Source organism: Botrytis sinoallii, assembly GCF_014898435.1.
Source record: "Botrytis sinoallii strain Bc 23 chromosome Unknown BSIN_001, whole genome shotgun sequence".
Taxonomy (NCBI): Eukaryota; Fungi; Ascomycota; class Leotiomycetes; order Helotiales; family Sclerotiniaceae; genus Botrytis; species Botrytis sinoallii.
Window position 1 is genome coordinate 5,614,218 of NW_024066028.1, and position 121,896 is coordinate 5,736,113.

The following is a 121,896-nucleotide window of genomic DNA, read 5'->3' on the forward strand; positions in this document are numbered from 1 at the left end:
TCATCTTGGAATGTCAAGAGTGGGGAAGTTACAGGGGAGGTATTTAAATCATCATGACCTCGACTAGAAGTATTGACGAGGGAAGACGAATAATTGGAGAGAAAGAGAGAGCAGATGGACATGAGCTGACGGAAACGGTCAAAAATAAGGCAGAAAAAAGGCAAGAAATTGAAAACTGGCTGCGGGAGAGAAATAGCACAGAGTCTAAATGGGGGTGTCGAATGCTATGAAAGTCAAAGTGGTAAAGAAATACTCGAAAAGGTGAAGGCAAGAAGCAAGACTGCAGGCAAATAGAGATTGTAATGGATGGAAAATGATCTTTGGGACTATTGAGAAAAGCACGGTAGGGAATTTATTACCAGGATGAACGACCCAACAATAGTTTAGACAGAAAGGGGAGCCATTGATTGGAACTACAGTCACCAAAATTCGATCGCTGTTACATCAAGAAAAGTGATCAGATCGAAATTTCGTCAAAGAAACTGGAGTAATTAAATAGGAAATTCCATGTCCCGTGTGATGATGAATAAATTTCCTACTAGGTAGGTGCTGGTGGTATCATAAGTTCATATCCAACGGTCTGCTCGCATTAAAATCCAACTGACAGCGGGTAACCTTACTTCCCCACATACACTATTTTGAGTCCCTTTCTCGCCTTTTCCAGTCAAGAGAGAGGTCCGTGGTGCAATTGTTCTGGATCGTTCTGATCTCAACGAACGATTTGGTGCAAGGTGCAAGGATCCCGCTGATATTGAAAAATATACAGAGCCTGGGACCGATTGTTATAGTCTAAACTACACATCAGAAAAAGATTTCCGGGAAGACTTCTTTTTCATGAGACTGAGATTTTCTTGGTTGATCTTCGTCCTCAATCTACACGCCGTGGTTATCCATGTTGTTTTGTACATTTACTTACGCTGATAAATGTCCATTTGAGAGAAAGGTAGTCAACAATGATCAGCTGAAGCTTCTTCTCCGCAGGCGCGTTTGTCGCAAATTGAGAGGAAATTGGGGGGGACGCAAGGCAAGCTCAAGAAGTATCGGAAGTAGACTACCGAAGCAGGGGGTGCCACCCGCTTGGAGATGTCAGGGGGAAAAATTTGCTAAGATTCGGCACTAGCAAGGCTTGACTTCCCGAGCCTAACAATCTTCAAAGTTCAAACCAACAATTCCCTCATTTCGATATCCACTTTCTTCATCTCTTCAATATCTTAATAGTATTACCTCGGCGTTCATTATCGAGAAAATGCCAGAATCGTGTGAACGTTCCCTGATTTCTGGTCTATGCGATCAGTCAACAGGGAATAATCTATAGGTGTGAGATATGAGATTCCGCGTGTGAATCCGGAAAACGATCCAAGTATGGAATTCAAACTATAGAGCTTGTAGAGAGTTCTCAAGCTTCTTATCATTCCTACTCCATACAATTTTCGTAAGATGGATATTCAAAAACTAGCGATCACATCCTACTGAAGCTCACCGCCGAAAGTGGGACTGGATAAATGCAATAAGATCGCAACTCAAGATCTCACATAGTTTTGATTGCAACACTCCTTGCTCGTCCTTCACTGCTTTCTGTACCAATCTGTTTTCCGTCTGCAAGTCTTTGTTCTGTGTTTGTGCAAGATCATTTAATCTCCGCGCTACAGAATCACAAGGCATCTTCACATCTAGTCATCGGCATCTGATCCCTTCCCAAGTATCTCAGGATGTTGTTCAGACCAATCTCACTTTATTTTGGGGCTGCAGCGGCCTTAAAGATCCAAGGATACAGAAACGCCAGTACAGCTTTGACTACCATAAATTATGGTGCATTTGTGCCAACCGCTACTTACTCTGTCGCCCAACAACTAGGTTTTTTTGCGGCTTATGGTTTGAATGTCGTTTACACTCAGGTTCCTAACTCTACCTATGCTTATGCACAAACTCTCAATGGCGCTTTCGATATCTTGACCGGAACCATCGACAATGCCGTTAATTTGAGATTGAACTCAGGCGAAGAGCTTACGGTTCTAGGTCAATTAGATGAGGGTCCTGACTTGGTTCTTGCTTCCGTTCCAAATATCACATCTGTAAAAGATTTGAAAGGGAAGCCATTGATTGTCGATTCACCAGTTAGTGGATATGCATACCTACTACAAAAAGTTTTGAGCGAATATGGTCTCTACTTATCTAATGGCGATTACTACTTCATGGTACATTCTCTTTGCTCGTGTTTGTGAAATGTTAGCTAAAATTACGAATTTAGACCGTTGGAGGTACCCCTCTCAGATACGCAGACCTCATCGCCGGGGTCCTTCCCAACGGAACAGAAGTGTATGCAACAATGCTCCTATATCCATTCACAGCCGAAGGAAAAGTTCTCGACCCCTCCGAGAAGCCCAACATTCTGGCAACCGTTAGCGAGTTTGTAAATCCTGTCTCTTCCTCTGCTTTCACCACCAGTCAAGCCGCACTCTCAGATCCTACTCAAGTCGATAAATTGACTCGATTTATTAGCGCTATGTACGCCGCTAATCTATATCTTCTCAACTCTACCAACCAAGCTTGCGTCACATGTGCCATCGCAAATCAGCTGGGCGTCACGACCGAAGTTGCTGCGCTTGAATATACATCAGCAACATCATCGAGCTCGGGAGAAATAAGTGTTGGCAGTAACTTCACTGTTAGTTCTACAGGTCTTATCAATGTAATCGACGTCAGACAAGAGTTTGGCGGGTTCAGTAGCTTATCGTCATCGTATGATTTCATGGATGCTGTTGCTCCGGGAACTGGAAAATTGATTGATTACACCATTAGAGATGCGGCAGTTGCAGCGCTGAAGACGCATCTTTTAGAAACCACTTGTTAGATTTGTAGAGAAAGATATTCTAGATATCAGAATCCTTAGAGACCGTGTTGGGTAAGAATATAAGCGTAATATATATCATGTGCGTTGTTCATTCATCTTATATACCGTGTATTTAACCCTGGAAGCTCGGAAGTGCTTCCAGGCCGTGAAACAAAGCTTGATTTAGCGTGCGGCTTAACGTGGATGGTATCTTTCCATGTCAGTACCAGTATTGTATTGATTATAGAATTACCTTCAAGTTGAGAATGCTTTACGTTTTGGGATTCAACCTCGAAAACTATCAGTCCTCATCCAATGTCATAATAAGGTTTCCATCTTATCTTTGCTGCCCAATGATCGACAACCTCGGTTGCTGATTGACTACCGAAGTGACCATTTCAAAAGTATATGTGAATGAAAAGTACAAATTCCAATTCTGAATCACATTTTACTACGCAAGAGGGAAACGCGCACAATGAACCACGCATGCCAGAGCCACTCAAAGACCTCTCATTTCTATCAAGACTCCTTTTCAAATTTTCAACATACTTTTCCCAGTCTTCCACCTCCTCGGTAATTCTCATTTAATAAGCAATTTGTCGGGATAACCCCGCCAGATAGTCCTTGCCCTGTCATGTCTTATTCTTCAGCGGACCCACTACTTAGTACCAATTAGTCTGACACCTCCAAGCGAGCCTGAGAAGAGAAGTTTATTTAACCAAGCTTTTCTATATCGAGGGGAAATGCGAAGTTTTTGCTGGAGTATTGAACTACCTGCAAGGGACGGTTCTTGCCTTAATAATGTCCTTGGACGGGGAAGCATGGATATGGACATGGGGGCAGGTAGTAGATTGCTTTAACTTATTTCCTTGCAGGATCCTAATTGAATCTTTTTCCTTCCATTCAATCCCCCACGAAACTCTAAAGGTAGACGAGTTTAACAAAGTGCCCATTATAAATAAGGATGCTTCAAAGTGCCGGCCCTAAGATACTGATTTGGATCGAAAACACTGGGAGCAAGAGATCCCACTGTTGTAAGGTGGTTTGGAAGCATCGACTTGGCAAACAGGGAGTGCAAGCAAGCCTTGCAAGAGTAGATCGAGCTCTGATCTTCAAGCGCAAATGACTGATTCGGATGACTCCCGAGGAAGGTTTTGAAGATACTCCGTATACTCCGTGAAAGGTGATTTTTTGCCCCGGGGCATGTTTGAGGGGGTAATGTGGATATGAATGTGCGTAGAAATCATTATGCAGGTACTCATATAGGTAGGTGCCTGCAGTAGTCTGTAAAGTGGCACACTGGACCTCTTTAGTGAATGGTCGAGCTGCTTATTCGTAATCATCAAGCTTTCCTTTCTCTTGTGCCCACTTTTTAATGTGAAAGTTCGTAGCAGATTTTGGATTGAAGGAGGGATAGATAGACAGTGCTTTTAGGTGTTGCACTGTAAATTTCAAATCGCCCAGACTATCTTGCCGATATTCGTTTATCATTGCCCTCTCTCATACGCTCGTCTTCTGCGTGTTCATTGTTTGGCTAAGGAAAAAGGATCTTGACACGGTCAACATTTGTCAAATCATGCCTCCCACAGATCTGACTAGCCCTTCGACGATGCTTCTTTCACATCTTCAGCTCGATCTCAATACCCTATTAGCTAGAGATGCAATCGACGATGGATTCCCAAATCCTAGGGGAAAAAACCTTGCGAATTTGGCGATTGCCTTTGCTTGTCTAAGTCTCTTTTTTGTCAGCGCGAGGTTAGGGACGAGAGTGTTTATGCAGAAGTTGGAGATAGATGATTGGTTCATTGTGCCGGCATTGGTATGTACAGATTTCTGCTCTTCGCTGCTTTGGAAAGCGAGAGTCATGACATAGGTCTTTTACGGCCATTTTAGCTTGGGATTACCAGGAGATATCAACAGCGCGAAGTAGCAATGATGACGGAGCCTAATCGTGTATAGCTAATGGCACTTGCCATGGCAGTGACGTTCAATATGGAAGCCAAAAATGGTTTCGGTCTGCACACCTCGGTATGAATCTATACATCCCCGAATCTCCGACGACTTTCATAACTGACATTCCTTAGCAAGTATCAAAAGAACATAAGATCGAGGCCCTTAAATTTAGTTCAATTTATTTCTTTTCATATCCATTCTCAATTAATCCAGCACCAAACTAATATTCTGAAGTGGTTCTTTGCTGCTCAACTTTTGTACAAAATCGCTTCATGCTTCACGAAAATCAGTATGTGTCTTTTTTACCTACGGATATTTCCCTCGAAGAATTTCAGAATCGCAACTTTTGCCACTATTGGAATAGTCATTGTATACAGCATTGCAGCAGTCAGTGCCACCATTTGGTCATGCAAGTAAGTGACCGTCTCTTCTTATCTGACTCCAATCTTGTGGAATGTTCTCTAATCAAACTGTATAGTCCCATCGAAAAATCGTGGAATAAAGCTCTTCCTGGTTCGTGTATACAAATTGGAAAAGTTTGGTATAGCACATCTGTAATGGCGATAGTAACTGATTTGATAATTATTGTCTTACCAATTTATCAAATTCGACGACTTCAACTTCCGTTAAGTCAAAAGTTTGGATTGGTGTTAATGTTTAGTCTTGGATTTTTGTAAGCACCAAGTCATCTCACAGCTAAATTGCCGACTGTACACCATCAACTAATAGGTCCAATAGTGTCATTGCATGCACCGTCGTTCGAATGGCCACAGTCGGACCAGCCATTACTGCGACGGACACAATGTATTATCAAGCGACGTCAAACTCATGGACCTTTCTCGAAGTCAATGTTTCCATAATTTGCGCTTCTTTACCAATCTTAAAAGCTCCCATAATAAAGTTTTGTCCCTGGTTGATGCGCAACAAAACGACAACGTCAGCATATGGTGTGAACTTCTCGAAAGATAATTATGGAACCAAGAACGCACTCCCAAGTCATGATGGTAGTGTAAGGGGCAGTAGGATCAAGAGTATCACTGGGAAGACGACAACGAATACGCCTAGGGATAGTGACGAAGAGTTTATCTTGGAGGAGATGGGAAAGGGGGTGAGAAAAACGACAGAGTTTAATGTTAGCTATGAGGCGACGAGTATTAAAAATGTCGGTGGTAGGACGAGTGTATTGAAAACTTAACATTGTTGTGCAATTGGGCTTTTTGGCTTTTTGGGTTTCCTATTTCTGCTTTACTGCGTGAGGGCGTCATTGTATAGGGTATGTGGAAATCTAGAAGAAATGTTTATTGATGTCTGTATACGGACAGGGGATTTCGGATGATGGATTCTGGACTCCCTTTCTTCGAGATTGTTTTACGTGAAGAATCAAGAATCAAGATTAAGAATATTATAAATATACAAGAAAAATAGTTTGGCCAATCCCGTGATAAATCTCGTGATTGATGGTTCTGGTTTAAGTTGATTGTTTGTTCTACAATCATTTCCAACGAAGATGTTATTTCATATGAAAAGTTGGAATTCATTATTAACGTGGTTTAACACCGAGTGCACCATATCACCAAATGCACTACTTTTATCTCAATTTACACTTTCAACCTTATATTATTCAACAATAATTGAATCAATTGATTGATTGATTGATTGATTGATTGATTGATTTAATTAACGTCCTTTTCTCAGTCCAAGACTATTTAGGACGGCTAGGCTTTAAGAACCTAACAATTGCTAGTGGATATCTATAGTAGATATATTCAATTTGGGGGAGTAAAAACGAATGCTGGGGTGCTATGCTCGATCTCTATTCGGAGTGCAAATAGAGATTAAATAGTCTTCATTCTCTGAGATACTTCCTTTCTCACTCTTCCCCTACCCCTAATCCAATTAAAGCATCCCAATATCCAATTTCTTTTTTTAAAATCCTAAATCCAATTTGCTATCCCTCCTTTTCTATAAAAGGCAAGAGTTATCCCCTCCCGAGTTGCCTCCAATATAGCAAAGGGTCCTCTTGCTAGTGAGGTAGCAGAAGAAGGCACCACTCTTCTCTATCTTTATCTCTTTTAAACTAGCCCTTTGTATATCTTCATAAGCTTGATATCCTCCAGCTCTTATTAAATGTGTATAGTCGAAACTGTTGAAAATAGTGGGGCAGGGCCGAATCCTAAGCCCTATTGCCCATACACAAATCAATTCGGAAAATTCGAAAATTCGAAAATTAAAAGAAAAACGTTGTATTGTATCGATGCCCAGAGCATGGTATTAATTTGAAGGCGATGGCATTCTCTATATTATGTCGTTGTAGTATTCGAGTAGCTGAAAGCCAAAGGGTATAAAAAAGGGTTGTAGTACGAATAGAGCGGCGGTAAGCTCTATATCGAAAAGACTCTTCTAAAAGAAGAGATTTACTGCGTATCATATTTCTATATTTGAAATAATAATTGATGGTAGATGTTGAATCTAACTGGGGTTTCCATAACCTTTGTATCTGTGTCTAAAGCTGGTATTCAACTCTTCGTAGGTATTGCTGTTGTAAAATTGTAATATAATCCTTCGCTATATCTCTGAACCTCTCTCCTTCCAATTCTTCCAATTCCATCTGCGACTCAATCTTAGCTCTGCAGACTCTCAAGAGAGAGCTGGAGGTTCGTAGGATGCACCGCGTACAGGTGTTGAGTCTTCGCATCCCTGAATCAATTGATTAAAACTATTAAGAATCTAATAATCTAGAATCTATTATATTATTTTGATAAGTTCTTGTATTATAATCTGTTTTTCTATATTCACTATAATATCGATTAGAAAATGCTTTTTTATTAGAATTCCCCCCTTTTTGATGTTTATTGTATTGAATCTGAATATCAACTTTTTGCTGAGATAATATATCAAGAGTTTTTTGTTTAATAAGTATTTCTTTTTGATATAATTGAGTTTTTTTTATATATCGATGTTTATTTAATGCTTTATTTGCTTTTCGAAGTGTATGATTTTCTGTACTTAAAAGTATATTTTCATAAGCTAATCTCTTTATATTTTTAGCTAGAGCTAGTATAGTTTCGAATATAGATATAGAGAAGCTTGATTGATAATGAGTTATTCGAGATTTTACTAAAATTAATTATAAAAGAGCTTCTATTGAATTGCAAGGGGTTTGAGAGATCCATTGATTTAGATTGAAAAAGAGAGAGGTAGGTATACAAATTCGAATATCTAATTTCGAGAGTACAGCTTCAGGATTAAATAGAATTAAACCTATTCCTCAAAACCCTGCTTTTATATTCTAAGAAATGATTGATTCTTTATATACAATTTTAAAAGTTATAAAGAATTCAATCTTCGAAATATAATTAATATATATCTTGATAAATCTATTAATTTGATTATTATATAAATATTTCAGATTACTAAAACAGTTAATATTAAGTGGCTGAATTAAATAATTTGAATGAGATAGTAAATATAAGTATATAATATCATTCTCTTTATAATATACTTGAAAAGCTATTGATTTGTAGCTTTTATACTTATCTAATATCAATATTCAATATTTACTCTTTTTTTGATTCTTAGTATATTTATCGAAGTGTTTCAATTATTCTAAATCTGTTTTATTATTCGTTTACCTATTAGATATAGATTTAATAGCTTATTCTATAGGAAGATTCATTTCGGTATACTAATTGAAAAAATGAATTTGTTCTTGAATTACTAGAAATAGGGGAATAGTTTTACCCTTTTCATTTCCGTATATTATTGTTGTAATCTATTCTTGATTGTCTAATTGTACTATTTTATTTCTACTATTTCGTTCAATACTAATTACTATCATTGCTATAACGTGGTTTATCAGTGAGTGGGTCATATCAGTGAATGGGTCACTTTCACCTCAATTTACACTTTCAATCCTATATTATTCAACAACAATTGAATCAATTGATTAGAACTATAAAGAATCTAATAATCTAGAATCTATTATATTATTTTGACAAGTTCTTGTATTATATCCTGTCTTCCCACATTTATTATAACATTTATTAGAAGATACTGTAGTATTAGAATTCTTCTCTTTTTGATACTCATTATATTGAATCTAAATATCAACCTTTTATTGAAATAATATATCAAGAGCTTTTTGTTTAGTAAGTATTTTTTTTTATTGTAATTGAGTTTTTTTCATATATCGATGTTTTTTATTTATTTATTTATTTATATTAATTAACATCTGTTTTGGACCTCCCTAAGGGTATTTAGATGTGCTAAGATAAGGAACTATTTGAGCAGTATAATCATTGCAACCGAATTTAGTAATTTAACTTTAATGCTAGGGGCTATTCGCTCCTCTGCGGGTGTGATCTGCTTTTGTTTCTAGAAGGGAATATCTGATCCAGGTTGTTGTTGAGGTAGAGCTTGGTTTTTGGGTGGATAGGCTTGTTGTAGGCTTCGATTCTTATGGTAGAGGAGAAGAAGCAAAAGTGAATTGTTATTTATTTAGTCGAGCAATAGGGCTCTTGTATTATATATTGAGTTTGCGGTTTTTAAAGGTATAGTGTATTTGAGTAATCAATTGAGTAATGAGTTTATAAAAGATGAATAGTAAGCTTTATTGAAAAGATTATTGTTTTCTAAGGGTTCTTTAGTAATTAGAACAAATCTGAGTATAGAACTTTGAGTTGGTGATTAGTTAAATAAGTTTGCTAAATGTATATAAGAGTTTCTTGATATATGTAATCGTTTGTTTATTAAATTGTATTTCTATAGAAGTAAAGGGTTAGTCTGAATGTTTTAGATTGTTTATAGTATATTTAAAGAAGTAATATAGTTCCTTAATACTGTTATATAAGCAATCCAGCTTATTATTTTGATAACCAAATTACTGATAATAAGTAGTATAATCGCCGTGGCCTGTTTTTATAGTTATCAATTAATATAAAATTACTTTTGGTAGAATTAGTTCCTTTGGCTCCTTTGTATTGTATCTAGGAGACTACTTCTTGTAGTCAGCGAAAAGAAAAAAGTTCATTTCTTTCTATCAGGTAAATTCTATATATAAACGCTTCTAATAAACAATTATTCAAACCCTATTAATTATTAATAGCTTGTTGATTATCTAATCTATAAGCCCAATTATGCTTGTGTTTGTTAAACAATCTGCTTCCTTATTATCTTCAATCTTTATATATCTAGATAACCATTTTATCCTGATATTGAATTGTTTTATTGCTTTGTAATACTTGTGAAAGGCTTATTGTATTGTAAACAATACATTTCTGTGTATATCCTAGATGATTAATATACTATCAATATATATTCAGATCCGGCTATTCAAGGGATCTTCAAGTATAATAATTAGATATTTCAATTTGTGTTATACTCCTATTGCTTCTACATCAAATATATATGAATCGCTTTGGATCTGCTTAAATCCAAAGACTATTTGAATATTATTGCGATATATTATATATCCATAGCCAATACAATATTTACAATTAATAATTTATTCTAATTTGTTAGAAAAGATTATATAATCTTTAAATAGAAATTGTTACCACCACTTTTTGAAGACTTGAACTACTTCTTCTTTAATTAATCCTTCCATTGAATCCATTCTACAGCTAATCGAAAAGTACAAACGAAATAGCTTTGAACATTGCGTCTCTAGAATAAGATAACTGAGCCACTGGATTCTTATAAGAGGCCCTCTTACTATACCTACTCCTCGTCCGCGTTTTCGTATTATTAGCTTTAAACGATTTACTAGTAAATATTGATTATCGATTGTTTTTAATTGAAATACGAATTATAGCTTGGTATGTTCTAATACAACTATCCCTGATAGCAAACCCGCTTCTTTAATAAAAGCTGCAATTGATATCATCTTATATACTAGAATCACTTTTCTTGTAATAATATTGATTATTTTATTGATATAATAAAGATAACCTTTTATATCTATATTTATATTTAAATCACTTTAACCTAAACCAGACTTATATTTATTAGCGTATTATACTTTTATGCTAAATAATACTACTAGAAGAATACAGATGATTATTACTTTTCTTAGAAAAAAAACTAGCAGCCCATGTATAGTGCAAGCGATCGATTTGATATGCAAAGCTATTTTTATAGCTTTTGCTATATGTGTTTTGATGTGTTATAAGAACAAGAGCCGGCGATCAAAGAAGACACCCAGCCACCTTAAAATAGACTAAGTGCTTTTATTTGTTGTAATCAGTATTAGAGTGATTATTAGATCTGGATTTACTATTAATAATAAATTAGTAATATCATATTATCTAATAATATAAAATAGTTCGAATTTTTTAAGAACAAATAGAATTCTATTCTTTTTACCCTATCTAATAATTTGCTATACTTGTTATTACAGAATCCTAGCATTTATAAAAAGATATTTGAAAGAATAATAGATTATAATATCATCTATATAACTAAAATAGAATTTCGTATCTCGATTAAAAAGCTTAGCAAGATAGAGTATATAAAATATAAATAATAATAAGAATCCCTGAGAAGTATTATATACTATTAGATATTTCTTAGTTATAATACCTTTGAATTTTATTCTGACTTTTCTGTTTGTAAGAAATAAGTCTATTAATTTAAATAACAAAGTTAACTATCCTTATTTAATTATTCAGCTTAAGAATCAACACTTCAAAAGAATATCAAAAACTCTCTATACATTTATAATAATAATCAAAACTATATTGCTAATTACTAATACAAGCTCTATATTATAAATAAAAACAGCTACTAGATTTATCCCTAATCTTCTGGGAAATGCTTTATAGTGTTATAGACTGATTACTTTATATCTTAAAGCTATTCAAGATATTTGACTAGCTATATATTATTCAAAACCCTTTTCAATATAGAAGATTAGGGCTATTAATCACTACAATCACAATAACATTTTGTTTTTCTTACCTATCTTGAAAATCATTACTACCTCCACTAACTTCCATTCTTCTGAATAATAATTTAGAATTAGGTATAATACAAATATCTCCCAAATCAATAACTTGATATTCGATTAGTATACCTTAAGGAGACGTATAATAGCTCAATCCATTCCTGATATAGTATATAAAGCTCCTATAACATACTTTTCTACCTCTTCAATCAAGATTATTCTTTTCCAGAGGAAAGTCTCTTTATATTTATTTATTTTATTTATTTATATTAATTAACGTCTGTTTTGGACCTCCCTAAGGGTATTTAGACGTGCTAAGATAAGGAACTATTTGAGCGGCGTGATCGTCGTGGCCGAATTTAGCAATTTAACTTCAATGCCAGGGGCTATTCGCTCCTCTGCGGGTGCGATCCGCTTTTGTTTCCAGAAGGGAATATCTGATCCGGGTTGTTGTTGAGGCAGAGCTTGGTTTCCAAATGGATAGGCTTGTTGTGGGCTTCGATTTTTATGATAGAGAAGAAGAAATAAGAATGGGTTACTATTTGTTTAGCCGAGCAATAGGGCTTTTGTATTATATATTGAGTTTACGGTTTTTAGAGATATAATATATTCAAGTGATTAGTTGAATGGTGAGTTTATAAGGGATAGGCAGCAAGCTTTATTAAAAAGATTATCGCTTTCTAAGGGTCCTTTAGTAGTTAGAACAGATCTGAATATAGAACTCTGAGTCGGTAATCAGCTGAGTGAGCTTGCTAGATGTGTGTAAGAGTTTCTTGATATATGTAATCGCCTGCTTATTAGATTGCATTTCTATAGGGACAAGGGGCCAGTCTAAACGCTTTAGATTATTTATAGTGTATTTAAAGAAGTGATATAGTTTTTTAGCATTGCTGTATAAACAGTCCAACTTGTTGTTTTGATAATCAAATCGCTGATGGTAAGTGGTGTAGTTGCTATGGCCTGTTTTCATAGCTATTAATCGATATAAGACTGCTTTTGGTAGAGTTAGTTCCTTTGATTCCTTTATACTATATCTAGGAGACCACTCCTTGTAGTTAGCAGAAAAAGAAAAGTTCATCTCTTCCCATTAGACAGATTCTATATATAAACACTTTTAACAAACAATCATTTGGACCCCACTGATTATTGATAGCTTGTCGATTGCCTAGTCCATAGGCCCAATTGTGCCTGCATTTGCTAAGCGATCTGCTTCCTCATTACCTTTGATCTCTATATATCTAGGTGATCATTTTATTCTGACGTCGAGTTGTTTTATTGTTTTGTAATACTTGTGAAAAGCCTATTGTATTATAGGCAATGCATTTCCGCGTATACCCCAGATGACCAATGTACTGTCAATACATATCCAGATCCAGCTATTCAAGGGATCTTCAAGCATAGTGATTAGATGCTTCAATCCGCGCTATGCTTTTATTGCTTCTGCATCGAATATATGTGAGTCGCTTCGGATCTGCTTAAATCCGAAGGCTATTTGAATGCTATTGTGATATATTGCATATCCATAGTCAATATAATATTTGCAATTAATAATTTATTCTGATTTATCAAAAAAGATTGTATAATCTTTGGGTAGGAGTTATTACTATTATTCTTTAAAGACTTGAACTGTTTCTTTTTTGATTAATCCTTTTATTGAATCCATTCTATAACTAATCGAAAAGTGTAAATGAAATAGCTTCGAGTATTATGTCTTTGGGATGAGATGGCTGAGCTGCTGGATTCTTATAAGAAACCCTTTTGCTGTACTTACTCCTCATCTGCGTTTTCGTATTACTAGTTTCAAACGATTTATTAGCAAGTATTGATTGTCGATTGTTTTTAACCGAAATGCGAATCGCAGCTTGGCATATTCTAGCACGATTATCCCTAATAGCAGGCCTGCTTTTTTGATAAGAGCTGCGATCAGTATCGTCTTGTATACTGGGATTACTCTTTTTGCAGCAGTATTGATCACTCTATTGATACAACGGAAATAACCTTTTATGCCTGTATTTATACTTGGATCGCTTTGGCCTAGACCAGGCTTATATTTACCAGCGTACTATACTTCCGTGCCGAATAGTGCTACTAGGAGAACGCAGGTAATCACTGCTTTTCTTAGAGAGGAAGCTGGCGGCCTATGTATAGTGCGAGCGATCGATCTGATATGTAAGGTTACTTTCATAGCTTTCGCTATATGTGTTTTAATATATTGTAAGAACGAGAGCTGGCGATCGAAGAAGACGCCCAGCCACCTCAGAGTAGGCTGAGCGCTTCCACTTGTTGTAATTGGTATTGGAGTGATTATCAGATATGGATTCACTACCAATAGTGGATTAGTGGTATCATGTTGTCTGGTAATATGAAGTAGTTTGAATTTCTCAGGGGCGAATAGGATTCTGTTCTCCTTGTTCTATTTGATGATCTGCTGTACTCGTTGTTGCAGGATCCTAGCATTCATAGAGAGATGCTTGGAAGAGTGATAGATCGCAATATCATTTGTATAGCTGAAACGGAATTTCGTATTTCGATTGAGGAGCTCAGCAAGATAGAGTATATAGAGTATAGGTGATAGTGGGGATCTCTGAGGGGTACTGTATGTTACTAGATACTCCTCAGTTGTAATGTCTTCGAGTCTCACTCTGACTTTTCTGTTTGTAAGGAATAAGTTTATCAGCTTGAGCAGCGAAGTTGGCCATCTTTGTTTGATTATTCGGCTTAAGAGTCGATGTTTCAAGAGAGTATCAAAAGCTTTCTGTATATCCATAGTAATAATCGAAATTACATTGCTAGTTGTTAATGTAAGCTCCGCATTGTGAGTGAAGGTAGCTGCTAGATCTGTCCCTGATCTTCTAGAAAGTGCTCTGTAGTGTTGTGGGCTGATTACTTTATATCTCAGAGCTATTCAAGATATTTAGCTGGCTATATATCGTTCGAGACCCTTTTCGATACAGGAGATCAGGGCTATTAATCGTTACGACTGCGGTGACGTTTTGTCTTTCTTGTTTATCTTAGGAATCATTACTATCTCTGTTAGCTTCTATCCTTTTGGGTAGTAGTTTAAAGCTAGGCATGATGCAAATATCTCCCGGATCAGTGACTTGACACTCGGCCAGCATGCCTTAAGGAGGCGTACAGTGGCTCGATCTACTTCTGGTGTAGTATACGAAGCTCCTATAACGTGCTTTTCTACCTTTTCAGCCGAGATTGTTCTTTTCTAGAGGAAGGTCCTCTTATGTGTTTAATTGTGTAGTGGATCGTTTGGAAGATTATTATCCGCCTTGAATCAATCCAGAATCGTTGTAAATAGGGTATCCGCTTTTTTTCTTGTGTTGTAGATCTTCTGTTTATTAATTATTAGGGAGGGGGATTTCGTATTACTTTCAGAAGTCAACTTATACTATTCCATGATTCGATAAAGTTCTTTATCATTCTTAACCCCATCTAAACACATAGCTCAATAGGATCTTTTGGCTTATCGTACTACTTTTTATAAAAAGTGTATAGCATGAATCTTCTTTTCCAAATCCATTCCTCTTCGTACTTCTATATGTGCTCGATAAGCTTCTCTACACTCATCCATTCATTATGACAAGACTTTCCCTATCTTTCAATCAATCTTGCCAACTACTTGGATCGATTTGTTTAGCACTTTTGCAAGCTCATTAACATAGATCTCGATCTCGATTGTGGTCTGGATATCTACATTACTAAGGTAGGCTAACTAATTGACCATCAGTCCATCCAATCTCGGCAGATCCGCCTCCTTTATCCAGTAGTAGTACTGATCCCACTCTGTTATTCCGCGGTTCGCTAGGTTGGTAACCTGAGTAGTATAATTAGATCCGCAGTAGAGTTCTTTTAGCATCTCTGTATAAGCAAATGGTACATTAGAGAAGGTTAGGTCTAGTATATGCCCTCTTGTATAGGTGGGTATGCCTGGGGTACCTATAAACTCCATACCCTGCTCGTTTGCCTATGTTGCAAGCTGTGCCCCTTGATTGGCTGCGATCACCCTTGATTCCCATAGCTTATGCTTTGCATTAAAGTCCCCTTCTATAATCATACACTTATTTGGGATCAAGTGTATAATATAATTAATAATATCCAAAATGCACAAAGCTTTGTAGATATTCAGGATCAAGTATTCATTGACTTGTATTCAGAGTAGGTCTCTGTTTTCGAATTGATTCATTTGCTTTATTTTCAAGTGCGTATCTTTTCGTATATATATCATAACCCAAGGGCCTTGTTCGTTCTCCTCCAAGTCTCCCTGGAGGTTCCAGTTATCGATCGGCTGATATCGATTGTATGTATTGTGATTTTGTATGGTTGAATTCCAGTATAATCTTAGCTCTTGTAAACAGATCATATCCAGCTGAGCTTCAGCTGTTAGTTGTAATAGTGTGATATGATTTGTGTGTCCCTGGCTTATATTTGCCTAAGCGATAGTGAGACTTTTGTTTTTCTGAATGTACTTGTCGATTGTGCTACTCATAGAGAGAATCTAGATACAGTGTCTACCGTTATAGAGGTCTCTACATTGTTCATTTCTAGATCTATTAGAATGAAGGCTTTTTCTGCTAAGGCTTCTATATTGAGATTCCGCTAGCTTTGGCTACAAGCTGGGTGTATGCGTAGTATGGTTGGCGCGATCGGCAGACTTGTACTGAGCCTGCGCAAACATTTGCTGAGGTGTTCATTCTTATACACTGTAATCCTCGCCTCTGGAGTGACCGGGGTTTCTGTGATTGTTACTCTAGGAGGCAGAGGTGGTTCAGGGGTGTAATCTGCTTTGTCTGCATCTGTTCTGTGTAGCGTTTTATAATCTTTTCTGTCAATAGCTTTGACTGTAACTAGTTTCTTTACAGTCAGAACGATTTGTTGTTTAGTATAGACCCTAGGAGTAACTGGGTAGTTGAAATAACCAGTGCGGAAGGGCTTATAATAATTAGCGCATTGAACTGCTCTAGTGTATTGTTGATGTACAAGTGTGTTCTTATGCTTAATATTTAGTTTATTGTATATCGAGCATCTTGGGGCTCTATTGTAGGTGAAGGGGTTACAGTACTCTAGATAACCAATACTGTGAAGTTGAATTTCCCGGGATTTATCTAGAAGAACCGAGTAGGAGCTGTTATTGAACAGTCGGAACCGCGGTACTGCAGTATTGAAGCCAATAATCCAGGTGGCTCTTTTAGTAATCGGGTTGACCTCGCTACATACCAATCTGTAGTTGATTAGCTGCTTGCCGGTTTGAGCTGTAATCTTTTTCTTGATAAGCTTAGTAGGTATAGGAGCAGGAGTACTTTCGATGTAATAGAAATCGTGTGGTACTTGTGGGACTGTATACATAAACCATTTTTCTAATCTATGCATACTTGTTGCATGAAGGGTTTTAAGTACCCGCTCGACATTTTCTGTTTTCATAATCTCCTCCCGACTAGCACCAGAGCTGCACCTTAATGTCCAGTCTGTATTGTTCCTCTGAAGAAAGGGGATCTCTGCTAGTGTGATCCCAGCAACTGCCTCTTTTATTCTGAGTCTTAGCAGGAAGGGGCTAGTCTCTGAGAGCAGAGCTTCCCCGCCAGCTATTATAAGGATCGTTTTCTCGATCCGATCATTCTCCCTTTTGAGTCTGTATGCTTCTGAGCGTTCAGTGTTCGTACTTCCACTAGGAGCAGAGCGCATTGTATTAGTAGAGCCTGTGATAGGGCTTGCTGCCTCAGGCCTCATCTGAGTTTTCAGTACATCAATATAGGTTTTTTGTGTATTGCTTTCTGGCTGTAGTTGCTCCGTTGCAGGCTTTCTCCCTTGATCAAGGGTAGTCTCCGTTACTCCTAGCAAAGCAGAGATGATCGTGCTCTTAAACTTCGCGGCGAGTTTGTGTTGTTGGCCTTGGAACCCTTATGCAAGCTTATCTGCTAGCACTGCAAATGCCTCGATCACCTCCTGTCTCTCCCCCTCTATCTTATTGATCCTTTCGAATCGTTCCTTGATTATACCAAGGGCAGAGCCTGTGAGCGATCTTATAATTGGTGGGGGCTGTATACTAGCCCCTGAGGTATTGGTGACTGCTTGGGGGGGGAGCGCCCTTTGGGTTAAGGAACCGCTCGGCGCGCTAGGGGCGTGTATCGCTATTGGCGTGATGGGAGCCTCCTGTGAGTACAAGGTTTGATAGGATTAAGCCTGCCGGGGCAGGGGAAATAAATAAGGAGAATATGTTGTATGGTGATACTGATCAGTTAGTATAATTGAAAGTCTCTTTATATATTTGATTATATAATGAATAATTTGGAAGATTATTATTCACCTTAAATCGATTCAGAATTGTTATAAATAGAGTATCCGCTTTCTCTCTTGTATTGCAGATCTTCCACTCACCGATTATTAGGGAAGGGGATTTCGTATTACTTTCGAAAATCAATTTATGCTATTCTATAATTCAATAGAATTCTTTATTATCCTTAACCCCATCTAGATACATAATCTAATAGAATCTCTTAGCTTGTCATACTACTTTTTGTAAAAAGTGTATAGTATAAGTCTTTCTTTTCAAATCCATTTCCTTTTGTGCTTTTATATATACTCAATAAGCTTTTCTATACTTATCCATCCACTATAACAAGACTTTCCCTATCTTTCAATTAATCTTACCAATTATTCGGATCGATTTGTCTAGCGTTTTTACAAGCTTACTAATATAGGTCTCAATCTCGGTTATAATCTGGATATCTATATTATTGAGATAGGCTAATTGATTAGCCATTAATCCATTTAATCTCAGCAGATCCACTTCCTTTATTCAATAATAGTACTGGTCCCACTCTGTTATTCTACAGTTTACTAGATTGATAACCTGAATAATATAATCAGATCCATAGTAAAATTTTTCCAATACCTTTGTATAAGCGAATAGTATATTGAAAAAGATTAGATCTAGCACATACTCTCTTGTATGGGTGGGTATACCTGAGGTACCTATAAACTCTATGCCCTGCTCGTTTACCCATATTGCGAGCTGTATCTCTTGATTGACTGCAATCACCCCCGGTTCCTATAGCTCATATTTTGTATTAAAGTCCCTTTCTATAATCATATACTTATTTGGGATTAAGTATATAATATAATTAATAATATCCAAAATGCACAGAACTCTATAGATATTCAGGATCAAATATCCATTGATTTATATCCAAAGTAGATCTTTATTTTCGAATCAACCCATTTACTTTATTTTCAAGTGTACACCTTTTTGTATATATATTATAACCCAAGGGTCTTATTTGTTTTCCTTCAAGTCTCCCTAAAGATTTCAATTATCAATCGGCTGATATTGATCATATACATTATGATTTTGCATAATTGAATTCCAGTATAGTCTTAGCTCCTATAAACAGATCATATTCAGTTAAGCTTTAATTGCTAGCTATAATAATGTAATATAATTCATATATCCCCAGCCTACATTTATCCAAGTAATAATAAGATCTTTATTCCTTTGAATATACTTGTTAATTATATTATTTATAGAGAGGATTTAGATATAATATCTATCATTATAAAGATCTCTATATTGTTTATCTTTAGATCTATTAAAATAAAGGCTTTTTTTATTAAGACTTTTATATTGAGATTCCATTAGCTTTGGTTATAAGCTGGGTATATGTATAACATAGTTGGTACAATCAGTAGATTTATATTAAATCTGTATAAATGTTTGTTGAGGTATTTATTTTCATATATTATAATTCTTGCTTTTAGAGTAATCAGGGTTTCTGTAATTGTTACTCTAAAAGATAGAAATAATTCAGGGGTGTAATCTGCTTCATCTGTATCTACTTTATACAATATCTTATAGTTTTTTCTATCAACAGCTCTAATTATAATTAGTTTTTTTGTGGTTAAAACAATTTGTTGTTTAGTGTAGACCCTAAAAGCAACTGAGTAATTAGAATGGCTAGCGTGGAAGGGCCTATAACAATTAGTGTATTGAACTGCTCTAGTGTATTGCTAATATACAAGTATATTCTTATACTCAGTGTTTAGTTTACTATATATCGAGCATTTTGAGACTCTATTATAAGTAAAGGGGTTACAGTACCCTAGACAACCAGTACTGTGAAGTTGAATTTCCTGGGGTTTGTTTAGGAGAATTGAATAGGAGTTGTTATTGAACAATCGGAATCATAGTACTGCAGTATTAAAGCTAATAATCCAGGTAGCTCTTTTAGTAATCAGATTGACCTTGTTATATACCAATTTGTAATTGATTGACTACTTACCGATTTGAACTATAATCTCCTCCTTAATAAGCTTAGTAAATATAGAAACAGAAATATTTTTGATATAATAAAAATCGTGTAGTACTTGTGGGACTATATACATAAACCATTTTTCTAATCTATATATATTTATTACATAAAGGGTTTTAAGTATCCACTCGATATTTTCTGTTTTCATGATTTCCTCCCAACTAGCATCAAAACTGTATTTTAATATCCAGTCTATATTGTTTCTCTAAAGAAAGGGAATCTCTACTAATATAATCCCAATAATTACCTTTTTTATTCTGAGTCTTAATAAAAAGAGGCTAGTCTCTGAGAATAAAGCTTCCCCGCTAGCTATTATAAGGATTATTTTCTCGATCCAATCATTCTCCTTTTTGAGTCTATATACTTTTGAGTATTCAGTATTCGTACTTTTATTAGGAGCAGAGTGTATTATATTAATAGAGCCTATAGTAGGGCTTATTGTCTTAGGCCTTATTTGAGTTTTTAGTATATCAGTATAGGTTTTCTGTATATTGCTTTTTGACTGTAATTGCTTTATTACAAGCTTTCTCCTTTAATCAAGGATAGTTTTTGTTACTTCTAGTAAAGCAGAGATAATTATACTCTTAAATTTCATAGCGAGTTTGTATTGTTAATCTTGGAACCCTTATATAAGCTTATCTATTAGTATTATAAATATCTCGATTATCTCCTATCTTTTCCTTTCTATCTTATCAATCCTTTTGAATCGTTCCTTAATTATATTAAGAATAAAGCCTATAAGCAATCTTATAATTGATAGGAACTATATACCAGCCCTTGAGATATTAGTAATTACTTGGGGGGGGAACACTCTTTGGATTGAGGAATTGCTTGGTGTGTTAGAGGTGTATATCGCTATTGGTGTGATGGGAGCCTTCTGTGAGTATAAGGTTTGATAGGATTAAGTCTGCTGGGGCAGGGGAAATAAATAAGGAGAATATACAAAGGTGTTTATTATGCAGGAATGGTGACTTGATATATCGATGTTTGCTTAATGCTTTATTTGCTTTTTAAAGTATATAAATCTTTATATTCAAAAGTATGTTTTTATAAGCTAATCTCTTTATACCCTTAACTAAAACTAATATAATTTCAAATATAAATATTGGGAGCTTGATTGATAATGAGTTATTTGAGATTTAATTAATATTGATTGAGAAAGAATTTTAGTTGGATTGTGAGGGGTTTGAGAGATCTATTGTTTTAGGTTGAAAGAGGAAAGGATAAGTATACAAATTCGAATATCTAATTTCGAAAGTACAGCTTTAGGATTAAATAGTATTAAACCTATTCCTTGAAACCCTGATTTTATATTCTGAGAGATAATTAATTGATTGATTGATTGATTTAATTAACATCTATCTTCAGTCTATAACTATATAGGACGGCTAGGCCAAATGGTCTAGCGGATAACTTTTAAAGTATAAAATTAGGAATTTTAACAATAAGGTAAGTGAAACTAATACTGGGGATTTATTCCCGTTTACTATACGAAATGTATATAATAAAATATAAAATAGAGAGGGTTGAATTCTTTCTATTCTATTTTTTCTCTTATTCTCCTTCTTTTCTTTCTATTTCCAGAATAACTCTTTCTCCTTTTCTTATTATTTCTTCTTTTTTCATAATTTCGTTTTGTATCTTGGCTTTTAATAGATATTAAGTTCGAGTAGCGATTTTGGTAGTATTAATAAATTTGATTGTTAGTTCGATATCTATTTTCGTATGTAGTAGAAATTGTAGGTTGATTTTAGAGATTGATATTTTTTTGAAAATTTCCTTTCTTTTTTTTTTATATATTAGGCAATCAATAAGGAGATGTATAACTGTTTCGATATTGTTGTAAATACACTTATTGTTTGAAAATTTGAATTGATATAAATAAGACTTAATATAATCATAGCCGATTTTGAGTTGAAAGAAGGCACTAGCAGTATTTCGTTTAGTATCTTCTAATAGCTTGATTTTAAAACTGATTTTCTATGGGAAAAGTTTCGAATAGATTATATTTAATTAATTTGATCTGAATTTGTATTGATTGAGAATCTTTAGTCATTAATCGGAATTGTATTCCTTTATTATTATATCAAGTAGCCCTATATTGGTTTCGCTTGAAGTAACCTATATTGAAGTTATTTCTTTTGCTAATTTATTAGTTATTTCATTTTCTTATATTAAAGTATAACCTGAAACCCAATTTAAAGAGATTTCAGCTCCTTTTGCTCTAATATCCTCTGTTGTTTTGATTACTTATATTTGATAGACTTGTCCAGAATAATCGAAAGGGGTTTTTAGACGATAGAGTCCAGCTTGATTATCCAAATAAATCTTGAATTTCTGTCCTTCATATGCTACAGTACTAGTATATTCGATAGCTTTTGTAACTCTCAATAATTCTCTATTATATACTAATTGATTAATATCAATATTCGAACATTTTCGATAAGAAATTAATCCATTTGATTGTATTACAACTATCCCTACTCCTATTCCAATTCCTTTTTTGGTGGAAGATACATCAATATATATATAAACTGTATTTTGATCTTTATGTTTAAATATAATATTGTGAAAAGTAGCTGTATCTTCTTTCGAGGCTTTACTAATATTGACTTTATAAGATATATCTCTTTTTCAGGAAGGGAAGTTGAAATGGGTAATCTTTTCGAAAATAGATAAATCGAAATCTTGTTCTATGGATTCTTTTATTTTATCTAATTGAAGTGACTTATATCATTTCCTTCGAGGAGTAGCCATTACTTCTAGATCCGATTTATATTGAAATAGCACTTCTTTTTCGATATTAATTAAATGATTTGATAATAGTTTTATTAATCGAAAGGTATATCGTTTTATATTTGAATCTAAACAGATTTTTGCTAACTTTAGTCCTGCTTCGATTTCCATTAAAAGGATTAGAGCGGTTTTAAAGACTCCAAATATCTTCGAAGAATTAGATTTTGAAATGATTGAAGTGTGTCCTTGAATTTGATTTAACCTTTTCATCAAACTTCTAATTCGTAGTCAGCAATACTAATTATACAAGTTATATATAACTATCTCATAGCTTTAGAACTAAAGCCTTTTTTTGTATTAGTTAAACGAGCTATTCGTTGAAAGGCTCTTTTCGCTTGTACTACTTTGATATTGATATATTAATCGAATTTAAAATTCGAATCGAACCAGATATCAAGTTATCTAATTAGAGATTAAGGTATTATTATTTCCGAATTGAATAAAGTAATAGAATATTGAACTATTAATTTAGAAAAGGAAAAATACATTAACTCTATTTTAGCTAAATCGAATTGAATTGTATTCTTTGAATTGAGTTTGTATAATTATTTTGTAGCTCTTTCTAACGAATAATATTCTTTCTCCAAATAAATAAATTAGTAATAAGAGCGATATTGTTAATATATAAAAGGAATTTGATTGAATGTTTTGAAAAAGATTTCTAATATAAATCAAGAAAAGGATTGATAAATAGAGCTGCCTTATAATATTCCAATCGAAATTGACTTAAAAAATTCGATTTAATTATTAAAAAATAATTTTAATTATCTTTATTAAAGAAATAAAGCTATCCAGAAAATAAAATTAATTGATAATCTCAACTTTTGTAGATATCCAATAATCGATTTTTTAAAATATAATCAAATACTTTTTTTATATCTATAAATAAAATCGAAGTCTTATTATTAACTTATTTGTTGTTTTCAATTTCTATATTCAAAAGGAAAGCTATATCGATTACCGATTTCTTTTGTCGTTCTCCTATTTGATTATAATATAAAAGATAAGTAGTTTCCGCTAAATATCCTAATCGTAAACTAAAATCCTTTCACTTACTTTTCCTAAGCAATTGAGAAATACAATAACCCTATACGCTTTTGATATCGAATAATCTGATTTCGAAGCTTTTTTAAGGATTGCTCTAGTGGCTTGTTTTCAGTATTATAGATAGTATTCAATATTGAGAAGCTTGCTATATAAAATAAAAAAGGTTTGTGGAATAGCTTTATACGCTTTTATAATGATTTCTTGAGTAATACTATTTAGATTAGGAGTTTTCCCTTGAATTTTAGTCGAACAGGTATTCTTTAGTTCGTTTTTAGAGAGATCAGGCCATTCCTATTTGTTGGATTGTTGATATCTTCCCATTCAGGTTTGGCTGTAATAGGAGGTTGAGGGAATAGAATAGTTCAAAAAGCAGAGCATTTCCTTTAAAAGAGGTTTCTGAAGCAATATCAGGGATCCTTTGATTTTGATAATCCTTTGTATAGGCTATTACTTGAAATAGTTTGAGTGTTTTTTTTTTCTAGAAAATCGTTTTAATGATTCTTCTTTGCTATTTTAATAGCTTGAAAGTATCTATTTCTAATAATTCGATAAGCTTCTTTTGAATTAATATTTTCGAGATTGGATTCAACTTGTTGTTTTGCTTTTCCTAATTCTTTTCGAAGGGTTTTCAATTCAGAAGATCACTATGGCTTAGCTCTTTTATTTGTTATAACCTTCGGAATACAGCTTCCATTGTTTTTTGGATAATCCTTATAAGTTTGCTAGTAGCTTGATCCAATTTGGAACAATATATATTGTTTTCTTAAAGGAAATCAATTGAATCTTGTATAGTTATTGTAAATATATTTAGTTCGGCTAAAGTAAGTAAGTGTTTGGCTTTGAATTATAAAATAGATTCGAATAGCTCCCAATTAGCTAGCTTTATATGATATCTGATTATTGGCTCTTGAAAAGAAATATTTGGATTCTCTTTTCCTTTTAATTCAAATAAAATCCCTGAATAATCGAATTCAATATTAAAAAATATTTGCCAATCTTATATCCTTAAAGAAATACTTTGAGAAGCTAATGTAAGGTTGAGTATACTTGGATTTGTTAGATTAGTTCAAAGAAAGTAATAGCTCCAAGCTCATTCAATAGATTTAGATTTTGATCTTCAATCCACTCTACTAGTTGATCAGTATTAGCACTTTTATTTGAAAAGGGATTCCATAATGAATAATAAAAATTGAAATCGCTTAATACTATTGTTTGTTGATTAATCGATAAATTGTAAAGGGATTGATCAATTATATATCCTTTTTTCTATACTTGATCTGCTTTGTTATATATATTGATAATTTGGAAGGTTTCGCTTCCATTTTGGTAGTTTATTATCTGTATATCCAAGTCTATTAGCGAATGAGGGGCTAGATTAACTGTAGCTCAAAGGTCTTTAGAAATATATAAAAGGGTTCGGGGTTTGAGATCGGAATTGAAGTTGAGGAGAATTTGTATAAAATTGGAGTGTATAGTCGATCTGCAATTAGAGAAATTGATTCTATTTTTTTGAATCCAAGATTCCTGAATTAAAATCAGATCAATATTGAGCTCAAAAGCAAGCTGTAGAATGTTCTCTGTGGTTTGGAAGCTTTTGTTGAGGTTTATTTGAAGAAATCTGATATTATTGTAAACACATTGATTAGTATTATTGACTTTTTTTGTTGAATAGCTTTGAAGATTTCATAGCTTTTAGAGCTAGCTATATGATTTCCTTGATAATTAGAGTATTTGGTGATAATATAAGAGCAGAGATTTCCTTTTAAGTTGCAGATCATACAGAGGTATATTGCTGTAATATATTTGCCTTCACATAATCTGTAAGAAGGGTCTTTTTTTGTAATACAAGTTTTGATACCCAAAGCCCTAGCATTTTTGATATTGTGTAGTAGGTTTGGATTTATAGAATTGTTCTACTCTGATATTAGTGCCTGCAATATACAACCGCTTTCGAATAGCTAGTTCGGCTTCTGATTTTGAGGCAAAAGCTATAACGATAACGCCGTCTTTTTGGTGGGCTCTTTTGGCTATTGGAATAAGTCAGAAGGGAGTTCCTATTGGCTTGAAATCTGTATTGAAGGTTTTGATTTCAATTGTAATCAAATCCATTCCTTTAGGCCTAGAGAACTTTTTTATAGGGATATTGTGAATAATAACTTTATGCCATTCTTGATCTTTTGAATCCTTTCGAATTTGATAACATTTTTCCAGATGGTTTTCTTTTCAATTAGGAATTGTATTGTAAAGGGATTATTAGTAATAATAATGATATTGTTATTGAGAAAAAGTATTGCTGTAGCAATTATTGATCCTTTGATTCCAATTTCCTAGAAGGCTTTATTAATCTTGTTTCGAATCGTTAAGACGAGAAGGTTTTGGAGTTAGGGATTTCTGGTTTGATTAAGAGTAATCGTTTTGGATAATATTAGTCTTTTTCTTTATTGGAATAGATTTGTTACTTTTTCTTTTAGTAATTAGATTCCATTCCTCTTTTTTTGTAATATTAGCATAAGAAGGTTTTGATATTGATATTGTGATACTAATGGGAGCCGATTTGGTTAAAGCTTTGGTTTGAGATTCGATTTTCTGTATAGCTGTTTCCAAGTGATTGATTTGGGATGTGATGATTTGGAAGCTATAGTGAGATTTCCTTTTTTAGTATATTCTTTAAAGATTTCTAAAAGATCTAATAGCTTAGATTGTTCGTTATATAATTGAGAGAGAGTAAAAGCTAGAACTATAAGATCTTTAGCTTTTAGAATAGCTTTTTAGGAGTGATTGGATCGTTTTGGATTTTGAATTGCTTGTTTGAATTGATAAGTAGTGTAGTAGAGTTTCGCTTTTTGTTTTGATTGAAGATTTGAATTGATGTTGTTTGGCTTTTGAGTAATAAAAGGATCGCTAGATATACTGAAATCTTGTATTCTGATTTCAGAATTAGTTATTTGATTGATTGATGAAGTAAGGCTTAATTAATCGATTGGGGTTCTTCTGGAATAAATAGGCAAATTTGGGGTTGTAGGAAGCTGAAAGTGATTGCTGGATAGATATTTGGTATTATAAATTAATCTGAGATGCTTTTCTCATATCTATATCTGAAAGAATATTCAGATTAGTATTTGGAACCTCTACAACTATATAATCGGAGTGTTTCATATTGATATTGAGATTGGGTTGTCTATTCTGAAATCTTGGGACAAAGTTTTTCCACACGTTTTTTCGTGTGTGTTTTATATTTCGAAGTGTCGACAGCAGTATCACAAACAACTACTGGCTAGAATCACTTGGAAATAATTGTAATGGAATTGTATTGATAACTATGATCTAGAGCGATCGTGAGAAGGTCGTATTTCGAAGAAAAAGTTTCCTTCGAAATTTGGTGTATGGAGATAATTGATTCTTTATATACAGTTTTGAAAGTTATAAAGAATTCAATCTTCGAAATATTAATTGATATATACCTTAATAAATCCATCAATTTGATTATTATATGAATGTTTCAGATTGCTAAACAGTCAATATTAAGTGGTTGAATTAATGATTTGAATGTAATGGTAAATGTACATATATAATATCGTTTTCTTTATTAATATACTTGCAAAAGCTATTGATTTATAGCTTTTATACCATCTAATACCAATATTCGATATTTGCTTTTTCTTCGATTGATTGATTGATTGATTGATTTAATTAACGTCCACCTTCAGTCTATGACTATATAGGACGGCTAGGCCAAATGGTCTAGCGGATAACTTTTAAAGTACCAAATTAGGAATTTTAACAATAGGGTAAGTGAAAACTAATACTGGGGACTCGTTCCCGCTTACTATACGAAGTGCGTATAGTAAGATATAGAGTAGAGAGGGTTAACCCTTTCTTTTCTATCTTTTCTCTCATCCTCCTCCTTTTCTTTCCATTTCCAAAATGGCTCTCTCTCCTTCTCTTATTGTCTCTTCTTCTTCCACAATTTCGTTTTGTATCTCGGCTTTTGATAGGTGCCAAGTTCGAGTAGCGATTTTGGTAGTATTGATGAATTTGATTGCTAGTTCGATATCTATTTCGTATGTAGCAGAAATTGTAGGTTGATTTTAGAGATTGGTATTTCTTTGAAGATTTCCTTTCTTTCTTTTTTATATATTGGGCAACCAATAAGGAGATGTGTAGTTGTTTCGATATTGTTGCAGATACACTTATTGTTTGAAAGTTTGTATCGATTGTAAATAAGACTTAATATAATTGTGGCCGATTTTGAGTTGAAAGAAGGCGCTAGCAGTATTTCGCTTAGTACCTTCTGGTAGCTTGATTTTGGAGCTGATTTTCCATGGGAAGCGTTTCGAATAGGTTGTATCTGATTGATTGATCTGGATTTGTATTGATTGAAAGTCTCTAGCTATGATTGGAATCGTATTCCTTTATTATCATACTAAGTAGCCCTATACTGGTTTCGCTTGAAGTGGCCTGTATTGAAGTTGCTTCTTTTGCTAATTTATCAGCTATTTCATTTCCTTGTATCGAAGTGTGACCTGGAACCCAATTTAAAGAGGACTTCAGCTCCTTTTGCTCTAATATCCTCTGCTGCCTTGATTGCTCGTATTTGGTAGGCTTGCCCGGGGTGATCGGAGGGGGTTTTAGACGATAGAGTCCAGCTTGGTTATCCGAATAGATCTTGAATTTCTGTCCTTCATATGCTACAGTGCTAGCATATTCGATAGCTTTTGTAACTCCCAATAATTCTCCATTATATACTAATTGATTAATACCAATATTCGAACGTTTTCGATAAGAGATTGATCCATTTGATTGTATTGCAATTATCCCTACTTCTATTCCAATTCCTTTTTTGGTAGAAGATGTATCAGTATATATATAAACTGTATTTTGATCTTTGTGTTTAAATATAATATTGTGAAGAGTAGCTGTATCTTCTTTTGAGGTTTTATTAATATTGACTTTGTAAGGTATATCTCTTTCCAGGGAGGGAAATTGAAATAGGTAATCTTTTCGAGAGTAGATGGATCGAAATCTTGTTCTATGGATTCTCTTATTTTATCTAATTGAAGTGGCTTGTATTGTTTTCTTCGAGGGGTAGCTATTGCTTCTAAATCCGATTTATATTGAAATAATACTTCTTTTTCGATATTGATTGGATGATTTGGTGATAGTTTCACTAATCGAAAGGCATATCATTTTATATTTGAGTCTAAACAGATTTTTGCTGGTTTTAGTTCTGCTTCGATTTCCATGGAAGGATTGGGGCGGTTTTGAAGATTTCAAGTATCTTTCGAAGAGCTAGATTTTGAAGTGATTGAAGTGTGTCCTTGAATTTGATCTAGCCTTTTTATTAAACTTCCGATCTGTAATCAGTAATACTAGTTATACAAGCTATATATAACTGTCTCATAGCCTTAGGACTAAAGCCTTTTTCTATATTAGCTAAGCGAGCCATTCGTTGAAAAGCTCTTTTCGCTTGTGTTACTCTGATATTGATGTGTTAATCGAATTTGAAATTCGGATTCGAACCAGATATCAAGCCATCTAATTAGAGATTGGGGTATTACTGTTTCCGAATTGGGTAAAGTAATAGGATATTGAGCTGTTAATTTGGAAGAGGAAAAATGCATTAGCTCTGTTTTAACTAAATCGAATTGGATTACATTCTTTGAGCTGAATTCGTATAATTGTTTTGTAGCTCTTTCTAACGAATTAATATTCTTTCTCCAAGTAGATGACTTAGTGATAAGAGCGATATCGTCAATATATGAAAGGAATTTGATTGAATTGTTTTGGAAAAGATCTCTAATATAAATCAAGAAGAGGATTGGCGAGATAGGGCTGCCTTGTGGTATTCCGGTCGAAATTGGCTTGAAAGATTCGATTTGATTATTAAAAGATAGTTTTAGTTGTCTTTGTTGAAGAAATGAAGCTATCCAGGAGATAAGATTGGTTGGTAGTCTCAGCTTCTTGCAGATATCCAATAATCGATTTTTTGAAACATGATCGAATGCTCCTTTTATATCCATAAATAAAACCGAAGTCTTACTATTAGCTCGCTTGTTGCTTTCAATCTCTGTATTCAAAAGGAGAGCTGTATCGATTGCCGATTTCTTTTGTCGTCCTCCCATTTGGCTATAATATAAGAGATAGGTAGTTTCCGCTAGATATCCTAATCGTTGAGCTAGAATCCTTTCGCTTACTTTTCCTAAGCAATTGAGAAATACAATAACCCTATACGCTTTTGGTATCGAATAATCTGGTTTCGAAGCTTTTTTTAGGATTGCTCCAGTGGCTTGTTTTCAGCATTGTAGGTGGTATCCAATATTGAGAAGCTTGCTATATAAAATAAAGAAGGTTTGTGGAATAGCTTTATACACTCTTGTAATGATTTCTTAAGTAATACCATCTGGACCAGGAGTTTTCCCTTGAATTTTAGCCGAACAAGCGTTCTTTAATTCATTTTTAGAGAAATCAGGCCATTCCCATTCATTGAATTGTTGATATCCTTCCCATTCAGGTTCAGCTATGATAAGAGGTTGAGAGAACAGGGTAGTTCGAAAAGCAAAGCATTTTCCTTCAAAAGAGGTTTCTGAAGCAATATCAGGGATCCTTTGATTTTGATAATCCTTTGTATAGGCCATTGCTTTGAAAATAGTTTGAGTATTCTCTTTTTCTAGGAAATCGTTCTAATGATTCTTTTTGCTGTTTTAATAGCTTGAAAGTATTTGTTTCTGATAATTCGATAAGCTTCTTTTAAACTAATATTTTCGAGATTGGATTCAACTTGTTGTTTTGCTTTTCCTAGTTCTTTTCGAAGGGCTTTCAATTCAGGAGACCACTATGGCTTAGCTCTTTTGTTTGTTATAACCTTCGGAGTACAGCTTTCCATTGCCTTTTGGATAATCCTTATAAGTTTGCTAGTAGCTTGATCCAATTTGGAACAATATATATTGTTTTCTTAAAGGAAATCAATTGAATCTTGTATAGTTGTTGTAAACATACTTAGTTCGGCTAGAGTGGGCGAGTGTTTGGCTTTGAATTGTAAAATAGATTCGAATAGCTCCCAATTGGCTAGCTTTGTATGATATCTGATTATTGGCTTTTGAAGAGGGGTATTTGGATTCTCTTTTCCTTTTAATTCAAATAGAATCCCTGAATGATCAGATCCAGTATTAGAAAGTGTTTGCCAATCTTATATCCTTGAAAAGATACTTTGAGAAACTAATGTGAAATCGAATATACTTGGATTTGTCAAATTAATTCGAAAGAAAATAATAGCTCCAGACTCATTCAATAGACTTAGATTTTGATTTTCAATCCACTCTACTAATTGATCAGCATTAGCGCTTTTGTTTGAAAAGGGATTCTATAATAAATGATAAGAATTGAAGTCGCCTAATACTATTATTTGTTGATTAATCAATAGATTGTAAAGGGACCGATCAATTATATATTCTTTTTCCTATACTTGATCTGCTTTGTTATATATATTGATAATTTGAAAGGTTTCGCTTTCATTTTAGCAGTTTATTATCTATATATCCAGGTCTATTAGCGAATGAGGGGTTAGATTAACTGTAACTCAAAGATCTTTGGAAATATATAAAAGGATTCAGGATTTGAGATTGGGGTTGAAGTTGGGGAGAATTTGTATAAAATTGGAGTGTATAGTCAATCTGCAATTAGAGAAATTGATTCCATTTTTTTGAATCCAAGATTCCTGAATTAAAATCAGATTAATATTTTTTTTCTTCGATTCTTAGTATACTTATTGAAATGTTTCAATTATTCTAAATCTATCTTATTATTTGTTTATCCATTAGATATAGGTTTAATAGTCTAATTCGCAGGAAAATCGGTTTCGATGTATCAATTGGAAAGATGAATTTGTTTTTGAATTATTAGAAATAAGGGAATAATTTCACTCTCTTTATTTTCGTATATTATTGCTATAGCCCATTTTCGATTGTCTGGTTGTATTGATTTGCTTTTACTATATTTCTCAATACTAGTAACAACCATTATTATATATATAATTCTTATTATAAAGCTTGTTTCATCAAAATTATAGAAATCTCTATCCAAAATGCTATATTTCGCTTATATATTCACAATTAATTAAAACCACTTTTCAAAAAGCTTAGGATTCTTGTAAAGAGTTTTTTGAAAGTTATAAATACAATTAAAATGTATTTTTAATTTGATTCGATACTTTACAAATCAATATATCCAAAGCTTTCCAATATACTTTGCACCCCTCGATTTGAAAATATGATTTGTTATATTTTTTATATTCTTAAGTTTAGGTGAAAAACCTCTCGAATTCATATCGAGTATATATTCAGAAATAATATTTTCTTTTAATTCTAAAAGATTATAAGATTTAGATCGATATTCGGAATGAAAGATTAAATCTTTTATTTTATATTATAATATCATATTCAAGATATTATATATCTTCGCAGCTTTTCGAATGCTCATTTTTTTATCTTTTCGAATAACTTCAATAGTAAGGAATATACAGGCTTTTTAATTATTCGAATTTATTATAGATTATTGAAAAAACGCATATTGAAAAAAAGAAAGTGAATTGAGATGAAAGTGATTTATTCACTGATATAACCCACTTACTGATAAACCACGTTATATATAATTCCCATTATAAAATCTATTTTATTGAAATTATAGAAATCTCTATTCAAAATACTATATTTTGCTTATATATTTGTAATTAATCAAAATCACTCTTTAATAAACTTAGAATCTTTATAGAAAGCTTTTTGAAAGTCATAAACACAACTAAAATATATCTTTAATTCGATTCAACACTTTATAAATCAATATACCCAAAGCTTTTCAATATATTTCGCATTTCTTAATTCGAAAATATCATTCATTATATTTTCTATATTCTTTAATTTAAATAGAAATCCTTTTAAATCTATATCAAATATATATTGAACAATCACCTTTTCTTCTAATTCTATAATCTTATAAGGTCGGCGAAGACGAAGTTCTACCTGTACGCAGTGCCGGCTACGAATCTGAGGGTATTACTACTAAAGAAAGAGGAGTTGTGCACCTCGATCGGATAGAGTGAGAGTACTCAGAGCCAACAGGATTCGCACGACAACGGAACGCCTCAAAGTGGATGAATGAAATAGTTTTGCGAAGTATACGAAAACGTATATAACGGCTATGAGTAAGCAAATAAACGATCACGATATATATATTTTAGGATAAATCGCCGAGCTGAATATGTAGAAGTGTCATGGTACGGGTAAAGACTTATATTATACTATAAGGGTAGAAGAGCTATGGAAGAGTGAAGCTCTACTTATAGGAAGTAAAGCGCGTTAGTATTTTATACCTGAGGCATAAAGGCAACTACAGATCATATAGTTGGCGTTGTAATAGTATTCTCTGTTCAAAGCAATTGGTTTATAATCGCAATACTAATTAATCTTTTAGAACACAAAATAATATTAAAATATTTTAATTTCTATTATTGGATTAAAATGAACTTTTTTAGGAATAGTAATCAATTGATAGAGTTTTTTAAATCTATCTCAGTCTCGATTCGGGAGTATGCTTAGTATAAATATTAGTAGGGGATCAGGAATAATAAATCTTTTGAAATTTATTTAAGCGGGCGATTCTGGCTTATCTAGATTTATTAAATGGAAAGCAATAATTGTGTTTTCCTAATTACAAAGATCTTCAATAGATTGTTAGAATATTAAATAATGTTTTCATTTAATCTGATAATGAAATCCATTCTTATTATAACAATCAAGTAGTTTATTGAATTCCTATTACTTGATTTTTTCATTTGTTTTATTATCTCTTTCTAGAATATATTCTTGGTTCTGATAGAATTTAGTATTATTAATTGTTTCTTGACCAGCTAATTCGAATATTTATTTTTATTTTTTTATTTATTTATATTAATTAACGTCTGTTTTGGACCTCCCTAAGGGTATTTAGACGTGCTAAGATAAGGAACTATTTGAGCAACATGATCGTCACAACCGAATTTAGCAATTTAACTTCAATGCCAAGAGCTATTCGCTCCTCTACAGGTGTGATCCGCTTCTATTTCCAGAAGGAAATATTTGATTCGGATTGTTGTTGAGGCAAAGCTTGGTTTCTGGGTGGATAGGCTTGTTGTAGGCTTCGATCCCTATGGTAGAGGAGAAAAAGCGAGAGTAGGTTGCTATTTGTTTAATCGAGTAGTAGGGCTTTTGTGTTATATATTGGGTTTGCAATTTTTAGAGGTGTAGTATATTTGAGTGATTAGTTGAGTGATAAGTTTATAAAGGATAGGCAGTAAGCTTTATTAAAAAGATTGTTGCTTTCTAAGGGTCCTTTAATAATTAGGACAGATCTGAGTGTAGAACTCTGAGTCGGTGATTAGCTGAGTGAGTTTGTTAGGTATGTATAAGAGTTTCTTGATATATATAATCGCCTACTTGTTAGATTGCATTTCTATAGAGGCAAGGGGCCAATCTGAACGCTTTAGATTGTTTATAGTGTATTTAAAGAAGTGATATGATTCCTTAACGCTACCGCATAAGTAGTCTAGTTTGTTGTTTTGATAACCAAATCGCTGATGATAAGTGGTATAGTCGCTGTGGCCTGTTTTTATAGCTATCAATCGATATAAGATTGCTCTTAATAGAATTAGTTCCTTTGGTTTCTTTATACTATATCTAGGAAACCACTCCTTGTAGCCAGCAAAGAAAGAGGAGTTCATTTCTTCCCACCAAGTAGATTCTGTGTGTAGGTGCTTCTGACAAACAATCGTTTGGACCCCATTGATTATTGATAGCTTGTTGATTGCCTAGTCTATAAACCCAATTGTGTTTGTGTTTGTTAAGTGATCTGTTTCCTTATTGCCTTCGATCTTTATATATCCAGGTAACCATTTTATCCTAACATCGAATTGTTTTATTGCTTTATAACACTTGTGGAAGGCTTATTGTGTTGTGGGCGGTGTGTTTCTGTGTATACCCCAAATAACCAATATACTATCAATATATATCCAGATCCAGCTATTCAAGGGATCTTCAAGCATAGTGATTAGATACTCCAATCCACACCATACTCCTATCGCTTCTGTATCGAATATATGTGAGTCGCTTCGAATCTGCTTAAATCCGGAGGCTATTTGAGTGCCATTGCGATATATTGCATATCCGTAGCCAACACAATGTTTGCGATCAATGGTTTGTTCTGATCCGTCAGAGCTAATCCGAATAAGCAATAGAGTAATTGGAATAATAAGTTGTAGAATACTAAAAAGATTTTAAAACTAATAGAAAGCTGAAATAGATAGGCTTATTTGTAAACTTTAATAATCTTATAAAAATCATTTCATTTATTATCATCTTTCTTTATCAATCGATTAGTCTTCATATTCTTAATACTAACTTATATTCTATTACCCTCTTTATACAAAGAAGTATTGATACAAATCTTATTAATATAATCTTTATATTTCTAAATGGATTAAATAGCTAGGGCTTTCAATTTTGTTAGAATAATATCAAATCAATTCGTAATCTCATTAGCCTTCAGGAACTCGTGTTTGCATTGATATAACAAATTCGGAAGAACAGGTGAGAAGGGCTTAATACCAAGGCATAGATGAAAACTATAGTTAGCAAAGAATAAGGATATATCAATAATCTTTGAGATTGTATTATTAAGCGCAAACTTTACAAGTAGAAGCTAATTATATTAATTGTCTTGATGAAAGTTTATAAAAGCTTGAAGGTATTATTCTATTATAGCATTTATTCTCTCTATTTGTTTATTGAACTTAGGATGAAACAAGAAGGATTGTTTCAAAGTGATCGATAGGCGCTTGGATAGGTGTTTCCAAAATTCTGATATAAATTGCGAATTTCTATTGGATATAATGTTATTAGGTGAGCTATATAAACAATAGACTTTTTCAACAAACCAATCAGCAAGCTTCTTTACAGAAAGTCCTATAACCGAAATGAAATGATGTATTTTTATTAAACAACAAACAACTATGATAATATATTAATACTTCTTATTATAGTGTTTGCTAATTAATAGCAGTATAATATAGTTAATAGAGATATCGGATTAGAAGCAAAATGATATAAGCAGAGGTTCTAGGAATCTGAATGCGGCAAAACGGGAGGCTTTGGTTCGGAAACAGAGTTGATAGGCTTGTATATAAGTTTCGATTTCTCTCGATATATTGAGCTACTAGTATATACAGAAGATAAGATCAATAATCTTAATTTGGCCAGGGTGCCTGATGGATTTGGTGAAATGTGTTTGGTATATGATCTGGGTATGGAGTTTAATGAAAAAAGGAATGAAAAGGTAATTGCGATAAAAGATTTTATTATTAATCAATCTACAATCTTGAAGGATAATTCAGAGATCTTTTCGAATAGATAGTAGCTAATAGCGAACAACTGAGTTCCAAAGGATTTTGTGTATAATAGTAATCAATTCAGATGATTTGTATACTATATCAATAAAATTATTGATCAGCTTCTCGATATCGGGAATAATTATATCCATAGAGGCTGCAATGAGATCAATATTATTATTAACTTATTGGATAAGGTCTTTGAATATAATATTATTAAATACTTTTTCTAGGAAAACTATCTATAGACGATTTTTGATCCGGTTGTTATTAGGATTAGTGTAAGCAAAACAATCTTCTATCTTTCGGCTCAGTATATCAGGACAAACTGTTTTATAGCTAGAACAATATATGATATAAAAGTTGAAGTCAGATAGAAATTTAGTTTATTTAGTTTGTCTTTGATTTAGTATCTTTATTAATATAAAGTACTCTAAATTCTTATAATCAATAATAATTTTGAATAGCTTTTGGATTTTATATAATTTAGATTTCCATTCTTCTAAAGACTTAATGATAGTTAGTAATTCCTTATTGTAAATCTTATAGTTATACTCGGTTATACTATATTTCGAGAAAAAGTATGTAATCGGATATAGTCAGTCTTTATCATTATATTAAAAGAATACTCCGCCCACAGTCCAGTCTGAAGCATCTGTTTTAATAACTATACAATAATGATAATCAAATATTATAAGAACTAAAGCAAAGACAAAGGTATACTTCAGGTTTTCAAAGGCATTTTCTTAATTAGTAATCTAATTTTATATATTCTCTTTTTTCAATAAGTAATTTAAAGATTTTATAATTTTAGAAAAGTTATAAATAAAGTATTAATAGAAATTGGCAAATTCTAAAAAGTATTGGAAATCTTTTAGCTTAATTAACAACTTTTATTCGAGAATAGTTTTAATCTTATCGGAATCCATTTCAATATTATTAAAAATAATAATCAAATTGAAGTACTTTGTTCTTCTTATTTTGAATTTGCATTTGTCAATATCAATTTGTAATTCAATATTAATGAGTTTCTGAATAATTTCGCAAACTTGCTTTCAATAATCTATAATATTCTTAGAGTAAATTAAAATATTGTTTAAGTATATTATACAATTCTTATTTAAAAAATCAAAAAGAATATGATTAATATAATTCTGAAACGAGATAGAAGTATTACAAAGGCCGAAAGATATCACCAGGGATTCGAATAAGCCAAAACAAATTGTAAAAACAATCTTTCATTTATAACCTTCCGCAATTTATAGTTTATTGAATATAGTGATAATATTCAATTTGATATAAACTTTAGTATAGTATAAGGCATCAAGAGTTTCTTTAATTAGTAACAATAAATAACAATTCTTAATAATAATATTATTTAGTTCATAATAGTCCTGACAGATTTGAACACCCCCCCCAGGCTTTGTAGCTAGGAGGAATGGAGCAGCCGATCGAGAACGGGATTCGCGAATGAATTCTTTATTTAGGTTATCATCGAGCCATTTACAAACAACTTAGAGCTCGACTGGGGATATTGGGCAACCTTTATTATACAAAGACTCTTTGCCTAGTATAATCTCGATCTTGTAATCCCAAGAGCATTGTGGCAAGAGCTTGTTGGCAAGGGAGGGTAAAAACCCAGCAAACAAATTGTAAAGCCAGAATAATAGCTTGCTCTGAATTTCTGTTATAGATGGTATAGGTTGATCGATCTTTTCCATAAACTTCTTGATATTGCTTTCCATAATATTGTGATATAGTTGAATAGAATCATTTATTATTATACAATATAACTCACAAGCTCTATCTAATTCATCCCAGATTACTTTTGTAATATAAGCTTCCTAATCTTTATAAAATTGAATAAAGCTATTAGCTATAAGAAACTTTATATTATTCATTTTCTATCGGATATTTTATAAAATATTAATCGATTCCTCAAAAAGCTTTTATAGCGATAGGGGGTTCAATGAAGATAAAACGTTTTGGTTTTGTGATAATCTTTTGTATATTCTAAAGTCTGCAATAATCTACACTGAGATTGGTTTTAGGATTAGCTGGTTTAGTATTATCTTGATATGGATCTCTGTTTTTCTATTGATTCGATAAGTATAATAATAGTTTGAATCAGGTAACATTGGATCAATAGGATCTATATTATAGAGATTTCTATTAGTATTCTTCTCTACAACTGAAATCGGAGGATCATATTCTAAAAGTATTGATTAATCTTGAAATAAAAAGAAGGGAGTCTGGAAACTTTTGTCAATAACTTTTTCGGCAAAGGTATAATATAGGGTTAAGATAGATTTCTTCAAAGTAGATTTCAAAATAGACTTTCTAATAGGTGTACATAATATTAGATTGAGTATTGTATTTATTGGGATTGGTATATCGTTACGATTAGAGACGACAATTGTAGTAGAATTAATTAAACAGCAATATCTGAAGTAATATATAAACATAAACTTAAGAGTTATTATTGCCCAATTAATAGTAGGGTTATGATATTGAAGCTATAGAAGACCGAGGATTATAGGGTTTGTATTGGAAAGATTGATAATATAAAATAAGCCAATTTCTTTATAATTATTAATCCGTAGATCTAATAGTATATACTGAAATAGGATATCAGAAGTCCTTCCGTCTGTAAGTAATAGGTTGCGGGTAATAGAAAGGGGATGTATAAGAATACCAAGCTTGGATATAAGGGTTCTATTTATAAACCTATATCCTATGACTCTATTATTTACTAAGCCAATAAATGGAATGATCACATTAGGTGCAAGGAAAATTTCCGTTGAGATTTTAAGAGATTTGCTATTTATTGTTTTAAAATATAAAGGATTTCTAGATATAATCAATCTCTTAATCTATAAAGACAAACTTTCTATAAAGAACTTTGATTTGTGATTATGAATCAAGATTAGTCTTTTAATATATTTGGTTGGGGAATTGAATTTCCACTATTATCCGAATATACAAAGCTTTTGACGAATCCGCCCAGATCTCTACTACCAGTGGGGATTGGAGAGGTATATCGAAATAGTGCTGCGGCAATTGGAAAACGATTAATAGACGGGAATATATTCTGGTAAATAGAGCTATAAATATTGCAATAGAGTTCGGGGTTGTAATAATAATTGGTAATAGGAAAACAGTGGATATTCGAAGTGTATTGGTTTATAGTAGAAGAACGATCGAGATATTATATGATTCCTGAATTGATATTATATTTTATATCATTATATCGCTTTTCTTCACAATTGAATTTGATATAACCAGGCTTTTTGTAATAAAGGTAAAGGCCAAGATCTAGATATTGTTTTCTATTGTAATATAATAAGAATCGCTGGCTTTGGCGAGTAGTATCTAGTTATATAGAATCTCCAGAGGGATTAGGCATAGGTATTATAGTAACGATAACAGGCTTCTTTTCATTGGGTTTTTTCTGATCACTGAAATTAGTACTTTAGTTTTTGTATTGATTATCAAGATGAATCTTCTCCTCTAAGTTATTGTAGATACCTTGTTACCAGACTATCTACATATTGATATCGGCAATAGAAGGTTTATTAAAATAGTTAACTGAAATATCGATTAGTTTTTATAAAACTTTGAATTTAAAATCAGCGACTTGTTATTCAGCAATCTTCTTGCATTTGATAACAAGCTATTTGAATTTGGTAATAAAGTTACTAAATGGGGTCTTTTTCATTTTATATTTATTATAATTTATAAAAGCTTTGTATAAGAGATCTAGAGTCTGATATTGCTTGTTTAATTTACACTAAATACCTACTACAGTATACCATCCAAAAGCCAAAGGTTGGAATTATACATATTATCTGTGATTGTATCAAAATATATCTAATTGTTTGTATAAACAGAGCTAGAAAGTAGGCTAACAAGAAATATGATTTTCTGAAATTCTGATTTATTTTTGTAATCTGTAGTCAAACAGTAATTGATTACACTACGAAAAGTTGTATACTGATTTTAACACTTTACAATATCTTGCTTATTACCATTGAACTTTTTGGAGACAACGAGATATTTACAATAAAGTAAAGCTTACAAATTATTATAAACAGCAATCTTTAATATCTCAATTGTGTTTTTCAATTCAACAATCTTTGATTAAGTATCAATGATTTAGGCCTAAGCAATAGCAGTTTAAGCTTGTAATAAGCCCGCGATTGATTCGATCAATTCAAATATAACTTAAGCAACAGCGAAGTGTGTAGTATTTGGATTATTGAATAAATCTGTAAAGAGAGAGATATTAGTTTCGGCAGAGTTGAGAATATAATTCAAGAAAAGGAACTATAGAGGTAGGCTAGATGTAGACACTTCTAATGTAGATGCTTATTCACCCATCTTTAATACTTTTTGAGATTCAAAATATCAATAACAGGATATATAATGAATTAACAGTAAGTGTGATCAGCGTGATCGGGATAAGGTATCAGTAAGGCTTTGGAAATAAAATGGGAAATAAAGTTGTAATAACTTATTTGATAATGATATAAACTATTATAGTACAGGTAAAGACTTATATTGTATCATAAAGATAGAAGAGCTATAAAAAAATGAAGCCCTACTTATAGAAAGTAGGGCGCGCTAGTATTCTGTGCCTGAGGCACGAAGGCAACTACAGATCATGTAGTTGGCGCTGTAACAAGAAGAACAATAAGTGGTTTACTTATTAAGTGCTCTCTAGGAGATTTTGATATAAAGGAAATACAGATTGTATAGGGCATTATATGTTGGGTGATATATAGTAAATAATGAGCAAGGAAATACTTTGGATCAATCTAGTTGAATAGAAAACTGAGTTGATAGCAATTAGAAGAAAAAAGATTTTAAAAGAATACTCGCTAGTACTTATAACACACTCTTCACATTTTCGATAAATTCATACTTTTCTGAATATCTGAATTTTCACCACACAATCCACTTTTCTTTCACTTAATTAGAATAAAAGATAAAAAGCTTTTCGCAAAAGTAAAGCATCTCATCCCCCCACTAAACTCACTCCCTATTCCTACGAACGATGATTAGAGTAATTAAGCTCTATATCCCTTACAACAACAATACTATTACAATAGGATATTGCATAACAGAAAAGAGATCAGCTTGCCTAATAGAAGAAAGCTTTTAGATCCCAAAAGGCTGGCTCTATTTGTTTTATCAAAATACATACAAATACTAATACCTAGTTATTCAAATAATATTCAACCACACTGTGACGATTCAGTCCCTTTCAGATTCCTTTCTCAATCACTTAGCTTTTAGGACCTTAGCCTAACACATAACTTATTAATGTATATAGTTCGAAGCCCTTACAATTCTCTTCTTATTCTTTTTTTCTTTTTTTAGTTTTAGATTCTAAGGTAGAATTGAATCCTTTTATAACAGTCCTTTATATTATCTAAAACTCATCTATATAAACCTCTGTCGGTAACAGTATATCAAATAATATCTCACCTTTTCCTAGACCACTCAAGTATTGATATTATATAAACTAAAAAAACCTATACCAAAAAATAAGAAAATGTTTTTGAAGGATAGTTAATCAATAATAATCCCCTAATTCTCATATCAATTCTTCAAAAAAATCGAAAAGAATTACAAAAAAACATACCCAAACTTCTTTTCATGATTCCGAAAAATCCAATACAATTATAGTTTTTCAAAGCAAAGGATTATTGTGTACTTTTCCTTTTCAAGTGGAAGCTAGTCCTTCTATTTCAATCTCAAATCAATTTATTGTTTTTAATGATAACGAAAAAGATTCGGATTCTCTCATTTCTGGAATGATTATGTTACAAAAAGGCAAAAAATCAGATAAAGAAAAGCTCTTTGTTTGGATTAATAATCTTTTTAATCTTATTATTTAGCAAAATGCTATTATTGCTGAATTGAGATTGGAAATTAACAATATTTGTATTTTTTATTTTTTTAAGAATAATTCTTAAAATCGATCCCCTGTTTTTTAAAAAGCTTTATATCAGTTAGTTCTTGATATAATTGAATTTATAGATTTTATAGAAGTTACTATATACCCTTTATATAAAAAGGATATTTATTTTATTCCTAATTTGATCTTTTCTTGACAATTTATATTTGATAAGTAAGGTACAACTTTCTCCACTTCTTATAGAATAAAGAAAATCCTTTATTTTATGGAAAAGTTTTTGAATAACAAAGCCTTGAAGTCTAAACTATAGAAATATTTAATTGAATATAACCTAGAATAATATGTATATACTTTTATTAATAAAAAGCAATACAGGATTTATATTATTACTAATACCAAAGGCATAGCTCATAATCACTTGTAGCCTCTACTCCTTGATCCATTTTCCGAATATGATGCATAAGGATTAATTGAAGCTGCTGTACAAGTTACTACTGATCCAACCGAGTAACAAGTAATATTAAATCAATACGAAACATTGAGACAAGATGCAAATCAGTTATTTTGGGAATTCTATCAAAAATTTCGATAATTAACTAATATTGCTGGAATTCAAGATAGCTTTACTTTTCTCAATAACCTTCAAAATCGAATTAATATCAGATTTGTTAAAAGGAATAGAAGTTACCGGTGCTAAGCACGTGTAGTGATTAGTAATACGGCTACCTAAACGGGCTAGATTAGACGAACCATAGACAGGCATATTGATCCCCTCATATAATACTACGGGGAGATCAATATGCTTACACGCGTAACAATATAGTCAATATAGAGGCCTCTTCCACCCAATATTCTAATAGGTTATGAGACCCGGTTAGCATGGCCTTTGGATAGAATTGATGTAATCAATATTACATCCAGCTCGCGGAGCTGAAGAATGCGCGATACTACCTTATATCCAGTTTGCAAAGTTGAAAAGTGCGCGGCATTACCTTACGATTAGTATGTGATATTATGATCGATCATTATTACTAACTCGCGGAGTTGAAGAGCACGTGGTGCTATCTATACTTATATATTTATAATCACAAATCTGTATAACATTATCTATACAGAAAAAGGGAAGGAAAAGGAAAAACTCTGCAAATTCTCTGTATAGATACTAAAATGAATGATATCAAGGAGTAAGCTAAGTATATCCCAACTTTTACCCAAGAGATTTATAAAAGATAGTTTCAATAAATGAAAATACAATTAAAAGGAAAGGATTAGTTTTATATAATTGAATTTATGTTTCAGGATTATACAAGGATCGGAGAACTTAGAATAGAGATCGATAGCATTGAGGTTTTCTCGATTACTAAAAGTGTTACAACAATATATATCAAATTCAATATTGAAAAAAAAAACTATATATTTAAAGAACAAAATTAATATATTTTTATATATATATAGATTGCTTAGCGATAACAATAAAGTATTAACCGACAAATACAATATAGTATATATATTATAGAATTATCTGAAATCTAAATACTCGAGAACAAATAATATTATAGCAAACTTATACCTAATAATAATCCAGATATTTACCTTCAAACCCTCAAATCAACTAAAGATAATCATTATTGAAGTCTAAAACAAGCTCAAGGAATATCAATATAAGCTCGATATAGTTAATCCTATATTCAAAAATTCATATAAAGATCAAACTCTCTTTTTAGTTTTTACAAAAAGCTTATTAATTAATTATTAAATAATAATTGATGCTATAAATATTTAAAACATACTAATAATCAAAAACAAGATCAAATATCTTATAACTAAAGAATTCAGTATTAAAGAAATAAACAAGCTTATATCGCTAATAAAAAATATATAATTCCGGATTGACAAAAAGAATACAGAGGATTAAGCCTATTTGGAAAGCAAGAATAAAATAATAATATAAAATCCTCTGCTTGTTATCTATATAAACAAGAAGAATACTTTTTATGTAATTGCAAAGATCTCTTATTTATATAAGCTCTAATTCACAAATATTATAAAGCTTAGTAATGGAGAGTAATACTTAAAAAAACAATCAAAATGTTATTCTTTAAAAAGAATAACCAAGTTTACTTTATAGATAACAAAAGCCTTCTAGTTAATCTCGATTTATCAAAAAGCAAAGAAGAATCTGATAACAAAAAGTATTATATATCCAAAAAACTTATCCATAAGATCATCCTTTCTTATTAATATATAGATATTAATCAATACAATTTTATATATTCTATATATATTATCCGTATTCAAAAGGAATACAAAAGCATATTGATATATGCTATTACTTCGCGAGAATAGTTATAATATAATTCATTTCTGAGAAATAGCCCAAAGAGCTTACTATGATACCATCAATATACAGTCATAAGCGTCCTGTCGCGTTGCTAAGCATACCGGATCGCAATCCGATCACTCTCATAACAACAACAACAATCATAGCAATAATTAATGCAGAGAGAAATGATGATATACAATCTATTTATAAAGCAATAATCAATCAATTCTATAAAGAGGATAAAAAGCAATAAGTAATCTTAAAAATTGCAAGTGTAATTAATATATATATTAAAACCTTAAGCAAAATGAAATTGAGCTATGCTAACAAATTAAGATCTGTATGTATCGATAATATGATCAAGACTACAGGATAAACCAAATCTTTATAAAAAGTCTTTATATTAACCATAAGAATAATTATAAAGAGATTTACTAAATTCTATATTAATATACTTAAGGCTAGAAAAGTATCTTAGGTATTAAAGGACATTAAAATAAATATGCTTAAAACGATAGAGATATTATAGGAGTGTGAATAACAAAAATGAAATAATTATATAATCCTTATAAAAATAGAAAGTGGGTAATAAATAATTACTAATAATCCTTTTGAATTATAATTGAAAATAAAAGAAGCAATTCCTGGGTTAAGGCTTAAACTGATCCTCTTATTTCATTATAATAAAACGGAATAGACCCTGGGATATAAGGTGTTAAAGGATTGTAAGAATCTTTTGTAAGATGATAATTGTATAAAGCTGATTATTATATTTGATGTGGATAATGCTCAAGCCACGGAAACCTGGTATAATTATATTATATCTCAGGTTTCTTATAATATATTAAGTACACTCATAATACTCTCTGATATAATTATTTGAGAAGAAATCAAGATATAAATAGAAGAGGATTCGGTTTAATATAGAATCTCTAAGTACAGAGTGAATCCTTTTATAGGAAAGGCTAATTGGATTATTAATTTCAGAAAGTTAATAAAACTATTCCAATTATTTAATATCAGCGAATACTCAAAGTCTCTTGATAGGACGCAACATTTCTAATTACAATAGTATTCTAACAGATGCTAGTTATACTGCAATTTGTATATATACTATTGCCTGGTGCGCTGCTCAAAGTACAATGAACTGGCTGTTAAATATATTGACAAAAAGATCTATGAGTAATGCTAAAACGATACTTAATATACGGAATGCCTTGGACTCTTCCGATTTATATACAGCAATTATTCAGCAATATTGCGATTAGTCAATAGAAAACTGATCAGGCTTATACATTAATAAGTGAGAGAAATCAGAATTACTAGCCAAAGAGAAATCCAGGAAATATATAAGAAAAAAGTACCTGTTATAACACTAGATAAATAATCTCAAGTGATTATCCCCTGACCTCCTGTACTAGAAGCCTGTATTACTACCTACAAGAATGAATGGCAATTGGTGAACCGATTATTTAAACAGGCTTAATCAAGGAAGGGCCCTTTTAACAATCCGATTTATACCCCGAGCCGTAATTCCTCACGCTGTGCTAATAAAGGGATAAACTATAATATAGCAGCTATAATTAAAAAAGCCTTTTCATTTCCCAATTCTGAAATGAGCGAGGGGAGTGAGTCAAATATCGACAAAGCTGCTATTACCTCTATATAAGTTGTATAACTAATGCGAATTCAATAGGGGGGAGGGGGCTTACAATCGCATAAGCGAATATGAAATGTGGACACTCTAATTATATTATTCTCCTATAGATTACTAGAAAAAACTATTGTTTTTATATAAAAAATAATATAATAATATATCTTTTTATATATATATATAGTTCTATATTCATATAGTATACTAAGAGCAAATCACAATATCACATGATCAGATCACATGATCGTCGCTTAAGAGAGCTCTTAGCCTAGAACGGCCTGAAAATCAATTCTTTATTAGCTCTTTATTAGTTCTTTCAATCCATTCGTAGTAAGATCGACATAGTACTAGCGAAATCGAATAAGGAATAAGAAAGAAAAGCTTTATTTGATGGAATGGCCGGATTAGGAAGAGATCTACGAGAAATAAACGAAAGTGGAAAGCTAGATTAATAGGAAAAAGCATAAAATAAGGCCTTTTCCCCTCGAATATAGAAAAAGAAAATAAGAATATCATATACTGTTTCATGAAAATCACGTGTTTCATAGCTATTTAGTTGTTAATACGAGCCAGCTTCCCATAATAGACTAATATTAGTCTATTCCCTCTTATATACTATATACTCATATACTAGCTCATGACCTACGATAAAAACTAATATGAATATTATTTGTATCCAAGAACCCTGATTGTATAACAATTCGGTAACCCAAAATCATACTGCATACAACCAATACTAGCCGATCAATACCTAGGGGGCGGTTAATAGCTTTGAGCATGAGCTATAAGTGATTATCTATATATAAAAAGAAGACAACTTGAAGATCAAATAAATAAAACAAATCAAAAGCAAAAATCTACTTTAAATCAATATTAACAAATACTCAATCCTCAATACCTATTACACCCCGCTTGATCTACTAACAATAAAATACATACTCGAATTAGAAATCGTCCTAAAAACTAATATAATTATTGAAGGTAATTTCAATACTAAATATAATCTATGAGAATTTGGAGTAATAATTGTTAATCAAAATAATACACTTGTATAATAGATTATTGAATAGGGAATGGAATATATCAGGACTCCCGATGCCCCTATATATATAAAGGAACACATTCTAAATCTAACCTTTTTCAATCTAACTACCACTACAATAATAATCGATGACAATCTATACAACAGCTCTAATTACGCCACTCAAATCATTACCATTTCGGATAAAGGAACCTCTGAATACAAGTAAGTGTATATCCGGATATACGATTTAGATTTATTCTGCCTGATAGGTATAATGATTAATTACTTAGCGAATCTCTAGAATCCGGATTCCCGGTCTACCTATAATGTCAATAGACTGATTGCTAGATTCATAAGTATACTGAATACCTCTATAAAAACTATAAAACAAAAAGGCTGTAAACCCTATCGATTATTCTTGTGATGAACTGATGAGTGTAAGGAGACACATCGAATATATATAAGTTAGAAGAATTAGAACTACTAATGGAATAGCAATTGCTCAATAGAATCTACAGAGGGTTGTACAAGCATCGAAACAAGTTTATTAAACTAAGCGCCTGGATAATATATAAAACGATTAAAACTATACAAAGTTATAAACTGATATAAGCTGATCTTAAAGCAGACCTCAAGATCCCTCCTCTAATAATCGAAGGCCAAGAGATCACTAATACTAAAGAAAAAGCCAAAGCACTCTTTATAACAATACTCAACCACTTTAAAGTATCGAATAATCTATAGCACAATTCTTTACAAAAACAGAATAGCTAGATAATCTTACCATAAAAAAGAATAATTACTACAAAGGAAATGGAAAAACATATAATAAGAGTCAGAAGCATATTACCCGGAATTGATTAGGTAACTATTTATCTTCTTAAGATATATTGATCTAATATAAAAAGTATAATATATAAGATTTTCGCAGCCTGCCTCAGGCTTAGCTATTATCCCAATAAGTGGAAACTTATTAAAGTAATTATGCTACCTAAGGTTAATAAGAAGGATAGGATATCCCCAAGATTATAAAGGCTGATTACATTGATATTGTATATTAGAAAAGGATTAGAAAGATATATCGCTAGTTAAATTGCATGGATAGCTATGAGATATAATATTATCAGCCCTTAGTATTATGGAATGTTATCGAAAAGAGCCGGTATTGATCTTATAACTGCCTTTACCCATAATACTAAGCTTGTATTGATAACTAACAAAATAGTTATATTAATAATAATGAATATACAAGGTGTTTATAATATACTCCTTAAAAGATGACTTCTATAATATATAAAGAAGCAGAGTTAGTCTATAACGCTTTTGTAATTTGTTGATTCATTCCTAACTGAAAGATGTGTATATATAAAGCTTGAGGGGATCACAATATAGGACTTTCTGATTGCATGCAGCATTCCCCAGGAATCGCTACTTTCCCCAATTCTATATATCCTTTACCTTACTAAGCTTTTCAATCAAAATAGAGTATAGCGCTTTGAATATATTAACAATATAACTATATATCATATATTTAAGGATCTATCCATAAATATATATATGCTTCGCTGGACTATTCGATATATCCTATAATAAGAAAATCAGAATAAGATCTTTTTCGCTTGAAAAAGTTTGAGCTTCTTTATATATCAAGAAAATATGAAATTACAAATCCGGCTATAAGAATAAATTGGGATCTAATCATTATACTAATCTCTTTAGAACTTATTAACGGAGTATAATCAACTTTACATTAACTTGGCGTCCTTTTTTGATTAATATTTAATGTTCTTATAATATGTCAAAACGCACATTGCAAAAGCTATGCGTGTTGTGTTCTATATTCGATTAATAGTTTATATAGCCTATGGACTATTATAGTCTACCTGCGAAAAGCGATTATTATTTGTGTATCCCCATTGTTCTCTTTGGTTCCGAAGTATGGTTTGATGGGCTATACAAATAATATCCAATGCAGGTTATGTTTCAATCGATATCGAAATTAAGAAACATATCGATCTAGTTAGCAAAACGATTTATAATACAGTACGGGGAGCTTTATCTGTTTACAAAACAACCCTAATAACCGCATTTCTCGCAAAAGCTGATCTCCTGACTGGAATTATTACATTAGAGCAAGCTAGGTGAGGTTTGCGTTTTGGCTTTAGACAGTAGATATATAACACCTACTTGTAAACTGATTGAAGTCGTGTATCAGGAAAAGAGGATAAGGTATAGGTATACTGAAAGATTCTATTACTAGATTGTAGAGAATGGGACAAGCAATCCCTGCGATCGAGTATCCCAGATTTCTATGGCTATACTTTTTCTTTGAGTACCGTATTAATCTAATTAATAGTATAAGCAAAGAGGATATTATAGAAATGTTTAAAGATTAATGGAATCTAATTCCCTAAGAAGATTATTCTGTATTTTCAAATGGATTTAAACAATATAATGAATACGGTCACCGCGTAGAATATAGTTTTACAATTTATTGTGGTAAGCAATAGGTTGATAGTAGCTATGGCTGTATATATGAACAATCATATATCTTTGATGCTAAGGCGATTAGCATATGATGGGGATTGGAGTGCCTTCTGAATATTATCAAATGTTTCTATCAAGGCTGAATATGGCTATGTATTAATAGTATTTCAGTAATCTGGGGAATACAAGGGAGTGCTGCTGATTTCTTTTAATGGGTTTATTATAAATGCTATTAAGCAATGTAATATTATAATATTATAATTAAGTGGTTCCCTAAGCATATTGAGATAAAGAGTAATGAGGCAGCCGATTGTCTTGCCAATCAGGGTATAACTAGATTACTTAATCCTGATTTATCATGCCTTCCCATTGTCAGCAATTTTTGCTCTGTTCTATATACCAAATATCAGCATTCAGAGAATAAGTAGTGAAATATAAAAAGAGATCTAATCTCCGAAATATATAATACATGAAAGCCAGTATATAATATCTCGGAGCTGGGAAGCCTCAAGCTTCCCCACAAAGTATTATACAGACTTATAGCGATGCGAACCGGATATAGTAATTTTGCAGTTTATTATATTAGATTCAATTATAAAAATAGTAAAAACATTTATATATATAAAATCGAGAAAAGCCTATTACACTTCTTTTGATATCCAATCAATAATCAGATGCACAACAATTGACTGCTTATACCAAACCGATTACAATCCAAATAAAACGCAATAGCATATATCAACCGTATCCTGCAATTATAATATAGCTTTACTAACCTTCTCACCAAATCCAGATTCTATATTAGAATATGCCCAAACCATATATAATCATACAGATATCAACCTACTCCAGTACCCTAAAAACAAGCTTTCCATTCCAATTAACCTAAAACCCGCACCGACTAGCTATAAGCACTCTGAGCACTCTTCCGATTGATAGCAATCGATTCGATCATCCGCCGATACCCAAACGATATACAAAACAAGGCCCTTTAGAACAGAACCACAAATCCTTAGACAGAATAGCCGCAGGATCGCCATGAGCGGTATTGAGCAGGGAAACACTAGAGGCAACAAGCCTCTGATTAGCTAATATTACACTATTATGAGCGGCTGGAACGCTAGCGGCCTGTAGGCCCGCTCCTTAGTACGTCTAGAATACCCCTTGGGAGGTCAGATATTAAACGTTAATCACTATAAATAAATAAATAAATAAATATAGATATTAATATTTCTTTATACATATTTAATCAACTTTCTTTTTTTAGAAATATTAAAAAGATAAAAAAAAGATAATAAAAGTCAATAGGGAAGTTATATACTATAATCGAATAGGTATTGCTGTAATAGAGCTGGAAAATGAAAGTATGATTTTATTCTCAAAAATGTTGTATATATTGGGATTAAGAATTAATCTTCTTTTGATAAGAAGATTTGTAAAGCTGAACTCAAAAACAAATTCAATTCAGATTATATATATTTTCAAAAGAATAAAATAAATATTATTAAAGCAAAAATGAATAAAGGAATTTATATAATCTCAAATATTGTAAAAGGATATAAAGATATCGCTTTACTAAGCACAGAGATTATTAATAATATTGAGTCAAATGAGATTATTTTAAATACCTTTTTAAATAAAACCAAAAAGAATTTAGAAACTTATTTATTATAATATAAACGATTTAATTATTTTAATTTAGAGAAAATATAGAATCTTTATAAAGTTATTATATTAGGAAAGCCAATTAAAGTTCTATTCAAGATCCTTGTATATAAAGTTTGTATATTATTAAAATAAAAAATCTAATTTCAAAACAATTCAGTTCTTATAAAACAAAAAGACTAAAGTTTATTTACTTTAATATTACTAATCTATTTTTAAAATCATTATAAGAAAACTGCTATTTCTTATTGATTATAAATAGCTAAATAAAAATGAATTGAATTTTGATCCTAAAAACAAAGATAAAGTTATACCAAGATTGAAGAAATGGAAAACCGAATTGAATTTAATATTAATAATAAGATAATAGCTACTCGAATTAATAATATATCAGAATTAATTCAAGCTATTAAAGAATAGAATTCTGGGATCCGATTAGAATTAACAATTATAGTATTATCTTATTAGAATGAAATTGCTGAAAGAAATATTAGTATTACCGAAGCTGATATAGAGTTATACTAAAAGAATCCGAATTATTATTGAAATTCTAAAACAAAGCTGTTGAATATAATATATATTACAGAAACAAAACGAATACTGAATCGATCATTATGATAGTATAATCAGCTCAATCAAAGTGTTTACAAGATTAATTCGGATATTAGTTATTATAGAATATAAGAAAGTAAATACTATGTATATATTAATCCAAAAACAATCCCAAAGGATTAACAATACAACAAGTTATAAGATATAGCTCAAAAAGGCATTTTTATAGAATACTTGGCTATAATCAATAGATATATTAGAATGTATTCATTGGAATTAGACTATATTATATAAACAAGCCGAATAATTATAAACAAATCCAAAAAGAAAGGAGATCTAGATTTGAGAATAAGGAATTTAGTATCAGGTCTTCAAGGTATAAAGAATATTATTCTTAATAAGAGATCTAGAGGTAGATCTTATAAAGTGCAAGAGAAACCAGAATATCCATCTGATTTATTATAAGATGCTGTTATCTCTGAGATTCTAAAGGTAATAATCCTTAGTATATTTAAGATAAACAATATTCAGGAATTCAATAAAGATAGTGAAGGGAATATTATCAAGATTAATCCATTTAAGGATTTAATACTATCTCCAGGAACAATGGAGGCAGAGATATCAGATACTGTATCTATAACTCAACCCTCAACCGAAACCCCGATCATACTTATAGATATAGATATTTCTAAAAGATACTCTTTTCGAAAATGTAAGCGAGATAACGATGGATCAGATGAGTATATCCAGAAACTAATCAGAGCAATAATAGTAATACTTATAGTAAACCCAGATAAAAATGCTATCGAATATATTATAATTTCTATATTGTTTATACTAAGGATTGATATAAATATTAAGACAAAACTATTCGAAAACCTACAAGTAATCTTAGGAAACCCTACAGACAAGGACACAGTCTTCCCTACAGAATAGATTCTAGGAATTCCTATTCCTATTATATATCATTAAGCAATCTCGGACCCTAAATATAGAGAAAAATGAAAGCAAGCTATTAAAAAAAAGATTAATTTATTAATTACAAATAGCACCTGAGAAGAGTATATTTTATTGAAAAAAAGGAATCTTGTTTCAACAAAATGGGTATTTATAATAAAGACAAAGGATAATGAGATTGAGAGGTTCAAGGTACGATTAATAGTAAGAGGTTTTAATCAAATTCTCGAAAAAGATTATAATGAAATCTTTGCTTTTATAGTATAACTCGATATGCTCTATTTATTCTTAGTGATTATTGTAAAAGAGAACTCGGAATACTAATACTTGATATAAAGAATGTTTTTATAGAATCCCATTTCAAGAAAGAAATATATCTTATATTACCTTAGGGATTCAAAATATTAAATGGATGTGTCTTATATGTATTGAGAAGCTTGTATAGCCTTAAACAAGCTGGATAAGATTGGAATCAACTTCTAAAATCTCAATTGATTAATTGAAACTTTATCTAAAGTTTTGTTGATCCGTGTTTTTATATGTATACTGTTTATCAACTCAATCTATTAATATATATTGATAATATAATTGCTTTTTTGACCTCAAAAGATCAATTCAATTGATTTTCTATAATACTCTTATTGTATTTCAATATCAAGAATCTAGGGGAGATTAGCAAGATTCTAGGTATTAGGGTTATAAGAAATCGAGCAAACAGATCTCTTATATTAAATTAAAAGAATATCTAGAAGCTATGCTTACAAAATTCGGAATCTCATATATTCAGTATTAACAAAAAGACCATTGTTCTCCGTAAGGAGTGGCTGGCTCAGTGGTAAAGTGATTGGTGCCCACTTCTGCTCAGAGCCATATCCCGATCGATATCTGTCTTTCGAAGCCTAGTCACCTACGAAACCACAGCTCATCATCCGCATACGATCAAAGAAGGGCGTCGTGCCCCCTTCCCGATCCTCTAGCCCCGACATGGAGGAGCCTCCGCTCCACCGCTACCCCACCTCCCCACTGGAAAAAGTGGTTCCACCCGCACTCGAGCGGTCACAACATACCTCCCTCTCTCGACAATAATGATCGCCTGCTTACAGCAGCCTACGATCGCCTTGGTCTTCAACAGTCCGATCACTCCGGCCTTTACCAGCCTATGATCACCCCAGCCCTTACCGGCTGACAACCCCTGCCTTTTCATAAAGGCCCCGAACAACCCCTGGACTCCTCAGCATGAAGTGAGTTGGACAGCCCGAACTTGCAAGTTGGAGTGGAGCAGCAAGAGCGCTCGTAGCGCGGCCGCCCCGCTCGCCACTAGCATCACAGCCGTAGAAGAACGGAACGCTTGGCTATACCAGCAATTGTATGTACATAGAATTGTTAGTTTAGTCCATCCCTAGTACCCCCTGGGAGGTCGTGGCGAGCCCCTGTGGCTTGCCCCCCGGATGTAAAATAATAAATAAATAAATAAATAAATATATTCAGTATTATACTAAAAAGATATCTATTATTGATTACTTATATCTATAACCTATTACAAAAAACAACGAACTAATTAATGTTATTGAATACTAATAAGTTATAGGTAATTTTATTCATTCAATAGTATATATAAGACCAGATATCTCCTTTGTGTTAGACCGATTGTTACAGTACATAGTAAAGCTAGCGAAATGCTATGGAATAAAAGTAAAGAACTTAATATAATATCTGAGAGCTATAATTACTTAGAAACTCAAATACAGGCCTGAGAGAATACAATATCAAATTGTAAAGGAATATAATCTATTAATAAATATTATAAAAGTCTTCACTAATACAAACTAAGCAAATAATCAATATAATTAAAAAAGTATTTCTAGAGGAATTACTATATTCTATAGCAGATCAATATTGTGAGCTAATAAAAAGCAGAATTCAATAATAACATCAAATACTGAATCCGAATATATATCAATAACGATATTCACCAAGCAAAGAAGATAGTTAACTTAAGTACTCAAAGATCTTGGAAAGGCTGAATATATATCTATACACAGAAATATTATTCAACTATTAGACAATAATCAAAAAGTAATTGCTTTAACCAAAAACCCGCATTTATATAAACAATCAAAGCATATCGATATATACTACCATTTCATCAGGAATTTTATTGAAAAAGAAAAGATAATAACTAATTATATCAATACATTAAATATAATAACAAATAAAATAATTAAACCCTTAGCGAGAGTAATATTCGAAAGGTTCAAAAACATACTGGGATTGAGATAATAGAGGTACAAAAGATCAGGGAGATTAAAGGTGGTAACTCCTATAGGGGAATATTAAAAGAAATAGAAGTTACCAATGCTAAGCATGTGTAGTGATTAGTAATACGGCTACCTAAACGGGCTAGATTAGACGAACCATAGACAGGCATATTGATCCCCTCATATAATACTACGGGGAGATCAATATGCTTACACGCGTAACAATATAGTCAATATAGAGGCCTCTTCCACCCAATATTCTAATAAGATTAGTATATATTTACATTACAGAGTTCACTAGTTTTTGAAATGTTAATAATTATACAGCTTTTTTTCAAATTTATAATATGAATTACTAATCTATTAAAACTAGGGAATATATAATTGCATTGGCTATCTGATTGAATCCTGTTAATAATTATACGATTGCTTTACAACAGTTATACTTTATGTTTAAAACTAATCAAAAAATCGTACAATATTTCGCGAATATTGTTCTACCCCGCTTATTATCGAATTATCAATTCAATATAATTTCCATTTTGAATAATCCTTATTATAATTCCCAATCTTGGAAATTTAATGATTCAGCAAGAAATTCGATTTCAGTTCAATTTGATTTCCGAATTCAAAAGATTATCAATACTAATAAACTTTTTGATATACCTATCAGTAACCCTTCCAATATCCAACATTTAATGGATTTCGCCCAGAAAAAAGAAATAATAAATACAAAGCCTTCAAAAAACAAATTCTAGGAAAAGTCTTTCTTTTAGAGTATCTGAGAAATATAAAATACCTTAATCTACAAAAGCTAATGGGAGATCTTTATATAACTATTCCTTATATAATTTCGAAGTAAGAAACTGCTTTTCAAGTTCAAGTCCTTATTGATTCCAAAGCTAATAGCTATGTATTTATTAATAAAGCTTTTTTATAATAAATCTCCTCGATATTTACTATCTTTATTATTAAACTACTCATTCCGATACCTATTAAAAGATATAATAACATTACAAATAAATAAATTATTTATTATACTTGTTTTATATTTATGATTGATAAATATATTCAATTATATATTCCTTTTCTGATTATTATTTTTCAAAATAATAATGTTTATTTTAGGATAATAATAACTAGTTAAGCATTCCCTCTTTCTTGATTATAAAAAACAGAAACTGCTTTAGCCCCATTCTTATCCTCCAATTCTTTCTTTCACTTCCAATCGTATTCTCTTTTAGAAAAACCTCAAATCTAAGCCTCTAAATTCAGTAATACAATTAAACACTGAGCAAGAGATCGAAAGTTAGATCAATATTAAAAAAAACGAAAATCCCCTATTCTTAATAATATATATTATTCTTCGAATCTAATTTCACAAGTTAATTCTAATTATGAAATTACTTTTTTGAATAATTCAATAGAATCCAATATATTCTCTGATATCCAAATATTAGAAATTCCTCCTTAAAAAAACTTTAAATCTTGAAATCTTTAAAAGAGAATTTCGAAAAAATCTCAAAAAAGATATCCTCGATTTTGATTATTACTGGTAACATTTTTAAGAAATCAATAATCAGAAGTATTAAGCGAATAAACGAAATTCTGAAGAATTTATTATACAAAATCTTAAAGAATAATTTATTTATATCTATACTTTGTAAAAGACACTTTTCTATTTCATATTCTTTAGATAACTTTAAAGTATCTAATTGAATTATTCTCATTACAAATCCTGTATTTCATTTAATCTGTATATACTAATAAAACAATAAATTATTTATTAGCTTTTTCTATAAAATTAGTAAATTAATTGATTGATGTTTTAAAAAGAAAAGATCAATTAAATTAATTGATATTATATTATAAAACCTTTGTTCTAGTTTATTATAATATTATATAGCTGTACACTTATTATTAGCCTCATTATTTACACTAAATACAAAACCTTTTATTCTATTAGAATATAAAAACTATATCAATGTATTCTCGAAAGCGGGATACGATGACTCTCACCTGTACGTGGTGTATCCTACAAACCTTCGATCATGCGATCGGAGAGCTAAGTAAAGTCAGCTGGAACCAGGTGATAGTTGTACATTAATCAGAGACTGTACTGGGAGTGAAGGTATACATAACTGATTATCAGAAGGTGATCGCGAAGATGCTTGGAATAGAGGACTACCAGTAAATGGAAATAAAAATTATTCGATAGTAGAAGAAAGATAAGAGTGGGATTGATATGGAATTATATTTTTACGAATCTGTATGGGGAGTAGAGCCAGAGTATATCGCAGTAAAGTATTTGCGAAATGGAATTAGTCTTTGAAATAGCGGATAATAAAGCTTTTATAATATAGTTGAGTTTAACTGAAGCCTATGTTGGGAGCAGGGCCGATATCCTTAACTTAATAAATGAAAATCGATAGAACACTTTTGGAGTGCTAGTATGCAGAGTTTTCACAACCTAACAATATATACGATCTACAGATATACTGAATCAGATATTTATAAATGGTGAAGGGAGTAATAGAAAGTATATAAAGGCTAGAATAATATTTACTAGGACCGGCAGGAGTATATATAGAGTAGAAGGAGGGATGTTTTAGTATCTTATCTTTGAGTATATGGGAACGGTATAACGACAAAGGAGTTTCGATATAAGAAGGATATTTTTAATAAGCTATACTTGACAATGCTCGATTGATATTATAGCGACAGAGGATCTCAGATAAAGACCAATCCTACGATATACATATATAATGTACTCCTAGTACTTTATTTTCGATTATAAACTATACATTAGGAAAATGGATTTTATAAGTAAAGCTTTAATTAATAGATTGAAAACACTATAAAAAGGCTACCTAACTAGAGATCTAAAATAGCAAACCTACAAGACATAATCAGTCTTGTTATATAGAAAAGATTTGGTAAGGTAACGCGAAATGGTTATTAGCTGTAAGATATAGTATATAATAATAGTGATAGTGATATTGTCTATATAACTCAAGAGGATGAATGCGTATATCGGTCTATAATCAGATATTATAGGGTAAAGAACATAATAGAGATATCAGATAAGTTTAAGGAGCAAACAGGAATAGAGGTGTGAAGGAATGATTTTAATCCTGACCAGAACTTTCAAAGGTAATCATATAATAAGTAGTTTAATGTAGTTAAAAGATTCTACAGAAGTCTAGTACTAATAGCTTTATTACAAGTGAACCGGGAAAGTGTCTGTAGGTATAGCGAATCTACTTTGTATTATAATATATTCTAGAAAGTAGTTATAATATAATTCATTTCTGCGGACTAGAGATTGCCCTAGGGACTAGTACGGTTATCGGAGGTGATTTCAATGCTAAGTATGATCTGTGGGAACCTGGAGTAGCAATTGTTAATTAAGGTGATATGCTTGTATAATGGGTTGTTGAATAGGGAATAGAGTATATCAGAACTCCTGGTGTCCTTATGTATATGAGGGGATATGTTCTGGACCTGACCTTTTCCAATCTGATTATTGTTATGATGGTGATTGATAATGATCTGTATAGCGACTTCAATTATGTTATTCAAGTTATTATCATCTCGGATAGAGGAATCTCTAAATATGAGTAAGCGTATATCCGGATATGCGATTCAGATTTATTTTGCCTGGTAGGTATAATAGCTAACTACTTAGCAAACCTCTAGAACCTGGATCTCCGGTCTATTTACGATATCGATAGACTGATCGCTAAACTTATAAGTGCACTGAGCGTTTTTGTAGTAGCTGTAGGGCAGAAAGGCTGCAAACCTTATCGATCATTCTCGTGGTGGACCGATGAGTGTAAAGAGGTACACCGAACATATATACAAGCCAGGAGAACTGGAATTACTGACAAAATAGCAACTGCCCAGTAGGATCTATAGAGGGTCGTGCAAGTATCGAAACGAGCTTATTGGACTAAACGCTTGGACAATGTATAGGACGATCAGGAATTATACAAAGTCATGAACTGGCACAAGCTAACCCCAGAAGCAGGCCTCAAGGCCCTTTCTTTGGTAATTGAAGGCCAGGAGATTACTGATACCAGGGAAAAAGCTGAAGCACTCTTTATAACGGTATTCGACCGCTTCAAAGCATCGGACGATCTACAGCACAACTCTCTATAGGAACAGGGCTGCTAGACGATTTTACTATAGAAAAGAATGATCATTATAAAGAAAATGGAAAAATATGTAATAGGAGTCAGAAGCATGTTATTCGGAGTCGATCGGGTAATTGTTTGTTTTCTCAAGGTATGCTGGTTTAGTATGAAGAGTGTAATATATAAGATTTTCGTGGCCTGCCTTAGACTCAGCTATTATTCTAACGAGTGGAAACTTGTTGAAGTAGTTATACTGCCCAAGGTTGGTAAGAAGGATAGGACATCCTCGAGATTGTAGAGGCTGATTATATTGATATTGTATATTGGAAAAGGATTAGAAAGGTATATTGTTAGTCAAATTGTATGGACGGCTATAAGATACAATGTTATCAGCCCTCAGCATTACAAAGCGCTGCTGAAAAAAGCTGGTATTGATCTTATAGCTGTCTTTACCTATAATACTGAGCTTGTTTTAGCAGCTAGCAAAGTGGTTATATTAATAACAATAGATGTACAAGGCGTTTATGATATATTCCTTAAAAGACAGCTCCTACAATATATGAAGAAGCAGGATTGGCTTATAATGCTTTTACAACTTGTTGATTTATTTCTAACTGAGAAATGTATGCGTGTAAAGCTTGAAGGGATTACAATACAGGATTTCCCGATTGTATGCAGTACCCCCTAGGGATTGCTACTCTTCTTTATCCTGTATACCCTCTATCTTGTTGAGCTTTTCAATCAAGATAAAGCATAGCGCTTCGGATATGTTGATGATATAGTTATATATCACACATCTAAGAACCTATTTACGAATACATGTATGCTCCGTTGAACCATTCGATATATCCTACAATAGGGAAATCAGAATAAAGTCTTTTTCGCTTTGAAAAAGTTTGAGTTATTTTATATATCAAGGAAACATGAAATTGCAAACCCGGCTATAAGGATAAGTCGGAATTGAATCATCATGCCAACCTTTTTAGAGCTCACCAACGAAGTATAACCAACCTTATACTAGCTTGGCGTCTTTTTTGATCAGTGCCTAATGTTTCTATAGTATATCAAAACGCGTATCGTGAAAGCTATGCGTGTTGTATCCCACATCCGATCAATAGCTTATACAGTTTACGGACTATCTGCAGCCTGCCTGCAAAAAACGATTATTACCTGTATACTCCTTGTTGCCCTCTTCAGCTTCAAAGTATGGTTTGATGGGCTATACAAATAATATCCAAATGCAGGCCATATTCTGGTCGGTATCGGGATCAAGAAACATATTGATCTAATCAATAAGATGATTCACAATACGGTATGGGGAGCTTTATCTGTCTACAAGACAACCCCGACGACCATACTCCTTGTAGAAGCTGGTCTCCCAACTGGAATTGTTGCATTAAAGCAAGCCAGACTGAGGTTTATGTTTTAGCTTTAGATAGTGAATATACAATATCTATTTGTAAACCGATTAAAGCTGTGCATCAGAAAGAGAGAACGAAATACAGGTATTCTGAAAGGTTTCAATACAAAACTGTAAAGAATAGAATAAGTGATCCTTGCTATCGAACACCCCAGACTTTTATAGCTTCACTTCTTTTCTGAATATTGTACCGATCTAATAAATAGTATAAACAAAGAGAATACTGTGAAAGCATTTAAGAAATAATGGGATTTAATCCTTCAAGAAGATTACTCTGTGTTTTCAGATGGATCTAAACAATACAACGAATATGGTTATCGCGTGGGGTACAGCTTTGCAATTTATTGTAGCAAGCAACAGATCGATAGTGGTTATAGCTGTGTACACGAATAATCGTATGTTTTTGATATTGAGGCAATTAGCGTATAGCGGGGACTAGAATGCCTTCTGAGTATTATTGATTGTCTCTATTAGGGACAAAATATGGTTATACATTAATAGTATTTTAATAATCTAGGGAATACAAAAAGCACCACTGCCTTTTTTCAATAAGCATATCACAAATGCTATCAAGCAATGCAACATTATGATATTGTAATCAAATAATCCCCTGGGCATACTAAAATTGAGGGTAACGAGACAGCCGATTGCCTCGCTGATCAGAGTACAGCTGGGCTGCTTGACTCTGGCCTATTCTGCCTCCCTACAATCAACAGCTCCCACTTTATCCTATATACCAAATATCGGCGCTCTAAGAATAAATAGTAAAAGGAAAAAAAAAGGCCTGATCTCCGAAACGTATAAATATGGAAACCGATATATAATATCTCAGAGCCGAAAGCTTCAAGCTCTCTTGCAGGGCATTATACAGACTTATAGTGATGTGGATTGGACATAATGACTTTGTAATTTATCATATCAAATTTAATTATGAAAATAATACAAACATCTGTATATACGGGATTGAAAAAAGCCTACTGTATTTCTTTCAATGTTTAATTAATAATCAGATACGCAACAACTAGCCGCTTATATCAAATCGACTTCGATCCGAATAGAATACGATAGTATATATCAACCGTATCCTGCAAATACAATATAGCTTTATTAACCTTCTTACTAGATTTGAATTCTATATTAGAATATACTCAAACTATACGAAACTATACAAATTCCAATCTACTCTAATACCCCGAGGATAAGCTTTCTACCCCAATCAATCTAAGATTTGTATTGACTAGCCATAAACACTCCGAACGTTTTCCTAATCAATAATGATCGATCTGATTATTTGTTGATATCCGGATAGTATACGAAACAAGGCTCTCTAAAACAGGATACAAACCTTTAGACAGAACAGCCGCAGGATTGCTATAAGCGATACTGAATAAAGGAACACCAAAGGCAACAAGTCCCTGATTAGCTAACATTACACTACTATGAGCAGCTGGAACGCTAACGGCCTGTAGGCTCGCTTCTTAGTACGTCTAGAATACCCCTTGGGAGGTCAGATATTAGACGTTAATTACTATAATAAATAAAAAATAAATATTCTCGAAAGCCAAATCGAATATACTATTACTATATCGATTATATAATTATAAAATTACTTTTAAAAATAATAATAAAAAAGCTCTCAAATACAGTCTTCTTTATAAAATATCTCTTGAAAAGTTCGAAACAATTAAGAAGTATATTACTAATAATCTTTATAAAGATTTTATTGACCTAGTCAAGTCCTATTTATAGCCCCTATCCTTTTTATAAGAAAAGCGGATAGAAATCTTCAACTCTGTATTGATTTTTGTATACTAAACTCATTTATTCAAAAGGATTAATATCCTTTCCCTTTGATTAACAAAATCTTTGGTCACCTTACTAACACTAAGATTTTCACCAAACTCGATATCCATCAAGTATTTTATCGAATTAGAATAAATCCTTAATCCAAAGAATATACAACTTTCTATATATATTATAGAGTTTATAAATACTATATTCTTTCTTTTGGCCTAATTAATAATCCTATTACCTATTAATGTTATATAAATAACATTCTCTTTAATTATTTTAATAACTTTTGTATAATTTATTTGAACAATATCTTGATTTACTTTTCACAACAACGGATACTAGCTATATTATAACAAATCATATTAAAGGAATCTTACAATATCATAATACTGTCAATATGTGATTATAAGCGATCTGTCGCATTGCCGAGTGTGTCGGATTGCGACCCAATTGCTCCAACAATAACGACGACGATCACATTGATAATTAAAGCAAATAAAGATAATGATATATAATTTATTTATAAAATAATAACCAATCAATTTTATAAGAAGAATAGAAAGTAATAAGTAATTCTAAAGATTACAAGTATGATTAATATGTATATTAAAATCTTGAGTAAAATGGAATTAAACTATACCGATACATTGAGATTTATATATATTGATAATATAATTAAGACTATAAGATAAGCCGGGTTTATATAGAAAATCTCTATATCAATTATAAAAATAATCTTAAAGGGAATTGCTAAATCCTATATTGATATACTCAAGACTAAAGGGGCATCTCAGATATCAAAAAGTACTAAAACGAGTATACTTAAAACAATAGAAATAATATAAAAATGCGAATAATGAGAGCGATATAGTTATACAATCTTTATAAAGATAGAAAGTGGGTAATAAATAATTGCTAATAATCCCTTTGAATTGTAACTAAGATTATAAAAGCAGTTTCTGGATTAAGGCTCGAATTGATCCTTTTGCTCTATTGTAATAGGATGGGGTGAACTCTGGGATACAAAATGCTAAAGGAATACAAAAAACCTCTTGTAAAACGAAAATCGTATACAGTTAATTATTATGCTTAATACGAATAATACTTAAGCTATGGAGATTTGGTATAACTATATTGTACCTTAGATCCCTTACAATATACTAGGTATACTTACAACATTCCCAGATATAATTATTCGAGAAGAGATTAAGGTGTAGGTAGAAAAGGAATCAATATAATATAAAATTTCTAAGTATAGAATGAATCCTTTTATAGAAAGAGCTAATTGGATTATTAATTTCAAGAAGATAGTAAAACCATTCCGGTTTATTTAATATCAGTGAATATTTGAAGCCTTTTAATAAATTGCAATACTCTCAATTATAACAGTACTTTAACGGATACCAGCTATACTGTAATCTATATGTATATTATCACCCGGCTCATTATTCTAAATATAGTAAACTAATTGTTAAACATACTAATAGAAAGATTTATAAGCAATACCAAAAACGATATTCAATATGCGGAATACCTAGAACCTTTTCGATCTGTATATAGTAATTACTCTGTGGCACTATAATTAATTAATAGAAAACTAATCAGGCTTATCTATCAACAAATAAGAGAAGTCAGAACCGCTAGTTGAAGAGAAACTCAGGAAATATGCAAGGGAAAGGTACCTGCTTCAATGCCAGTCAAATAGCTTCAAGTAGTTATCCTCAGACCCTCTGTATCAGAAGTTTATATTATTATCTACAAGAACGAATGGCAATTGGTGGACCGATTATCCAAACAGGTTTGATCAGGGGAGGGCCTCTCCAACAATCCGATTCATATCCCGAGCCGTAACCCTCCACGCTGTGCTAACAAAGGGGTAAACTATAATATAGCAGTTATAGCTGAAAAAGCCTTCTCATCTTCCGATTCTAAAATGAGCAAGGGGAGTGAGTCAAATACTAATAAAGCCGTTACCACCTCTGTATAAGTTGTATAACCAGTATAAACTCAACAGGGGGAAGAGGGCTCACGATCGTATAGGCGAATGTGGGGTGCGGACACTCTAATCATATTACCCTTCTACAGGTTGCTGGAGAGGCTGATATGGATATTATCTGTATCCAAAAACCCCGATTGTACAATAACTCGGCAATCCAAAATCATACCGCATATAACCGATATCAGTTGATCAACACCTGGGGAATGGCTGATAGCCCTGAGCATAAGCTACAAGTGATCACCTACATACGAAAAGGAGGCAATTTGAAGGTCAGATAAATAAAGCAGACCAAAAGCAAGAACCTACTTTGGATCAATGTTAATGGGTATTCGATTCTCAATACCTACTGCGTTCTGTTTAATCTGCTAACAATAGAATATATATTCGGACTAGAGATCGCCTCAGGAACTGGTATGGTCATCGGAGGTAACTTTAATGCTAAGTATAATCTATGGGAATCTGGAATAACAACTGCCAATCAAGGTAACACGCTTGCATAATGAGCTGCCGAATAGGGAATGGAGTATATCGGGACTCCTGGTACCCCTACGTATACAAGGGGACACATTCTAAACCTAACCTTTTCCAACCTGATCACCGTTACGATAGTGATCGATGACAATCTGCATAGCGGCTCTGATTACGTCATTCAAGTTATTATCATCTCGGACAGAGGAACCTCTGAATACAAGTAAGTGCACATCCGGATACGCGATTCAGATTTATCTTGTCTGGTAGGTATAATAGCCAATCGCTTAGTGAACCTCCAGAACCCGGATTTCCGATCTATCTACAATATCGACAGACTGATCGCCAGACTCACAAGCGCATTGAGCGCCTTTGTAGTAGCTGTGAGGCAGAAAGGCTGCAAATTCTATTGATCATCCCCGTGATGGACCGATGAGTATAAGGAGGCATATCGAATATATATACAAGCCAGGAGAACTGGAACTGCTAACAGAATAGCAATTGCTTAGCAGGACCTATAGAGGGTTATGCAAGTATCGAAATAAGCCTATTGAACTAAACGCTTGGACAATATATAGAACGATCAGGAACTATACAAAGTTATAAACTGATACAAGCTGATCCCAGAAGCAGGCCTCAAGGTCTTTCTTCTGGTGATCAAAGGCTAGGAGATTATTAATATTAGGGAAAAAGCCGAAGCACTTTTTATAACGGTACTCGATTGTTTCAAAGTATTGAATAATCTACAACACAATCCTCTATAGAAACAAAACTGCTAGATAATCTTACCATAAAAAGAATGATTATTACAAAAGAAATGGAAAAACATGTAATAAGAGTTAAGAGCACGTCACCCGGAGTCGATCGGGTAACTGTTCGCCTCCTCAAGGTGTGCTGGCCTAGTATGAAGAGTGTAATATATAAGATTTTCGCGGTTTGCCTCAAGCTCAGTTATTACCCTAACAAGTGGAAATTCGCTGAAGTAGTCATATTGCCCAAGGTTAATAAAAAGGATAGAATATCTTCAAGATTGTGGAGGCTGATTGTATTAATATTGTATATTGGAAAAGAACTAGAAAGGTATATCACTAATCAAATTGTATGGACGGCTATGAGATACAACGTTATTAGCCCTTAGTATTATGAAACGCTACTGAAAAGAGCCGGTATTAATCTTACAGCTACTTTTACTTATAATGCTAAACTTGCTTTAGCAGCTGGCAAAGTGGTCACACTAGTAACAATGGATGTACAAGATGTCTATAATATATTTCTTAAAAGATGGCTTCTACAATATATAAAAAAGCAAAGTTGGCTTATAGCGCTTTTACGACTTGTTAATTCATTTCTGACTAGGAGATATATATATGTAAAGCTTAAGAGGATCACAATACAGGATTTCCTGGTTATATGCGGTATCCCCCAGGGATTATTACTCTCCCCTATCCTGTATACCCTTTACCTTGTTGAGCTTTTCAATCAAAATAGAGCATAGTGCTTTGGATATGCTGATGATATAGCTATATATTATATATTTAAGAATCTATCTACAAATATATGTATACTCCGCCGAACTATTCGATGTATCCTACAATAGAGAAATTAGAATAAGGTCTTTTTTGTTTTAGAAAAGTTTGAACTACTTCATATATCGAGGAAATATAAAATTGCAAACCTGGCTATAAAGATAAGTCAGGATCTAATCATCATACCAACTTCTTTAGAGCTTATTAACAGAGTATAATCGATCTTACACTAGCTTGGTGTCTTTTTTGATTAACACCTAATATTCTTATAATATATTAAAATGTGCATTATGAAAGCTATGCGTATTGTATCCTATATCCAATCAATAGCTCATACAGCCCACGGACTATTTACAGCCTGCTTGCAAAAAGCGATTATTATCTGTATACTCTCTGTTACCCTTTTCAGCTTTAAAGTATAATTCGATAAGCTATATAAACAATACTCAAATACAGGTTATATTCCAATCGACATTAGAATCAAAAAACATATCAATCTAATTAGCAAGACGATTTACAATATAGCACGGGGAGCTTTATCCATCTACAAAACAATCCCAATGATTGTATTCCTTATAAAAGCTGGTCTTCTAACTGGAATTATTATACTAAAGCAAGTCAGATTGAGGTTCGCATTTCGACTTTAGATAGTGAATGTACAACACCTACTTGTAAACCGATTGAAGCTGTATATCAAAAAGAAAGGATAAGGTATAAGTACTCTAAAAGATCCCAATACAAAACTGCAAAGAATGGGATAGGCGATTCTTGCCATCAAGTGCCCCAAACTCTTACAGCCTCACTTCTCTTTCGAGTGCTATACCGATCCAACGAATGGTATGGATAAAGAGGACACTGCGAAAGTATTTAAGGAATAGTAGAACTTAATCCTCTAAGAAGATTACTTTGTATTTTCAAATAGATCTGAATAATATAACGAATACAGTTACTGTATAGAATACAATTTTGCAATCTACTATAATAAGCAATAAATCGATAGCGGCTACAGCTATATATATAAACAATCGTATATTTTTAATACTAAAGCAATCAGTGTGTAACAGGGATTAGAATGCTTTCTGAGTATCATTGATTGCTTCTACCAGGGACAAATATGGTTATATATTGATAGCACCTCAGTAATCTAGAGAATGCAAGGAAACATTGCTACCTCCTCTCAATAGATATACCATAAGTGCTATCAAGCAATATAACATTACAATATTATAATCAAATAATCCCCTAAGTATATTAAGATTGAGAGCAACAAGACAGCCAATCGCTTTACTGATTAGGGCACAGCTGGACTGCTTGATCCTAGCCTATCCTATCTCCCTATAGTTAACAGCTCCTACTCTATCCTACATACCAAATATTAGTGTTCCGAGAGCAGATAGTAAAAGGAAAAAAGGAGTCTGATCTCCAAAATATACAATACATGGAAATCGGTATATAATATCTTGGAGCCGGAAAGCCTCAAGCTTCTTCGCGGGGTATTATACAGACTTATAGCAATGCGGATCGAATATGGTGACTTTACAGTCTATTATATTAGATTCAATTATAAAAATAGTATAAATACCTATATATACAGAATTGAGAAAAGCCTATTACATTTCTTTCAATATTCAATCAATAATCAAACACACAGCGACTGGCCACTTACACTAAATCGACTTCGATCCGAATGGAATGTAATAGCATATATCAATTATATCCTGTAAATACAATATAGCTTTATTGACCTTTTTGCTAGATCCAGATTCTATATTAGGATATACTCAAATTATACAAAACTATATAAATTCCAATCTATTCCAATACCCCAAGGATAAGCTTTTTATTCCAATCAATTTAAGATCCGTATTGAACAGTCATAAGCGCTTCAAGCACTCTCCCGATCGACAGCGATCGACCTGATCATCCGCTAACACTTGGATAGTATATGAAACAAGACCCTCTGAAACAGAATCACAAACCCTTAGATAGAACAGCCGCAGGATCGCTATAAGCGGTACTGAGCGGGGGAATACCAGAGACAACAAGCCTCTGATTAGTTAACATTACACTACTATGAGCAGCTAGAACACTAGTGGCCTGTAGGCCCGCTCCTTAGTACATCTAGAATACCCCTTGGGAGGTCAGATATTAGATGTTAATCACTATAAATAAATAAATAAAAAATTGATTTACTTTTCAGATTCTTTAGAATATCAAATCTATATAATAAAGGTCTTATAACATTTAAGAAATATTAGTCTTCAAGTTAATCTAAAGAAAAACGAATTTAATATTATTTATATTAAATATCTTAACTTTATAATCTTTATAGAAAAAGTTGAAATAGATTCTGAGAAAATTGCTGTTATACACAATTGGGTATATTCAACTACAATTAAAGGAATCCAGTTTTTTTTAGGATTTTATAATTTCTATTATCGATTTATATATAATTTTGATATATTAGCTAAACCTTTAATCAATCTAATTGTGTGAACAAGGGAATTCACTTCAAAAGAATGACTTCAATACAATGGCTACTGTATCAAAGGTATTTAGGCGAATGCGAAGGAGACTAGCTCTTTCAGTAGTGCCTATATAAGGCCTACTACTTCCCCTCATTAGCTAGCTCTTTAGACAGAATACAATACAGACATTTAGGGGCCTACTAATGATAGTGGGAACCACGTCTCCCGTATTCCTGATCTCATTATTGAACCAACACTAATCAAAATAATGTTTCCTTTCAATTTGATAACAATTGTATATATGCTTTTGATACTTTTAAGAATTCTTTTATCTCTTTTTTGTTTTATAATATTATTAATAAAACCTTGAATATATATTGAAAATAGATGTTTCAAATAGAATAATAGCAAATATTTTCTTATAAAAGTATAGTAAAGATTAGCTATCTATAGAATTCTATTCGAAAACTATAACTTCTGCTGAACTTAATTATAAAATCCATAATAAAGAAATACTTTTTATTATAAAGTCCTTTGGATATTGGTGTATTGAACTTATTAATATATTATATCAGATTCGTATTTATACTAATTATAAAGCACTAGTCTTTTTTATAACTACAAAAGTCTTAAACTTCCGGCAAGTATAATAAACCGAACTTCTAATGGATTATAATTTTGTAATATACTATTGTTTAGGAAAAAACAATTTATTAGTCAATACTCTTACCCACCACACTAACAAATTCGATAACCAAAATCAAAAGAAAAAGTAGCAATACTGTTAGTAATTCCTAAAAGACAATCAGATCAATTCTCTTATTCTAGCTTGTGAGTTTTGATTAGATCTTGTTAAAAAAGCTTTTATTCGAACCCTAAACTTAGCTCCGATTTTTCTAGTTTTATAGATTATCGATTATATTCTATTTGCTAATTGCTATACTTCTTCTTTGAAAACCTTACAGAAATAAATATAGAAAGACAATAATTACTTTAGTCTTGAAAATAAACTGCTATTATATAAAAACAAACTAATGATTTCTAATATAAATAACCTTTATATCCTCTTAATCCGAGAAGCCCATAATAATATCTCTATTACATATCCAGGTATCCAAAAAACCCTAAAGTTATTAACCGATCGCTATTACTAGCAAAAAATCTTTCAAATAGTAATTCAATATTATCAAAATTACAATACTTATTACAAAATAAATATCCCCCAAAACAAAACCCCTAGCTTACTACACCCATTGCTAATATTAAGCCAATCCTGAGAATATATTATTATAAATTATTATAGCTTTAATAAAGATAAATATAAATATAATAATATATTTATTATTATTAATCAATTTAGCAAATAAACTATTTTTATTCTTTACAAAAAAACAATTGATTTAATTATAATAGTCAAATTATATATTTATTATATTTATTACTATTTCAATTCTTTTTTTTTCATAATATCCAATTATAAATCCTAATTCATATTAAGTTTTTGAAAAGAATTTCAAAAGAATCTAAATACTAATATTAGTTATTCAATTATAGATTACTTTCAAATTGATAAATAAACTGAGATTTATAATCAGTATTTTCAAAAGAAACTCCAATTCTTCATTTTCTATTATCAAGATAATTGATTAGAGCTCTTACCAATGATAAATTACATACAGTTTATCTTACTTTATAATTCTCTTAATAATATTTCTTCATTTGAAGTTGTATATAGCTATTTCCTATAAATCTTTTGGGATTGGAAATTCTATAATACCGAAACTAAGGATAAGTTTAATATAGATAAAGCCTGTATTATAGCTCAACAATATTATAATGTATGGAAATTTGCTATAAAACACTTTATAGATATTTAAGAAAGAGTTTAGCTTAAGATTAATGTGTATTGATGATCTATCGATTTCAAAGTAGGTGATTTTGTATAGCTTGATATGCGATATTATTGAATTGAGCGTTTTTTAAAAAAGCTAGATTTTCTAATAAACAACAAGTTCCTTATTATCGAAAAGGTAGGGCATTTCTTTAAACTAGTGCTATTAGATATAATGAAAATTTTCAATACATTCCCAACTGAAAAGTTATGAAAAGCTGTGAATAACCTTTTTCCTAATCAAATAAACGATTCTAACCCTCTAATCAATATTATTAATAAAGAAGAATGGAAAATCGAACAAATCATAGTTTCGAAGAGTATTCGTAATAGTATTTACTATCGAGTATAATGGCGTAATTACAATATTGACCTTACCTGATATGTTACTGATAACTTCAAATACTTTTTTTACAAACTCAAAGAGTATTATCTAGTTAATCAAGATCTTTCTGGCTTGTTTAAGGTATTATTTCAATGGCTGAAACACTATGAAGATGGTGATGATGAATATAATAATATTATTGGAGATAAGGAGATGGATAAGTGTTTGAGGGCAAGTTTTTTTCAGATGGGGGGGTAATGTAATGATTTAGTCCCTTTTAGGTTTCTTTCTCAATCACTTAGCTTCTAGGATCTTAGTCTAGTATGTGATTTATTGGTATATATAATCCGGAGTCCTTACAGTTCTTTTTTTATTCTTTTCTTCCTTTTTTAGTTTTAGATTCTAAGGTAGAATTGAATCCTTTTATGATAGTCCTTCATACACACTCCCCTGATTATTAACTATAAAGGAAAACACAAAACCAAATTCACTTATTAAACCTATTATTCTTTTCTTCAAATCAATCTCTAAGGCAATTACTCCAAGCTCAATAATTGTAATCGTAAAAAAACGAACAGCTCCTTTTATTGATATTAAACTGTTAGATTCAAATGATATAAAAGAAATTGGGTTTTCTCTTTGAGGTTTTATTAGTATATACATCAGCACTCTTCTATATTTGTAACTCTTTATCCTGGCACATCTAAATACCCTTCGGGAGGTCCAAAACAGATGTTAATTAATATAAATAAAAATAAATAAATAAATAATCTTATAACTATTCACTCGAATTTCCATACAAAAGGACAAGCCTTTTATTCTACAAAGAAGTATTATATATATTATATTATATAGCTTAACAACCTTACAAATACTAAACTTTTTATCTTTTCGAATAACTTCAATAACTAAAAGTATTTGAGCTTCTTTTCTCGTTGATTACATAATAAATGATTGATAAATCGCGTGTTGAAATTGGAGAATGTAAATTGAGATAAAAGTGATGTATTCGGTGATATGGTGCACTCGGTGTTAAACCACGTTAATGCTTCGATCAATGATTGCATCATATTCATCTCTCTCGCTCTAACAGCTAAAGGTACCGGGTACTTCGTTGCTTAATTCTGCTAGTGCGGTGTTTCCAACCCAACTTTTGATATGTGTGATCTATGGGCCCGTTCAGCCAAGACCACAAAGACAGCCAGACAGAACAGACAAACCCATCATCAACCGAAACATCGGTCCTAGGTAGGTAGGTATGAATAACACACACACGAGTACAAAAACAGTCAAGGGATCAGATTATGTTCAAACACCCAATATCATGATTCATGATTGTAGAGCTCGAGAGAGTATCACGTGAGTAGGACTGGAGATTAATCAGCTGCCAACGCACGGTTATATCTCCGTCTTTTCATACGTCAGTGTGGAAAGGTCTCGGTGCAATTATGTATTTTGATGATTTTTCTTTTTGCTTTTTGCTTTCCTTACTCTGTTTGAATCAGTAGGTTGAGAGTAGCTCGATACCGCAACTGTTTTGTGACAAATACATACATAAAAATGACGACAAGTTGTCGATGTCTCTAGGTGCTTGCAGATAATTAATGTATCTGGACTGAAAACATTATTGGTCTCCATCAAAAGCTCCATCTCATAGCTTGCATCTTCTTTCGGCGAGAATGTGCTTTCTATCATCGTCAGCTTCACAACACATTGGCACATCTGTTTAGATCGAATAAACCGCCAGTTATGTCTACTCACCGTCCGAATCGGGATGTTAATCTTCGGACGTATTCCACGAATGATCTCGAAGGACAAACTGATAATATCTTCAAGGATAGTGACGGAACTCCCCATGCCACGAACGAAAAGTTGACAGTTGCCAACAATGGCAAAATCACATTTCAAGAGAGGATTCATCATTTTACATGGGCGTGGTTTACTCTTACTATGAGCACTGGAGGAATTGCTCTATTGCTCGCAAATACACCACACAAATTCAATGGCCTAACTATCTTGGGGGACATTATTTTCATTTTGGATTTATGTCTTTTCGTTCTCTTATGTTCTGGAATTTCGGCACGATTCATATTATATCCAAAGGCATTTTCTGCCTCATTGCAAGATGCTACCGAATCCCTCTTTTTCCCAACATTTTGGATTTCTTTGTTGAGTATAATTGCAAACACGCAATTATATGGCGTTCCCCACTGTGGCCCATGGCTCATCACCGCTCTCCGAGTCATATTCTGGATCTATACGGCCCTTACATTCTTTGGTGCTGTCGGTCAATATTGCTATCTTTTTGCTGCCAAACAACAAACGCTTCAGTCCATGACTCCCGCCTGGATTCTTCCTATCTTTCCAGTTATGCTTTGCGGGACCCTCGCCTCCGTTACAACAGGATCACAAACTCCTGAACACGCACTTCCTATGCTGGTTGCTGGAATTACGTTTCAAGGATTGGGAATTTTTGTCGCGGTCTTCATGTATGGACCTTATATTGGAAGGTTGATGACAAATGGATTGCCAGAACCCAACACGAGACCGGGAATGTTTATTGCAGTTGGACCACCTAGTTTTACTGGGTTAGCATTGTTGGGCATGAGTGAAAACTTCTCCAAAATATACCCGGCGTATACTACCATATCGTCAATCACGAACCCAGATATCATTGCCGACATATTCCGAATTATTGCAGTCTCTGCTGCAGTATTCTTATGGGCTACAGCATTTTGGTTCTTTTGCATTTCAATGGTGTCTGTTTTGGCGGGTGCAAAAGAGATGAGTTTCCATCTTGTGTGGTATGCTTTCGTTTTTCCAAATGTGGGATTTACTATTGTTATCATCAATATCGGGAAAGCATTCAAAAGTGAGGGCGTGCTTTGGGTAGGAAGTGGATTAACAATTATTCTCGTAATTGTCTGGTTGCTCGTCTTTGCGGCGCATATTAGAGCTGTGGTTTTGAAGCAAGTTTTATGGCCGGGTAAAGATGAGGACAAGGGAGAGAGAAATGAGTGAGGTAGTTTGGATACAATCTATAGCCTGGACATGACAGGTGACTTTGGCGAATTAAATCTAATTTTTAGAAATTGATATGAGTTCGAATCACATTTGGTGGGTGGACTGAGATTAGAACAATACGGCTATTCATTCTATGTTCGTCAAACTATTTAAACCTCATTCGTCCTACTGCGCACATCGGCTTATCTCTCCTCAAATACCTTGAGGTAGGCCCAGACCAACATTTCGTTCAAGAAGAACTTGGAGATCGCGGATTTCATTAGGACGCACTTCCCTCAAACCTGATAGAATCTCTCTCATCGAATTTTCAACACCTCGAGCACTCTAATTTCACACTACTGGAGTGGAAAAACCAGGCTCACCACTTTCATCCCAATCATTTCTTGGATCTGGAAATAGTTGTGGCTCGTTTTCGTGCCAATAATTATCCGGTGGAGGAGTCATAGGTCGTGTTGACCTATGGCAACTGCATCAACAATAAGCTGTCGTTTCCACATGTCCCGGAATGTTGCTCTCCAGTAAACCAATTCGTTCATGAAGTCTATGTATCTCGGTCAGTAGATCAATCTGGTCATTGGAGCCGTTGTAGAATGGATTCTGAGGTGGACAATGGGGGTTATTAGATGAGGAGCAAGATGGTGGCTGCGGTACATTTCCCCCCTCGTCATTTTGGCTGATGCGATGATTTTTGCGACGCTAATCCGCACGAATTGGCAGTGGGAAATAGACATCATCTTGAACTTGGCTATGTGAATGCCGTTCATCATTCATGTCTCTGGCGGTATTTGGGATGATTATAGGAATTCGTGTTCCTGGAGCATCATCATCAATCGCTGATTCTTCGTCACACGCTCCAAGATAATTGTATAAACCATCTTGATTCTTCTTTCGAATACAAGATCTTATACATCGTGGCGGACAAATGTTGTTGGGGTGCGAATAGTCTTCCGGTTCGGAACAGTCTCTAGGATAAGTGCAAGAATCATCTGGATTCGGTGATTCAAAGCAGGAGCCTATATGTCGAGGAGGGCAAGGTTGGCTTGGATTGGGTGATCTGGATGGGCCGAAAGATGGCTGTAGATCTTCTTGGAAAGACAAGTTCGTGTGGTATAGTTCGCAGGAAGCTCCTTGATGGAATTCTTTCCTTCTAGCGGACATTTTCGGTGTTGGCTGGATTAAGTGAAGTTCCTTGGTCTCGCTCTGTACTTCTTGGTGTGATGTATAAATTATGTGGATGGATAGACGTGGAAGAGAGACAGACAGATGGTTTACATTAAATACATGGATACTTACAAATATAGAGTAATATCGATAATGACTATATTCGATCACTCATATCATTAATTTACTGACTCCTCTGCTCTATCATACATCGATTGAGTCATCTATCGCCAAAAATCGCAAAGAACAAACAATCGGCCAAGGATGAAAAGTGTCTCGACGTTACATAATGATAGATACTTTTACAAAGAGGGGAGTACAGCGACAGCCAGCCACGTTCCAAGGCTGAACTTGTACCACCCAAATCTATCACTTGAATGTACTAACACGTTAGGATGACCACTTAGCTTATGCGGGCAATGCGTACGGCGAGGACCTAATAATGCGGTGTAGCATCAACGCATGACACAGATTGGGTACAAATAAAGAAGAAGTAGGAGAAACAGTGAGGTCGCATAGATATGGATCCCTTATGCGGCACGGGCAAGTGGTAGCCAATGCATATTGCTTTTCCAATTTCTCATTAAGAGACACCAATCCACATGAGTCAAGATGTAGGGTAAGAGATGCTGAGAGCTTGGGTAAAGGTTATAAGGGGAAAGAGAAAAGGGGAAAAAGGAAAGGAGCGAAGTGTTGATATATAGGAAACTTCTATAAAGTTAAGTCACCCCCTTACGAGTGAAGTGTGCCTCCTAGGAATGCGCGTTCGGTCTCAGTTATTTTCAAAGGCGTAATAGTGATTAAAAGTTACGCAATCCTCCTTCAAAAACATTATCCAATTACCCGTTTGAATTGTGTGATTTACCTGAATTGAATGGAATCAAAACCAAATACAGTTGTATAACAATTCTTTTTACAATATGGGATCTCTCATTGCAACCTCCCTTTTCACGATTGACGGGAAGAGCGACAGAAACGTGAACTCGACATCAAATCTAATATATGAAAAAGATACACACATACCGTCGGGACAGAAACAAAGTATTGAAGGTGTACCGACAAATAAGAATACATACGAGTACCAGAATACAAATCAATACTATCGATACTTTGATCCTGATATTGATACTGATATTGATTTGGATTTGGAGAGGTGGAATTGTTGTGCGAGGATGAATTCAATTATGGATAGTCCCAAGGAGATTGGGTGTGTTGGTGAGAGCGGCCCCGGTATTGATATCCAGCAACGTGAAGCAATTGAAGCTTGGGAAAGGGAGGAAGATAGTGATGTTGAAAGTCATGGTGAGTGAATAATTCTTCCAAGCTCTCTTCTTGTATTCTCTTTTATTTCGTTTTTTCCTATCTTTCCTAAAAACATTCATCATATCAAATTCGCATCGCGAACTTTTGGTTGGCGTGTGGTTTGTGGTTCACCAACCAACATGCTGGGGTTGAAATTCGGGCTGAGGTCGGTCGGTCGGTCACTACTTTACGCTCATCAACCTAGCAATAGTTCCAATTCTTTTGCTTACTCCCCCCCCCCCTCCCTCTTCCCCTCCAATCATCAACTAAAAGATGACCTCAATCTTTGGTTCAAGAAACGCAAACACTCATTCTTCAGCGACGGCTACATCTTCACAAACAGATAATTCTATCTCGCCAACAACTAACAATCTTCTAGCTAGCACTGAAGACGAAAATTATCAAATTGACTCATTGTCCCACGATCCTAGCCAACGAACCAGTTCTGAAGATGACCTCGACCCCTCATCTCCTCAACTTCTCCACCACCTCGAAAATGATTCCTCGATCCTCACTCTTGCTGTAGGTTCAAAATATATTTATGCCGGTACCCAAGATGGAGAAATAGTTGTTTGGTCCCTCGCATCCTACGAGCTCGTTTCGCGCATCCAAGCACACACCCGCAGTGTACTCTCACTATTCCTATCTGCAGATAGAAAGCTTTTGTTCTCATCTGCTGGTGATGCCATTGTCAATGCATGGTGTCCTACCACTTTAGTCCGCAAATACCATATTTACAGTACCTACGACGTCGGCGATGTATTTTCGGTAGCCTATTCCCCGCAATTCGAAACGGTGTATTTGGGAGCTCAAAACACGAGTATACAATGGGTTAGTCTAAGGGATTCCGCGACGAGACCTACACCAAATCCAGAACGTCACCCAGATAGGAGGAATCATCGATTTTTCGATAGTGTGCAACATGGAGGGACAAGCACACCAAGACCAAGGCCGGCTGGAAGAGCCGCTGCGGATCAGGGAGATGTATTGGAGATTGACAAGGCACATATGAAACAATATGCTCACTTTGGATATGTCTATTGTATGCTCATGGTTCGAGGAGTCTCGAGGCAGGTTGATGCGGATGAGGATATGCTAATTTCAGGCGGAGGGGACGGTACAATTAAGTTGTGGAAATTGAGCAAGGATGAAGACGAGGGGATTAAGGAGATTGAAAAACTAGGGGAAGACGATGCGGAGAGTGTTCTGAGTCTGGCGGTGGACGGAAGTTTTCTCTACAGTAGCAAATTGGAGGGAGTGATTGAGTTGTGGGATCTAGATACGAGACAGAAGCTGAGAGTCATCAGAGCAAATAGGGGGGATGTTATGACTTTACAGATGGGATGGGGATACCTCTGGAGTGGTGGAAGTACCGGGCATGCTAGAGTGAGTTTGATTCTCCTGTTTTCTGTGCATTTATGTCGTACAAGTGGCTAACATTTTGCAGAAATACAGCACGGTACAATATGGTCAATACAAAACTTCCTCGAATTTCAGTCAAAAATATCAGTGTGTCAAACGATGGAAAGCTCACGGAGGTAGGATTTTGGCTTCCGCAGTTGCTACCCATAATGGTCAACAACTTTATATAACTGGTGCGAACGATTCTTCCGTTTCGATATGGGATGTTACTGGATGTAATACGGGCACACACCCAAAACGCGAGTCACTTCAAGATGACCAACTTATCAAATCATTGCAAGATTTTGTGGCTTTCAAGACGATTTCTGCACGACCTGATCATGCCGAGGATTGTCGACGAGGTGCTACCTTTTTGAGAACATTGTTTAAGAAACATGGAGCTGTCACTGAGATGTTAACAACTGAAGCTCATCATAACCCAATTGTTTACGCCAAGTTCAAGGGAAACCCGGAGACTGCTGGAAAGAGGAAGAAGATCTTGTTCTATGGACATTATGATGTTGTTCCCGCGGATGATAAGCAAAAGAAATGGATTATCGATCCTTTCCAAATGAAGGGGGTAAATGGATACCTCTATGGAAGAGGAGTCAGTGACAATAAAGGTCCAATTATGGCTGCTCTGTATGGAGTTGTTGATTTGGTTCATGAGAAGGCTTTGGATTCTGACGTTACATTTTTGATTGAGGGAGAAGAAGAGAGTGGATCAAGAGGCTTCAAGGATGCTGTGAGAAAGTATAAAGAATTGATTGGGGACATTGATTATATCATTCTTGCCAATAGTTATTGGCTCGATGATGAAGTGCCTTGCTTGACATATGGCCTCAGAGGTGTTCTTCATGCTACTGTTAAAGTCAATAGCAAGCATCCCGATGTCCATAGTGGAGTTGATGGAAGTTTTATGATGGATGAACCACTCTTTGATTTGACAGCTATCCTCGCAAAGTTAAAGGGGCTGCATAACAGGATTCAAATTCCTGGATTTTATGATGATATTCTTCCACTCACACCAGCCGAGGAAGCTCGTTACGATGATATTGTATCGACCCTCCTCCGTCGTAATCCAGAACTCGGACCGGCGACCACTCTGAAACAATCCATTATGGCTAGATGGAGAGAACCAAACCTGACTGTCCATCGCTATAAAGTTTCCGGGCCAGATGGTTCTCTGGTTTCGTCCCACGCGAGCGCAGCTATCTCCCTTCGTTTGGTTCCCAACCAGGAAGTCGACGATGTTATTAAATCTTTGACAAAATTTCTTCAAGATGCTTTCGCAAAGCTTGATACGCACAACAACCTCACAATTACTATTGATAACCAAGCAGATGCTTGGCTCGGTGATCCCGAAAATGAGATTTTTAGGACGTTGGAAGAGGCTATCATGGAGGTCTGGGGACCGATTACGGACCATACGAGAAGGAGTAGTGTACAAGGTCCTAAATATGTTGAGAAGGAGAAGGAAAACTCACCCACAAGCCCTGTCAGCGCATCGCCAAGTCTTAAACCCACACCTGCGACAACTACGAGTTTAACTGGCGGAAGTGATCATACGAGTTTAGCGGCTGCACCGGTAGATCTTGCATCCTTAACACTAGACGCGGAAGATGTTTCCAATAGCCGCAACGAGAAAGAAAATGAAGGGTACGGAGTTGAAGGCGGCAAGGTAGTTAGTAAAAAAAAAGAAGGAAAGGGATTGGGTGATGGAAGTGTGAGAGGCATGGGGAGGAAGCCGCTCTATATCAGAGAAGGAGGTTCGATTCCAAGTATTCGATTCTTGGAAAAGGAGTTCGGAGCGCCAGCGGCGCATTTACCGTGTGGACAAGCGAGTGATAGTGCGCATTTAGGTAAGTCATTTCCTCATCTTGGCCAGCTGTCAAGGATTTGAAGGGTTAAGTGGGAAAGTTATAATCTCCAAGAACTTTGCTGATTATTATTGACATGAACAGACAACGAAAGAATCAGGCTTAATAATCTGTACAATAGTCGGCTGATCTTCAGAAAGGTGTTCAGGGAATTGCCAAGGAAATAGAATGTTGTTTGGTGGGTTGCATGAGATGGAAATACTATGAAGGCGTTCTGAAAGGAAGGTAAAACATATACATATGTGAATGAGGTGTGTGTGAAGGCATTGTCGTCACGTCTCGAGGGCAGAAGTAGCGGGAGGATAGTTGGCTTAGCATTATACTGGGGTTCGAATGATACCAACCTTGTAGGCGAATTTTGACTTTGAGTTTTCAAATGAGTTGACTGGGTAACATTGAAGTTAATATAATACGATCTTGGAAGAGGTGTAAGCTACTTGCGATCTTGAAATATTAGCACAGCCCAGCTAGAACAGGGAGGTCATCAAACTAGAAGCGCATAGTTACTCTACCACCACCACAAGCTTGAAATGGTTGCTAGTTCTATATGGATACAATTCAATGCTCAACAATCAAATTACAACCCGACTTATCAAAGAATTTGACACATACACGCTTGATGGCTTTCAGATCTGTGTGTCTTGGCTTGCTTTTCCGCCCGAACGCATATCGATTTCTGGCTTTAATGTAACTGGAATTGGAAGTTGTGACCACATCGGCGATGATCCAGGTATCGTGTTGGAAAGTGATTGTGCGTTCAAGAATTTGAACGCTCATTCGCTTGATCGGCTTCGAGAGAATTCAGTTTGATTATAGAAACGACGATAACTATGTTTTGGAGCAATCTAGTCGCCTTTTCTGTAGTATTAGAAGATCTGTCACCGTTTCTACCTATTCAAAATATTTTTTGGCGTTACTAAAATTATCATGAATTTTGAATCTCCACTTCCTGAGAGCCCACAGCATTCTCTACCAAGGGGCGCATTCAACGATTTTGTTTGATGACTCAAGTAAAATTATCACTATTCTTAAATTGAAGATGGAGAGATTTGAAGCTGTCCTTTAAACTGTTGTATTCAGAATTCACAAACAAAACATTACAAATCGATTCCAATGAAGCCAATTCAGATGAATGCAGGGTTGATCGGCAGATCTTACACAGCTAGCACAAGTTTGCACCCTAAGAAACACCTCTCTCTTCACTTATGTCTATACAAAGGAGTATCTCGTGCATCACCACTCGATCTCTGGAACTCTTTGAGGCAGAAAAATGTAGAGTACTCCCAGGATTTAGAGAGATTTACTTTCTGTGAAAGTGATCATAATGAACATCAGACATCTCACCGAACAATATGAATGAGCTGATATCGATCGAAGAGACTTTTATCTAAGATCGTTAATTGATGGAATTGTCATGAAGAAAGCGTATCGAAGAGTGCTAACACCAGGGTAACGTCCAAGGCAACTTGGATAATGGGATTTATCTCCTGTTCCCAATCAAACATATTGGGGAATCGATAATGAAACATGGCTCTTCAATTTGTGAAATCAAAATCTACAAAGATTCTCGAAGAAAACGAAATTGCTCATTACAAATAATCGATCATGAGACTGAGTGATTTGGTAAAGACGTAAAACTTTAGAAAAAATTATAGAAATTCATACAGCTTGCCCTTCAAGCTTTTGGAAAGCATAAGGATATTCAATGTGTTACATTCCCGGAGTAGACTCAGTGATTGACGCCACGTCTGCTTGTTTCTTTCCTTACCCAGACTTGGATGGCAGTGTAAGTTTTAAGTGTCAATCTAAAAATTCTGGAGTAATGACTTTACCTACGGATCAAAGCTTTATTCAAGGGACGAATCTCGTCACTAGTACCTTAAATGGAAGACCATGCACTCTATTTACTCCTCCTAGAGTACTTGCTTCTATTCATTCCGCTTTCCATATGGCTCGGGCTATTGATCCAGAGGCAAAGCGTTCTACACATCCGCCTCTTGAAACATACGTCTATTAGGTATGAGGAAGTATCGAGGAAGTTGATCAATGGATCGAGGCAGCTCGAGAGCTTCGGAGTAAAGGAAGAGATGTGACATAATGGAAGGTCATGTTGGTGGAATTTGAAGCGGTTCGTGTGATAATCAATGAATTGAAAGCGATGTTGAGTGAGCTGTATGAAGCAAACATTTATGACGAGTCTCGTACATAGAAGACCAAGGTATGACAGGTCGAAAAGGGAGCAAAAATAGTGGCTGCATCACCTGGGGTATGAATGTCGACTAGAGTCAGCTATCATTCGGCTCATAGATTTGCAGCTATATTCGCTAGTCATGCCCGACTTTAGCAAAAATTCTGTTCGGTGATTAATTGAGGAGTGGTGATGAACCAAGTCTTTACATCTTTTCATCGCGATTGAAATTCGAAGCCAACTTGCACTTTTCAGTGATATAAGTATCGGCCCATTTTCTTTCCCGCTTCGTGTGAAAAAACCTATAAGTCCTCAGGTCTGGCCATCAATTTGGGTCTAAGACGCCTTCATCAACGGACCCAACTCGATGCCCCAGCACACCCTACACTGGCACCAAGAACTATTTGCTGTTTAACCTCTTCTAGACACCGAAGGTTTTGGTTAACCCAAATTGCATTGATTATGCAACCTAAAGAGTCCGAACTGAATCCAGTTAAACACAGCTCGAGAGAAAATCGTCGAAATTGATCAATAAATACAAGCGGCGAATGATCTTGAGGCGGAAAGAAGACCTGTGGCGGATTACAGAATCTCTTTTTACTTGACTCGTAGTGTAAGACTCGTCCATTCCACTGCTATTAGGTCAAAGGCATTGTGAATTAGACTTGATGGCCTGGTTCATCTGTGAGAGTATAGATCTCGGGGTGTCTGAAAATACAGGACTGGATTAATTAGCGCAGCTGGAAAATTTCTAGATGATATTAATACATGCTTGTGCGCTACCTACAGTTCATGATACCCTAAAAATAGTAAATTATGATGTTAGATCAGTTTTGCCACAGGTGCTTGCGATCTCAAGAAGATATCAACCTGACCGACCTTTTGACATTGAGTCAAATTTCATAGATCCCAACAGTAGAAACCTGAGTTTTCGAGGGTGCGAACGAAATCGCCTCCAGCGCTGATTGAGTCACACTGAGCTAGAACTAGTGCTCCATGGCTCAACCTTGCGAAGAGGTGTAGAATAACAGTCCCTCTCAAAAGGGTCTAGATACTCATACAGAAGCATTATGGCAGGCAGATAATCTCGACTACTGCAAGATAAATATTGACGAGATATTCAACATCTCGCACTCGCCCTTGATCATTGGACAGAATAACCTATCTATGACCTTTGTTTGGAGTCTCGAGCAAATAATCTCGCACATAGCTGCCAGCCCGATATCTTTGTATCAAACGGGATGGTTGTGTCGTCAAGAAAAGCACCATCTTTATGAGATGTTCTTGTGAAGAAATCGCGCAACATTCCAAGAGTGACTTTAATTATTGCCACTTTGATACAAACTTCTCGGGACCAAATTAAACAAAATGCGAGAGAGGCATGGCATGATCGTTTCTATCAAAGATAAACAATGAATATTTTGTGCATTTTCCATGGTAACCACAAGCCTCAAGGATGAATAATGTCCGGTTTGAGAAATTATAGGAAGATAGGTCAGAGTGTCGAACAGAATTTGCCATGTGCAGAAAAAAGGCGAGAGGTAGCGATGCGTATCACTCATGGTTATGTAGAGTGTTGAAGTCGGATGGAGTAGCTACTTTTGACAATGGAGTTAGACAACCATGAAAACACAAGACAAACACGAGTTTATTTGGCGATTATCAATACGGGAATGTTCAGATGGAACTATTCGGCTGGTTGAGCTCGAAATAGTCAATCAGAAGAAGACAAACAGTAATGGAGTGTAGAGGAGAGTAAAAGTGTATTTGTGGGCAATGTTTGGTCATTCGAGGTATTCTTTGAATATGAACAGCTTTGCAAGTGATGATATTTAAGGATTAGGATTCCCAGCCAAAAACTCTTACTTCCCTTTTGCCAGCCCTCACTGGAGAATACATGAGAATAAAACGCTAGAAATGGCTGGCTTTGAAGATTTATCTAGTCTAGGGAAGCGAGCATTGGTTACAGAATGCGTGTAGGTTATTGATAAAACTATTCTTAAGGACCAACTACGTCAAGCTTTATTTGGCGTCAATCCAATCAGCGACCTCATACTCTCTCCCCTCGCCTGCATATATGTCCAAGCCATCATACTGTCCAGGTCTCCAGACTCTCATCACAGCTTTTCCATTTTCATTGATAAAGGCGCGGAACATACCCCCACAGTTGTAATCAGCAACGACATGACTCACTGCATCTCTCTTCCGGCCAAGTTTGTCAACTACAACGTGTAATTCAATTCCAATAATACCTCCTTCACCTTCACCCGTCTTCTTCCATCGGTCTCCTGCAGATTTCACTAGATCTCCACCGGGGCCAGTTACTTCTGTGATAGCGGCTTGAAGGGAAGTATCGGGACGATATCGAGCAATTGCCGATGCACTTCTTGCAGCTGCAAGGCGAAGGAAAGAATCACCATTTCCAGTACCCGACATAGCGGTGGCCCTCATATGTTTCCTGGACATCATAGCTTCATCTTCCAGCGCTTCTTGGTGGATTAGATTGTACGATCTTAAACTCAAGCCTGGAAAACAATCTGCCAAAATCCCTTTCAGCTGATCACCTAAGGCAATTATTGGCCGTTGATTGTACATTCTTCGACGGATTTGTTGAAGTCGATGCATGTCATCGTGCGCCGATGTATCCTCCCACTCCTCTGCCCAAAAACCAGCACCAAGCGTTGGCGTGTCCCCAATTCTTCCTGTCAATTTATTTGTCATGCCTCCAGTACTAGTACCTACACACAGCACCCCATCCGCATCAAGGCACACAGCACCACAAGTTCCTTGTGGTATAAATTCTTGGGCATCCCAAGATGCATTTCCATTTTCATCTTTCTCCTTCTTTAACCCTGATATATGCTCATCCCATCTTGCTTGCACAAAAAAGTATTTCTCATCTACAAGCTCCAATCCCCATTCTTTTGCCAATTTTTCGGCGGAATATTTGTGCAGCTGTGAATGTCCTTGTGCTCCGTGGCTTTGCCTAAATGCGTCCTCTTCAACACTCATCGGTCCTCGATGTTCACCATTTCCACCCTCCAAGTCTTGTTCTCCTCGTATCAACATCTCGCGCGCAAGCTTTATTGGATTCTTGACATGTTGTAGTCCCATAAGTCCTACTCCTCTCTTCTTCTTCCCACTTGAAACCATTATCGATGCCTCCAGTTCATTAATTCCATCGCGAGTGAAAACTGCACCATGGCCACTGTTGAACAGAGGATTATCTTCCAATTGAGTAACTGCATAGGTGACAGCATCGAGAGCTGTAGTGGTAGAAGAAGACGTTTTGTGGAGAGGAAAGGAGGATGGCGACGTGAGGAAATAGTGAGTGTTGGAAATTATGCGAAGGAGTGAGTCATGATATAACTTATACTTCGCCGGTGGAAGGTTCGCTGGGAGAATATTACCTGCACCGCCATGGATGATGATGCGGGGTGTTATCGATTGGGAGAAAACTGGTAAAGGTTGTTTGGATTCCATTTTGTATTCCATGATGCCTTGAGGTTATCTAGAATGTTGATGCAAGCTGAAGAGTGACAGTGGTCAGTGAGGCCGATAGATCAGGAGATGAAGAGAACTGTGCTTCTTGCAATGGGGTTATAATTAATAATGCTTGAAAAACAATATCAATATCAATTTCAATTTATAACACGAATGCGAAATTAGGATGAAGATAATGGCTGATGTGAACGTTGTCTGATCAGTTGCATTGCTTATCGTACCTACTTATCGTGCTTATCGAAGAAGTGCACATGGCTTGGCATTACGAGAAAGAGGTAGTAACAGATCACGTGATATTGGATTTATCCTCTCCTCTCACTAGTCCCACGTGCTAACTCTGCAAAGAACAAAGTTGTCATGGAATGAAGATGTTAAAAGGTAGGTAGGTAGGGCAATGCATTTCACTCAATTCCTTCCCAATTAATCAATCAAGGACAGCTGGTAGCTCGGCATCTATTTTAAGAATACAGAAGTCCTTCCCTTCCAGCCAGTGCACCAAGTAGGAGCGACCCGAACGCCCACTTTACGTGAAGAAGAAGACCATAAGAGCGAGCATAAGAGCTTGGAAAATAAACCCGTTTGCTTCTAATAAGCTCTTCCCCATACATTCGCAAGCACAACAGATCAATAAGCTAGATAGCGACCTGGACCGTGTTTTGCTCCATCAATATGACGCTTAATTCATGCAAGAGCGCAGGGGTTTTCCAGATAAGAACAGGTTTATCTTGGCTATGGGTCCTTGAACAATTCCCATTTGATGCTGTGAGTCCAGGAACAACTCAAAACGGCCCATAAGCTCTAGAATGACTTGGTACCGAGTGCAGATTTCGAGATGGGGGAGAGATTAAATATGGAGATTGATAAATTGTGAGGTGCATCATGATGCATCTATTGTGATGTAACAGTGAAACTGAGTGCGAAAGCTCACGAGGACGAGCTGACAAGCAAGTTTTATTTCATGGATTTCAGGTTCTGGCAAGAGCAGCAAAATATAAAATGCCTCGATCATCCGTCCTCCTCTGCTCCCACCTTCTTTTTTATCGACACAATACGCGCAGATCTCTAACTCAAAGCCTCAAACAATCCACAAGTGAGGTCCCCATTGTATTGCTTATCTATGCCTCTTCTCAGCTTATATTGACATTTTCCTTAGGTCACCTAAACCACCAATTACTTCAACCAATCATCATGGGTCTCGGAGAAGATATCAAAGAGTTCGGAGAGGGTGAAATGCAACAGCAGGGTGGAAACAACGGAAATGATAGCGGCAACAATTTCAGCAATGGCATAAGCGATAGCACCAAAGATACCATGGCAGACTCCGGTATGTTCTTGTCCACCTACTTTGTCCTAATTAGTTCTAACATTATATGACACAGCCGTCGACTCATTTGCGAGCAAGGAGGGAGTACCTTCCCAATTGGACTCGGGAATTAACAACGTTGTCAATGATGAGGTCAACAAGTTCTAGACATTTATGGTTGTTCTTATGATTAATGTTGACTGAGCGTGGATATGGGCTGGAGCTTTAGTTTGGATTGTGTACTATTACCACTCTTGTTAAATTTTAAATCATTTCAGTTTCACAAAGTCACTTCTATTTTGTTTTACACATGTTTAAAGTCTCTATCAACATCTTTTTAAATTCGATTCAAGTGAAGTCCAATGCCAAGGCAGCTAAGAGATAGCCAAGAAAGCTTATTTCAAAACTTTTCGAGCGTATTATTTTTCGTCTTTTTCGAACTATGGGGCGCTTCTATCTTGGTGTTAATTCACATAGTTTCGCATTGCAGGGTTACGTGCTTGCTATCTACGAGTCTCTGTTCAGTCTAGTTTTCGTGTCTCTGCATTCGTCTTGACTTGTCCTAATACCATGATTGAGTAGCTTTTCCCTAGACCCGCATTAGATTTTTCGTCGTCTGGTTACTGAAAAATCTCGAGTTTTCGGCGATTGCGAGAATTTCTTGAGGGGAGGTCGACTAGATTGTCGTTACGTGAAAGTGCCCATTGACATTGTTGAAAACCTATGGTTTCATAACAAGGTTCAATTGGGGTCTCTCCCAGTGAAAGGATCGAATTTTGACATACAGATGTTGTTGGTCAATACCCTTTCTGATCTCTGCCTATAATTCAACACGCATAAATTCCTTCATGAGCGCTCTTTCACAAAGTAGATTTTTCCAATTACTCAGATATGTCGAAATTACAAAGTCGCTTACCAACACTATCATATTAAACTAAATTTCAACATGGGAAAATACGAGTATGCATCCATGGTCCCTGACCACACAAATCAACTTGAAGAGGCTAAATTTTGGGTCTATTAATCAGGGAATCACGTCGAAAAGGCGTTGGAAGGAAAGTCGAATGGAGGCAGTGTAGCTCGGAAGCCAAACGAAAGAGGGGGCCATGCTATGTATCGACCATCATTCGTGGAAAATGGCGTTTTCAATTTCGTCTACAATGACTCGAATGATAAGCCCAGGGTTGACAAAGAAGCTATACTACGAATGAATCCCAATTCGGGCCACTCCGAAAGATGGCAGGGAGCATCATATCTCTTTGAATGGAACGAAGAAGTGAGTGATTGGCTTATGCATCTAAAGTCAAATCATTTGATGATAGCTATTTATTGACCTCCGCAATTAGATCTTGTGCGATAGCATCTTTGCAAATCTCAATCAAATCAGAGCGCATAAGATTGTTGTCCGATACGGACAGATTGATGAACTCAGGCTCTGTCTCAGCATGATCGGCAGCAGCTGCTGCGGCGGCGGGAAGAAGAGCTTGAATGATGTTATTCATTCGACTTGAAATAGGTGGTATATTGCGATGTGTCATGGCGCTAAATTTTAGCGCCATCTAGGTACCTAAGGAACTCTCACCAACACCGAGACAAAAGATGACAACTACAATCATGAATGTGAACATTTACTTCTTGCATGGGATTCTCAAACCAATCATTGATTTGCTTGAATTTCAAAATCTTCTGTTGCTCTCAACTATGGAAATTAATAATCGGGAAAAATTTCGATGATTCCTCTGTTCAATACAAACGCAAAGAAGACTTAAAAAATTGGAAGGACGCTCTCTAGCCACATGGGATATTGTTACTGCAAAGCCCATTCAAACAACTCCGCTCAAATAACTTCTTCCACTTTGATAATATTTGCGCTATCGTCAAGTGCCAATTTTTTCTTTCAAGAGATGCTTTCCTTGGGTTCTTGGCTCGGAAGATATCATCTAGTTCTTCCAACTAAGGTGCAGTGTCAGATTTATTCTCATTTCCCCGTTTAAATCTCGAGGTCAACTTACAGTACGATTCTTCGTCTCAGGGATGAAGAAATAAATCACAAGCGCCTGTATTGGACAACAAAGCACAAAAACGATATAGGTTTTCCACTTGATCTTCTCCAAAGCCACAGGATATGCGAACTGGTTCACGAGGGTCGCTATCAAAGTCATTAGTGCCACAAGAATATAAGGCATTGCTAGTACAGGGACACCATACCTGCCGGCACAGCAAAGTTGCTAAATGCCATTCCTTTTGCCCTCATCTCAAAACTCAGGACTTCTACAGGGTATAATGCTTGCAACGGTGTAAAACCTACACTGAAAATTGCGTCGAAGAGGAAAATCATCGCCACAACAGCAGAGCCACTGCTCTTGCTACCTGTATTGGCATTGATGGATGATGAAACTGTAGCCCCGATCCATACTATAGCGCATCCAATGTTTGCGAATAGAAGCAGAGGACGACGACCTACCTTATCTACGAGGGAAGCACCAAACAAAGCCAAGCCAAACTGCATGATATTTGAACCTAGGTTGAGGTTCAGTTGTGTTATGGAATCCTTAATTCCTGCTGTATCAAGAACAGCCGAAATGAAGTATGAAATTGGACCTTTGCACGAAGTCAATACAATCAAATCGAACAGATGGAGTAGATTCCATACCGTTGCCAGCCCACTGTCCGAATATGGCAATTGTGCAGTTGCATGCCAAACGGTATCTTGAAAGCTTTATCTTTGAACAGTGCTCGATAATCCCACCATCTCTTGTCTGCTCCATCCAGTTCCAGATACTCTTCATATTCATGAAGCTGCATTTCGACCCAAATGTTATTTGGGTTTCCTTATCCATGGTATCTTGTAAGCATCGCTTTCGCCTTGTCTCGCTGTCCATGTACGTATTGCCAACGTGGACTCTCGGGAAGGGACCATACTAGGATAATACAAAGACCCGGGAATGCCATTTGTAGCCATACTGGAACTTGCCAGGACCGGTTACCGGATAAGTCCGCACTTGCTCGTGCAGATCCCGAAGCAAGAATTGAGCCAACAAACCTTAGAACATGTTAGCATGGGATCCATAAGGTGTTTGATGGAGAGATGGAAGAGCATCCCCTTGAAAAGCTGGATGATATTGTTTTGTGAGATAAACTAACCAAAAGGTATTATAGAACTATGAGGCGAGTCAGTCACAATGTTCTATCTTTACAAAGATGCACTTCACTTACAGCAGTGAAAACACCTCGGTGGGCAGGATGCGATGTTTCGACAACATAACTTGTGACGAGTTAGCTAATAACGTTCCCAGATTGGTCCGAGTATCGTTATTACTTACATTGGGCCCGCTGATGCAACAATACCCACACCAAATCCAAGCAGAAACCTGCCGCCCATGAACTGCCCGATGACATTACTCGAGTTAAGTGTGGTAGATTGGACTATAGTTCCCGGCACAATCGATGAAGCTCCGATATAGATTCCGATCTTTCTTCCCCAAGTATTGATCGCCGGCCCGATAAAAGGAATAGCTGCCACACTGCCGATCGAATACATAGAAGTAACGATTCCATTCCAAGCACGATCGTTAGCCACATTGAAGTACTTCCTAAATTGCTCCAATGCGAGAAGAGAGTTGAACATAGAGCCATCAAATCTGTTGCAAGTGCTGCAAAAGAAAGCCACTAGCGCACAAGCGTATAGTATGAAGGATCGTCCTGACCATGTTTTTGGTGGCTCCTTCAACATTGCTTGCGCGAAAGCCTCATCGCCTTTCACCACTTTAATTTGGGTCACATGCTTTTCATTGTTCTATGCTCAAATCATCAGTTTTATCGTTCCTTTCTTTCCTCATGAAACCTACATGTTCTTGGTGCGTACCAACACCTATATTTTCATCCGCGGTCATAGTGACGATGACTCCCTGACAAGCAACAAACGTTTACCAGAACAGATGTTTCGATGATCGCAGATGTTCAAGAACTAGAAGTATGTTCTTGAAATGTTGGATGTTTGCGGCTAATCAGACACGACTCTAATCGTGACATCGGGCGTCTTTCATCATAATTAACTATTATTAAACAAGTTGATTCGGATTATCATCCATATATCAGGAGAAACCCCTGATACTTTATGTACAACCTCATTTGTTCATGTATCTCCAGTCGAGCTCTGGGCCCAAAAGCTTCACGACGCCCAAATACAAACTACACCGCAACTCAGACCATCCCAAAGAAAACGGAATCAGTACTCTCCGCCTTTACTCGAGATTTCGGAATGCATGAAGAAAAAATGATTGTTCAAAGATAGCACAAGGCGATTCGTTTCACAAGGATTACTTTTTATGGCGGAGGCTTTACTCAATTGAGACTGAGGGGTAGCTGGGCGCCCCCGGACCTCGCTCGCTTATAGGCTTAGTGATTGGAGAATCTATCATGCGATCCGGGGGTAACACTAAACCTGAATGTTTGCCCAGCCCTTGTTTGATTTGGTCGTTTGTACTCATCCTATTCACGGAGGTACAAGGCCCGTATTGTGGTAATCTTGTGGGGAAGTAATTCTTTCATGATTCTAGATTTGTAGTGAAACACAAATCACATTCAGTGATCTCGAAATTGTACTTCAGTTGTATTATTGTTAGCAGCTGTTCAAATTTCTCCCAATGTTCGTGGATAAAGTGAACTCAAAACTGGGAAAGCTTTTCGATCTTCACGATTGGCTATCTCAACCGCGGTTTATCATTGGTTTGAGGTTATCTCACAACACTTTAACCACCTTTGAAGTGTGAGACTTTGCTCCTTCAACTCGACACTCGTTTTTGACTGAAAATACACAATCGCGAACGAAATACAGCTTTTTGTTCTTTTGCGCACATGAAGGATAAATGATACTATTGGGTGGATGATTGCAGTGAATGGCACTTTGCTAAGTACAGAAGTGTGCATGTCGCGAACGAAACAGATTGCACATCTAGATCCTCACGGTGTTCCCTACAGCACCTTCAAAATTTTGATCAATTCTTTTTGATCTCCAGATTTGACCTCCAATAAATGATATTGCAGTCCAATGCTGGATAACGAATTAGCTTGAGCTTCATCATGACCATTGGGTGAGTGAGTACTCCTCAAGACTCTATAGATAGTTTACCTTTTCAAGCAGGGTTTAGAAAGCTTTCTTGCTATCACAATAGTCAAAGTCCAACTTCACAAGCTATTGAGGTTCATTTATCTTTGAATGAGTTTAACACAAAATCTCACAGCGGGGGTTTTTGCGATACGTAAGGGCATAATCAATTCTTTACATCCCAGGAGTGGTGGTCCCTAAATCATTCTTGATAATATGGCACATCAATTTCTATGTTTTTCGTATTATATTATACTCAATTATTGCAATTCAGAAAGATAGGAAATGAACTTCTCGTCTCGCGCTCTGATTCAGGCAAAAATACCATGCTGGGGACGGTCCAGAAAATCCGAACACTAAGGTTACCAAAAAGGATATTTAAAGACAGCTCTGCTTCACACTCGAATTTGAATCAATTCGTGCATTTGTTTTCATATCTTTCAAATTAGCATACAAGAGTTTTGATCAACTGAGTTGTCGCCATGAAATCTCCCTCCAAGAATACTTTGATTCGATATCAAATCGATTGGAGTGTAAAACCTTTGTGTTCGATTTTGCTGACAATCGCACACCGGTTGAGATATTGAAATAACGTATCATTCCATGATTGGCAATGCAGAATGCAGGAAATGGATTGACGATACAGGGGTATCGGAGTATCGTGATTGTTGATGATGAGAGACCTCGGCTTTTCACACATACAATTCATTTCATTTGGGCCGACAGAATCATGAAAGGGTGGCAAATACAGTGTTACACGTATCAATCTTCAGGGCTCAAATTGCTTCTGAATTTTGGGCTTCATACGATGTGGGTGGCCATGCGGACCAGATCATAGCCACGTGTAAGCCGTCATCTTTTATTGGACGGGGTATTCAAGAGGCGGCATGACGTGGATTCAAATCCATACTTTCCTCCCTTCTTGGTACTAGTACCTGCAGGTAGCTGAATAATACCCCTCATTGAAGATATAAGAATGAGACCACGAGAAAATACATATACAGGTACAATTCACTTCTTCGTGAGTACTTCGTTCACAGCTTTTCAGCCTTTTACCTTTCAGAAGGAACGAGAGTATCAAGATACAGACGATGGCTTCTTATAGAATTGTTTTTCTTCTTATCCACTTGTTTTGCACATCATCTGCGCAGACTGTCCAAAATACCAATTGTAGAGCGCTGCCTGGAGACCAATCATGGCCATCTGCAACAGAGTGGAACAATCTCAACAGTACAGTCAATGGTAGGCTTGTAGCTACCGTGCCCATCGCAAGCCCTTGCCATGAACCTAACTACAGCGCGACGGAATGCGCATATTTACAAGCGAACTGGGCGAACCCAAGTCTGCAGTAAGTCTTTCACAGCGCTATCATTTATACCATATGAACTTTCTAATTCCAAATCCAGTTGGAATTCATCTTCCTCCTTGATAGCTCCATACTTTGCGACACTTGGAAATCAGAGCTGCAACCCTTTTTCTTCCGAACAAAGTCTTTGTAGCTTGGGAAATTTGGTTAATTATGCTGTCAATGTGTCGACACCCAATGATGCCGTTGCTGCCATTCAATTCGCTAAGAATCATAACATCCGTTTTGTAATCCGGAATACTGGTCACGAGTAAGTTTCTCTCTTAGAAAATTCTAATGCTATGCGTCAGCTAAGATCATGCAAGTTATTTGGGCAAGTCAACTGGTGCAGGCTCATTAGCTGTTTGGACTCACAACTTGAAGAATATATCATTTTCTGACTGGAAATCTGACTATTTTACCGGAAAGGTCATGAAGATTGGTGCTGGCATTCAAGGGTTTGAAGCATTAGAAGCTGCTCATGATGCAGGTTTTGTGACGGTAGGTGGTGAATGTCCGACAGTTGGAATCGCCGGAGGCTATACACAAGGAGGTGGTCATTCGGCACTCTCTAGCAATTTTGGTATGGGTGCTGATCAAGCGCTTTCGTGGGAAGTTGTAACGGCCAGTGGCAACGTGGTCACTGCCTCACGAACCGAAAACAAAGACCTTTATTGGGCTTTAAGTGGCGGTGGGGGTGGTACATATGGAGTCATCATATCTCTAACCGTGAGAGTACATCCTGACACTGTAGTCAGTGGTGCCTCTTTGGCATTTTCGGCAACCGGCGGCAACACGAGTATTGAAACTTTCTGGAAAGGTGTTGAAGCCTTTCATACTTATCTTCCTGGAATGGTCGATGCAGGAACTATGGTTGGCTATGGAGCTTCGTCTTCAGTTTTCCGAATTATTGGTATGACGGCATACAATAAGACTAAAGCTGACGTCCAAGCTCTCTTAGCCAATTTCACCGACAAACTCACAACTCTTGGTATTAATTTTACAGTCGCGTACACACAGTACCCAACATATCTTGACCACTACAATCAATCTCTTGGGCCTCTCCCTTATGGTCCCTGGGGTGGACCAGGAGTCAATACCGGTGGTGGTCGATTGATATCAAGAAGTGTCGTACAGGAGAATAACAAAGCTTACGTCGCAACTATTCGTAATGTCACGAATGCGGGTATCCCTTACACAGGCGTAGCTCTGAACGTCTCATCTCCTCATATTATATCTACTGCCGATAATGCTTTACTTCCAGCTTGGCGTGATGCCCTCATCCATGTCATCTTGACTATACCATGGAACTATTCTGCGCCAATATCTGAGATGGTAGCTGCTCAATATCATATGATAAATGAGATCATCCCACAATTCGAAGTACTCACTCCTGGGGGAGGTACTTATTTGAACGAAGGTAATTTCAGACAGCCAGACTGGCAGCAAACTTTCTATGGGAAGAACTACCGCAAGTTACTAGGATAAAAATAAGTGGGATCCAGATCAATTGTTTTACGCCACAACTGCAGTGGGTAGTGAGGCATGGAGTATAGCAGCTGATGGGAGAATGTGTCGGACAAATGACACGACAACCTCAGTACTAGCACTTTCAAGTGGTGGCAAGAGGTTTAAGCGGGTCGAGAATTAGGTACCATCTTATCCCGAGCTTCTCCTGAGCTCTGAACCAAATATAGAGGCAGCAAAGAAGCATTTTATAGCTATTTTCCTTTAAAAGAAACAATTTTTGACTTTGAATCATGCAACTAGCCAGACCGTTCGTATCTTCAATTCCAACAACATCTTAACTACCAAGTCCAAGTGAAAAGTCACAGCACCCAGCAAATGCAGTTGAGTACAGTATCTTTAGTTTGATTAATCATTTAGTGTTCCATTATTTCGTGTTGTGGTATCAAAAGTGTCTCGAGTTAGGTTCCCATGGTCATTATTTCCTACTCTTTTGGTCAGCAAGCCCTCGTGTATTAGTCAAGTGCGATGGAAAATCCATACCATACATCTCTTCAAAACCCTCTTCACAACCCCATTTTTCTTTCTCTCTCCTTCCTCCCTCTCATCGTCTTCTTTTCTCCGTCTCGCGTCCCTCAAAATCTGCTCCTGCTCGCGCCCAACAATAATCTTTCTAATCAAATTCTCAATTAGAACGTCACAATTCTCGCCTTCTTTTGCTGAACATTCTGAGAACCCGCAATTCAGCCTTTCGGCTAATGCCTTCCCATCCTCAGTCTTGACACTTCTTTTTTCCCACATATCACTCATAGTCCCGACTACTTCCACATATAACCCCTTTTTTTCTGGAACCTTCACATGTTTCACAAGAGTCCAGAGAGCTTCTAGAACAGAGAAGGATTCGGGCGAGCAGATTGAATACATCAATATTATCCCATCGGCGTCTCTAATCAGTGGCTCAAACAAACCGGCATATCGATCATCGTAATTCAATTCCATAATATTTACGAAACACTGTTCGGAACCGATAGTGATGTTTGTTTGATGACTATCTTCGAGTGTTGGATCGTAAGGATTAATGGACACACGGAAATCATTGTAAACAATCTATCTTCCTGTCAACCCCCCCTCTCATGAAGTATCAAAGATTCGGGCCTTACCTTATTCTTCATGCCAGCGTTTCCAGACCCAGTATTTCCAAAGAACAAAATATTGTATCTTCTTTTCCTAGGCGCCGGACCGGAAGACACCCGATTTTGTTGTGGTCGATTCATTTTCGGCTTGAAATCTAGAACCAGCCAGTCTCAAGTTTAAGTTTTCGAGATACTATAACCAAATTGCACGACGAGATTCATTATCTATTATCTAGAATACCCATGCTGTAGAATTTCTGTGAGTAGATAGGCGCAGTATCGTAGCTGTGGGGTTTGTGATTAACGTTGCATTTATATGCGGGTGCGGGTGCTGGTAAGTGGGGGGCATAGCCACAATTCCTTCTCGTATCAGTACTTGAACCAATTGTTCTTGCATATATCATATCTATCTTTGGATCTTTATATTGACAACCTGAAGCAAATCAGGATCACTGTTCATGTGCGGGGAAGTTTTCATTTTTCACGTACTTCTTCATGCCGAGGCTATCACATACACAGCTTTACCGCATTTCCGGCCTCTGGGATGCCCTATTGAAAGCACGGATTTGTCAGTTCTACATGCGGAGACTCTTGACCTTCCATTTGAGCTCTTGTTTCTTGTGTTGCTAGCGCCTCCGTGCTTTATTAGTGGTGCAACATTATGTAGGAAGTCGGTGGGACGACCTAGATGTTGAGGAATTTTTGGAAACAAGTCAGGAAGACTCGAGCTTTGAAATTAGGAAGACATAGCTTTCTCTTCATTCATAGCCTCGCAAACCAGGTTTGTCGTTCTTTCACATCACTTGACTCGATGTTCCGTCCCAGCGAGGGATAACAGGTTGAGAAATTCTGAATCGGAGTTGATTTTTACTTGCAACATGAATTCGAGATGTTCGGGATTATTGTCTGCTTAGGCTAGTTGCTGTCGATAAAGACTTTGTAGTATTGTTAGATAATGAGGACTTTTTTTGTCTTTGCTTCTTAAAATTCGGCACAGATACGTTCAATAACAATGTGCAACAACTGACCAGTTTCTTCCACATAACCCCCCGGAAAAGCAGTGCGGTCGCTTTCCAAGTGGTCTGATGCCTAAATGATGTTTCTTCAGCGGTCACAGCAGACTGACTACTCAAGGGGGCCTTGACAGTCCAGAACAAAATTCGATAGTGAGATCCTTTGAATCATCAATTGATCTCGATATTCTTCAAACAAATGCGTCCTAATTGCGATATTCATTTCTGATATGAATGTATTAATAAAACATCGCAAGGTTTGATAAAAAGGCGCTTCCATATCCGATCGCCTAATCTACTATGCACCTATCTTACTAATCAATGAAATTCAAGATCTTCAATATCCAGTTCCAGTTCCTACTTCAAAGAACACTCCCGAATTATTACACATATTGTCTGCCTTCGAGTCGACCACTGGCCGCCAACTGAAATTATTGAATTCTGACGACTCCAGATGCTTTTCTTTCTAAAACCAGTTCATATGTGGTACGATATTGATTTTGTGGCGACCTCTGATGGCCGACAACGCTGCTGCCTAGTTTGTTAAAGTTCATAGTTTTATAGATAAGCCTCGATCCCGCAACTAAAGACACATTTGAAAGACCAAAAGTCGAGATACATCGAATCCCGAGCCTTCAATTTCAAACTCTGTAGGTATGTCGGGAAATTATCGCAGATGGACGGATTTAGAGAAAGATTACCTCCGTCGTCACGGCCCCAAAATCAGGCGATAATGTAGCGCCGGAAATCTGGGTCAAACTAACTGATGATCTAAATGATAGAATCAAAGAGTGGTGCAGAAAGAATCCATATCTAGTAACTATTCCTGGAAAGCCAAAAGATTCAAAACCTCGAGAACCTTGGACACGAACCTTAGTTGCGATTCAAGGTTATTACACAACTGGTGGCTTCTCAGAACTCTATCCCGAAGAAGGGCCGGCGGCGAGACCAAGAATTTGGTCAAAGCGGTCTCTAGGTATACCAAAGATACTGAATTGTCGAAATACCCACCAGAACTTGATTTTCAACTAAAAAAAATGATTGATGACAACCCAGATTGGAAGGCTATCTTGAAAAAGTGTAAGGAGCTTGGGGGAGAGGGCAATGAATACACACATGGTCCGTCCGGAATCGTCATACCAAGTTTTTGAAGGATGTAAGTCTTGAAGTGCTACAAAATCGAGCAGAGAAGGTCGCAAAGCGACAAAATGCGTCAGACTGCCTACCATCACAACCATCTGATGGGGGATCTTCTTCTACCAAGCAGGAAGTAGGAAGGGCACTACGCACAACTGAAACTCGAGGTAGCGACACTAGTAGGTCTATACGAACAGATGAGCGAGATAATAGGAAAGAAGGGGAGTCTTCGAGTAACGGACAATCCCTTCCAGTGCCAAGATCATCTGCGAGATCTTCTTCAGGTAGCAGACAAGAAGAAAAAAGACCAGTACGCGCAACTGAACTTCAAGATCGTAAAACGAATCAGCCACTGGCTCCTGCTAGTGGTTCAGGCAACGATCAAGAAAAGCCTGCAGCCAAAACTGGAGCAAAATCTACGCGAGAAGGAAGCCAAAGACACAGTCAAGAGAACCGAATGCCTCAAAAAGCTAGCGTCAAACGTGATAATCCAAGTAATAAGTACAGAGAGCGCAAAGCTCCCGCAATTAAGGAACTTGAGGAAGGCGAGATTGTTGAGATTAAACGTACTGACACTGGAAGATCCAATAGTCCAGACAAACGACATAATAGAGATAGTCGTCTAGAAAAGAATGCCAAGGAGCGCCGAGAAAGGAGCTGAAGAATCCTTTCGGTCGAAGATGACGGAAATTTAGTTTGATCTTCTAAATGAAAGGCAAGACTATTGTTTAAATGAATGATAGGGCATAAAGGGTTATTTAAATATGTTACAGAAAAGGTATTAAACCATTTACGTCTAGATGGCTAGTCATTCTTTTACGACTTTTATGTTTTCCTTAATTTTGTTGCAGTCCATCTTGAGTTTGATGATTCTATTCCAAAATAACGAAGACAAATTCGTGAGCTGTTGAGATCTTGCCAATAATATTCACTTTCTTGCTCAGATAACACTAGTAACACATTCGATTATTATATTGACATGTCAACAACAAACAAAACTACCCTTCACCAGGAGGATTGAGACTATTTGATTCTCTAGAGTACCAACGCTATATCTTCTCTTCAAATATCTGTGGGTGCTTCTACCTAGCGAATTCCCCTTATCATTCCACTGGAAAAAGTGAATTTATTCACTTCTATGAATAGTTTTCGCATATTTTGTCTGGCCACTGAAACATGGTACTCCGGAACCTGCAACACACAGGAAACTGATCAATGAGACTATTTGACACGTTTTCTTTCGCATATGTTGATTCAAGGCTTCACCTGACAAGAATAAAGTCTCATTTGGTGCAAGAAAACAAAGAAAAGAGCAGCGATGGGCTAGGCATAAATTAGTAGATAGAATGAGCTATTTGGAGAGAAATCTCGAACTTTCGAGCATAGCTAATGTATATGGTATAAGTAACAACTTCATACCCAGGTTGTATCCCTATTGATTCTCCCGATATTCAAATGCTTGGCCCCCTTACCCGACACACAAGACTAATCCATCTGCAATGCCCAACCACGCCAACGATGCAAGCGAGCCATGGGATTACGACTGGACTGCTGTCATCGAAGCCATGATTCTCGCCATGTCTGCGTCACTCAAAGACGACATTCGATTCCAAAGATTTCTTTATGAAAGTGAGCTTGCGAAAGAGAAGAAAGGCGCGCCTTTAGAAAATGAGGAAATGAAGGCAATCTGCCAGAAGTCGAAGGATGATCTCGAGCACGAGCTTGGGGTTGAATGCATCTGTCAGGACTGTTGGACAAGACTTCAAATGAGAGGGGCAGTAGACAAGGAATTCAAGAACGCGGAAGTCAAAGAGACGAAAGTTGAGAATAAGGAAGCCAATAAGGTGGGGGAAGAGGGGATTGATGGGTTTAACACAGTTGCTGGTGGAGCTACGGTCTCATGCGAGGGGCCCGCAAACGAAGCAACCAATTTACCCATCGGAACCAACATCCATTCAGACTCCACGACTTCGAATGGTACATTGGAAAGAAACGTCACCGGGTAGACCTCAAGCAAAAACCAAATCGCGATTAAATCAGATATGATCTATGCCATCGAGAGAACCCAAATCCCCTCAAATGCTGTCCGAAATTCCTAGAAAATGGTACCCGAGGAGACTTTGGCTGGTATATCTATGCTTCCAAGCTTGATAGTTGCAAGTCGTCACGCGCGGACTGGTGTTTGGATCATTTGAAATCGATGAGTCGTAATCTCACAATATTGAGAGACGAACTGTGGAGATTGAATGATTTTGTTGAATTTGAAATCAAAGCAGTGGATTACATGAGTACACGTGAGCGAGGATGAATGTTGGAGATTTGAATAGAAACGAAGAGACATTCGAGCTCTCTCAATGTGGATATAAAATTGTTAGCAACGTGAGAGGATAGCAATGGGAATTAGGGTTACAATCATCATAAATGCAAACAACAGTCATATGTAAGTAAAAAGATATCACAACTCCACGACTACGTCTCCAACGCTGCAGAGGAATCCCCACTCCGACCTACGCATCTCCACATCTCTACACACCCCCAACATGCATGATGAAGTCCTTATATGAAGAATTTCATGGTGCAGTAAACTAGTTAGGAATTTGTCGCAAGTCGCTGAAATTTTTGAACTTCCGCCAAGCCGGAGTTACTATACGCCAAGAACTGGGGGGAAGGAAAACTAACAACACCGACCCTGATTGTTTAAATTTTGGCACCATTAATCAGATCAGAATCTCCCTGATGATTAAAAACAGTAAGATTGCTGATATACCTGATTGGCTATGGATATTTTCGGCATATATAAGTCTCCAAAAGGCAGTTGCGTAGTAAATGGCGCAATCATTATGAGAGGGCTAAATCCTCCCTTGTTCCAAATCTATAGATGAACTCTAGTGTGTGGGGATATGACGATCAACATCAAATAGAGTAGGACAACTATGTAGGAGCCGGTCTTATACTGCTTGAAATAAAGAGTTTGATTCGCTAATGTATCCTCTTTCAACACACAGCACATTGACCACCAGTCTTTCCGTGACGGTAGAATTCATGCGGATGCGCAACTAGGCATATCCACAAATGGATGTAGAGATCAAAGATTTACCTTCAAATTCATTTCGCCAAAGGAAAACTCGTGATATGTGACAGCTGTCGTTGTAATCAGTTTGCGCAAGCTTCAATGCAGCCAGTATCCTTCAATTGAGCGCAAAGCATGCATATCACGCAACATGTACGAACAGTGCCACTTTCGATGCTATAATCTCTGCTAGAGCTCGGGAGAATAAACCAATTTTGGTGAGTGATGCTGTTACTAATCCCGCATCTGTTTAATCTTCAATAGAACAAGAAAATGACCTCCGGTAGCTTGCACTGCAATCTACATCTGATGCAACAAGGGGAATGATTCCAACGATAGCAAATTAGCACAAAAAAAATCAGCTTCTCTCTTGAACGTAGAATTGGCATCATAGGACCAAAAATTTAAGGGTGACAACAGCTCCTCGCCAGTTGGAACTCACGAACGCTCTGTCCAAAAATTATGTTGCCACTAGCATCACATTTCTGAAAACTTATTAAGAGTTTCTTCTTCGGAGCCCATGTAGAAGAAAGTCTTCATACCTACGTGACAAGGGATGAAATACTCAGATACATACACAAGCTTATATATATATAACACGTTATACACATAATGTTGTGAAAATAATCACTGAAAACCTCAATATGCATCCAAGTACATACGATAACTTAACCCATTGGACGTAGATTGAATATAGATACCCATTTCGAGCGTGTTACTGGTGTTTAAAGTCAAGAGAACATCATTTTATCATTGAAAGATTTTTGAAATAGAATGAAGTTTGTAGTTGGTGATGTCCCCTTGATCGTGAGTTGAAGAGAAAGTAATCTTACCCCACATCCTGTATCTTAGCCTTGCATTTTAGCCTTCCTACCCTTGAAGTAATCACGTCACACATCATTCAAACTGTTCGCCGTTGCCATCTTATTGAATCGAGTCCAAACACACATCAACAGCTTCACTCCCTTGAAAGTTAAACCTGCTGCCTTTTTATTCAACCGGATCACAATGACCACCATGTTTGCTCGTGTAGTTCCAAGAACAATTCGTGCATTACCCCGCGCTTCTCCTATTCAGAACTCCTTCAGAGCTCAAGTAGTTGCCCCTCTTTCGCGACGATTCCTGGCCACAAACACTTTACCTGAGCAACCACGATTGAGATTGGGTTCCGAAGGTATGGTCTTGTTGATTGCTCAATACTTTCCAGAAAGCTGGACTTTATCTTTGGTTCAATTATATGTTAACAACTATCCCACACACAGCACCCAACTTCCAAGCCGAAACAACCCAAGGTCCTATTGATTTCCATAAGTTTATCGGCAACAAATGGACAATCTTGTTCTCCCACCCTGCAGACTTCACTCCAGTTTGCACGACCGAACTTGGTGCTTTTGCGAAACTAAAGGATGAATTTGAGAAGCGAGATGTGAACATGATTGGGTTGGTATGCTATCATTTCATGGCATTCATAGGATATCCATTCAGCATATTGCGTGCTAATCTCTGGGTTGATTTGAAATAGTCCGCAGATCCTCTCCCTTCCCACAAAGAATGGATCAAAGACATCAACGAAGTTTCTGGTACCACACTGCAATTTCCCATCATCGCGGACGCGGACCGCAAAGTAGCTTATCTCTACGATATGCTTGACGCTCAAGACACGACCAACATTGATCAAAAAGGCATTGCATTCACCATTCGTTCCGTTTTTATTATCGATCCTGCCAAAAAGATCAGACTTACGATGATGTACCCAGCTAGCTGTGGGCGAAATACCAAGGAAGTGCTGAGAGTCATTGATAGCTTGCAGACGGCAGATAAGAAAGGTGTCACTACACCCATTGATTGGCAGGTAGGAGATGATGTTATTGTGCCACCAACAGTCAAGACGGAAGATGCGCGGAAGAAATTTGGAGAGGTTAGAGAGGTAAAGCCTTATTTGAGGTTTACAAACGTTGGGCAATAGAGTCTTTGTTCTACCTTTACTATCTTGATACCATTGTACGACGGTATAAGGTTAATTAGAAATGCTTAGTATTACAGACAAGAGCTCATTATTTCAGCGACTGAGCTCATAGCTAAAATCTTACAACTTAACCCGCTCATCACATTCACCTCTCTCAGCGAACAGAAATTCTTATCTTTAAAACGATGATGAAAATTCTTATAAAACCCTCTGCAGATTACCAGATTACGACGTCTCTGGTCTCAGGTGGCCATACTGCATCGAACTTCTGGAAGTATGCAACATGTTTGAATGAGCCACATCCGAAATTCATCAAAATCAATCCCAGGCAGATTCTTCGATCCATTCCGTCTCTCATCGGCTTCAAGAGCACCAAAGTGCGTTCTTTTGTCGAACTACAAGATTTGATGATGGTCTTGCGACGCTCATATCCTAACAGTAGGGCCCAGTATTTTTTGCTTAAATCCAGTTTTACATCAGCGTAAAACGTCTCCAATACCAACCGGTTGTACACCGCGACGTTTTCTCGAAATGGACTTACGAAGCAAGAAATATCAATTTTGAGAAGATGACCTTTGACAATGATTGATCCACTTTTCACTGGCCCATAGCGATTGGAAACGAAGTCTATGTGGGCACCTACCAACATTGCATCCCACAAAATATCTGTGTTCTCGTAATCTGGACAAGAGTAATAACTGAGTGGTGTATCTTCTGTTAGCAGTTTGGCGCCCTTGAAAGCCACGGGAGCATAGCTGAATAGGGTATGACACGATGCCCATGACCATGAAGGGGCGCTATATTCAATATCAGCCGGCAGTGTGGAGCGACGAACACATCCAGAACTAGGTCGATGAGGCAGCCAGCACAAGGCTTGCGGAAAATCGCGCGCCCAAAGGCCTGCAAGGTACGTATCTCCTATTATTGATCCGAGCTGATACGCCAAACCAGCCACTGCCGGGAGCTTGTCCTTTCTATGCAATATTTGCTTTCCTGAATATACTTCTAGCAGTTGGTACCATGCGTCTATTTCTCGGGGAGAACAGAATTGCTTTTGTCCTTTGTTCAGAGCTAGGAAAGGAAAGGTAGCAAGCTTACTACCAACAAAGATATTAAGATCTCCTGCATCTTTCGCTGGGTCTTCATCGGATCTTTTGCTCATGCGACACCGGAAGTGCATGCCAACAGGTGAGTATATCATCGTCCGAGCCGCCAAAATACTTTCTTGAAGTACTCAGGCCCTGCCAAAAAGTGGACATGGTAGAGAAATACCCACTTCTCCAGTTGCGTGTCCGGTTTGAATACACGGTCGAATCCACAAAGATCTCGATACAGTCTTTCTGTCAGAGCGAAGAATATGGCCAATTTTAACACTCAATCTCTTGGGTAAGAACCCGCTATCTCCGTCAAGCGCTGCTGCAGCGGCAATGTTGAATTTAGCGTTGTTGTAGACGAAGCACATTTTGGACGATTCCTCAATCCATTCTTCATCGGAGTCCTGGATAATGCAAAGCGAATCGATCCACAAATATCGCATTTGCAGTTCTCTAGTTGCGCGTACAGCGTCTGCATATGTCTTGTTCAAACTATTCACCGGAATTGCGTATTTCCTTTCATTCAAGGTGTCTTTCTTAGTTGACAAGTGCGTCGATTTTCCCCAGCAGTGGCTCAAAGTGACGTACTGCCAATCCTTCCCAGTTTTCATCTCTGAAGGCAAAGATCCATGGGTGTCTATAAGATGTGGCACACTGAAATCACCGCTTTTATCGGAATACCCAACGTCGATTAGCCTCGATGGGAGGCTCTTCGAATTGAATCGTACGCGACATCCATCATGATTTTCCGAACATTCTCTGAGCCATTCTCTTGCCATTTCAACTGTGTTTGATGCCAATGGATCTGGTGCTTGGTGATGTTTCAAAGGCCAGATCTAGTGCTTATCTCCCTGCACGTAGAGTTGCAAACAGAGCCCTCCATACATCACCATTCCATTTCGCCCACGAAGAAGCTTGAAGCTAAAATACAAGTCATGGGAATTCTTTAGTGAGAACTTGCGCCAGGACTCCAGATTTAGGTAGTGGTCGCCATTCAGGAATTTTAATAACATCAGGCATAACCGGCAGCTCTTATCAGCAGAAAGCCGGAGGCTGGCCAAATTTTTATGGTGACGCAAATGGGGTTCCCATCCATTCCATGAGATGGGCCAGCTTGACTGATTCTGAGGCTTTGAAGCTTAGATTATCGTCTTGGAAGTGATCCAAGTGCGAAATCTTATACACTTTGCGCATAATGGCATGGTGATTATGTGTGAAATGTGACTTTATGAGAATAAATGTCATGACTCGGTGTGAATATCTGTATGTGGTCAAGATAACTCGAGAAATAATAGAGCTTTATAGGTTACCGTGAAAAGGATTTCTCGGGTGTTACGATGCCAAATCATGTGCCAGAGGTAGCGCGGTGTCTGTGCGATGAAAGAATCGTACAATGAAGGATCTAAACAATGTAAGATGAATTGTTGATTTCAATGTCTCTCTATATTGAGGATCTAATTTGATAGGTCACTGATGAATCTGTGAACGGTTTGAAAAAAAGCAATCATGAAATTGAAATGTCGGGTAACGAGTCACTTAAAGGCTGATCGGATTCTCGTGTCCCGGAACGCGTGGAGTAATTCCGAATAGCGAATCATTCAACCGAAAGTTTACACCGGGGGGTACAAGAGCCTTCCGCTGGGAAAGCGATGTGGCTAAAGGAGAAAAAAGCAACTAAATGCTGAACTTTGCATTGTTTTGCAGCATAGATTCTGGTTTCCGATTCTTCAGTCAAGCAACAGGGATGATACATCTCGATCTCAGAAGATTTTTGTATGCCTGTAAGTTTTCTCATGTTCTACCAACCATAGAACTTCATGTCGGCCGAACACTTCTCAATTTACCTCTTCTTGTTTCAACTCCCATATCCAATCTATTTGCGAGAATCTCATATCCTTGTCAGAAGTGCAATAGAAGTGATGTAACTGATTTATTCTAGCCTCTCTACACCAGCTAAGACGTATCGAGTCGCAAAGTGTTGTTCGAGAACAAGACAGCGGCTTCCGGTGAGATTTGCTAGTGTGGATGTAGGCGCACGCGTAGAAGCCTTTCCTCATGATCGAAAATTAGGATTCATGCATTTTCTCCACCTTCGACTGAACTTACTAATCAGGTCATCGGTGAGCATATACAATAGTTTTCTTGGATCTTGTGTCTCCCATGAGGCCTTGGTATCTTTTCTCTTCGGTGATATTTGGCTCTCTATCGTTGTTTCCAATTTCGGATCAAAATTCACTGAGCCCGCTAAAGAAGACTTCTTGATAAAACCAAATATTCTATTGATACAATTTTAGCCTCGAATGAGTAAGCGGGGACGAATACCAAAACCTCGTGACCTTACTAGAAATGCCGGTAGGGTCAGTAGTCTGGATGAACTCACCTAGCAACCATTAAGCCAGAAGTTCAGCCCGAGGCCGGTAGTATTGGCGCGAAGCTTGGCATCGGACAAATAGCGGGGCTGAGATTGAAGACATGAAGAAGGTGGAATGTGAAATAAAGTGCCAAATTGGCTGCTTGAGAAGCCTAGGAATCAGAGAAGCTTCCCGATGCACTGTGCCATTGCATCTTATAGAGAAGTAATTCCACTTACATGAGCTTCAAAGAGCACCCCGCCTCAGAACAAACCTCGATTTTGCAAATCACCAACTCTAACTTGTGTTAGTCAATTTCCAAGAACTATCAGCACAATTTAGTTCGGTGGCTACACTAGAAACAGACTACTCTGATTTCATAATCACCATTTCCAACTTGTCAAGTACTTGGTGAATGTTAGTGTGATTTTAGTCTTATAGTATGACGTTTCCGGCTCTCGAGCGAAGATAAGAACTTTTATAAGTTCTCAGTAGGTTCAATCCTATTCCTAGAAACTACGTTTCATGTTTCTTCCATAAGAAAAGATAGAGGGAATAATTGTTGCTTCAAAGAAATCATCAGTTCGAAGAATACGTAGTAGTCATGGCGGACCATAACAGCAGTCATTCTCAATATACTCGTAAGTAATTCCCTTTCACATTCATTCCCTAGAACAAATCTTCCCTCGCAATATAAAGAAAAAATGACTAAAACCCAGAAAAGCCATAACCACTGCACCTGATGTTTCAATCGAGGCCAGCCCGTTGAATCTTGCAGCACTTGCGAAGGATACTCAAACATCAAATCTTGACCCTTCATCTTCGATTGCCGATGCAGAGAAGACCAAAGTTGAGAACAAAGATGAGGGAAATTGGAAATGGTAAATATGAGGGAATTCGCCGCCCACCACCAAGCGATACCGATGTTATTTTTGATGGGGATTCTGACGTCGATGTCGAACCCGAATCTGAAACAGATTCCATGATGCCAGTAGGGGACAAAGGCGAACAAAAGAGCAAATTTCAGAAATCATTGAAGGAACGTAGATCCATCATTGCACCTGAATCCGATGGAGAAGAGGGATTTGAGTCTGGGTTTGGGTTCAAATCTCGACCTCAATCTAGTTCTATCAACTTTAGCACAGAGATCGAGAACCAGGGTTCAGTAACAGGCAATGGTGATTTTGATAAGATCGAAGATCCGTATCAACAAGACAGTGAAGATTCATCCTCTCTTCAGCTCACACCTACATCTACAGCCGAGTTCGCTACAGAATCTGATTCTCAATCGATACACCAGATTTCAGCCAAGTCAGAAATTGATCATGATTTCGCATCTGGCGAGGGGGCAGATGCGAACCACAAAGCCGAGACTGCATCTCAAGCAGCTGCGCATTTAGATTCATTGGATCCTATGAATCCATCCGTCGAGCAAGACGATACAAGACGCAATGCCAGCATACGAGCCACGATAAAAGAACTTCAAAATCCCGCTGTCACAGCACTCTTCCACATGTTTCTCGCTTTTATACTCATCCTTACATTCGTATACCTTGAGATTGTTCTTCCTGAAGATGACCAGGCCTACTTCTGTGGCCGCCCTTCGACGATGGCGCTGCTAAACAGTGTTATACTCTTGCTTTCCTGGGAGATGTTTGTCCTATTTGATTTTATATTGCTAGGTAACATGGGGTTTTGTGACATCAGATATCATGATGTGGAAGAGATTCCAGACGTTCGGTTGACCGAGGTGTTAAATCAATTGAGGTTTCATCGTATAAGAAGTATTTTAACGCCACTTATCGCTTGGATATGGTTTTGGATCTTTGCGAGTTCGCCTGTGGCCCGATTTTCGAGTTGTCATGGGAAAGGAATATGCTCGGCAGAGGGACTAGGGGGGGGGGGGGGGGGGGGGGGGGGTGAGAACAATACCGCAAATGCCACCGCTGTTGCATTTGTTGATTCTACCTCGCATGTCCTGCTGGGAGCAATTAAAAATGCTACTAATGCCACCATGAAAGCTCTCATGGACGCTGCAGCTCAGGATTGAATGGCGCAACACTGCTTTGTTGAGGGCTTTCCGAATAGTTGAATCATTGCAGACACAAGGCCTTGAATATAAATTCTATGAAACTTCTCGTTAATTTACACTGACATCTATCCAACTCCCATGTTCCGCACTTATACAATAAATCATGCGAGGTTACTTGGAAATAATGTCGTCACCTCAATCTTTCAATGGGTCTCCCTTCTCTCACCCGTCCGATTAGAAACCAAGCACAACTAGCCCAACACATACCAAAACCAATCCAATTGGAAGCTGGCAGCTTGAAACCAGCCATGATTGGCAGTAAGAATGCAGCTCTTGGCACAAACAAAAAGCTTGTCGTAAGGGGACCAGTTGCTCTAGTCAATGCGATTGTGCACCAAAATACTGCCCATGATCCAGTGCCGCCACAAAGAACCATCAACCAATGAAAGAATACATCCAGGAAATAGCAATTGCGATAGACGTCTGGCAGTTCACCAGACAAGAGGAGAATAGGAATGAAAATGAGGATGGAGAGAAGGGATGTATAGTGTAGCAGACGCCAGTATGCTCGATTTTCTTCGCGAGAACCAGAGAAGTCGGATGGGCCGTTAGTGGAAGCAAAACCTCCTATGAGATCACCTTGAGGAACAAGTTGAGCGACAAGCGCTTTATATGTACGTTGGATCTGAACAGGATATAACGCAACAAAAATGGACGAAAAGACTCCAGCAACTATACTTTCCCATGGAGCACGAAGACCAGCCTTCATCGTGCCTAGTAGCAGAAACAGAGTAGCAATCAAAGCTGATGAAATAGTGGATGCAGAATGCTGTTGTTGTCCAAGGATCGCAGTGAATAGTAGAGAGAATGGAATAATTCCAATCCGAGCCATGACATATATGGAAAGTTCGGCGTAAGCGAAAGAGATATTGCTCAATATAAGTTTCACCACAAAAATAATGGCGAGGGGCAAGACTTGCCGAGCGATAGCATAGTCAAATTCGAACAGCCCACCACCAGCAATACCTCCGGAACCTGCAGATGACAACCTTCCCAGGGTCGAAAGTAATCCTTGTTTCTTTCTCTCTCCTCTAAACCCTGGTAAGTTTGAATTATGTAAAGGTGTACTTGGCGCAACCGCACTCGACACGCCAGCAGTGATACACACTGGACTTGCTAATCTTGTAAGGAATGCCGAAAGCCATAAAAATCCGTGGGTAATCAACAATTCGATGAATGTAGTCGTTAAAGGCCAGGGAAACTTATAAACTCCGGCTAATAAGATCATAAGCTTAGTATATGAAGTATAATTTTCTTGTAGGTACCCACTCCAAAGAACTATTCTGTTCATGACAGTTAGACCTATGCCACAACCCCCTAGCCAAAATACCAGAACTCCGACATAAAACCGCCAGCCTAGTGTTGTGTTGAAGAGAAATTGACCCAGTCCTCCACTGTAGAGCGCATATCGCCAACCTGTGTATTTTGGTTCTACCCCGGAAAGAATAGGCCGCCTGGATGATGTGCCCCAATTATCGTATTCTTCGTCGCTTTCTGAGGTCGGGTCAGGACCCGAGGCAGCTCTTGGGCGATAAGGGGAAGGACTTCTAGATATATTTATGAGCGGGATGGATGGATGAAGTTCAGATGAAGTCGTTGCATTTCGAGAAGACATCTTGTCGTCGCTCTCCCCATCCGAGTCCAAACTACTGATTGAATAACCTTTTCGATGATTCGAACGAGTTCGCGGTAAATTTGAATTCGCAGTATTGATAAGGTATTGGAGCGCGGGTCGAAATGGGTTTGGGGTATCGGTGTTGCGAGCTGAGAACATGGTATTAATTAAATATTAAATAAAAGGAGAGAACAGTTGTTGCATGCCTTGTGTAAAAGAGTGAAGTGTCAAATATATGTGTGTAATGTCAATGAAATATACAAATAAACTTCATTGAGACTGTTCGGATTCTATGTTACATTTATAGACACGACACAAATTCCTCCCCTTTCATTAAAATTGGAGACGTCGTCGTCGTCGTTGTTGTCGTACTCAGGATATGCGAATCTGGTGTCAAATTAAAATGATCAATTCGGATTAATCGGATTCAATTGATCTGAACCCTTGCTGTCGATCAATTGTGCTTGGTATTGATGACTACTCGAATGGTTCACCCGCCAAACTTTTGGAACGGAGAAAACGTTTTCGCCGAGTCACGTGACCATGACTGTCTCTCGATGGCTGAGGTAATCCACAATTATTCGAGATCTGGAGCGAGATTGAGTCAAGGTTACTAATAATGAGGTAAATATATTTCCAAAAACATGCCACTATCTTTTCTCTCTTTTTGTGTTCTTCGCCTCAATTTTTGATCAATGGCTTCAATATTACCAGGACTACGAAAGGTTACTCCTAGGTTATCTAGGGACTTCTTTATATGTCATCAATGTTTGAAACAACCTCGTCCTACATTGCGACAAACAAAGTTCCCCGCCAAATCCATATCTTCCCGCTCAATACGGTTCAATAGTAATATAGCTACAATTACTGAATCTGCCAATGGAGCCTCTCCGTTGAGTTCGCTGGCTGAATCATTGAGCAAATCAAGTCAAGCAATAAACAAAGAATCATCGCGAAGCAGATTTCCGGAAACAAGTTCAAAATCAGTGGGTTATTGGCTATTAGGAAGTGCTGCAAGTGTATTTGGAATCGTTGTATTCGGAGGTCTCACGCGGTTGACAGAGTCTGGGTAAGTGTGATATGGCGAAGATTCTTTTATCTGTTTTGTCGATTTTTCTGGTCTGCCAATGCAATCATTTAGAGCGTTTTGCTGATTCCCCTCAAGTCTTAGTATCACAGAATGGAAACCTGTCACTGGATCTCTTCCACCTCTCTCTGCCGCAGACTGGGAGAGTGAATTTAACTTGTATCGAGCCTCACCTGAATTCAAGCTTCTCAACCCACATATGACTATGGCAGAATTCAAAAAGATATATTTTATGGAGTGGTTTCATCGATTATGGGGACGATTTATTGGACTCTCCTTTGTTGTCCCTGCGGTCTACTTCGTCGCCCGTCGTAAAGTCTCAAAGCCTATGGCTCTTCGTTTATTGGGAATATCGGGACTCATTGGCTTTCAGGGAGCTATTGGTTGGTGGATGGTTAAGTCAGGATTGAAGGACGATCTTTTCGCCCCCGGCTCTCATCCCCGCGTTTCTCAATACAGGCTTACCACACATCTCGGCACTGCTTTCATCTGTTACACTGCAATGCTTTGGAACGGTCTCTCAATTCTTCGCGATCGCAAACTTTTATTCAACTCTACACCCGCTCAGGCGCATGCTCATCTCCTTCGTCTATCTTCGTCCTCACTATCAGTATTCCGTAAGTCCGTTGCTGGTCTTGCTCTCCTCGTCTTCACAACAGCTATGTCCGGTGGATTGGTTGCGGGTCTTGATGCTGGCCTTATATATAACGAATTCCCTCGAATGGGCAAGGGTTTCGCGCCACCAAAGTCCGAACTATTCTCCGAATTCTATTCCAGACAACCGGATCGTAGTGATTTGTGGTGGCGTAATATGCTCGAGAATCCATCAACAGTGCAGTTGGACCACCGTATACTAGCATCCACTTCGTTTACTGCTATTCTCGCCCTCTGGGCATATTCACGCTTCAACCCTAGAGTTAAAGCTGCTCTCCCAAAAAGTGGAGCAAAAGGAATGCTTGGTGTAGTTCATCTTTTGATGATGCAAGTTACTTTGGGTATTAGCACTCTGATATACTTGGTACCCACTCCACTTGCTTCTGCCCATCAAGCTGGAAGTCTGGCATTATTGACTGGGGTCGTCGTTTTGGGTAGTCGAGTCTGGATCCCCAAAAGAACCATGGCTATTTTGAGACGAAAGCTGGCATCACAAAGTCCACAAGCTGCTAAGGTGAAGTTCGCAAGCCGGATGTCACCGCTTGCAGCAAAAACTTCTTAATGCCGAAGTTTTTAACTGTATATTTGAAAGGGATGGATGTAAAGGTGTTTGGGAAAAAGGAGAAAGGCGTACAGTTAAGCTCATCTCATGTTTAGACTATTAGCCTCTCAACTCTGTATATCAATTTGATGAATTATGAGTATTCATCCTACGTCTATGAATATGAGTCTTTGTTGCTCAACATCACTAAATTAATCGCTACTTCCCCCTTTTTATTTCGCGAACATTTGATCATCAACGAGATACATGTGTCATTATCACGATTGAGGATGATCCATTTCCACACGAAGAAAGAAATAAGAATTGTCATTTGTTGAAAATAGACAAGATCAGATGCTGTATTAACACGGTCGCGTGCGTCCTTGAGTCCGCCCAACAAAACCACCCTGATTCCCACGGCGATAAAACCCCTTGTTCCCTCATCTCGTCCACTTCCGACTGAGCAGTCAATGAATTTATGTCCCTTTACTTGCTACTATCTGTATATGTGTAATAATATCCATCATCATCCACCTCCTCGTCGCGTTTTGAAACTTCCGCCGTTGAGACCCCGTTGTTGAAGAATCCTCTCTTGGCCTTTGAGGAATCTGATACGTCGTTGTTGTTGAAGAATCCCCGCTTCTTTTTTGAAGCATCTGATGCATCTGCATTGTTGAAAAATCCTCGTTTCACATCTGACCCTGCATCGTTGTTGTTGAAAAATCCCCGCTTCACCTCTGATTCTACATCATTGTTATTGAAGAAACCCCGAGGAACACCAGCTTCACGTGCGGCTGTCACATCGATATTAGTGGAATAGAAATATAGGATGGGCGATAGGCATACCAAGTGAGCTGGATTCAATGATTGGGGCTGCCATGATGGCGATGACCAGCGTGGCTGATGCAAACAAAAGGATTGGAAATGCATGATGGTGGCGAATTTGCGGCGTGAGGTCGTTTTGTGTGGACGGTTGTTCTTCGATAAGGCTGCTTATTCTGAGGTTTTCTTGACCTAGCTGACCTTTTTGATAGTTTTACTGGCTGACAGATGAGAGGGGTTTTTTATAGCAAATTCTCTGACATATGATCCTCCCACAGTCCATCTAGTCCGGTAGTAGTTCATTCCCGGTCTTGTTTTCTATCCTCACGGTGTCGGAACTGGTGTCAAGAGTCTCATCGGGTTGCTTGACTGCTTGAGTGAGGGGTACACTTATCACCTCGCACAATATACAAAGGGGTATGAAGGATATCACAAGACATGATTCTTCCATCGTCCAATGAATTGCGATCTAGCGTGTTGTTCGCACTTTCACTTTTCTCTTTTTAACAGAGAAGTCGACTTGCATTGCCGTTCCTCCGGACATAGCAGTATTCAAAGCCATTCATCAAATTGGGCACCTGTATTTATGAGGGAATCGGCCAGATGAATGGTGGAATAAGGTTACAACCACTTTATTCGCCGAGTCTAAACAAGCCGGTAATCACACGATGGTCTGGCCGAGTAAATGATTGTGGACTCTGGAACATAGGTATGGAGCCACTTTAGCAGCGGTGAGAAAACGGCCATACATATTGTGGTGCGCGAGATGTGATGTAAATGCATGTTAGATGCGCATGATTTTGAACTAAGTATTGCACAACAGAAGCGATCATGATACTTTAGATCTGCTCTACAGCATCACTTGTTTCTAAGAGAGCTTTCGGATCGTTTTCGGGGAGGACTTTCTCGTTCCAACCTCTTTTGAACGTTTGTGGAGAGTACGCGTATCCCTTTTAGTTTCCCGATGTTCAAGGGGTAAGGGAGTAATTGCAAAAAATGTTTTTTTTACTTGCTTGACATTGGATTCACAAATCAGAATCGCTTATTAAACCACTATTCACGCGTTGCTAAAAAATTGTCAAGATATTCCTCAATGATGCTATAAGAGGTATTAGGATGGATGGTTAATCATCTTCAAGTGTGCAGATTTGCGATTAAATTCCGTAATCAAAGTATCTTGCACTCAAAAATCGTGAGTGCAAATAACGAGAACATTGATAGAGTTAGAATATCAACCATCTAACTAGTTGCCTCAAATGACTCAACGCTCAACTTCCACAGCTCTTCAGGGTCCTTGCATTGCCTCTCCATCATCCCGTCGACATTCTCCTTGCCTTTTGAATCAGCTTTTGGTGGCTCAAGTGTTCCATCAGCCGTGCATAGTACTGTCTAGAATTTTGGTGTGAAGTCAGTGCTAGGTTCTTCAGTCTTTTATAGAAAGACATTATATCCCATGATATCCTAATTTGTTCCATACGCAACAGCTATACTCTCATACAAACATCGGAGCAATTTCTCCGCCAATCAAAATATATGACCTCCAGGTTTGTTTCCAAAGTCCCCAAAGAAGTCAAGAAGAATGTGAATGAGAACTGTACATACCTGTCTCAAATAATCAAAACAATGCAACCAATGTAGTGGATCCCCATGTTCCATGTGACCAAAATCATGACCATGCCCATGACCCCCTCCTGCTCTTTTCTTCTGTTCCCTCCTCATCTTGCTCTCCCTCTCTTCATCGTCTTCCATCTCTTCATCATCTTCCCTCTTTCCCATCTTCAACTCCGCAACTTCCATCTTCAACTCCTCCATCTCCCTGAACAATTCCTGTACTCCTCCCCTCATGATTCCCAAGCAGTGGAGAGAATGAAACATAGTTATTCCATATTTATGTTTCTTCCTATTTTGCACTTCACCTTTCTTTCCTTCCGTATTTTCTTTCCCATTTGACTTTATATCTTCGTCGTAAACCCTCAAAAATCCTCCATTTTGTGGAAGTAATTCATCCCAAAGATGATCGTATTCATGAGAAAGATTCTCATATGTCGAATGTTCGGAGAACAGAACGATTTTAGAGAGAGGTGATGAGGGGTTGAGGGATTCGGGAATAGAGGGTGTGGATGAAGATGAAGGGGAGATATGTGAATTAGATGAAGAAGGGGGGGAGACAAAGGACACAGAGGATGTTTGAAGAAAATATATAAGAGTTGTGAGGATGATTATTAGGAAGAGGAAGGAGATGAGGAGGGATGAAGATTGTTTCGTAGAGGTGGAGCGGGGTGTCAACATTTTTTTCGACCTCTTTTGTCTTTTGTCTGTCTTATTTCATAGTGTTTGGATTTCTCTCTCAAATTTGCGATGCAGCGTAAAACTGCAATAATAATCGAAATCCAGCATTCTATCATTTTTCGATTATGTATATCTGTGAAGAAATACTAGAGTCCGCTATCAGTACATGTCACCTTCCTATAAAACTCTAGTCCCCGAATGCCAAGCGATGAATGTCTTGGCACCTGCCCTTCGGGTAAATTGCTGGACTACCTTTTTCGGGTGTGTGAGATATGCGAGTGATCCCTACTCGGTATTTGCTTGTAGGACGGTAGTTAGCTGTACTTGTTAGACACTGCAAGATCTTGGACCTGTTGTGGAGGAAGTGATATGTACCCCACTATTTGCAGAGCTGTTTTCGGAATTGAGATGATTAGCGATGGAGGCGATTGAGGCGATGGATCGTTGAGGTAGTGGAAGGTTTGCTCATGATTATCGTGAATTTCAGATGTAAAGTAACCGATATCCCTACATCGTGCACGTCCCTGTATCGTGCACGCTTTTTAGCTTTCAAAAACATCAATATCACCATCTAAATATCGCAATAATATGTCTTCAGAAAGCCATATGAAGCTTGTGTTAGATTATATTAAAAGCCAAAAATGTTTCTAAATATATTCAGATAGCTTATTTATACAGAGTCGATTATATTATACTCTCAAAACGATATAAAGGCAAAACCATTTCCTACAAGATAGACTATACCGATACACACCAATATCTTTTATTAAATTAGAAGGAAACTTTATTAGATTAGATTAACAAATTAATACAAAGATCTATACTTCCTATAAGTGTTATAATTAAAAACTTAATAGAAGAAATAAAAGAATGCTTTGTAGAGAAGAACTGAATGGCTAATTTTATTAAATAATATAAAAGTCGTATTCAAAGTCGGTATCTTTATTATATTGATAATTTGTATATCAAGGCTAATATATGAATATGTTTAAATACTTTATAATCTTATTGGTACTATTTTATATTATTGTTGATTTATATTATTTAAAAAAGCTTTTATTAATTTTTCTCTTTTATTTATTTAATTAATAAAAGTAATTATAAATATTGTCACGGGTTCACTAGCGTAGTATATTAGCATAGTGGATGCTTAGTCATCTTTGCCATTATATGGCAAAGTTACATCATACCACTTTCAAACCTCTTTATAGAATATCATATATCCAATCTAGTACCTATCCCTTACATTGTGATAGTATATTCTACCTTCTTAAAGGTCCCGTTGCTATACATCAATAGCAATCCGACCTTGACAATAATATTCTGATAGAGACTTCGTCTTCGCCTTTATCTTCATCCTCATCTTCATCTTCATCCTCGTCTTTATTTTCGTCCTCATCTTCATCTTCATCCTTATCTTTGTCTTTGCCTTTAAAATAATGGATATATCTGGTTTATTGTTTGTAAAAAATAGAGTTTAAATATTCGATAATCTTAAAACAAATATTCGAACTGTTTTTACTGAATAGTAATAACTCACAAATAAACTTTCAAACATCTTCAACCCCGATTTTCGAAACCTAACACTCAGCCTGTTTGAGGATGAATAATTATATTTATATTATTTATGTAGTGTTATTAATAATTCATTAGAGTTATTTCATAATATATAAATTAGAATAGACATAGATCTGAACAACGAGCATATAGCCCTAGCCGACATACAAATTTACTTACAAACCCAAATACAACTAAATATAATATTATAAAACCAACTTTCCCAATTACTACAAAACACATTAGCCTAGATCCTCAACTCACCTGCTAATATTCAGCGATAAATCTTCAAAAACCCGGAAACCTTTAAAGGAGAGAAAACTAATGTAATAACACAATAGAATAAATATCTAGCTTGGAAATAAGGATTATAAATCTACTGGATATCTAATATCATTGTATTTGATATTGAGAAGAAGAAACTTTTGTATATAGCCTTTTTTATTAGAGAATATGCATATCAAAAACGATTAAAAGATATTGATAACATTTTATAAAATAATTCGGTCTATACAACCGCCAATTCGTTTTTCAAAAAGCTTGATAGCCTTTATATTACAATTGACTCCAAGCGGGAAGCAGCGATTCAGTTTGATAAACTCAAGATATTAGAGAAACAGGCTTTTGCAATATTTTATATATAGTTGGAATATTTAGGTAATCAATATTACAAATCTAATTGAGAGATGGTTCTTGCTTTAAAGCAAAAAGTTTCTGAAGAATTAAAACTTATGGTTTGTATGGATTCAAGTCTTTGTGTATTAGATGATATTGAAGGATGAAAAAAGAAATTCATAATTTAAAGCCAGAATTGCTGGGAGAATGATTATTATAATATAGGTTTATCAAAAAACAATCACAATCAATCTCGATTCAATATAATCCCTTTTACATTTGTTACCGCTTTATATAGTGATCTTATAGAGCTCGATATAGTCAAATTCCAAAACAAGGTATAACAATGCGAGAAGGAGCGCTGTCTCGGTCTTTGCCATTATTATAAGAAACCAGATCACTTTATTTGGAATTGTAATACGAAAAAACAAGCCGATATATAGCAAGTGGCTAGAGAATACAATATAGGACCTCTAAGAGGAATATCAGAATACAATCACAATAATGCCGGAAGAGGAAACCAACAATTCGGCCGAGACGGACAATATCGAAGCAATAGCAATCACAATCAGAATGACTTTCGGGAATATGGCCATCAACAATAGCTCTACATACAATAACAGCTTAATATAGTTCATGGCTATATCGAGAATGGTTTTTTTAGTATCCTCGGAAAGTGCTTCTAATATCTCTCCACACAACAGTACAATATCACCATCACCGTCCAACAGCATATACGAGTTCCCGGGAAATGTATCACCTTCGTAATAAGTCGGCTGTGGAGGTTATCAAGAAACGAGAAATGGATAAGATATACTATAAATAGTACTAAGCCGTTATAATTTAGCTTTATAAATAGCAAATCTCTACTTATCCAAATTACTATATTTCTAATGTATACTTCCCTTTTTAATATGACTAGTTTGATTAATAGCAAATACTCCAATAAAGTATTTGCTAATTGATTATTTATTAATTAATATAAAATTTATATTTAACTTTTACTTTATTGTTGATAGCTTTGCTTAACCAACAGCAATATAGCAGATATTATTACAAAATACTTTACTATGCTTATAGTAATAGGATTATATTTAGAAACCTGGATATTCTTTATACGAAACTTTTTCCTGATATACTAGTTATTTTGGCTTGTTATGGTTATAATGCCATAATCTGTATATAGATTAAGCGAATATAACACTTTCTTTACTTCTCGATATTATATATGTAGTATTGTTTATAAGGGAAGCTTGTGCCCTCAAGTATCTATAATCAAATCGATCCAGTAATAATCTAATAATATCTCAATCTTCAAAGTATTGATTCAAAAACCAAAAGAGTCTTGGACATGTTATCACCAGAAAGATTATCTCCCAAAAAGCTTATAAAACAAAAGATTATCAATCACTATATATAAAAACAATACAAACTTAATAATAATTATGAATCTAAAAGACCCTGATATAGAACAAGATTGCCTATTTAAAGCAATGCTTTACCTTTGATGCAAACCATTATTGTATAAGAGTCTGTAATAGGAATACAGATATATAAGTATAGATAATACAAAATCAGTCGAAGATATATCTAATAGTAATAAACAAGATCGCAGAAAAAGATAAAGAAAACCAAATTCAATAAGGGAATTATTATTATCCCTTTAATATTATTATCAATAATTCGAGAATATAAAATAAGCCTAAATATAAAGAACATCGATAATTACATACCTCGAGCTTTATTTCTTTTTATCAACAAAACAACATTTGTGTAATGCAAGTCATTTGGGACAAGTTAGATTAGACTATAGTATTCAAATATAAGTTTCGATTATGTCCTCTATAAATAACTTTACCAAAAAATGAGCAAAGTTATAAAAAATATACTTTAGGGATATAGTAGTCTAATAAAAGTACTTTCTATAATACTATTATACTTATATAACTTTATTCGAAATTACTATAAACCAACTTATCTATAAAGGATCTTAAGGCTAATATATCAAATTTTTAGTAGGAAAATCAGATCTTAGTAATAAAGAGATATAAACACATTTCCTAATTAGCTTCGAGATAAATTACTAGTTTTCCTTTCTCGAAATGCTGAGGTATTATCATTACGACGAGCTTGGGATTATAGAATCGAACTAATACTAGGTAAAGAATTATCTTATTTCAAAACCGGCTATTATCATTATTGGAACTCGAGGTAGTTTGGAAGTGGATTGATAATAATCTCTCTAAAGGATTTATTTGGAAATCAAAATCTCATAGTACAGCACTACTCCTTTTAGTAGTAAAGCCAGAAGGCAGAGTCCGTATCTATCAAGACTATCGAGAATTAAATAATATTATAATAAAGAATTGCTACCTTTTACTTATTATACGAGAGACTCTTAATACATTGTGCAATATTAAGGTTTATTTCAAATTGGATATTATTACTGTCTTCAACAAATTGCATATTATAGAAGGAGATGAATAGAAAACAGCTTTTATTATACGTTTTGGGTTGTTTGAATCCCTTGTTATATCCTTTAGGTTATGCAATGCACTAGCATCTTTCCAGTATTATATTAATTATATGCTTTTCAATAAACTCGACAAATATTGTATAGTATATCTTAATAATATTCTTATTTATTCTAGTAATAAAACAGAACACAGGGAGTATATACGAACAATTGTTCAAAAACTTGTTGATGCAGGTTTATAGATTGATATTAATAAATACGAATTCGAGATAATATCTATACAATATTTAGACCTAATTATTATTACAAACAATATCAAATGAATATCGATAAAGTCAAAACAATTATATCTTGAAAGCAATCCCTCTCGATAAAGGACCTATAATGTTTTTTAGAATTTGCTAATTTCTATTAATAATTTATAAAAGACTTCTTAAAGATTTATTATCCTTTGAATAACTTGTTATACAAGGATATCTCCTGGATATAAGATCAAAACACATAAGAATACTTTCGAAACACTAAAACAGGCTTTTACAATTATATCTGTCCTTATATATTTTGATTATAACAAACATACGATTTTAGAAACTAATACTTCGAATTAAGCCTCTAGAGAAGTGCTTTCTCAATACAATAATGAGAATGTTTTGCAATCAATAGTCTACTTCTTATCAAGCACTTAGTAGCAGAGTATAATTACGAAATCTACAATAAAGAGCTTCTAGCAATAATCAAGTCAATAGAAAAATGACAACCTGAACTTCAAAGCTCACAATAAGAGTTCGAGGTTTTTACAGATTACAAAAACTTAGAATATTTTATTACAACAAAGACCCTTAATCAATAATAAGTTAGATAATTCAAGTTTTTATCCCAATACAATTTCCGTATTGTATACAGACCAGGTACTAAAGCCATTCGTCCAAATGCCTTGAGCTGTAAGCAAAAAGACAAATTAGATCTTTCGAATTCTAATAACAAGCAGCTGAAGAATAGAGAAAGAATAATCTTATTAATATAAAGGTTCGATATTGATCTATATAAAGAATTGATAGAGGAAATAATACTAACATCTATGGATTTGATAATACCTATAGGAAATAAGTTTATCGATGAATTGATTAATAATGCCTATATGAAATCCAATATAGCAACAACAATTATTAGCAGTAATTAGAGATTCATATATACAAAAATGACCAATAGAATTCCGAAAGACTATAAGAATTGCTATACAGAAACTGTAGAGTATTCAATAATAGGATATATTATTATGACAAACTTTGGATACCACCTAATAATAAGTTGAAAGTACAAATTATCTACAGGATACACTTTTCCGATCCAGTTGGTCATCCTGGATGTACCAAGACTATCGACATCATTTCCCGAACCTATTGGTGGCCAAACATGCACCAGGAGATCGGTGCATATGTGCAAGCATATATGTTGTGTACTCGTACTAAGTCATCAAAGTCAGCTCCACCGGGGTTCTTAGGCCTTTCCCAGTTCCATTTCGAGTATGATCTGATA

The 121,896-nt window shown here is 35.7% G+C and overlaps 19 protein-coding genes across 19 annotated transcripts; 11 read left to right on the plus strand and 8 right to left on the minus strand.

Moving 5' to 3' along the window:
* Nucleotides 1-1,709: 1,709 nt before the first annotated feature.
* Nucleotides 1,710-2,851, plus strand: EAF02_001140 (uncharacterized protein; the record flags this gene model as incomplete). The annotated part of the gene is made up of 2 exons (XM_038897188.1): nucleotides 1,710-2,195; nucleotides 2,249-2,851. 2 exons carry the CDS (start codon nucleotides 1,710-1,712, stop codon nucleotides 2,849-2,851), a joined length of 1,089 nt encoding a protein of 362 aa, XP_038764047.1.
* Nucleotides 2,852-4,406: 1,555 nt separating this feature from the next.
* EAF02_001141 (uncharacterized protein) lies at nucleotides 4,407-5,978 on the plus strand (the record flags this gene model as incomplete). The annotated part of the gene is made up of 6 exons (XM_038897189.1): nucleotides 4,407-4,649; nucleotides 4,790-4,858; nucleotides 5,018-5,072; nucleotides 5,148-5,196; nucleotides 5,262-5,456; nucleotides 5,522-5,978. 6 exons carry the CDS (start codon nucleotides 4,407-4,409, stop codon nucleotides 5,976-5,978), a joined length of 1,068 nt encoding a protein of 355 aa, XP_038764048.1.
* Nucleotides 5,979-72,915: 66,937 nt separating this feature from the next.
* Nucleotides 72,916-74,187, plus strand: EAF02_001142 (uncharacterized protein; the record flags this gene model as incomplete). The annotated part of the gene is made up of 1 exon (XM_038897190.1): nucleotides 72,916-74,187. One exon carries the CDS (start codon nucleotides 72,916-72,918, stop codon nucleotides 74,185-74,187), a length of 1,272 nt encoding a protein of 423 aa, XP_038764049.1.
* Nucleotides 74,188-74,886: 699 nt separating this feature from the next.
* EAF02_001143 (uncharacterized protein) lies at nucleotides 74,887-75,348 on the minus strand (the record flags this gene model as incomplete). Its single annotated transcript, XM_038897191.1, has 1 exon — nucleotides 74,887-75,348. One exon carries the CDS (start codon nucleotides 75,346-75,348, stop codon nucleotides 74,887-74,889), a length of 462 nt encoding a protein of 153 aa, XP_038764050.1.
* A 788-nt stretch (nucleotides 75,349-76,136) lies between these two features.
* On the plus strand, nucleotides 76,137-80,706 carry EAF02_001144 (uncharacterized protein). Its single transcript, XM_038897192.1, has 4 exons — nucleotides 76,137-76,653; nucleotides 77,033-78,039; nucleotides 78,101-79,916; nucleotides 80,019-80,706. The coding sequence occupies exons 1-4, from the start codon at nucleotides 76,272-76,274 to the stop codon at nucleotides 80,099-80,101; spliced, it is 3,288 nt and encodes a 1,095-aa protein (XP_038764051.1). The 5' UTR covers nucleotides 76,137-76,271; the 3' UTR covers nucleotides 80,102-80,706.
* Nucleotides 80,707-84,144: 3,438 nt separating this feature from the next.
* Nucleotides 84,145-85,605, minus strand: EAF02_001145 (uncharacterized protein; the record flags this gene model as incomplete). Its single annotated transcript, XM_038897193.1, has 1 exon — nucleotides 84,145-85,605. The coding sequence occupies one exon, from the start codon at nucleotides 85,603-85,605 to the stop codon at nucleotides 84,145-84,147; it is 1,461 nt and encodes a 486-aa protein (XP_038764052.1).
* Nucleotides 85,606-86,619: 1,014 nt separating this feature from the next.
* Nucleotides 86,620-87,239, plus strand: EAF02_001146 (uncharacterized protein). Its single transcript, XM_038897194.1, has 3 exons — nucleotides 86,620-86,730; nucleotides 86,780-86,950; nucleotides 87,006-87,239. The coding sequence occupies exons 2-3, from the start codon at nucleotides 86,815-86,817 to the stop codon at nucleotides 87,095-87,097; spliced, it is 228 nt and encodes a 75-aa protein (XP_038764053.1). The 5' UTR covers nucleotides 86,620-86,730; nucleotides 86,780-86,814; the 3' UTR covers nucleotides 87,098-87,239.
* A 1,478-nt stretch (nucleotides 87,240-88,717) lies between these two features.
* EAF02_001147 (uncharacterized protein) lies at nucleotides 88,718-90,822 on the minus strand (the record flags this gene model as incomplete). Its single annotated transcript, XM_038897195.1, has 9 exons — nucleotides 88,718-88,882; nucleotides 88,942-89,078; nucleotides 89,138-89,530; nucleotides 89,583-89,850; nucleotides 89,894-89,972; nucleotides 90,074-90,090; nucleotides 90,146-90,194; nucleotides 90,253-90,725; nucleotides 90,778-90,822. 9 exons carry the CDS (start codon nucleotides 90,820-90,822, stop codon nucleotides 88,718-88,720), a joined length of 1,626 nt encoding a protein of 541 aa, XP_038764054.1.
* Nucleotides 90,823-93,127: 2,305 nt separating this feature from the next.
* On the plus strand, nucleotides 93,128-94,869 carry EAF02_001148 (uncharacterized protein; the record flags this gene model as incomplete). Its single annotated transcript, XM_038897196.1, has 3 exons — nucleotides 93,128-93,384; nucleotides 93,443-93,652; nucleotides 93,708-94,869. 3 exons carry the CDS (start codon nucleotides 93,128-93,130, stop codon nucleotides 94,867-94,869), a joined length of 1,629 nt encoding a protein of 542 aa, XP_038764055.1.
* A 440-nt stretch (nucleotides 94,870-95,309) lies between these two features.
* EAF02_001149 (uncharacterized protein) lies at nucleotides 95,310-96,122 on the minus strand (the record flags this gene model as incomplete). The annotated part of the gene is made up of 3 exons (XM_038897197.1): nucleotides 95,310-95,333; nucleotides 95,392-95,955; nucleotides 96,009-96,122. The coding sequence occupies 3 exons, from the start codon at nucleotides 96,120-96,122 to the stop codon at nucleotides 95,310-95,312; spliced, it is 702 nt and encodes a 233-aa protein (XP_038764056.1).
* A 1,909-nt stretch (nucleotides 96,123-98,031) lies between these two features.
* EAF02_001150 (uncharacterized protein) lies at nucleotides 98,032-98,792 on the plus strand (the record flags this gene model as incomplete). Its single annotated transcript, XM_038897198.1, has 2 exons — nucleotides 98,032-98,137; nucleotides 98,164-98,792. The coding sequence occupies 2 exons, from the start codon at nucleotides 98,032-98,034 to the stop codon at nucleotides 98,790-98,792; spliced, it is 735 nt and encodes a 244-aa protein (XP_038764057.1).
* An 838-nt stretch (nucleotides 98,793-99,630) lies between these two features.
* Nucleotides 99,631-100,137, plus strand: EAF02_001151 (uncharacterized protein; the record flags this gene model as incomplete). The annotated part of the gene is made up of 1 exon (XM_038897199.1): nucleotides 99,631-100,137. The coding sequence occupies one exon, from the start codon at nucleotides 99,631-99,633 to the stop codon at nucleotides 100,135-100,137; it is 507 nt and encodes a 168-aa protein (XP_038764058.1).
* Nucleotides 100,138-102,209: 2,072 nt separating this feature from the next.
* On the plus strand, nucleotides 102,210-103,312 carry EAF02_001152 (uncharacterized protein; the record flags this gene model as incomplete). The annotated part of the gene is made up of 3 exons (XM_038897200.1): nucleotides 102,210-102,375; nucleotides 102,464-102,645; nucleotides 102,724-103,312. 3 exons carry the CDS (start codon nucleotides 102,210-102,212, stop codon nucleotides 103,165-103,167), a joined length of 792 nt encoding a protein of 263 aa, XP_038764059.1. The 3' UTR covers nucleotides 103,168-103,312.
* A 72-nt stretch (nucleotides 103,313-103,384) lies between these two features.
* Nucleotides 103,385-105,040, minus strand: EAF02_001153 (uncharacterized protein; the record flags this gene model as incomplete). Its single annotated transcript, XM_038897201.1, has 2 exons — nucleotides 103,385-104,391; nucleotides 104,440-105,040. 2 exons carry the CDS (start codon nucleotides 105,038-105,040, stop codon nucleotides 103,385-103,387), a joined length of 1,608 nt encoding a protein of 535 aa, XP_038764060.1.
* A 2,404-nt stretch (nucleotides 105,041-107,444) lies between these two features.
* EAF02_001154 (uncharacterized protein) lies at nucleotides 107,445-108,662 on the plus strand (the record flags this gene model as incomplete). Its single annotated transcript, XM_038897202.1, has 1 exon — nucleotides 107,445-108,662. One exon carries the CDS (start codon nucleotides 107,445-107,447, stop codon nucleotides 108,660-108,662), a length of 1,218 nt encoding a protein of 405 aa, XP_038764061.1.
* Nucleotides 108,663-108,834: 172 nt separating this feature from the next.
* EAF02_001155 (uncharacterized protein) lies at nucleotides 108,835-110,478 on the minus strand (the record flags this gene model as incomplete). Its single annotated transcript, XM_038897203.1, has 1 exon — nucleotides 108,835-110,478. The coding sequence occupies one exon, from the start codon at nucleotides 110,476-110,478 to the stop codon at nucleotides 108,835-108,837; it is 1,644 nt and encodes a 547-aa protein (XP_038764062.1).
* Nucleotides 110,479-111,014: 536 nt separating this feature from the next.
* EAF02_001156 (uncharacterized protein) lies at nucleotides 111,015-112,622 on the plus strand (the record flags this gene model as incomplete). Its single annotated transcript, XM_038897204.1, has 2 exons — nucleotides 111,015-111,388; nucleotides 111,485-112,622. The coding sequence occupies 2 exons, from the start codon at nucleotides 111,015-111,017 to the stop codon at nucleotides 112,620-112,622; spliced, it is 1,512 nt and encodes a 503-aa protein (XP_038764063.1).
* Nucleotides 112,623-113,087: 465 nt separating this feature from the next.
* EAF02_001157 (uncharacterized protein) lies at nucleotides 113,088-113,481 on the minus strand (the record flags this gene model as incomplete). The annotated part of the gene is made up of 2 exons (XM_038897205.1): nucleotides 113,088-113,395; nucleotides 113,448-113,481. The coding sequence occupies 2 exons, from the start codon at nucleotides 113,479-113,481 to the stop codon at nucleotides 113,088-113,090; spliced, it is 342 nt and encodes a 113-aa protein (XP_038764064.1).
* A 992-nt stretch (nucleotides 113,482-114,473) lies between these two features.
* EAF02_001158 (uncharacterized protein) lies at nucleotides 114,474-115,948 on the minus strand. Its single transcript, XM_038897206.1, has 2 exons — nucleotides 115,026-115,948; nucleotides 114,474-114,812 (listed from the first exon to the last, which is right to left on the minus strand). The coding sequence occupies exons 1-2, from the start codon at nucleotides 115,710-115,712 to the stop codon at nucleotides 114,663-114,665; spliced, it is 837 nt and encodes a 278-aa protein (XP_038764065.1). The 5' UTR covers nucleotides 115,713-115,948; the 3' UTR covers nucleotides 114,474-114,662.
* Nucleotides 115,949-121,896: the final 5,948 nt, after the last annotated feature.

What these genes read in the sequence shown, in the direction of transcription:
- EAF02_001144 (XM_038897192.1), top strand. Translation starts at nt 76,272, where the DNA reads ATGGGATCTCTCATTGCAACCTCCCTTTTCACGATTGACGGGAAGAGC. An exon ending in TAGTGATGTTGAAAGTCATG is followed by an intron (nt 76,654 to 77,032) that starts GTGAGTGAATAA and finishes ACAATCTTCTAG; the next exon opens with CTAGCACTGAAGACGAAAAT. An exon ending in GAAGTACCGGGCATGCTAGA is followed by an intron (nt 78,040 to 78,100) that starts GTGAGTTTGATT and finishes AACATTTTGCAG; the next exon opens with AAATACAGCACGGTACAATA.
- EAF02_001146 (XM_038897194.1), top strand. Translation starts at nt 86,815, where the DNA reads ATGGGTCTCGGAGAAGATATCAAAGAGTTCGGAGAGGGTGAAATGCAA. An exon ending in AGATACCATGGCAGACTCCG is followed by an intron (nt 86,951 to 87,005) that starts GTATGTTCTTGT and finishes TATATGACACAG; the next exon opens with CCGTCGACTCATTTGCGAGC.
- EAF02_001158 (XM_038897206.1), bottom strand. Translation starts at nt 115,712, where the DNA reads ATGTTGACACCCCGCTCCACCTCTACGAAACAATCTTCATCCCTCCTC. An exon ending in GTTTTGATTATTTGAGACAG is followed by an intron (nt 114,813 to 115,025) that starts GTATGTACAGTT and finishes CCAAAATTCTAG; the next exon opens with ACAGTACTATGCACGGCTGA.